Here is a 113235-nt window from a genome sequence, read left to right as displayed (position 1 = left end):
TCTTTTTTTAAAATCCTGGGCCCGCATGCTGTCATTTGCCTGACTGCTTTGGTTATTAATCATCCTCGGGTGGGCCTAAAAGTCCACCTAATACACAAACCTCACACGTATTTCCCTTTTACATTCGTGTAAGTCCGTGCTAGCCCTTTAATGGACAGTCATACTACTCATTGATCTCTGGGCATGTGCCAAATGCGACGCCTAGTGCTTTAGAGACTTCAACTCACAATAATCCCAAAGGACTGTTACTGTTACTATAATTATTATTTTTACCCCCATTGTTACAAGAGTACCCTGAGACGCAGAAGGTTAACTTGCCCGAGGCCGTAGACAAATGTACACAGAGGACTCAAGAAGGGTGACTCCACAGCCAGTGCTCTTAGCCCCTCCACTGCCCCCAATTCAGCAGACTTCTAGCGAGGGCTTGCAATGCTTAGGACACACTTATACTAAAAATTATCCATTGTTTATCGGAAATTCACATTTAACTCAACACCCTGTATTTTTATTTACTGAATCTGACGACTCTAGTTGGGAGGAAACAGAGGAAAAAATAGAAAAGACAACTCTAAAATAAGTAAATTAAATAAAATTAGGTCCTTGCTCTTCAGGAGTTTATCTCACTGGGATTTTAAAAAATTACTAGATTTGGTTAATTACATTCGTCTCATAATTTTTTGCAAACTGACTTCCCATGTCAACACTCTACTGAAAATAGTGCCTGCAAGGGTACCACTAACCTTCCTTCTCTTGGAACTTTCTGTAGCACCTGACACTATTGACATCTTTCTTGAAATTCCATTCCTCCAAACAGTCTTGGGTTTCTTCCCGCCTCTCCAATCAATTCTATCTCATAGTTTTCTCTTCCATCTCCTTCTGAAAATTGGTATTCCTGCAGGTTCTATTTACTCTCCCCTCTTCTTCCTGGAAGCAGATCAATTAGCAGAAAATCAGCCAACTGAATGCCAATTTGCAAATTAATTATTTGTCAAACTTGCTAAATTTAAAGATTTAATGTTATGTATCAATAATTAGCATCTTTACCAGGAACAATTTATTGGCATTAACAAAAATATTCACTTTAGGTTATTAGCTGTGAAAGTCATAGAAGTATATATTTTGATATTAATAACCAAAATAAGATTTAATGCGGGAATTTTTATATGGAATTGTTGGCTAATCTTGATTTCTTTCTGATGCTTTCAAATTAAAGTTAAGTTAACCTAAATTAAATTTTAGATGACTTCACTAAAAAGTAATTTAAATGCAGTTTTATTCAAAATTCTGATTTTTGCAGATGCTTTTGAATTTATAAATTAAAATGGAGTATGAGGAATAAGCCAAATGATACTAACAATAATATTTTAAATGCTTTTAGTATGAAAAAAGTAGAAAATGTCATTGAAAAGTATTATGAAATAAATCAGAAGTAGATGACAAGTCTTGTCCCGTATCACATACTGAAGTTGTGATTTCTAATCAGGAACGATTGAAACATACAAACTTTCCTGTGGAAAGAATCCATACTGTTTATAACGGAGAAGAAAATTGTTCTAAGTTTTGGATATATCAATAAAGTGATTAGGATGCTTCTCATGTTGATTTCTGTTTTGCCAAGCTATTAATATTTTTTAAAATTCTTTCATCAACTGCTGAGAGTATATCAACCAGAAAATGGCATACAATATTTAATATATAATGTAGTTACTCTTTGTGTCCTATTTCACATTTCTACTTAACTTACACTAATCACATGGTCCCTTCTGGATTATAGTACTGTAGTCATTTCCACATATCTTTACTTTCTTCATGTCTAGCCTCCTTATAATAAGTTAACTATATATGTAAGTATATACAAATATATATATACATATACACATGTCCATAAATAATATGTGATATTCAATGTTAAAAATATGTGTATAATTTTTCTATATATTTCACCATCAGTAATCAAAATCAAACAATCTTGTTCAAGCTGCTAAATATTTGTGTTAAACTGCATTAATTTAATTTGGCAAATTTAGCAAATTGGTCATTAAGCAAATTGATCATTTGGCTAATAAGCTTTAGGAAAGTGGATATTTCAGCGAATAGCCTGGTTTTCAGTAGTATAATGCCCAAATTTCTTAAAGAGCCAGGCATTGTATTTGCGTATATAGATTTTTATTTAACTCTTGTTGAATGAATAAGCATCTTTAACATTTCTCTCATTAAATAGTACTTATTTATATGATGAATCAATGTCCTGAAAAAAATCACACCAGTGAGATTTTTAATCTTAAATTATTAAGATAAATGGATGTGATAATGTGACAATAAATAATTATAACTAGACGGAAATTTATATAAGCAAAAAGTCAACTTGGAACCAGAAAAAGTGGCTATGTGGTTTACATAACTAATGATTTAAATTGTATTCATCTTTAGAATCTTTAAACCTTTACAATACAAACTCATCATGGAACATGGACATGTGGAAATGTGAAAGGAGAACCTTGATCACTAAACTCCGTGCTTCTTTTGTAAGTTTTTTAAAAATCTAGTTCTAACAAAACCCTGCCGATAGGGCTGCCAACATGGGCATAAGACCTGCACAGTCTCAGTGGGCCCCTCTGCTTGGTTTAATGCTCTGCTGTCACCATTTTGCAATCCTTAACACTTTTTGAATAAAGGAATCCCCATTTTCACTTTGCCTGGGATCTCACAATTATGTAGGTGGTCCTGCCTGCCTTTACAATGAAAAAAGAGACAGATTTGAAACTTGTTGATCCCTCAATTTAAAAACAATAAAAGGTGACAAGGAATTAGTAGGAAGTCTCACAGAACTGCAAGGAATAAGGACATCACTTGTGAACTCACTTAACTTGGAAAATGAGCCGCCTGCTGGAGCCTGATTTTGCATCTAAACCTAATCGTGAGAGAGAGTGAACAAAATGAGGTACCTACGAAACAATAATTTGCCTTCAACAAATATTCAGTATCCTAGGCATTAAGAATATAGCAGTAATTTTTTAAAAATCCCTGTCCTCATGAAACTTACATTCTTAGTGGAGATAGACAATAAACAAGATAAATGAGTAAAATATATAGTATGTTAGGAAGTAATACGTGCTAGAGAAAGAAAAATAAAGCAGGGAAGAATATAATGTGTGTTGAGTGTGATGAAATTTTAGATAGGATGATCAGGACATTGTCATGGAATTTTGAGTAAAGATCTGAAAGTCTGAAGTGAGTCTCTTAGCCACGTGGACATCTGGAAGAAGAGCATTCCAGGCACTGGAAGAACGAACATCAATGCCATGAGGAGGGAGTGTGCCTGGCGTCTAAGGAACAGGGAAGCCAGAGTGGAGAGAACAGCAGGGTGGTAGAAGATATGAGGTCAGAGAAGTAATGGGAGGAGGAGCAGACCATGCAGGACCATGGATTTGACTCCAAGTGAAATGGGAATCCCTGTAGAATATTGAGCCGAAATGTGACATGATCCAACTTGTTTTCAAAGAAACACCCAGCTGTTGTTTTGTTGTACTGGCAAGGGCGGATACAGGGGCTCAATTAGAAGGCTAGTGCAAATAATCCAGGCAAGAATAGTGGTAGCTTGGGCCAGGGAAGGTAGCAGTGTTGGTAGTGCAAAGTGGTCAGACTCTGGATATATTTGAAAGCTGAGCTGACAGGGTTTGTCGACAAGGAGTATAAGGTAAGAGAAAAAATGAAGAGTCCAACGTGACTGCAAGAGTTGGGGCCTCAACATCTAGAAGCATGGGGGCCATAAAGTGTGCTGGTGAAGACTGTGGAAGCAGTGGACTTGGGAGAGTGTATCAGGAGTTCATTTTCATACATATCAGGTTTGAGGCCTATTTGACATCCAAGGGGAGACGTAAAATAGGCAGTTAGATTTTTGAACCTGAAATTCAGGGAAAAATCTAGGTTGGAGATAAGAACTTGAGAATTGTGAGCATATATTTTAAAGACGATGGGACCAAATGTGATCATCTAAAGAGTAAAATTTAGATGGAAACATTAAAAGATCTAAAAACAGCCTTGGGAAACTCCAATATTTAGTAGTAGGAAAGATGAGGAGAAACAAGCAAAAGCAACTGAGAAAGAGTGGTCAAAATGGTAGCAGAAAAATCAGATGAGAGTTTGTCTAGGAATCCAAGTAGAGAAATATTTCAATGAGGAAAAAGTAGTGACTATCAACTGTTGCTGCTATGTCAGGCGAGATGAGCACCGAGAATTGCCTTTGGATTTAACATGTGGAGCTCATTGGAGACTCTGATAAGAGCAGTAGTAGTAAAGTGATGGGGGTGAAATCTTGATTGGAGTGGATTCCAGGGATCATTGGGACCTTCTTAGAGTCTATCTGCCACAACAAGATAGAAGAGTTGGAGAGTCGAACAGGCCAGGGGAAAAATAAAGTCCCTGCCGGCAGCCAAAAAGGCCAATGGTCTTGAATTCAAGTGACGTCAGGTAGCATTTTCTTCTCCAGCTATTTTGAGGTGTGCATTTGCAGGCGTGAGAGTAGGCAGCTTTGGGAAAGCTGGTGGATTTACTCACTAGGCTTTAAAATCACTTGCCTACACTAAGATGATACTGTTAGCAGCATTCTCAAATAAAAAGTCAGAAAACTAGGGGCCAACCCGGTGGAATAGTGGTTGAGTTCGTGCGCACCGCTTCCACTGGCCAGGGTTCGCTGGTTCGGATCCTAGGTGCAGACCTATGTACTGCTTGTCAAGACATGCTGTGGCAGGCATCCCACATATAAAATAGAGGAAGATGGGCACGGATGCTAGCTCAGGGCAAGTCTTCCTCAGCAAGGAAAGGTGGATTGGTGGCAGATGTTAGCTCAGGGCTAATCTTCCCCCAAAAATAAAAAAAAAATTTAAAAAGTCAGAAAACTAGAAAAATGGAAAGGGGTGCAGAGACTCTAAAACCTACTGATAGAACAAAGCTTTGTTCTCCAGCAAGCATGTGGGCTTGGTTTTGTGTTTTAATGCCTTGGGAATTTTTGTTTCCGTTGTTTGAAGTAGACAGTCGTTATTTTGGGGGAGGGTAAGCTCATTTCTCCCTTTTTAACATCATCCCAATTTCTCCTTTGGGGAATAATCTCTTCCCCAGTAGGTGTAGTCTGTTGAGCCAAGGTGTGTGTGTAAGGGGATAGGGAGTAGCGGATGTGACTGACCCAGAGCAAGCCACAGTCAGATTCTCCCTGGCTCTTGAATCCTGAACAGATGAACAAAGAGAGAGCGAGCCATTGCCCTGGAGGTGCCCTGACCAGACTGTTCACACAAGGACTGCTCCTAAGGTTCCTTCCTTGAAGTCTGAGAAAGTGCCTGGGTTCCCACCTGTTTTCCACATTTTGAAGTGTCAGGTTTCCTGGTGATAATGTGAGTTTCACATACCCTTCCTATAAATTTTCTTTGGCTTAAGTTTGTCAATCAGTTACTGTTGTTTGCAACTCCCCAAAATTCTAATTAAGAAAACATTTTATTGGTAAATCATGCTTTGAAAAAGAGAAGGGGGCAGTTTTGTATTCTCCTCTCTTTATTTCTCTTATTGTCACATTTGGTTACTTGGCAGGTTGGAAAAGGTCTGACATTATATCCACCATGCAATATTTTATAAAAAGGCATATTCAACTGCGTAAAAGCTCTAGATGCTTGTAGCAAGCAGGGTCATCATTGTTGTCTTCTACATCAGGAGTACCCTTTTCTTAAATAAATTCTGCAAAACAAATAGCATTAGTAACAGTGAATGGCCTTACTGACATCTAGCTATGTAGACTGATAGTAGAAATTAGCTCTAAATGGCTGCTCAAAAGTTTGGTGTGTGTGCTTATTTTGTAATATGTATGAAATGAAAGAAATAAATCACCTTATCACAGTATAACTTGTTTGAAAGCCCTGGAAAAATGAGACAGACTATTTTGAAAAGTGCAGCACTGGGTAAAATGAGTTAAGGTGAGGGATCATTGTGGCAATGTTCTTGGAGGGCTGAATCACCTGGTAATTCTTAATTTTTCCAAAACCCACATAAGAAATTTAAATATGGAAGCTATGTTATCCTCAATTTTTCTTAGACACAAAGCCATTAAAACCTTTCTTCCCCAAATAACTATCCACATGCTAGGATAATCCTAGTTGAGAAGACATTTGCTAGCACAGAACTGAGAACAAATCAACATACTGTGAGCCTGCAGCAAATGGTAATAACTGTTTTGAAGCAGACAAAAAGCTTTTAATCTTGACTTTATCTTATGAAACACTCCACAGTATTTCCTGGTGAAGTAGGTGCTGATAATTAGCAATTCATATTACTTTGAAAATAGGTAGAACAATATAATGGTCATGTTCAGTTTATCAACAAGGTTTTTATTGTGCACCTACTATCTGCCCAGCATTCTGTTAGGTGTATTAAACTAAACTTAAACTCAAATAGAATGTTACTTTTAATTTGTATTTTTCACTAAGAAGCATTTATGTATGCATGTATTCATTCATTCAATAACTGCTTACCAAGGACCCTTTACTATCAAAAGTAGTTCCAGGTTGGGGCCGGCCTGGTGGCTTAGTAGTTAAGTTTGTGCATTCTGCTTCAGTGGCCCCGGGTTCACATGCCTGGATCCTGGGTGCGGACCTAGCACCGCTCATCAAGCCACTCTGTAGAAGCATCCCACATAAAATAGAGGAAGACTGGCACAGATGTCAGCTCAGCGTCAATCTTCCTCACACACACACACACACACAATAATTCTAGGTAACAGAAATACATCAATGAACAAGACTTACAGTCCTTGCGTTCATGGGTTCGTATTCAAGTAACATTGTTTCACCAGAGGAAACAACTAGAGTAGTTGTCTTAAATAGGGGATGAACTTGGGATGATCAAGAACAGGAAAGGTGTAAGGCAGGGGTCCAATTTCATTCTTTTGCATGTGAATATCCAGTTTTCTCAACACTGTTTATTGTAAAGACTATCTTTCTCTCATTGAATATTCTTGTCTCTCTTGTTGAATATTATTTGACTGTAGATGCGTGGATTTATTTCTGGGCTCTCTATTCTACTTCATTGGTCTATGTGTCTGTTTTTATGACAGTACCATACTATTTTGATTACTATAACTTTGTAGCATTGTTTGGAATTAGGAAGTACGTTTCCAGCTTTGCTCTTCTTTCTCAAGATTGCTTTCAGGTCTTCTGTTTTGCCATATGAATTTTAGGATTGTTTTTTCTATTTCTGTGAAATATGCCATTGGAAACTTGATAGGGATTACATTGAATCTGTAGATGGCTTTGGGTAATATGAACATTTTAATAATATTCATTCTCTTGATCCACGTACATGGGATATCTTTCAATTTATTTGCATCTTCTTCAATTTCTTTCATCAATGTTACAGTTTTCAACGTACAGATCTTTCACTTCCTTGGTTAAATTTATTCCTAAGTATTTTATTGTTTTGGGGGATATTGTAAATGGGTGTTTTTCTTCATTACCCTTTTAGATGTTTTGTTGTTAGTGTATAGAAATGGAACTGATTTTGTATGTTAATTTTATACCTTGCAATTTTACTGAATTCACTACCTAATTCTACATTTTTTTTTTAGTGGAGTCTTTAGGGTTTTCTGTATATCCAATCATGTCATCTGCAAACTGACAATTTTATTTCTTCCTTTCCAATTTGGGTGCCTTTTATTTCTTTTTACTCCCTAATTGCTCTGGCTAAGACTTCCAGTACTATGTTGTATAGGAGTGGTGAAAGTGGGTGTCTTTGTCTTGTTCTTGATTTTAGAGGAAAATAGTAATTATGTAACTAACCTTATTATGATAATCACTTCACAATATATACATATATCAAATCATCATGTTGTACACCTTAATCTTACACAATGTTATAGGTCAATTATAGTTCAATAAAGCTGGAAAAATTTTTTGTCAAGTGGACTAACACAATGACACATCAATAACAGGTGTGTGTGGCCACATTTTTAAATCCCTTTGCTCTTTTCCTGCCTTTTCAAAATAAATGACAAATAAGATTGAGTGAGAAAAAAACTGGAAAGGAACAAAAAGCTAGTGTAACTGGAATTAGCAAATGAGGGGAAAAGGAGCATGAGATGAGTTTGGAGAGAGAGGCAGGGTCAAGATCAGGTAGGCTTTTGGGACTAAAGTAAGGAGTTGCCCAGCTTTAAATGGAGGTGGGTGACTTGATTGATTCATGTTTTAGAAAATACACTGTAGCTGCTTTGTAGTGAGGAATTAAATTGGGGACAAGAATGGAAACAAGACTAGTTAGGATGCCATTGTGGTGGTCTAGACAAGAGATGATGAAGAAGGAACTAGAATGGCAATATTGGAATTGTTAAGAAATGGGCAGATTCCTAGATATGGTTGGAGAAGCACTGCTGTTTACTTTTGGAATTGTATTTTGGAATGGATTTGCAGGGTAAAGGAAGCCTAGGATGTCCAAGGTTTTGGGAATTAATGCCTAGGTGGATGGCGGATCATTTACGATGGTGTGGAAAGGCTGGAGGAGATGCAGTATGAGGTCAGAGGATCCAGATCCCTGATTTGTCTGACTTGAGTTTGAGATGCTGATTAGGAGAAGGGTTGCCCAGAGGCTAAGAGCACAGGTTCTGGACGCAGACTTCCTGGGCTTTGTTCCTCACTCTGCCACTCAGTAACCAGGAAACCTCAGACAAGCTGCTTAACATCTTTATGCCTCAGGTTTCTTTTTATGTAAAATGAGAATAACATAGAACTTACTTGATAGTGTTGTTTTGAGAAGTAAATGACAATAAATGTAAAATGCTTAGAATAGTGCCTGGCATATGGTAAGCCCTCAACAAATGCTAACTATTCTTACAAACCAAGTGTGAATGTCAAGTAAGAGAACAAATGACATGTGAGAGTTATTCATCAGCATGTAGATGAAATTTAAAGCCACAAAGAATGGCTGAGATCTCTGAGGATGGATGTTCATGAACTTGGATGAGATAAAATTACAGCTTGGTTTTCACTTTCTTCTAAGTGAAAATTTTCATTCCTTTCAATTATTAATGTATTCAACAAGCCACAGTACTGTTATCAGTATTTGTGATTTGTCACCAATGGAAATCACAGATATTTTCATACGATGTTACAACTGTTGAAGATACCCTGAAACATCATTTATGCTCATCACTACTTAAAGGAATTATTAGATCCACAACAAGACCACACATGAGTATACTCTTCCTGTCTCAGATGCTAGTGCATTAATTAATGTATCAGGACACAAAGGCTACAGCATTGTTTTTCAATAGACTATTTTTTTAGAGCAATTTTAGCTTTGCAAAATAGAGCAGAAGGCATAGAGATTTCCCATATACCCCCTGCCTCCATTTATGCATAGCCTCCCCCATTATCAGCGTCCCCCACCAGAGTGGTACATTTGTTACAGTTGATGAACCTACATTGATACATTGTCACCCAAAGTCCATAGTTTTGGGTTCATTCTTGGTGTTGTACATTCTATGATTTTGGACAAATTTATAATGTCATGTATACACATGAACGTTTCATACAGAGTATTTTCAATGCCCTAAAAATCCTTTCTACTCCTCCTATCATCCCTCCCTCTCCTCGACCCCCAGCAACCACTGGTCTTTACTGTCCCCGTATTTTGCCTTTTCCAGAATATCATATAGCTGGAATTATATAATATGTAGCCTTTTCAGATTGGTTTCTTTCACTTAGTAATATACATGTAAGTTTCCCATGTCTTATCATGGCTTGATAGATCATTTCTTTTGAGTGCTGAGTAATATTCTATTATGTGGATGTACCACAGTTCATTTATCCGTCCACCTACTGAAGGACACTTTGGTTGCTTCTAAGTTTTGACAATTATGAATAAAGTTGTTATAAACATCTATGTGCAGGTTTTTATGTGGGTAGAAGTTTTCAGCTCCTTTGGGTAAATACCAAGAATTGTGATTGCTGGATTGTATGGTAAGAGTATGTTTAATTTTGCAAAAAACAAAGTGTCTACCAAAGTGACCATACCATTTTGCCATCCTACCAGGAATGAATGACAGTTGCCCCACATCTTCCCCAGCATTTGGTGTTCTTAGTGTTCTAGATTTTGCCCATTTTAATAGATGTGTAATAGTATCTCACTATTGTTTTAATGTGCATTTCCCTGATGAGATATGATGTGGAGCATCTTTTCATATGCTTATTTGCCATATGTATACCTTCTTTGGTGGGTGTCTATTAAGGTCTTTGGCCCATTTTTTAATTGGGTTGTTTGCTTTCTTATTACTGAATTTTAGGAGTTTTTGTATATTTTATATAATAGTCTTTAATATATATATCTTTTGCAAATATTTTCTCACAGTTTGTGACTTGTCTTTTCATTCTTTTGACAATGTCTTTTGCAGAGCAGAAACTTAAAACTTGAATGAAGACCAGTTTATCAATTAGTTCTTTCATTAATCATGCCACTACAGTGTTTGTACTTGTAAAAATTCTTGCAAATAGCAAGGATTTTTCCTGCAAGAAAGTCTGAAGATGAAAAGCTAGGGTACTTTTAAACTTGGATTTTCCATTTAACAAATTTCTTTTCTCTAACAGCCTATAATGTGCGAGAGACTTTAGTTCAGCCACGTGCACTGAAACTGTTCAAGTTGGTTTTTTGGACTGGAAGAGAGGAAAAATTATTGGAGTTGGTTATTGAAAAGACATGACTGTCAATTGACCCACTAGCTAGACCTGGGCAATCAGAGGCTCTTCACCCCCTTTGCTGTCCTTGGAATGTACGTCTGCCCACTGTTCCCACAGAGAGAATTGTGTTCAAGAATGCAGTCTTGAGAGAGTAAAATGTTTTTGAGAACATCTTGACTGACTGGGGACTTAACCCACTAAAGGCCTTTATATAAATTCTTAAGATTCTGGTGGGTGGGTGTGGAGATCTATTCATCTCTCAGCCACCCAAGACAAGTCTTGTATATAAGTTCCCTTGCTTATTAAACCTGCCACCTACCAACCTGGAGTGGTCTGCCTCTTTCTTGCGTCTCCCCTTGCCCTCTGTCTACTGAGGGCCAGTTTCAGATTTCATCTAGGGAGCATCTAAGGTTGGTAACTAACAAAAATGTAGGAGGAGTTCTTATGTCAGATGTTTTGATACATTTTAAAATTCTAAAAATCATTGACAAAGAGAGAGGCACAGGGACCCTGAGCACAAGCGGAGGAAAGCCTGGACATACGGGTCCAGATTCAGGAAGGCTGGCAGGTTTGGTGACGGGATGATGCTGGGTCCTTGCCTGATTGCAGCTGTTCCTGGATAAAGCATGTGGCGGGTTGTTAGTGCTGGAGAGAAGTGTAAGAAAATGTCTGCACTAGGAAAGTGTCGGACAGTTCTTGTGCAGTGGAAAGTGTTCATTCGAGGTTTGTGATCATTACTTCTTTTCAAAATTTTATTTCGGAAAATTTCAAACCTATCTTCAATAAGTATCTATAGACTCTTCCCTTATAGTCACATTTTCTATCTTTCTCTCTCTCCATATTTAATATATATACATTTTTGTTGTTGAACCATTTGAGAGTAAGTTATACTGTGACACTTCACCCCTAAATTCTTCAACATAGAACAAGGTCATTCTTCTTGAATACAAATGGAACACTCAGGACACTTAACATTGATCTTACAGTCTATGTTCAAAATTTTCCAATTGTCCTAATAATGTTCTTAATATTATCAAGATGACACATTGTTTTAAATACTAATGTCTCTTTATTCTCTTTTAACAGTTCCCGACCTTTGTTTCCTTCCTTTTATCCCTTTCTTTTCTTTTTCTTTTATTCTTTCATAACATTAATGTTTTTGAAAAGTCCATATCAATTGCTTTTCAGAATGTTGTAGTTGTTATTTTAGAATGGGACTTATCAAAAGGTTGTGTAATTTTCTTCAGCAAAGTTCGGGGGATCAGGTGCATGCAGAGAGTAAGCTCTCAGGGTAGTCAGGTTTAAGGAGGACTGAGTGTGATTGGAAAAAAAGAGCAGTTAAGGGTTATTGTAAGGGAGTTCTAATGGAAAACCATCAAATCTAGGCAGGTAGGGAGGGAAGTGAAAACATGAGGAGAGTGACAGGTAATAATGATAAAGGGGTTGTTAGTTGACTAGAGGTTTCTACAAAGTCTTTACAAAGTGAAACAGTTGTATCAGGAACATAGGAAATGCATCTGTGCTTTTTAACTAAATAGGTCTGCTGAAAGCCCAATGTTTTTGGATCGGGTAAAATATGGGAAATAGATCCCATACACCCAACTGTTTTATGAACATTGTTTCTAGGAGAAAAGTACAGCATATATGTAAGGACTTGTAAAGTTCTTTACCATAACTTTGACTTTATGTTGCACCTTCTAAGAGGAGCACCCATAATTCTCATACTTATACTCCCAGCATCTCTAGCAGAGAGAAGATGTGTCGTTGATAGGCAACTGTCCTGGAGAACTTTTAAATGATTAACAAAGGCATTAAGCACATCAATGGTAGACTGAAAAAAACCCCAGAGCACTCACATACTATATTAACCAAACTGAATGCTTCTCAAATCACATAATGTACATCACTACCTAAATCATCTGCATGCCAGACAGGCTGTGGTTTAACCGACATCTCTATTTTAATTACTCTACTTTGTGCCTCTTAATCTTGTCAAAGCCCAACTTTGATATAAGTAGCTGTCTAGGAAAAATAAGTTCTCAAAGGTGTGCCCTCAACAAATAATTTTAGAATGAGAAGGTATGCAGTAACTGAAAGATATTTATTATCACTTAATTCTGGTGATCCTAGGCACAAAGCCAAAGCATTTATGGATGTAGTATGTACTAGCACCAGCTCCTGTGCTCAAACCTGTTTTATGAGCAACATTGCATCATGAGTGCAGATTGCATCTGCCTTCATTCATTGACTTTCTTCATCACTGTCATCATAAACCAACATTCATTGAATGTCCACAGGGTTTTGGCACTGTTTAATGCTCTATTTATACTTTTTTTTTTTTTTTTAACAAAGTGACATAGAATGAAAAAGGAAAACATGAATATTATTCTCTTTTAAAAGGGCTCTTGGGGCCAGCCCTGTGGCCAAGTCATTAAGTTTGCATGCTCTGCTTCGGCAGCCCAGGGTTCACGGGTTTGGATCCTGGGCGCACACCTACACACCACTCGTCAAGTCATACTGTGGTGGCATCCCACATAGAAGAACTAGAATGACTTACAACTAGGATATACAACTATGTACTGGGGCTTTGGGGAGGAAAAAAAGGGCTCTCTATGACAGAGAAGCATAATGACAGGGAAATAGACACTAGAAATTATTTTCTTCCATTTTTTTAATTAAGAATTTACTGTGCTTCTTTTTTTGATTGAATAGCTGAAATAGAACTATTTCAGTAGTGGTGTATGCTGATTAAATCAACTTGCTGCCTGAATTACTGAATTGGCTTTGGAAAATGATCCCAGCACAATAATATCTACATCTCACTGTAGCTTCATCTTAATTTATACCAAAAGCACATTCTGAGTCGCTTACCTTAGGCTTTAATTCAATAACACTTTCATCTTGAAAAAGCTGTTTGGCTTGAATTTGATTTGGGCCTGTTGAACACATTTCAGTCAGAGCGTTCCAGAGAGGATCAAAATATGGGCTTCAAGTACCCCCTGGTGGCTAAAGACAGAATAACCAAATATAATCTGAAGTCTGGAATAAATAGGCACATGCTAAATTTCTTTCTCTGATTGATTTATTCATTCATTCATTTAAAAGAATTTATCAAAATTTACTGTTAGGCACTAAGAATCAAAAGGCAAGTGGGATACAGTCTGTGTCATAGAGGAGGTCATAGTATAATGAGGGAAAACAGGACTACAGATAATTTCAATACTGCCTAAGTGCTATTATAATGATGTTTATTCTACTCCACTCAAGTTATGTTGGTCATCTTTATTTTTGTAGGTATCCTCATGGTAATTAATTTTATCTAGAAACTACTGAAAAATAAAAGCAGCTATTTTCCACACAAGTGTAATTCATGTATCTATATAAATCTAGAAAGCACACAGTATATACATCTTTCTAGAGTTTTTCCAAGGAGTTACATAAATTTATGTTGTTTTTTCTGGTTATCCATTTTGCTTTTTCTGATTATCCTATTAATAATATTTACAGTTTTTTCATTATTTTAATTTCTGCCAGGTCAGCATTATTAGATCATTAAGCAAATGAAGAAATTGAGGCAGAACAGTCTTACCTGATAATTCAGTATCATAGATGACACTAGAACTCACATAGTCTGATTGCACCTGTTAGTTCTCTTGGTAGATTCATCCAATGACTTTTGTGTGATTTCTAACGGTAAATATGAGGGGTTTTATGCAGTCACTTAGTAACATGAGATAGCCATTTACCAGAAGGGTTAAAACACATATGCACACATTGAATTATTTCCAACATCAGCTACTGAGCAGCTGTTACAATTCTCTTGAGTTGGAATGGAGCCTTTTATCAAGTTATGAAAAGTCTCATATCCAATTACCAATTGCCAGCAACCCCCAGGCCCTGGCTTGGCACAGCTCAACCAAATGATACACTTGTAATGCCAAAGCAAAGTGATTACATAAATAATTTAGTTGTCTTCTTTAATCCTATACAAGAGAAGCTTATAGTAATTCTAATTAGTATTTTACTCACCCAGTGCAGTCATGTAACAGTAATCTCCTATTGAATTTCCAACGTTGAGCATGAAAGGGTGCAAGGTTTTTAAAGGTGTTCCTAGTTTACATAAATTAATGATGAGTCAAAATGTTCACAAAACTGGTTTATCCAAAAGATATCAATGGTTGTAGATGCAATACATTTCTAAGAAGTCAAAAAACTGTAGAGAGAGTGGGGAAGTTCTTGGCAATATCATTTTAAAACTATGCTCTTTAGTTTTTTGAATTGCTATGAATTATCAATTCAGCTATTTTCGCTCTATTTCAAAACATTTTCACAATTTTTCATTTTCTCATACTTTTTGAGCTATTAAAATAGTATATCTATGGGCAATTTTTGGTTTGCTTGCATATACAATACTATGAAACTTGACTTACCCGTTGTTTTTAATATTTTCTGTGTACTATTTAAGATTGTTTCCTTTTTGATGATGGGTAGCAGAATGATGAACGTTAACTATCATTACTTTAGAAGAGATGAAGTGAAACGAAAAACTCTTTTGGGTAGGTTTTGAAATTGTGTGTGTGTGTGTGTGTGAGGCTCAAAATTTACATAATTAAATCTAGTCGGTCCACAGACTACTTAAAATACAAATTCAACATAAAAATAAAATTGTATGTCAGGAACATGGACCAAAAATTAATGCAAAGCCTTTCCTCAACTACACTCAATTGTATTGTTTACCTTCTGTGCTCCTGTAACATTCATTCAGTTTCATCTGTATGTTCGTATGTTCATTCCCTTGTCCATTTATCCACAAATAAGTATGATAAAAGCCAAAAAAAAAAAAGCCATGTTTCCTCCCCTCCAGGAGGCAAGTGCAAAAGTTTAAAAACCACTGTGAAGAGAAATTAGGCACAGGTGCTCCTTATAGAAAAACAGGTGGGGAATCTAAATCGAACAGAGGAATGTCAGAATGTTTTAAAAATGCAAGCTGAATTTTAGGACAAGAAAGAATGAGATTAAGCAGAAGGGCTTCCTAGCTTGATGGATTTTCAAAGGTATTAACAGATGAAAACTCTTGATACTTTTGGGGACTTTTTAACTAGAGAAATACTGTCAGATCACGCAGGGCCTAGATGCTACGGTTGAGCTTGAATTTTACTCTGAAAACTATGAAGAGCCATTGAGAAATTCTGAGTAGGGGAATAAAATGACCAGGCTTGAATTTTAGTAAGGTCACTTAGGCAATAGTGTGGAAGAGATATTGGAGGTGGCCTGGAACAACAGAGCAAGGAAATATTAGGAGCCTACTGAACTAATCTGGCTTGAACTAAGGCAGTTAAGAGGGCAAGGAGTGGACAATTCACAGCCTCGCTACGCTTAATAGGGGTCCTCTATTAGCAGTGTGAGCACTGACTGGCAGCTTGTCAGAAATCTTGTGCCATATCCCTTATGCTCAGAATCAGTATTTTAACAAGCTCCCTGGGCAATCTGTATGGCTGGGAGGTACCACTCACAGAGATAAGGAACACAGTAGGGGTAGTTACTAGAAGAAAGAAAATCACTATTTTAGGTAGGGTCAGTTTGAAGTGTTTATGTAACATCCAAGGAAGCTGATCCATAGCAGTTGGGCACATGGTCTGGAGGCTGGGTTGAAGTCTGGTTTGGAGGTGTAATTTACCATTTATAAACCTGTTAGTATTTGAAGTCATGGTCTGACCCAAGTTTCCTGGGATTTGCCCAGGAAAGTGTTATCATTTGTCAGACAGAGCGTCCAGGAGGGAGCCCTACAAACACCGTTATTTAAAGTCCCATACAGCAAAAGGTACTTCACAAGAAACAGAAGGAACTTCCAGTGGTAGGAAGACACAGTGTGAGGAATGGCAAGAAAGTTCCAAGTGGCAGGATGGTCAACAATCTCATTTTCCAGCGGAGGTCACATAAGAACAGACAAGAGTCCATTGGATTTGGCAATCTTGATGTCAGAGTAAAGCTATGGGTTGAGATTATTTCCCATTAAGTTCTTTCTTGACCTTAGTATGTGAGGATGCAATTTAGTTTCTGCTTTCAAAGTTCAGATGAGTAGAATATGTGAGAGGAGCTTGGTATGGAGCCAGTTTGCAAATGTTCTCTCTTCCAATAGGATGGTAAATTCTTTGAGGAATAAGGAAGGCACATAAAGATGAGTAAGACCCAGTCCTAACCCTCAGTTTATAACAAATAAGAAATAAGACAACTGTAGTACAAGGTGCGACATGTATTATAAAATATTATACTGATTCAAAAGAGGAAAACACCACATCCAGACAATCAGAAGAGGATGCTTACTTCTCCTCAGTTATAGCACAGACATTTGCACACATAAAACTACATTAATTCTGACTTTCTCTGTCAACAAACGTGAATTATTTAAAAAGTCCCATTTATTCCAAAATCCAAGGAAACTTCAAACTCATTCATGAGATATTTATTAAAATAACACATTTAGGGAAAAAATCAATACAATGTATACATCATTACTGAAAACTGTATACCATCATACAAAAAAGGATTTTATTTTGGGAAACTGATTCCTAATTTATGGCAAGTGTTACTTTCAGAAATAAAACCACAAAACAACACAATCTAATTCAATCTTAAAGGCTGGCATGCTGAGCAAGGAATGTTCTTATTCTTTGTAGGAGCTCCTTCTTTACACTGTCAGGGACCAGGGCTGAAATATAAAAACAAAAATATAAGAGTAAGAAGATTCCAATTAATATATGTTAATGTGAGATTTGATATTATTCAGGATTACTAGTAACAAAATTTTATAAATAATCCTCATGCTTCAATAAAAAATAGGTAAAGATATCTGAAATAATAAAGTATATTTGTAGTTTATTATTTTAACGAACTACCCAATACCTAAATACATTGCACATTGATGAGAAAACATGGGAAACTCTTTAAACTAGGAGTAGAAAAGGCCTTTTTAAAAACAGGCTGTAAAAGATTGATAAATTGGATTTAAAAACAACCACTTAAGCTTGGCCAAAATCACCATAAACAAAGTCAGAAGATAAAATTGGGGAGAAACAGGCTAATCTCTCTCCTACACAATTTTTTCAAATTGAAAAGAAAAAGATCAGCAGGCTAACAGAAAAATGTGCAAAGGAGGTGAAGAAAAGGAGAACCACATAGTTTTTTAACATAAGAGGGGCTTAACCCAGGAGAAACAAAAATTAAAACCACACTCAGACAGCATGTTTTATCAATCAGACTGGCTAACAGCAGAAGGTCAATAACACAATGTTGGCAAGACTGAGGGAGAACTGGCACTCTCCTATTAGCTGGTGGGAGTATAAACTGGCACATTTTTGAGAAGGTAATTTGGCAGTATTTTATTGAAATAAATGCACTCAATAAATAAACTGACTCAGCAAAGACGCAAACACTGCAACAGTAGTTACGCTATATTTTTACTTTTTGAATTCTTAACCATACGACTGTGTTATCTAGAGTATTAAACTAAAAACGAAAAAAAAGGGAAACCGACTTTCTGAAATTTTAATTAATATTAAATGCCAATAAACAAATCTACACTACTGTTTTTCCTCTTCTGGCTACTAATAAATAAGGATATTGGAGAATTCACTAAAACTTCTAATGTTATTTGCTTGTATCCAGAGGAAATGAAAAACTTCAGATACATTCAATATTTCTATAAAGAATTCCACATATAAGCACACAAATCAAATAAGATAGATACTTCTATTTATAAATTGTTTCGTTTAAGCCTGCCTAGAAATAAAGACATTATTAATTCAAGTCAACTGGAAATGTGATCCATATGTGTAATAAACATACTTTCAATCAAAATTATGGTGATCAAGAACAGATCAGCTGCCTGGGTGTGAGGGATAGGGTGTGACTGTCAAGAGGCAGCATGTGGGAGTTTTTTGGGGGTGGTGATTACATGAATCTATACCATGCACATAAAATTCACAGAACTACACACTAAAAAAGGTCAATTTTACTGTATGTTATTTAAAAAAAATAAAATACTTCCCTTGACAATAAAAAGAAGACTGAAAACATAAAAGAAAATATTTATTTTTACTTCTCTTTACTTGCTCATTCTCTAGCAGGGGGGCTATAAGGGAGTGAAATGTCCGAGGACAAGCAAAGACAACTTCCACCCAACATAACCAGTTCCTGAATGTTAGCAGATTAAGCGCAAATTGCAGAAGAAAAATAGAAAAAGAAATTAGAGAAAATTATTTTAAAATATAAATTGATGGGGGAACAATCAATACTCTTGTTTTTTTTCTTTCCCTGAGACATGCTTGATGAAAAAGTCGTGTTTTTTAGCTGCAGCCAGGCCTAAAGAGATGGATGGAAAGAACCATGGGATTCTGCAGCTCCTGCCCAGCAGTAGTAGTCTGGGGAATTAGTATTCTCTAGTAATAATTTTCAAACTTACTTACTTTTCATGCTTAATTCGTTTTACTATTTCTCTGTGAGAAAACACCTAATAGGTCACCTAATTTATCTGCTTCCACTTTAACTACCAAAAAAAACTTTCTCAAAACAAATGAAAATAACGTAGCTACATCTAACAATATGATGTAGTTCCTGATTTAATATTTATGACACATCATCAGTGTTAACATAATATTTCCTCTCTTTCTTTGCTTTCTGTAAACAACGCATTAAAGGGAGAAATTAAGAAGGTGGTTGTAGTGTGGGTCTTAAATAGGGACTACCTTGAACATGAAGATATGGAGCTATCAAATTCTTAATTAGACATTCAAGAAGACAGAGCTGTGTTTATTTTTAATAAGAGAAGAGACAGCAGAGCAATGGCTCAGGGGCTGGAGGACACTCTGAATTATTAAAAATTTAAGTGGAGTCATGTCGTACCTGATAAAGTTTATAAATCCTAGCTTCAGATGATATTTGCCTCCACAAAATACCGTATCTTAAAAATTATCTGTCTTAACCATATCAACTTACATTTGTCTACTGTTTTAGAGTGCAAAAACATTTTATACCTTTTATCTCATTTGTTACTCAAGACCATTCTAGAAATGCAGGTAGACAATTATCACTCTTTCCACATGAGGAAATGCAAATACTCAATTCTGGAAAAGTGCTTTTCCTTGTAAAAAGAAAGAAAAGCTGAACTAGCAAGAAAAAAAAAATCATGTCTTTAGCACATGTTTCCTTTCACACAATTTGTATCCCTTACCTCTGCCTTTTGGTGTGATTTCAGCCACCAAGTCATCAACAGTAACGTGTTCTAGTCCTTTTTCTTTAATTACCTCTTATGCAAAAGCAAAAAACAAATCATATCATTTAAAATCATTATCTGTAAGAAAGATTTTCATAGAGGAAGGGTTAAGATCATGTTTTTAGAGTGCAGACTGGTCTTTAAAACAAAAAAGAGGACACTTCTCTTTTTTCTTTTCTATGAAGATTTAGTTCATCCTTACACATTAAGTATTCACCAGATCAAAAACATAAAAGCCTGTTCATCTCTCAGCTAAATAACCTGTAACTTAACAAATAATTATAACACTAAGAATAAATTTGAACTGTAATTTCAAATCTAACATTTGTAAAAGCTTGAAACTTGTAACCACACAGATCTTATTTGACTATCATCATACCAGCTCTTAAATGTATGGAGGGGGGAAAAAACCTATTATTTGAGTCTAACTTGTAATCTCATAGCCCAAAATTAAAATATAGAACAACTCTTTTGCTCCTTTCTCTTCTCTAGGCCAGGCCAAAAGACAGAGAAGAGGGGAAAGCAGTTAACATGCACTGGAGCCCCATCATGTGCTGAACAATTGACATCATTTAATAGTCACAATAATCTAATGGGTGGGCATTTCTCCCACTTCACAGGTGAGGCAACTGAAGCTTAAAGATTAACTAATCCATCCAAACATGAGTTAAAATCCAGCTCTAGTCTTTTATCAGTGAAGGTCTGTATGACCTCAAAGTCTATGCTTTTACTAATTTGCCACTTTGCCTTCTTAGGGGTAATGTTATAAATAGTCTCTATTATCATTATTATTTATAGAAACCATTACAACACAATGGGAATTCATTAAAAATAATCACAATGCCATCATTCTAAAAGGTGAGCCAGAAAGTGAGGAGGCTTGTCTTAGTGACATGTATAATCTATCTGTGGAATCAGTACCCAGCATTTAACAAGCTTCCATTCTACATTCTTAAAAATAACTGCAATTCTCTAAGAGCTTTTATAGATGAATTTTTCAAAATAACACTGTTAGGAGATACAATTCCTTTAAGTCTGCCAATCATAAAGTGCTCAATTTGTTTTAAATGAAAACATATTAGGAATAACTCATGTTTCACGTTGAGGAAGATCACTGAAAAAGGTGGGATTCCATACTTTGAAGGCAGAGAAAATCTCACCTCACTTGTTTTAAGAGAAACACAAAGAAAATTTCTAAAAATTTAGGAATTAGGTCTACATATTATTACCAAGAGGAGGAAATCGTTACTAAAAGATTCAATTTTCTATTTGTTTTTAAGTTACGCCTGAGCACTCAATATACCTTAAAATACTAACCATAATTTTTCTAATGAACCCCAAGCCAACACAGTTGGGAAAAATGGAATTAGCTTATCTTCCAAATGAAACTGATTACCTTTACAGTGGGCCTTCAACTGATCCTTCCAGCCACATTCAATTAATTTAGCTCGCAGCAACTCTTTGAGGCTGTTGAAAAAGAAGTGTTTTCAAATTAAACTACAACAACGTACAATATCTTACTTAGACAGGAATGTTTGAAGCAAAGGTTCAGCTGTTCAATTAAATATCCCCCACCTCCTAGTTACAAAGCTTTAATCTAACCGTGGCCTAATCTTCGGTCTCTCACTAAATAGTTCTTTGATCTTATGCAAGTTATTTAAACTCTGGGCCTCAATTTCGTTATCAGGAAAATTAAATGAAGTGGACGGGGCACAATACTTCTCAAGAAAGTATTCCCTACTCTCTGGCCTTCTTACCCACGTTCTGCTTCCCTCCACCAACAGGAATATTCTGGGTCTTGTACAACTTCTCGAGGGTATTAGTTGAGCTTGGGTCAGCTGCACCTCTGAAATCTCCAAACTCCATTCTTTGACTACAAATTCTTATCCTTTAGTTCTCTTACTCCCCCACTCTAACTCTCTAACCTCATAGACTTCCTTCTCCCTTTTTCCTACTAACCTTCTAAATTATACATTAACTATGTTATTTCATTGAATCTGACACCATTTTTTCCCACACTTTAACAATTCAGTAATTGGCATGCCTATTATAAATTAATTGGCAGTATTTTCTTGTTTCTTACTGGTAAAAAATAAAAAGCTGTATATCACAACTGATGACATCAGAGATGCAATCAAGTTTTTGTTTTTTTTTGAGGAAGATCAGCCCTCAGCTAACATCTGCCACCAACCTTCCTCTTTTTGCTGGGGAAGACTGGCCCTGAGCTAACATCTGTGCCCATCTTCCTCTACTTTATATATGGGATACCTGCCACAACCATGGCTTGACAAGCCGTGCGTAGGTCGGCACCTGGGATCCGAACCGGCAAACCCAGGGCCACTGAAGCAGAATGTGCGAACTTAACCCTCTATGCCACTGGGCTGGCCCCTAGAGTATTTTCTTATCAGTACTTTCTTATCCTTTTGCCACACTCACTCTTTACAAATTCTCAATCTTCAACCTAAATCATTTAATTTCTCAGCATAAACAGTCATGTCCCAAAGCACACTGCTTCTCTTTCCATATTCCTATATATCCACTCTGTGACATTTCCATCTTGATATTTAATTAGGTCTTTTCATCTTACCAGGGCCAAAATCCAACTCTCGCTTCTCTTCCACCTCAACCTGTTCTCCTTGTCAGAACAGCGACTCCATTCTTTTGGTTCCTCAGGGGAGAAACCTTGGCAGCATCCTTCACTCAGCAACTTTGTTAACACCACACATCCAATCCATGAACAAATCCTATTGGTTCCAGTTTTAAAATATATACCTACAATCCAAATGTTTTTCATCACCGCTGCCATTACTACCCTGGTTCAAGCCCCATCATGTCTTGACTGGATTGTTAGGAAAGCCTCCTACCTCGTCCTCCTGCTTCTTTCGTACGCTTCACTCTCCCCCTACTGCTCAGAATCCTCCAGTGGCTTCCCAATTTACTCAGAATAAAATGCCAAGTCTTTACTACAGCCTGAATGACCCTTCAAGATCTGCCCCCTACCCCGCTCTGCCTCTGACTTCATCTCTTCTCTCCCTCTCTCAATGTACACAGTCTCATTAGCTTCCATGTGCTCCCAAAATGCCAGGCAAGCTCTTGTCTCAGGACCTTGGCTCTTGGAGTCTCCCCACTTCCCTCACATCCTTCTATCATGGAAGCATTTTTTGTTTTTCTCTATACAAAATAACACACCCCACTATTCTCTGCTTTATTTTTCCTCTAGAACTCATCACCATCTGGCATATTACAGATTTAGTGTCTGTCTCCTCCCATTAGAATGTAAGCTCCATGAAAGAACAGACTTCACTTTGTTTACTGTATCTTCAGCACCTTAACAGGACATGGCATGTGGCAGAAATTCAGGAACTTTAAGCTGTGTGAATGAAAACACAAACAACACATAATCCCCTATACTCATTACCGCCAATATTATCCTCTCAGTTTCCCAAGGCACCGATATAGATGCTGCCTTCTTCCTCATTCCTCATATTGAGGGCTGCTGCTTTCACTTTTAAAAAGAATTAAGTTCTCCTTTCCATTTTTGCTGTTTTTCATTTTTAACCCAATATAATCTTCTAACACATTCTCCTTCCCTTTATCTCTAGCCCTTCAAGTCGATCCTCCACACTGCCAGCATAACATTCCTAAAGTGCAAATGCCATCTATTTATTCCCTTTCTTAAAATCTTTTAATGCTCCCACCACCCAAGGATAAAATCAACAACAGATGTTTCTGCAAACCCACCACCCGTTTTCCTGCCCTTTTTCTAACAGAAAAAAAAAACTCACTCCACCACTCTCAGTGTAAGAAATTTGGAAAGGGGTCAAGCAATGGAAATGTGACATAGACAAGGCTGATCATAAATGGCCTATTACCTAAGGAAGAAGGTAATCAAGCTAGGCCCTGTGGTGAAACTACTAGGAGGAAGGTAGTCTGGGCTGGAGGGGTGTAAATTTGGAACTGCTAATCTCTGCTCTGCCGCTGTGTGAGAAAAACCTGCTCCACACTCCAGTCTGCTGTTGCAGCCACACAGCTTTCACAATTTCCCCCCTAGTTTTAATTTCAGCAGTTCCTGAGAACATTATCATGTTGTAACAAATCTCTGTGATTTTGCACATTCTGTTCTATCTGCCTAGACTGTCTTCTCTCTCCTTCCTTTATTGACTTGGAGAACTGCTAATCCTTCTCCCCTAGCTGAAGTACCTCTTTTACTAGAGGTACTGAGTAAATGGATTACCTTAATGCCCAGGTAGAGTTGAAAGATCCCTTCTCTTCCTTATATATACATATTTTCTCATATAATTTATCACCCTGGTTCTGGAAGCCTTTCTTGATTCCTCAGCTTCTCCTCCGTAAGTCCAAACCTGTTCATTCTTCAAGTATTTACTTGGCCAATTACATGCTAGCCAGGATGCTCAGTATACAAGGGTGTTTCCGCTGTCAGGGAACTTCAATTATATTGGAGGATATAAACTAGCAAAGCAGGTGGTTACAATGCAATGTGATTAAATGCTATGAGAGAACATGATACCTAGAAGAGATGATATTTACATTAACACCTGAAAAATGAACTAGAATTAGCTAAAGATGAGAGGAAGGAAGAGGAATTTTCAGAGAGTAGGAACAGTACATGCTGCTCTGAGGTTAAGAGAGCTCGGTAACTGAAACTAGTTCTATCACATCGTCTCCCCGTTAAAACCTGGGTAACATGTCTTCAATTGTAGTTATTTGGGTGTTTTTCTTCTCTACTATATATCCTTTGAGAGTCATTTCCTGTTCATCCTTCTGCATTACCCACTGCCCTTCAAGTCTTACAATATTGAACAGACCTAACTATCTTTTATAGATATTAGGAATTGAAGCTTTTGATAACCTCAATCTTCTGTAATTCTTTCCCTTGACATCAGTTTTGTTCCTTGCTATTTAGATACTTATATATAATGTAACTATAACTTAAAGATGTTAAATTAACACAATCTATTACTTACCGTTCTCTTTCTCCAGTTTCTATCAACTTTTGGTTAATTGCTGCTCTCATCTGCGCATCTTTGTTCATCTTGCTAACCTGAACATCAACATGTATTTTCAGATATAGAACACTTACAAAGCATCTTCTTCTAAATTCTCTAGGCAAGCCTCTCAACATTCTTAACATACATTCTATCAACTGAAGGGGTGATAAATTTCAACGCTGTGTTAACAATGTCACTACTCTTAATATTATTTACTGTACCCAAGAAGTTATACTGATGAACTCACTTTACAATTTCTTCCCCCATATACCCTTTACTAATGAGTCTTTGGGTAATAATAATTATTGTAACATTTCTTAAACACATATGTGCCTGGTACTGGGCTAACACATTGGTTTTTCACCTCATTTAATTCCCAGATCTTATTCTTTTATGTAAGTATTACTAACATACTTTGTATTTTACAGATGAGGAAACTGAGGCACCGAGATAAAAAGCAGTGAAGGCAGAATTTGAACTCAGGTACTTTGAACCCAGAAGCCCCAAAACACTTTAACAGCACATTATAACTGTCTGTTAATCATTTCTGCACCTTGAGGGCCTTCAAAATTTTGAGGGAGCCATATAACCTAAACATCAATAAAAGATTAAGCGCTGTTGGTGGAAAATGAAATTTCCAGATAAGGCCTGAAGGCTTTACTTGACTACTTTTCACTGGCACGTAGCCAGAATTACAACTGCCAAACTAGCTGTAAGAGTGTGTGTGCAGGCTCTTTACCAAAGCTTGCTGGTGCGATAAGGGGAAAACAACTTAAAAACGAATTCCAAACTTAGAAAATTCTCAATTTTCAGTAAAAACAGATAGCCCAAACCAAAATAGTGTAGAAAGGAGAAGAAGGTTAGGTTGCAAAACTCGGAATAACCTAACGTTACTCCACCTAAGCTGTCACTAACTTGAGACTACTTTTGTCCTCTCCCATCTCCCCTACAGGAAAACTCAAGACTGGCAATGAGTTTTCAGAGTTGAAAAACATTTTTTTTTCTTTTTGTGAGTGGAACAAGAAGAAGGAAGGGTTGAGATAACACTAGGAAATGTTTGGTTTTGTAGTTGGAGGCTAACATTTTCAAAATAATTCTAAGGTCTAGCCAGTACAATTCCTAGAACATTGAACTTGATCTCGCCTTGGCCCCTAAAATAGGGATAGTGACCTTGGACCAGTCAATTCTTAAAGGCCTCAGTTTTCTCACTGGTAAAACAAGGGCGCTAGGGGATCCCCCCCAGTTCAGACATTCTTTTGGCAAATAGAATAGGGCGGAGACAGCGGGAGAGGCGGGAGGGGAGGAGCCAGAAAACAAAGCGAGGACTGGCTTCAGGCCAACTCCGGTAGCACGCCCTGTCGGAGAGCCCTACAGGCCCGCGAGCGCGGGTCGGGGAAGCTAACGAAAGACAGCACATCGAAAGGAGCCTGGGCTGGGCCCGGGTCCCGGCCCTGAGGACCACGGGCATAGCTCACCACCATCACCGCGGGCGAGGGCCGTCCCTTCCCAGCGACGAAATGACCCTTGCGCTGACGACCGTTACCTACCACACTCTTCGGCTGCCCGGACCTAGACCCTCAGTAGCTCGGGCACCTAAGCACACAGAAAGCTAGAACACGCATTTCCGGGGCGGGGTCTTGCCACCCTGCCTATAATGTGAGAATTTAACCAGCGCGGGCCGCCTCCTGGCCGCTTAGCCCTCTGGGTAAGAGAGTCCAGACCCTGCTGTCGCTGGGGCGTTAAGGTCCCCGGAAAACTACATAGCCCAGCGTGCAACAGAGTCAACTTTCTTATGGGCACTACATTTCCCAGACGGCATTCTGCACCGCAGTGTTTTCTGGGATGGGAACCACGCCGCCTCCTTGCTTCAATACTACGAGTGAAGCGCGGACCTTTCAACAAGAGCTTTATTAATTCTCACGCTAGGACCCTGGAAGACGATGGACGTGGCCGCTAATTGCTCCCTGCGAGTCAAGAGACCTCTGTTGGATCCTCGTTTCGAGGGTTACAAGCTCTCCCTCGAGCCTCTGCCCTGTTACCAGCTGGAGCTTGACGCAGGTGGGAAGCGGCGGCGCCCCTTCGCACTCGGTTCCTTTCCCCTTTCGGCTGCCCTCGGCCCGACCCTTCCCTCATTTTCTTCCGTTCTGACTCGGGCAAGCAAGGCGACCGGGGCCCTCCTCACAGCCCGTCGGGCTGGGGTGGATCCAGGGTGGCCGTCTCTGTGAAAGGATGTCCATTCCGGAACCCCGTGGGGGCCGCCTTCGCGCGGCTCTTCCCTGGCGGGACCCTGGGTGGCTTTCGGCCCGGCCGCCCGGCTCCGAGGTCCGTCCGGCACGCGGGTCCTGCTTGGGCTCCAGCCGCCTGTGCGTCCCCGGCCTGGCCCCTGCTGCGGAGAAAGCTCACGACGTGCTTTCCTCCTGGAGCATCCTCTGTAAACTTTGCGTTGAGAAGCCACGCCTCTTTGAAGGGCCCCTAGCTCCTGTTTCCTCTGGCCGAGACCCTTGTCTTAGAACCTCCGGTGTAGTTTAGAGCATTTTCGATTACCTAAGTGCTATCAGACTAAGGACTTTGTTGTGGATTACAGCTCTAGAAAATTTTGAAGAAAGGTCGACTTAGTGCCCACACTTCTACTATTTGTTTTGTTTATCTGTAACTGCCCAGAATATTCATCCTTGCTTTTACAACGTAAAGAATGACATTTTCGTTAGTGATAAAGAGCCCAGAGATTTACATTTTTAATACCCACTCCTGCTGATTCTGATGCACGTTGTCAGTGGATCACACTTTGAAAAATACTGATCTAGGGTTAATAGGTTTTATAGTATCAAACAAATATTTATTAATTCATTTATTAAATTCAGAAACGTCTATTGAGAGCTTATTTTATGTTACATGTTGATAATATCAAGATGAATATGACACAGTCGGTGGCATAAAAATGCCATTATCTATTTAGGAAGAAAAGTGTGAACAGATAGTTGTAAAACAATGTAGTAAGGCAGTGATAGGGATATGTACAAAACGTAATGATAGTACTTCAATATCTTTTCCAAACCAGCTTGGGGGAACTGGGAAAGCTTCCTGGAGGAGTTGCTACCTAAGTTGAGCTTTAAAGGATAGGTAGGAGTTGACCAGGGTAAGAGAAAATGAGCTTGATGTTTCTTTTCATTCCCTCTCTTACCCTCTCCCACCCTGTATGAGTAAATGGTACCACCGGGTTAGCTAATGCATTAAAAAACCACCCCAGGGGCCGGCCCTGTGGCACAGCAGTTAAGCTCGCACCTTCAGCTTCTCAGTGGCCTGGGGTTCACGGGTTCAGATCCCGGGTGTGGACATGGCACTGCTTGGCAAAAGCCATGCTGTGGTAGGCGTCCCACATATAAAGTAGTGGAAGATGGGCGTGGATGTTAGCTCAGGGCCAGTCTTCCTCAGCAAAAAGAGGAGGATTGGCAGTAGTTAGCTCAGGGCTAATAGTCCTCAAAAAAAAAAAAACCAAAAACCACCCCAGAGCAAGCCCTGATGGCCTAGTGGTTAAACTTGGGTGCTCACTGCTTCTGTAGCCTGGGTTTGCTTCACGGTGGTGAAACCACACCTGTCTGTCACTTGCTATGCTGTGGCAGCAGCTCACATAGAAGAACTAGAACACCTTGCAACTAGGATATACAATCATATACTGGAGCTCTGGGGAGGGGACAGAAAAGAGGAAGATTGGCTACACATATTAGCTCAGGGGGAATTTTTCCCTGCAAAAAAAACTTGAATAAAAAATAAAAAGCCACCCGAAAACTCAGTGGCTCAAAGCAATAAGCAGTTATTATTGCTCACAAGTCTCCAGGTTGGCCAGATGATTCTAGTCATGACTGGACTTCTTTCTGTGTTTGGAGGTTCTCTGGCTATCGGCTGCTTTAAGATTATTTCAGATGGTCTCCACTTGGCTTTCCTGCATTCGGTCTCTCATCCTTCAGCAGGCTAGCCCAAGCTTATTCCAAGAGACAAGAAGTAGTACACAAGTGCTTTTTCAATCTACTGCTTGCAATAAGTTTGCTGTTGTCCCATTGGCCAAACCATGTCCTAATTAAGCCTAGAGTCAGTATGGGAAGCTCAAACCAAAGGGCATAGATCCAGGGAGGCATAAAAAATTGGACCTGTTAGTGCAAGTCAGTATAGTTACTCCTGCTGGAGTCATCTTTCTTATATTTCTTCTCTTTTAGCCCCTATTTAATTTGTCAGCAAAACCAGTCAACTCAAAGATTTTGACTTTTCCATGCCTCTGCCCTTGTCCAAACCATGGTTATCTCTTAACTGAATTATAGTAGGTTCCTGACTAGCATTCCTGTCTTCACTTTGGGGCTCCTGCATTCTGTTCTCCATTAGGCAGTACTTATCAGAGGTTTTAATTCTCTATTTATTTGATATCTGTTTCCTCCACTAGGCTGTGAGCTCCATTAAGACAGTGATGTTTCTCTCTTGCTTGCTGCTCTATCTCTAATGCTTGGCATAGTGGGTACTCAATAAATTGAGTGAATGAAGAAGAGAAGGAATGGTTGAGGTCATTCCATTTATGGGAAAGCATGACCAAAGGGAAAAAATTAGGTTGTGTGTAGAACACTATTGCAGTCCTGCATTGCCAGAGGAAAGAATCTGGGAAAGTGAATGAGGACTTAGATAGGTGAGGGCACTGTTTGTCTTTTGGACTTTATCCTATAAGTCAGTGTTTCCCAGACTTTTTCGTGGGCCAGTCCAATAAAAAAATAAAGCTCAGCTGTTAGAGATTTGCCAACTTTTTAATTTGCTAAGTGGAGATGTTTCTTAAAAACTATTGTGTACTCAGGCATTTGTTCGTAAACAAAAGGATATATTAACACCAAAAAAGCAGGAAGCAAAAATCTCACAATAAATTGTCCTCTAAATTGAATACATTAACTTTATGAAAAACTCACTAAGTTGTCCTTTTTCTCCCTTCATTCCAGTAGTGTTGATCTTAGAGTCTGTGTTTGGGATGCACAGCTGGAGGTGATGAGGTGCCATTTAAGGTTTTAAGTATAGAAGGGAAATTAGAGATTTGGGGACTCTTAGACTCTGTGGAGATTGAGTTTAGAAGATGAGAGGAATGGAGACGTGGAGACCAGTTTGGAGACTTTTGGAATAGTTCATGTGAGGGACTTTCATTAAACATTATTTGGAGAACCAGCCCTGATGGCCTAGTGGTTAAAGTTTGGCGCAGTCTGCTTTGGTGGCCTGGATTTGGTTCCTGGGCACGGAACCACAACACTCATCTGTCAGTAGCTATGCTGTGGCAGTGGCTCACATAGAAGAACTAGAAGGAGGAAAAAAAAAGAGAGAGAGGAAGATTGGCAACAGATGTTAGCTCAGGGTGAATGTTGCCCAGCAAAAAAAAAGAAAATCACTTGGGAATGATGATGAAGAAGAAGTTAGTTCTTTTAAAAACAGTGATTTCTAGAGATAATGAGGTATGATTGAGGAGCTCTTCCTGACAATTTGATTTCTTTTATACTAACCCAGGGATTCACATGAATTCAACAAACCGTTGTGGGCACCTCTGGTGTATGAAGCTCTGCATTTGGGATGTGAGGATGAAGATGTGGTCTCTCATCTCAGTGAGCTTGGAGCACTGACTTTTATTCTCTTGTCTTAGATAATGTTATTAAATTGTTCTAAAATTCCATCTGCTACATAAACAGTAAATGTCACTTTGTCTTTTTCTAGTCCAAAGAACTAAGCAAAAAAGCCCTTTTTTAATAAAATTGTAATGGTCTTTTGACCCAGCAATTCCATTTCTGGGCATTTATCTTATAGATGTATTTTCCTTAGAATCTTCATTCAGTAAATGTCTTTGTATATGTTTTCCCCCTATATTTCACCTAGCTAATTTATACTCCATTCTGTCATCTTGGTTTACATGTTAGTTACTCAGAGATTCCTTTCTGTACTACTTAGGATGTATATGATAGAATCTGTGCAAATTAGAATCTGCACTGTACTTTCCCATAGTACCATCACTTCATAGACTTTGTCACACCTTGTAGCATTTGGTGTCTGTTTTCTTTGCTAAGACAGTTTTGTTTTAAGACAGAAGTTCTGTGTTTGCTAAGACTAGTCTGTATTGATGGGTCCTGTGTCCATCTTTTTCAATGCTTTATTTCTAGGCCTAGAGCAGGCCTGGTGAATAATAGATGATTTTATATCACACACATTAAACAGCTTTATTGAAATATAATTGATAGTAAACTGCACATATTTAATTGTACAGTTTGAAAGGTTTTGATTTATGTATGCACTCATGAAGTCATCACCACAATCAAGATTTTAAACTTAGCTATCATCCCCCAAAATTCCCTGTGCCCTTCTGTAAGCAGTCCTCTGTTCCCTCCCCTTCCCGCTTCCTCCATCTCTAGGCAATTGCAGATTTGCTGTTTGTCACTATAGATTAGTTTGCATTTTCTGGAGTTTTATATACATGGATTGTATAGTATGTACTCTTTTGGTCCGACTTCCTTTACTCAGCATTGTTACTTTGAGTTCCTCTTTGTTGTGTGACAGAGGAATGTTGAAACCTCTGACTATACTTGTGGATTTTCTATTTCTCCTTTCAGTTCTATCAGTTTTTGCATTATATATTTTGAAGCTCTGATATATTGCATAAACATTTATTGATTATTATGTCCTTTTGATAAATTGACTCCTTTATCATTATGGAATAACCTTCTTTATTCTTGGTTATAGTCTTTGCTCTGAAATCTACTGATATTAAAATAGTCACTCTAGCTTTCTTTTGATTAATGTTATCATAGTATATATCTATTTTTTTTATCCTTTTACTTTTAACCTGTTTGTGTCTTAGTATTTAACGTGCATTTTTTTTTTCCTGAGGAAGATTTTCCCTGAGCTAGCATCTGTTGCCAATCTTCCTCTTTTTGCTTGGGGAAGATTCACCCTGAGCTAACATCTGTGCCAGTCTTCCTCTATTTTATACATGGGTTGCCGCCACAGCATGGCTGCGGACAAATGGTGTAGGTCTGCATCCGGGAACCGAACCCAGGCTGCTGAAGGGGAGCATGCCAAACTTAACCACTAGGCTGTGGGGCTGGCCCCTAACATGCATTTTTTATTGGCAGAAATAATTGGGTCTTGCTTTTCTAATCAGTCTGACAATCTCCATCTGTTAATTAGACTGTTTACATTTAATGTGGTTGTTGATTTTGCTAGTTTGGGTCTTTCTTCTCGCTATTGGTATTCCGTTTGTCCCATCTAGTCTTTGGAAAAATGGCATTTTCTTGCTTTTCTGCCTTCTTTTGGATTATTTTTTATGAGTCCATTTTTATCACATTTGTTGGCTTATTAGCTATATAGCTCTTTGTTATTTTAGTGGTTGCTTTAGGGTTTATAGTATACAATTTTAACTTATTACATGATACAGTCAAATGATGTTATACTCCTTCATCTGTAGTTTAAGAACCTTACAATGGTATACTTCCATTTCTCTACTCCTGGCCTTTATGCTATTGTTGTCATGCGTTTTACTTTTACATATTAGTATAGTCTCACAATACGTTGTTATTATTATTATTTTTAAAGATTTTATTTTTCCTTTTTCTCCTCAAAGCCCCCTGGTACATAGTTGTATATTTTTAGTTGTGGGTCCTTCTAATTGTGGCATGTGGGACACAGCCTTGGCATGGCCTGATGAGTGGTGCCACTTCCGCGCTCAGAATCTGAAATGGCAAAACCCTGGGCTGCTGAAGTGGAGTGCGCGAACTTAACCACTTGGCCATGGGGCTGGCCCCCCATTGTTATTATTTTTATTTTATTTTTATTTTATTATTTTATTTAAATAATTATCTCCTGAAGAGATTTAAATGAGAAAAAAATCTTAAGTATTTACTTATATACAGTTGCCACTTCTGGTACTCTTCCTTCCTTTGTGCAGATCCGTATTTTTATCTGTATGGTTTTCCTTCTACCTGAAGGACTTTTAGTATTTCTTGGAGTGTGGGTCTTCTGGTGATGAAATCTTTCATCTTTTGTGTACAGTCATGTGCCACAGAACAACGTTTCGGTGAGTGACACATCACACATACAACACTGGTCCCATAAGATTAGCACCTAGGTAGGTTTATAGCCATCTAGGTTTGTGTAAGTACACTTCGTGATGTTCAACAAATGGCAAAATCGCCTGACACATTTCTCAGAATATGTTCCTGTCATTAAGCGGTGCATAACTGTATCTGAAAACATTTTTATTTTGCCTTGGTTTTCAAAAGATATTTTTACCATGTATAGAATTCTAGGTTGACAGTTTTTTTCTTGCCGTACTTTAAAGGTGTTGCCCCACTGTCTTGCTTGTATCGCTTCTGATGACCAATCTGATGTTATCCTATCTTTGTTCTTTTATATATAACATGTCTTTTTTCCTCTGGCTGCTTTTAAAATTTTTCTCTTTTACATTGGTTTTGAGTAGTTTGATTATGTTGTGCCTTGGTGTGGTTTTTCTTGTGATTCTTGTACTTGGGGTTTGTTGAGCTTCCTAAATCTGTGAGTTTATAGTTTTCATCAAGTTCAGAAGGTTTTCAGTCATTATTTCTTCCAGTTATTTTTCCTCTCACTTATCTCCTTCGAGGACTCTAGTTACTGAATTTTAGATTGCTGGAAGTTGATCCCAGCTCATCAGTGCTCTTTTCATATATTTTTTCATTCTATTTTTTCCTGTTTTGTTTTGGCTGGTTTCTCTTTTCATGCCTTAAATTTCACTAATCTTTTCTTTTGCAACATCTGTCTTTCGATAATCCCATACAGTGTATTTTTCATTGTAGATATTGTAGTTTTCATCTCTAGAAGTTTGATTTACATCATTTTTACATCTTTCATGTCTCTATCGTTTCGAACATAATGTACTTTAATCACTTTTAATGTTCTGTTCTGCTAATTATAACTTCTGTGTCAGTTATGTATTGATATATTGTTCTCCTCATTTTGAGTTTTGTTTTCTTTCCTTTTTGGATGCCTGATAATCTATGATTGGATGCCAGAAATTGTGACTTTTACCTTGTTGGGTGCAGGATACTTCTGTATTCTTATAAATCTTCTTGAACTTTGTTCCGGGATGCAGTTGAGTTACTTGGGAACAGGTTAATTCCATTGAGTCTTGCTTTTATGTTTTTTTAGGCTGGTCTGGAGCAATGCTCAGTCAAGGGCTAATTATTCCCCACTACTGAGACAAGACTTTTCTGTATACTCTACCCATCATCCCATGAATTAGGAGTTTTCACCGTGCTGCCTGGCAGAAACAGTTACAGCTCCCAGCCTTGTGTGAGCACCCGCCACTGCCCTGCTAATCCTTTCAGATGTTTTTTTCCCTGGCCTGGGCTTGTTCCCTTAAACATATGCCGTAAGTACTCTGCTGAATATTTGAGAGAGACCCTCTGAGTTCTCTCTCTGTGTGACTCTCTCTTTTCTGGTACTCTGGCTGATGAACTATAGCTCCCTTGGTCTCCCAAGACTTTCAACTCAGTTTCCTCAACTCACAGAGCCTGCCAGATTTGACCTCACTTTCCCCTCTTGGTGCCATGGTCTGGAAACTCACTCAAGGCAGTACGCTGGGGCAGTGGTAGGGCTCACCTCACTTATCTCTCATTTCTTAAGGGTTGCTTTTCTTTGTTGCCTGATCTCTAGCGTCTAGAGGAGTACTGTTTCATGTAGTTTTGTCTGGCTTATTTTATTTTATCATATTGGTTATTTCTGAAGGAAAGATAAATCTGGTGACTATTCCATCTTGGCTATAAGCAAAGTTATTCAACATGTATTTTGAAATGAAAAAATACTTTCTATAAAATAGTAGAGCTAGAAACAAAACTGGGATGGCTTAATGAAGATAATGAGAAAATGGGAGTGTAGACTGCTTTTGAAAGAAGTTTGAGAAGTACAGGGTAGGAGAGAGCTCTGCTTTGAGTGCAGGGCAGAGAAGAAGAAACCTTTTTCACTTGTTTGTTTTGTGAGTGGGGAAATTTTCAGCATATTTTAAGTGGAGGAGAAGGGACCAGTAGAGAGGCGATAACCCCTGGAGGAAGGGCCTAGAAGAGGCAGGAGAGAATGGAATCATAAACACCTGGAACGGAGAAGAGGAACAGGGAGATCAACACTTAAAATTCTTCTTATGTGCCTTATAGCAAATACTTTATATGTTTTTAATTTAAACTTGTCAGTACTTTTATAGGATGAGTAGTAGTAACCTTTATTAAGGATGAGGAGATGCAGTAGAAAGGTTAGGGAACTTAACCAAAGTACTTGTCAGTGGCAAAGCTGACCCTAAAGATATGCTTTTTCTACTGCTTTTTTTTTTTTTTTTTAAAGATTGGCAGCTGAGCTAACAACTGTTACCAATCTTTTTTTTTTTGCTTTTTCTCCCCAAATCCCCCTAGTACATAGTTGTATATTTTAGATGTGGGTCCTTCTAGTTGTGGCACGCCACCTCACCGTGGCCTCATGAGTAGTGCCGTGTCTGCACCCAGGATCCGAACCAGCGAAACCCTGGGCCGCCAAAGCTGAGCACGCGAACTTAACCACTCGGCCACAGGGCCGGCCCCTCTACTGCTTTATGTAGTCTCTCTGAGCGCTTTCTTCAGGACGGGGAGAACACAAGCTGGTGAAGATTTAGGCTGTAACTGGAATAAAGGAAGAGAAGAGCCATATTACCATTGTGTTTGCGTAGAGTTTACTATGAAATTTACACCTCCTCTTACAGAGGAAAATAGGAGAAGAGAGGAGATGAATGTGTTAATGTGTGCAGAAGCATGGTATAAAATAGCTTAGTGGGAGCAATGCACCTGATTCTGTCCCTGCCCTGTTCCATAAAGCTTGCTTCAGAACTTGTTATATAAACTGTTCTCTTACTTTTTACATCTTTATATGTAGAGAGAAAACTCAATAACTAGGTGAAAAGAAGACAACTCATTGGGTATGATTAAAAGATAAGTGGTCTAAGAGGTGACCTTTGTAAGTTAATATTCTTTGCCTCTACTACTCTCTCCTTTATTTTAAACTGTTGTACTTTGCTTATATAAATATTAGATAGAATCATATTTATTTGGTGCCAAGAGAGTTGAATATTGGCAGTTTCCTGTAGTTCAGCATAATAGTATATTTTGAAAGGAAAAGATGCAGTAATTGTCACTATTGCTAGCTCTGTTAGTGTAAGCATGATGTCTGTTTTATTGACCAGTGTATGCTCAAATGCAGAGCTCAGTTTCAGGCACATAGTAGACATTCAATAAACTGTTTGTGAATGAAACACTGTAGATTTTTGAGGTTCCATGCATATTTTGTAAGGAATTTAGGTCAAGATTAGAGGAGATTCTCTTCTTGTCAGGTCCTACATTCTTTTTAAAAGACTAACAAGGATTTTTCAACAAAGCTCTTTTATTTCCAGTGCAAGTAATATTAAATAATAAAATATTTATTACACTGGCTTCTTAGCCCTCTGTTAAAGAGATTCCTCCTCTTCAACCCTTTTAAAGATCTAAGAGATTGGAGACTCCCTGCTCTCCACCCTCTCTATTAGGAGGCTCTACAAAGAGCTGTGTCAGTGGTTAAGCTCTGTCATCTTCTCTCAGGTGCTCTGCCTGCCTGTTTATTTTCAAGATGATTGACATGGTAAATGCAATGGTAAGTTTTCCTTTCTCATTTGAGGCCAGATAGGCAGTCTTTTCCATGCACTAACAACTTTTACAAATAGTAAGTACGTAATATATCCTTGGCTCATTTCTGTGTCCTAATAATTTACATAAATTATTTCGTCTGAGTGCAACAATTAGACTATATCGTGGTCTTCTAATAGTGGTTTCCCAGATTCATATGTTCACAGATGAGGTGTTGTAAAGGCAAAGGGCTAAGAACCCTCTGGCTTGTTCAGGATTGCCCTGGGATCTTTGGCGCAAATACAAAGAAAATGTATTTATTGTATCATTGCCTAGTGTTACTGCTTTGGGCCATTATGTTACCGTGTACATTTCCTGCAATATCGAGTTTCATCCACACAGTGGTGCTACAAAACCAAGAATTGATGTTTGTTTCCCTCTAATCAGTGGAATATGTATTTCTAACTGTTCCTTATAAAATAAATACTTCCTCGAGTTATAGAATAACAATTTCCTCAGCCTCTATCAAAGCCATCATAAAGTTGTAATGATTTTACGTCTGAAAAGCCTTTCATGTACCAAATTCTGCCCAGTTCTCTAGCTTCCTTCATCTGTAGCCTTCCCTTCAACAGTTCTGCTTATTGCTCTGTATTTCAGCCGGTCTGGCCTTCTTTTGATTCTTTGAACACAAGTTTTTCCTCCTACTTTTGTCTACTTTTCTTTCTGCCTTTAATAAATAGGCAGAGGGTGTGTGTGTGTCTGTCTCTGTGTGTGTGTGTAGGTATATTTCTTCTTAAGTTAATTCTACCTTATCCTTTGTAGCTTGACTCCAATTTTTGAAAGCTTTCGTTAATTTCCCCAAGTAGATTGGGTCCTCATGTTATTTGTTCTCATGGTACCAGTAATTTTTCTTTGTAACATTTATTACATTTTAATTATATATTTATTTGTGTGATTATTTGACTAATATTTGTTTCCCTACTGGCTCATAAATGCTAAGAAGGTAGATTTTGTGCTCTTTGCTCATCTTTGTATAATTTGTGCCGATTAAAATATTTGCTGAATAAATAAATGAATGAATATAAGTCAGCCAGGACTCAAGGCAGGTAGTAGAAATAGGACAGGTGATCATTCTGGAAAAAGAAGAAATTACTTGCAATCAGAATATAGTAGGGTGAGTTTCATATTAAGGTAAAGTAGTGGCCAGGCGTAGTCCACTTATATATTTTCTGTTGGAGCAGAAATTAATTCTAGGTCATGGGCAGTCCTGAGCTGTCAGGGTTCCTGTCTGCATGGAAGGAGAGGAGGAATGGGAGGCAGAGGTCACATTTGGCAGATTTAAAGTTATGGAAGCAGCTAAGAGAGTAGATCTTAAAAGTTCTCATCACAAGGGAAAAAATTATAACTATGTGAGGTGATAAGTAAATTTGTTGTGGTAATCATTTCACAATATGTACATATGTCAAATCATCATGTTGTACATCTTGAACTTATACAGTGTCATATGCTGATTATATCTCAGTAAAGCTGGAAAAAAGTAAAATAAAATTATAGAAGCTGCAAATGCCCTGATAGGAGAAGCTCTGTTCCTTAAGTAGGACACGTTGTTTCTGTTCCAGGTAGAATATTGTTTTGTTCTGTACCCTTGGGAACCATGTGGTATAACATTGGAGAAGTCACCATTTGTGCTTATGTTTATTTCCCTAATTATATAATGAGATAATAAAAACATTTTCTTTATTTCTTAATATGTGGTAAAATGGAATGAGATAATAGAAATAAAGCATTTTAAAAAGTACAAAACCACTTGATAAAGTAGTCTTAATATTTGCCCAGAAGACAGGAAATCCTTCAATTTTGGAATTTCTCTCTCTTTTTATTCATAATTACAAGGAAGCAGTGCCTAAAAGAAAAGAGGATTGTGGCATGAAAAGCCCAATCTCCTATGGCTGGTATATTCTAAGTTCTCTCAGGGCAGGGAGCATGTTAGTTTTATTCACTGTGTATACTGTGCACACAGTGCCTGGTAGGTACCCAGAAATTGTTTTTGAATGAATAGTATAGTGAACTGTCCTTGTGATTAGCATTCTGTGATTTCTTTGCCTTGTAAGCAGTCTGCAGAAAGGAACACTGGGAGGCAGAACTCTTGATGTTTATGTTTATTTTTCTTATATTTCAGCTGTGGCAGAAGTAAAACTTCGAGATGATCAGTATACACTGGAACACATGCATGCCTTTGGAATGTATAATTACCTACACTGTGATTCATGGTATCAAGACAGTGTCTACTACATTGATAACCTTGGAAGGATTATGAATTTAACAGTGATGCTGGTAAGACATAAATCTATAGTACTAGGATTTTCCAATAAATTTGATCCTTAATTTTCATTTTTAATCTGATGTCCAGAGAATTGAGGTACACATACCTTTAATATGTGCTTCCAGAAGTGGTTTTTTTGTGTGTTTGTTTTTGAATTTTTTTGGCAAGTGTAAGCACAGAGTGATATATATTCTTAAAATACAAATTCATCTTGGCCTATGCAGTTTATAATGCCCTTCTCTCCAACCCTGCCTTTCGCCACTTTGTATACTACACCCGAGCTATACCAGACTCTTGCAGTTCCTGAGACATGCCCTGTATCCTGTTGTCTCCAGCCCTTTCCCATGTGATTAACTCTGCCTAGAACATTCTCTCTTCTTTGTCAGGCAGCTTCCCAATCTTCACTTAAGTCCCAGCTCACCATTTCATCTAGGAAACTTGCCCTGACATCCTCCCTTTACTCCCCCAGCAATATTCAAACCACTGGTTCTCAGATCTGCATGGACCGTGACCTCCCTCTAGGCCAGGAGTTGGCAAACTTTTTCTACACGGGGCCAGAGAATGACTATTTTAGGGTTTGAGGGCCAGACAGTCTTAATGTCAAAACTGCTCAATTTTGCTATAGTAGTGTGAAAACATTCTTATATGTCTATAATCCTAGCACCTAGCAGAAGGCTTGGCTTGGTCAATGTTTGTTGAATGGATAACAGCTCTTTAAAACTTGTTCTTACTCTTTGGAGTTGGCTTTGCATTCTTGATAGGATCTTCCTTTTATTATTTCTTCTTCAGGTACAGGTTTGTTGAGATAAATTATTTTGCTGAATAAGAAATATTTATTTTTCTTCCACAAACATTAATTGAATGTTGCTGCATGCTTAGTAGCCACATACACAAATAAATTGGTAACGTGTAACCGTGGAAGGAGGGATAAGATGCAGAAGGAGTATGGATTAGGAAATAGTTTAGTACTATGCTTGGCTGGGAGCGGGGTGCAGATAAGAGTCACAGTTGAGGGCCAAAATCCTGGTTTTATCATTTTACTCATTAGTAATCACAATTTGAAATACTTATTCCAACTTAAATCACAAGATTGATTGGAAATCTGGAATGAAAACTTAATGGTTGTGTTTGAAATATTATAGATAAGCAATAGGGACTGGGTTAGTATATTTTTCTTCTCCTATGGGAAAGTTTCCATAGACAATCAAATGCTATAATTTTATGGAGATAGCTTATTTGACATGGAATCAGAGCAGAGACTAATTTGGCTTTGATTTCTTTTTCTGACTTATTCTAGCTTCTATGGATACCATAGAATAACTTGTTACAGTTCTTTATTTAGTTTAGTCTCTCTTTGCCTATCTGTGGACTCATTAAAGACATATATACACATACACTCCATATGCACATATATTTAGATAGTGTGTACACACAAGCCAAATGGCCTGTGCCATACATGTGCGCTGTACTGCCCATACACGATCATACATGTCCATGCTCTGCATACACAGAGTTTGCATTTTATTATGTCTTTTGAATTTAAGTGCTTTTATGTTTTTTAGATCCTGTTATGTTTTGTTTTTTTTAGGAAGACAAATCTAAATTCTGGTAAGTTCTCTAAGAATATTGACTTAGCCTAACTCAGTCACATAGTCTAATTTGTAGTATTCACCCAATATTTAAAACATTTATTGAGTACCTACTATATGTTACGGATTGTTGTATGCACTAGGAATGCTGCAGCATACAAAATGAATTCTTTCAGTGTATTAATTTACAGTAGAATATGAACCGCTTCTTTCCCTCCTTTCCCCAGTTTGAACTTGATGTTGAAATAACCTCTTTTGGTACATGTTTGTATATGTTCAAAACAATCTATGCCTTTCCATATATATATAGTGCGTTTAAATTTGTTTAGCTTCCTGATAAAATTAGAAGGGTTTTTTTTTAAAAAAAAAATTTCATTGATAAGCAATATGGAAATTTAGAATGCATGACTTCTGGGAAAGTTTCTACAAGTTGCTTTCTTTCCTAGTTCTTAGTTATCATTTTCATCCCTAAACTCTTTTAGCACTTCATAAGTATTCTCTATTTAGCAATTAGATTATAAAGTCCTTGAATTATTTAGTTGAAAAGACATAATATGCACTCTAAAAACAGTTTATTAGATCCTCTGTGGAAAAGACCTACCATGTACCTTTTTTTGCTAAGTGGTAAGTGACACTGTTTGAGTGAGGATTGCTTGCCCCAAATGTTAGTTTTTGTAGGTCGTACCTCTTATGGGCTGGCAGGTATCCCCAGAGAGGAGTCCTCTGGTTTCTTGTCTGAGAGCTCTAAGGCCTGATCCTGGCTTTCTGGGATCCAAGCAAAAGAAAAGAGTTTGTGGTCTCATCTTTTAATATGTGGACATCCACTGATTCCCCTATTTTTTTTTTCAGTAGTGTCTTTTACCCCTGTGATTAGCTGGGCCTGATGGCCAGAGGCAGTCTAGTTTAAACTTTCAATGGAGAAATCTCTAGGTCTTGCGAGGGTGGGGGATTTATATTGATTTTGGGAGAATTGGCATTTTTATGATCTTTTTTCACCTCAGAACATGGTATGTCCTTCTGTTTATTTAGATCTTCTTTTATGTTCTTTAGTAATTTTATAGTTTCCCCTTGATTTTATGCTAATTTCGTTAAATTTATTCTTAAGTATTTTATAGTTTCTGCCTCTGTTGTCAACAGAATATAATTTTTTCTATTTTCTTTTCTAGGTGTTTATTGATAAAGACTATTGTATAAACAGCAGCCTTATTGATAATTCAGTGATTTTTACCTACTCTGACTTAGGTTTTCAAAGTATACAATCAGCAAAAGGAAATGATTTTCTTTCTCCTTTTCCAGTGCTTATGAAAATGGAAATAACATTCCTGTGTCATTTCATTTTTATCTTATTGCTCTTCCTAGATAGAACCTCCTGAGACAATGTTGGATAATAATGGGAATTGCAGGTATCCCAGTTTAGCTCTTGATTTTATTTGTAATGGCTTTTAAATTTACGTAAGAAAATACTTACTCTTGGGGAGATTTTTGCCTGAGGAAGATTAGTCCTGAGCTAGCATCTGTTGTCAATCTTCCTCTTTTTTTGCTTGAGGAAGATTAACCCTGAGCTAACATCGTGCCAGTCTTCCTCTATTTTATATGTGGGATGCCTCCACGGCATGGCTGATGAGTGGTGTAGGTCCATGCCCTGGATCCGAACCTGTGAACCCAGGCCACTGAAGTGGAGTGCACTGAACTTAACCACCAGGCCTCGGGGCTGGCTTCTTACTCTTGGTTTTTGATAAATAGCTTTTATTATTTTAAAGTTGCTTCCTTCAGTTGCTGTTTCTATTTAGTGTTTTTTGTTATGCCTACTGAATTTTATTACATGCCTTTTTAGCATCCACCTGTTGTTAATGATTATGTGCTTTTCATTAATTTATCAATGTAGTAAGTTAAATTAATATAGTTATTAAATTCTTAATTTCCTAATTCTCTAAGTTCCTAGAATAAACCCTTTTTGGTAAGAGTATATTATTCTTATTGATACATTGTTGGATTCTTTTTGCTGACATTTTATTTAGAATATTTGTATTTTTTCCACAAGTTATAGTGGTTTTATTTTGTTTTTGGTGATTATCAGATTTTGATTAAATTTTGCTGGCTTCCTTGAATGAATCAGAGAGTTTTCTCGAACTGGAATTGTTGAAGATTGGGATGATCTGTTCTTTATATGTTAAATAAAGATCGTCTTTGCACCTATTGCATATCCTGCTGTCCTTTCAGTGGCAGTTCTCTAGTCACCTCTCCAGTTTATTTTATGGTAATTGGTTTATCCAAACTCTTCTTCTTGGGTAACTTTGTAGTATTATACTTTTTTATATTATTATACTAGGGGAAAAAATCATCCATTTCCTCGTAATTTTTCAAGTTTGTTGCTGTAAAGTTGCATGTTTTATGCTAAGATTGTTGTCGTTTCTCTCTTTTTCTCTTCTCTATTTTTCCGTTTTCCTTAATCAAACTTTAGAAAGGTATTATTATTATTTTGTTTTTAAAGAACCATGTTTGGGGTGATTTTAGCTTGTTTCTGCTTAATTAATTCAACTTTTGTCTTTGGTTTTCAAACTGTGTTGCACAACAGAATCACTTGGAGTAATTGATCAAAACAAAGCTAATTTCAGATTTCGGTTCACGAAGATTCTATATTCATTATGTCAGGATTAGTCATGGGCTGGGAATCTGCATTTTATGCAGCCCCTCAGATGACATTTTGCTTGTGGTGCAGTGACCAAGTTTTGAGAAACTGCATCTGTGGTACAGAAGAAAACTACGCTTACCTATTGTTATTTTTCTGATCAGCCATAAAGGAAATCGACTTGCTCTTTGAACTTTTGTGTTGGAAGCAAGTGGAGAATGTTGGCCACTGGCTACACATTGGCTTTTTTTTTTGCAGTAAATACTTGCTTTAATATGATTTTATTGTCTGAATCTTTTTTTTGTTTTTGAGTCAAAGCACACATACACAAATCCAAGAGAGATTCTTTTCCTGTGGCTGGTTCACAAATGACCAGCCTTGTTAAATCTGGGCTAAATACTATTGTGGTCAAAGTGGGCGTAAGAAAGGAAATCCACACATTGCTTGACATTTTGATTTTGTCAGGAGCCAGCAGGTGGCAGTAGTTCAACACACAGGTTTATAGAGGCCTGCTACTTCCATGTCAGTTTAACTTGTGGGTTTATGATCCTTAATTTTAGAGAACTGTCAATCAGGAGGAAGTATACTTAGGAAGTAGAACATGCCTTAGGAAAGTAAAAGAAAAAAGTGTCTAAAATTTGTTTTGTATTATATTGTCATTTTATTCGATATTAGGGCTTATTTTAAAGTAATATGTTCTGTTTCTTAATATTTAGGGAATTCTGTCTGTAAAATAAAAAATAATTTATTTTTCCATTTACCTGAAAACCTAGCTTGTTTCTGCTACTAAAGAAGAGTTTCATTTCGTGATGCCTCTTTAAATTGCACTTAAAGATCTGGAGGAGAGTTACTAGGTTCCAACTGAAGCAAGTATTTGTGAGGCTGTGTCTTGGAGTGACGGCTCAGTTGTATGCCAGTATGTTCGTCTCTAGACCTGAATCTCAGCTTATTTTCTACACTTGAGTTTATTAGGAGGGAACCAGTTATTTACCTGGTTAAAGAAATAAATAATAGGAAGGATTAAGTTCTTTGAACTGTGTGTGCTTAATGCATTGTCGAATGCTTTGTGTTACATAGAGACATTACTCAGTCAAATTGCAATTAATTTAAAACACCTTTTCTTAAAGCTTTAGAAACAAAATTTTTTTTTCTTTCAAATAAAGTTAACAGTAGTGATGAAAGGTTTTCTCCAGAAAAAGACTGCTTCCTTTTAAAAGGGCAAAATTTTAAATGTCAGTGTCTAATAATGCTAGTAAATGGCATCCTTATTTAATTTTGCTTGGCCGTTTTTTTTTTAAATTTGACTAGTGCTTTCTCTAAATGTATATGTGTTAGAAAAATGCTTTGTTAGTTCAAAACTTGTCTCCTTGTAACTATAACTGAGGCCCCCAAACTCTTATTTAGAGATGCTTTTCATTAATATACACAGTATATATTAATATTTATTATTTATTTACAGTACCATTATATACAGTATGTGGACATTATAATTTTTGTATTACATTTTATTGACTCAGGAATTTAATGAAAAATACTGTATAATGTATTAGCCTGAAGAAAAGCTGAACATGGTAGTTGCATTCATAGTGTTTTTTTTTTTTTTGTAGGGAGGGAGGGTATTCTAGAAATTGCAACGAGATTTAAGGTATCAGTTGTTTAGAAGGAAATGGTTTCTTCTTCAGGAAGTGTGGAATACAAGAAAGACCATCAACTTTTGGAGTGGGGTCAACCAGGATTTGAATCCTAGCCCTGCCATTTTCTAGCAGTGGAGTTCCAAGCAAATTATTCAGTGTTTTCTAACAGGGCCCTTTATCTTCTCAAAGTGGGGATAATAATTTCAATTTGATTGGGTTTGGTAATAATTAAATGAGATGGCAAAAATCCAAGCACTTATTTAATACGATGCTTGCACATTGTAGTCATTCAGTAAATGTTCCATTCGTCAATGAAATTTTAATTCTTCTGCATTTCAGCTGTTGAAATGTTACCTCAGAATAATTTTTTTTTATTAAAGATTTTTATTTTTTTTCCTTTTTCTCCCCAAAGCCCCCCAGTACATAGTTGTATATTCTTCATTGTGGGTCCTTCTAGTTGTGGCATGTGGGACGCTGCCTCAGCATGGTTTGATGAGCAGTGCCATGTCTGCGCCCAGGATTCGAACCAACGAAACACTGGGCCGCTGGCAGCGGAGCGCGCAAACTTAACCACTCGGCCACGGGGCCAGCCCCCCTCAGAATAATTTTCAACAGCTTTGAATATACAGTGGTTTCTTGATATCCATGGGGGCTTGGTTCCAGGACGCCCCTTGAATACCAAAATCTGTGGATGCTCAAATCCTTTATATAAAATGGTGTTGTGTTTGCTGTAATCTGTTTGTATCCTCCTGTATACTTTAGATCATCTCTAGATTACTTACAATACTTAAGACAATGTAAATGCTATATAAGTACTTGTTATACTGTATTGTTTAGGGAATAATGGCAAGGAAAAAACGTTTGTACGTACATGTTCAGTACAGATGCAACCATTGTAGGCCTTTTAGTCTGCAGTTAGTTGAATCCTAGGATAGGGAGGGCCAACTGTAGTTATGTTAACCGTGTTTTGTCTGGAAGAAGAAAATGATTGGGTAGGACAAGGACATTATAGATGCCAATATCATAAAGCATTATTATGAGGACACTTTGTAAAACTGTCAGTGGAGGTTCTTCAGAAATAATTTAACACTCTAATTTAAGATTTACAGAAGAAAATATTTTATTTCATATAGTCCATTTAAGATTAAAATATACTCTGAGAATTAGATTTCAAAAATCAGAAACATTCGGGTTGCTTTCACTTAAGCTATCATTTAACTGATTTCTTTTGTATTTTATTTAATTAATTTTGGCTTTACATTTATATACTTGAATATCTTAATCATTCTATTGGATATTGTACTCATTTATCTGATTAGACTTCTAGCAATCTCAGTCATGTGTAACCTTGTATTTAAAAGAAAATGGCTTAAAACAACCTTAATAATTATGTATGAAGTGGAGGATAGTGGTTTAACAAGTTTAGCCCTGCATTCTTCCTAATAGTGGTTTACTAGATGAGATTCAGCAAAGGGCTTGTAGTGGATGAGACCCCTGGAAACCTTTGCTATGAAACAACTGTTTTGAGGAACAGGTTCTATTTTATTTTATCCTATTAATATTTTTTAAGTTATGTATATCACACATAAATTGCTCAATGTAAAAAAAAAAAAGTCAAGCAACGTATTTGAAGCAGAAATGGAAAGTTTCCCCTTACCCTCGATCTCCCCTACCACCTGTCGCACTCCAGTCTTATTTGCCTTTCTGATGGTAAACACCATGAACAGACCAGCATGTGTCTGTCTACAGCTTACCCTGTGCTTTCATATCACAGCGTTTGGTTGTTTCAATATATATGGATTCATATTGTACATATTCTGCATCTTTCTTTTTTTCAGTTATTTTCTTGGAGATCTTTTTATGTCAGTATTATAAATCCACTTCAGTATTTTTAACAGTTATTAGGTTATTCCAAAGGATGGAAATTCCACAGTTAACCATTCTCTCCAGTGGTGCCAGGTACACATCTATAATTGAACAAGTTGGATTTATTACATTTTGCAGCAGAGGAGAATGCACACCATGGGGAACCACAGAGTGTTTCAGTAAGAGGATATTAGAAAGGACTTATAGGATTGAGCTTGTATAAGGTGATTTGGGGGAGTATTTAAGAAAGTGGGGCTTTGCTCTGGATTGGAAACTGGATAATTCTCTGATGGCTGTCTTAATAAGTCTTATCCACAAGGAGGGAAGATTAGACCGCGGCTCAAGCTGTAATTAGTAAAGAAGCTACAGTCACTCATATTGGCCTGAGTTAAGGTCCTGCTTGTGGCTTTGACAGTGTTCATGTTTCATCTGTGTTCAGATATCATTATGGAACGATGCTCTTTTTGTCATGTTTCATCATGGTCATACAGGTAACACAGTGGCCTTATTGATATTTATATTCTGTGAAATTGTTCATCAGGAGAACATAGCTATTAGTGCCAGCCCTGCTCCTAGCAAAACCAAGGCCTCACTAATGCTACCAGGCCAGCTCCAGGATGTCAGGGGCTGCTTTTTTCTTACTATTGATAAACAACTAGATTGTTGCCTAGTTTTTTATTGGCACAATTTTTCATTTTCATTATTAAAATGAGCATTTGTATTTCATGGATCTTTATGTATATGTGCAAGTATTCTTTTAAATTCCTAGAGCTGGAGTTGTATCAAAGAGTATATAAAACATCATAAAATTTGATTTATAATCCTTTCCAAATAGCCAATACTTATTTTTACTCCCACCAACAAGGCACTTTTGTCAAGAATAGGCGTTTCTAAGCTAAGATGTTTTTTTCTGGCTTATTTTATTTTTTGCTGAGAAAGATTTGCTCTGAGCTAACATCTGTTTTCAGTCTTCCTCCTTTTTTGCTTGAGGAAGATTAGCCCTGGGCCAACATCTGTGCCAGCCTTCCTCTATTTTTCATGTGGGACGCCACTGCAGCATGGCTGATGAGTGGTGTAGGTCCATGCCTAGGATCCGAACTCACGAACCCAGACCAGCAAAGTGGAGTACTTAACCACTACACCAGGGGGCCACCCCTCTGGCTTATTTTTTTTAAACCCAGTTTTCTTGTTCATATTCTTTTCCATTTAAATATTTTGGATAATCATGTATTTCTTGTTGAGTTTTTAAGGGCTCTTTATGTGTTATAGATAGTAGTTCTGTGTTACATTTTTGGCAAGTATTTTTCTCCGTCTCATACATGTTTTTATTTTGCATAGGAAGGCTTTCTCCACTCTGAAATTGTTAAAACATTATTAATCTTTTAACAAAGTCATTTTGCTTTTTCTTTAAAACATTTAGATTATTAATCTATCTAGAATATGGAATATTTTTGTTTGTAGTGTGAGGAAAATCCAAAAGATCTCTAGTGTCCCAGTGCTATTTATTAACTACTTCATTTGTTTCTCACTGATTGGAAATACCACATCATGTTCTAAATGCCTACATAGATGTCAGCTTGCAGTAAAATTTCTCTTAATTGACCTCCATTTAACTGACTGACGGGATTAACTGACGTTCTCTTTTCCCTCTGATAACATGCTGACTGAAGATGCAGTAAGCTTAATGTTTATTGCCAGTAGGCTGCACGATACTATGCTGATACAATTCTGTTTCTGCTAATTGAGTTTTGCATCACTAAAACTCAGATTTGGTCATTCTAAAAACTTTATGCCAGCTGTGCTTGTCATTGTATTTTCATTATTTAATTCAATATTATGTAAATCAGTAAAATATGAGTACAAAAAGAAGAAAAAGTGCCCTTTCAAAGAAAAGTAAATTGGATGCTTTAGAAAGAGACATTGAGTCACTAAAATCTGTGGCTATTAAGGACATTATATATAGTTTACTTAAATTTTATCAATGTATGCATAGATCTAAACAATTCTAGGAATGGAAAATGAAATACCTGAATGAAGGATTATTTTTGGCCTGTCGGAAAATCTTTTAACTTTAACAACAACAACAACAACAACAACAAATTACTGGATTGAATACATTTTGGTGTATGAGAAGTTTATTCCCTGAATTGTAGGCCTTTCAGTATATTTTCTTGTAAAGCATTTTAATGATGCAGTCCATCTTACAGCTTTTATAAGGATATAGATACAATAAAAATATGCTCACAAAAACCTAAGTTTTTAATAGTCTAAATGTAGTTTTTTCATACCACAGGGTGATGTCTGTGTAAGTGTTTAGAACATGATGTGGTATTTCCAATTAGTTAGAAACACTGATCATTAAGTCTGAGCTTAAGAGACGAATGAAGACTAAATTACTTCATTGGATTAGTTATCTGTTGCTGTCTAGCAGTTTACTTCAAAACTTTGTGTCTTGAGGGACCAGGCCAGTGGTATAGTGATTAAGTTCACAGGCTCCACTTCAGTGGCCCAGGGTTCACCACTTCAGATCCTGGGCACAGACCTAGCACTGCTCATCAAGCCACGCTGAGATAGAAGATTGATGTCCCAGATAGAAGAACTAGAAGGACATACAACTAGGATATACAACTGTGTACTGGGGCTTTGGGGAGAAAAAACAAAAAGAAAAAAAGAGAAAGATTGGCAATGAATGTTAGCTCAGGGCCAATCTTCCTCACCAAAAAGCATACTGAAAAAAACCCTAACAATTTAGTGTCTTGAAACAATAAACATTTGTTATCTCACACAGTTTCTGTGGATTAGAAATCAGAGCGGCTTAGCTGGGAGTTCTGTCTCAGGATTTCTTGTGAGGTTGTAGTCAAGATGTCACCAGGACTGCAGTGATCTGAAGGCTTGGCTAGGGCCAAAGGATACACTCCCGAAATGATTCACTCGCAGGGTGCTGGTTATTGTCAGGAGCCCTCAGTTCCTCCCTCAATGGGGCTGCCATGTTCAGTCTGAGGGAGAGCAAGATGGAAGATGTAAACTCTTTTGTGATCTAGTTTGAGAAGTCACATATCGTCGCTTCTGCCTATATTATTAGTTAGAAGTGAGTCAGTGGTACAGCTCTTACTCAAAGGGAAGGAATTTAGGTGCTTTGTTTTGAAGAAGAGAGTAACCACTACGCTGCAGATACTTATACATGTGTGTATGGATCAGTGAGAGGGAGGGTTTCATTTATGTTTGGCTTCTTTTTAGGACACTGCCTTAGGAAAACCACGAGAGGTGTTTCGACTTCCTACAGATTTGACAGCATACGACAATCGCCTTTGTGCATCTATCCATTTCACATCTTCTACCTGGGTTACCTTGTCAGATGGAACTGGAAGATTATACCTCATTGGTACAGGTGAACGTGGAAATAGTGCTTCTGAAAAATGGGAGGTGAGCTTTTTTTTTTAGACTTATGCAAAGTCTGGAAAATATATATAAATTAGACCTGAATGATTTTGAAATAGCACTTTTTAGGTATAGTTTACTTGTGACCTCTTGGTTTTTAGAATATATAATGTTTTGGATATCTTTTTAATTAAACTATAAAATCTATACGTTTTACAAAACAGGTATGTTAACCATTCCTGTTTTGATTTAAGGTCAGGGTAGTTGTCAAGAATTGAATTCATTTTTCAGCAAATGTTTATTGAGTGCTTTATATGTGAAAAGCAGTACACCAAGCATTGACATTGCCTTCTTCTTGAAGAAGAGTTGGCCGGAAAATCACATTGGGATGTCTTTTCTCCTCTACTCATGTTGTATTTGTTGGTATGTTTATGGGCCTAGCACACTTCTCCTGCACTGCTCTGCTAGCTGTCTGCTGTGTTTAGCTTGGTCAAATAGCGAGTTTATCAGAGTATTCCCTACTTAGAAAAATAGCCTCGAACATAAATATAGTAATGTGCCAATCTCTTAAGATGCCATTTTTACTTCAGTTTTCTTAAAACCATGTAATCCCTTAAACCTGAGGGGCAGGTTAGGATTTTAAGTAGTAATAAATAGGAAATTAATTTCTCTAGAGTTACAGTTTTTGAAAGTGGAAAAAGATGACACTGAGTTACACTAATAAGTATATTGTGATATTGCTACTGTCTAAATCTCAGCAAGTAGGTGGCCTTTAATTCTGGATAGATAAAGAGTTATGAACTTAATATATTTATATCTTATAAAATATTTTTATTGGACTAATAGATACCTACACAGACCAGGTTTTAGTTATTTGAGAAAAATCAAGAAGGCCTTAGAACCAAATGGTTTTACCTTTCTTACTGACTTATATTAAATGGAATACTACCAAATTGTAGTGTGTTCAAAGAACTAAAAAAAACCTCAACAAATGACCAGTAGCCTGTCTACAGGGGGCCTTTGCAGTCACAGTTTCAAATACTCATTGGACATTGTGACATTTTCTGCTGTGGCCTCCAGTAATAACTTTTTATTCTTTTTTTTTACTGAGGCAAGGTGGTGTATAGCACAGCTACCTGAACCAGCTGGAAGGAGTTTAGAGAATGATGGGTAGGAGAGAGATGAATGAGAATTTATCTATTATCAAGCTGTGGGAATTCTGTTGGTTTTAAGCAGGAAGAGATACACTGATCCAGCTCACTTCAGCTTAAAAATATTACCACATATTCTGCGAGGAGGAAATTCATATGGATTTATAATTTATTTTGTTTCTGCTGTGTATATCCCCTTAGCACATATTAGGACTTCAATAAGATTTTTTAAATCAGAAATGTAGATCTATTTCATGTCCTCTTGAGTGTACACTGCCGTACTGAAATAAGCACCCCCTGAGATGTTTTCAGTTAATAATAGTTTTGACTGGGGATTGGGGAGGTGGGGAGTGGGAAAGAGATGGGACTTGAGCATTAACTGAGCTGGGAGGGATACTGTGGAATACTGGTCACTTTAAGAGAAACAACTTAGGAGAATTTTAGGACTTTGGAGGAATTGATGTAATAGAGAGGAATCTAAAGGTGGGAGTAGTGGTGGCGTGGTAGGGCATAAGGGGGCCAAGCAAGAATGGTGATGAGTGACATGTAGAAGAGAAATAAAAGGAGACAGGAAAACTGACTACTTTCCAGATGTTTTGCTTCTAATTTGCTGGGGATGCTATATATCAATAATATCACAGTTGAGTTGTTGGGCTTGTTCAGAAGATGGAAAATTCAGGCTAACCATTTATAAAAGTCCAGACATCCACTCCTCTGGTCTCATTCCAGTCCCTTTGAGTCACATGAGAGAGAGAGAAGAGGAGGAAACAATAAACTAGCTACTTGCAACCTGGCAAAACTTACCATTTTTCCTTCCTCCCTTTTGTCTCCCCCATCCCCCAGACAAAAGCAAAACTCAACCAACCAACTAAAAATCTGACTTTTTATCATCCCTGTTTTGAATATTTGAAAGTTTTTTTAATCTGCTTATGGAAAACTTCACACGGGTTTCCAAGGGTCTGCTGTTTGAATAATTTTGGTGGAGGTGCTCAAACACGTAGGGACATTGATGATGTTAAAGCACACTGTTCTTTCCAGCAGGAGCAGATTGTGATGGGATTCCAGATACAGGTTTAAAAAAACAAAGGACCTTACTTTTATTTTTCAGTTGGGGGTTTTTCAACCATTTATTTTTCCTTTTGTTCAAAACTCTTGTTTAGAAATCAGTCTTAAAATGTCGCTACAGTATTTACTGTTATATAATAGTATTTTAGATTATGTGTTTGTGGTATAAAAAAGAATTTAATAAGATTTTGTGTCTTTGGATGCTGCTTAGATTTGCTTTTAAAAAGCAGCTTCAGTGTTGTGTGTGTGTGTGTGTGCGTGTATGTTTTGTGTGTGTGTGTGAGAGGAAGATTGGCCCTGAGCTAACATCTGTTGCCGATCTTCCTCTTTTTGCTTGAGGAAGATTGTCACTGAGCTAGCATCTGTGCCAGTCTTCCTCTATTTTGTCTGTGAGATGCTGCCACAGTGTGGCTTGATGAGCAGTGCCAGGTCCATGCCCAAGATCTGAACCCACGAACCGCAGGCCGCCAAAACGGAGTACGCGAACTTAACCAATACACCAACAGGCCAGCCCCAACTTCAGTGTTATATTTCAAATAGAGTTTGTTGAGTTATATCTTTTGAATGTAAATGGCCTCTTGTGTTTTTGAGAAATAAGAAAGTTTTAGTGATGTGTTCTCCAATTCCTTTGACTCTCACCTTTGTAAACTCCCAGAAAAACCAAACAAAAACAATAGGAAAAACATACACACATACGCTCACATGCACACACCCAAGGTATCCAGCAACTGAGAGGAAGAAAGCAGAAATCAATCATATATGAGACAGAGGAAGAGATGAAGGAATGAACATTGGCCTGCTCATGTCCTCTGTGTAGAGCACTGTTTTCACTTGATTCTTTTCTAGGAGATTAATTTTAGTTCTCTTTCTCCTTTAGATACTATTTGGATGCCTTTTGTTTTCTTTGTTTTTAAGCCGAATATTGACCACTTTTCTCTGTTAAATAGATACTTTTTAAAAAGTTCTCTCTGGGTCCCGCCTGGTGGCTCAGTGGTTAAGTTCACATGTTCCGCTTCAGCAGCCTGGGGTTCGCCGGTTCAGATCCCAGGTGTGGACCTACACACTACTTGTCATGCCATGCTGAGGCAGGCGTCCTACATATAAAGCAGAGGAAGATGGGCACAGATGTTAGCTCAGGGCCAGTCTTCCTCAGCAAAAAGAGGGAGATTGGTGGAGGATGTTAGCTCAGGACTAATCTTCCTCAAAAAAAACCCAGTTCTTTCTTCAAGGAATGTTATTTGAACTTGCAACCTTTATTTAAAGGCTTTTTTCATTTTTGTATACCTTGTAATAAATAGTATCCAAATTAATTGTTGAATTATCAGATCTGTGTATTCCCTTTGTGCTATTTGTGTTCGTGTAATATATACATTTTTGTGTATGTGTAATTTTTTTTTTTGTAGATTATGTTTAATGAAGAAGTTGGGAATCCTTTTATCATAATTCACAGTATCTCATTGCTGAAAGCTGAAGAACATTCAATAGCTACCCTGCTTCTTCGAATAGAGAAAGAGGAATTGGATATGAAAGGAAGTGGTTTCTATGTTTCTTTGGAGTGGGTCACTCTCAGTAAGAAAAATAAAGGTAAAATATAACAAAATTATGAATCTGTAGTGATTGCCATCGTTTAGTAGATTTTGAATTGCAAAGCTGTTCCCGTAAATGCTGTTTGCTTTGTCTTGGGATTGTGTTATGATTCTACTGCCTGCCACCCAGTGAAATGAATATCTATAGATAGTTTCTCTTCAGGTATGGGTTGCAGAAAAAATAATAATATGTTTCCATAATCAATTATGGGTTTTTGTATAAAGGGAGACGTTATTGCATAATTTTTGAAGAATTTGTATGTTTTCAATATATACAAGAATATATCCATATATTCGTGTGTGTGTGTGTGTGTGTATATACACACACATATGAGAACTTATATATATAATACTAAATGTAAATTAATTATAAATTACAGTGTAATTGAAGTATAGATACCTAGATGGAAGTGAATACCCTTATTTCCTTGAGTTATAACTGTGATTTCTTTTAAATCTACTTGAACTTTATCATTTGTTTCTACTCTCAGGAAAACTTAGTTTTTCTCACCCAGAGTGCTTCCATGTGTAGGAAAGTCCTGACACTTGGTTTGTTTGAAACTGTCTGTCAGACTTCTAACTTGGACATTAAAAATTACTTTTTCATTTATTAATTAGGATTCCTTAATGGTGTGGACTTGCTCTTTCCCAGTGCTTAATTCTTACTGACTCAGCAAGTGGTTTTTTTCTGTAGTTGAGAACTAAGGGAACTTGTTCCCATGATGCCTCTGTTCTTTTTCTCGTTTTTTATTGAAGTACTCATTTAACTTATCAGTCTGAAATTACACTGCTACAAAAAGATTTCTTTACCACAGCTGCTAGTTTACAATCTGATAAGACCTATTAGCATTTGTTTCCTAAGAGGGCTTCCCCTTTATTTTAAAATGAACATATATATATGTATATGTGTGTGTTTATGTACCTGTATATATGCATGTGTGTATATATATTGTGTGTATGTGTGTGTATATATATATGTATATATATCAAGGTAGTTTATAAATAAGGTGAATATATTTCTTAGAGTTGTTCTTTGACGTATTTAATGTAATTTGTTTGTTCTTCTTCCCAGTGTTGTGGTTTCATTTCTGGAGGAATACAGCAACTTAAAACTTTAGATTAAGTGTTGGAAAACATTTTCTGTAAAGGTCTAGATGGTAATCCTATGATCTATGTCACAGCTGCCCATCTATACCATTGTGTTGCAAAACAGCCATAGACAATACATAAATTAATAAGTATAGCTTTATTCCAGTAATTAGTTATGGACATTGACATTTGAATTTTATTTGATATTTACATGTATTTAAATATTATTATGTTGATCTTTTTTAACCATTTAAAAATATAAAATTTGTTCTTAGCTTACAGGCCATGCAAAAATATTCATAAATACAGCCTCGCCTCACAGGCTGTAGTTTGTCAATCCCTGCTTTAAATACTAGAAACTTCAATTTTTTTATTAAGGTACATAATGCAACAACTTACAGGAGAAATCATCATGCACGTTCCTTCTTCTCTTCTCCAAGACACTTGGTTCTGTGACAGATTTAGCTCAGTCCACAGTAACTCTCATCAGATTGCCTCAGAACACAGTGACGCTCTGCTCTAGCTCCATCACCTCCATTCCCTTCATCTTTGTTTCCTTACCTCTGCTGGACAGATATATTTAGCATCGCCTTTCCTTTTCTCTCCCAAAGTTGTAATGATAGGAACATTAATTCCCTCTATGGTTCATTGTATCTTTCATTTTTTCTTCTTAACGTCTCATTTCTTTTTTTCTATTACTAATATAATTGTTACCTTTTTTCTCTCTCTCTTTTTTTTTGTGAGGAAGATTGGCTGTGAGCTAACATCTGTTGCCAATCTCCCTTTTTTTGCTTGAGGAAGATTGTCGCTGAGCTAATATCTGTGCCAGTCTTCCTCTATTTTTCATGTGGGATGCCACCATAGCATGGCTTGACGAGCAGTGCTAGGTCTGCGCCTGGTATCCGAACCAGTGAACCCTGGGCCACCAAAGCAGAGTGCACAAACTTAACCACTGTGCCACTGGGCCAACCCCTTTTCTTTCTCTTTTTTAATGAACATAGCAAAGCACTGTTTTTCTAAACTATGTTGAGTGGAACATTTGATAAATTATGTTTTGTGGTCAAGTAAGTTTGAAAAGGTGGGCATATATCATCTCCATTACATATTAAGCATGTTAAAACTTCTGAAATTTTTGAGTAAAAAAGAAAATTTAATCCAGCATTTCCTAATTTATTTACCCATGAAATTCACTTAAAACCCACCTGTTATGTTCTGTCACATATATGCTGGGAAAAGCCACCCTATAAAAATGTATAGTGTCTAAGTTTCGGTCTCTAGAGGCAGGTCAGACTCTTTGCCTTGCATGTACCTGTGGAGGAAGTATGGGAGTTTTTAGTTCATTCATGAAATTATAAGTCTATTCTTAAATATGTATGAATTGTGTCAATGTAGGTGAAGATTTAGAGAAAAAACAATGACATGTTTTAGAAGAAACTGTATTATTATCTATAACTTATATGACACTGAGTTATGATTTTGACTACTCAGTGTGAAGCTTACAAGTACAATCCACTTTAATAGAGTAACAGCATGAGTAAAGGTATGTACTCAACTGAAATGTTTGAGTACTATTTAAAGCAAAAAATAACCTATTTTCATGGAATAAATTCAGTTAATTTACCAGAAACTTTCAGGATATGGTTGTTTCTTGACAGCAATTTTATGTCTTAAATATAAGTATCATTATTTGTTTGCTTACAGTAAGTTTGTAGATCGATCTCTGAATGTGTAAAAATCATTTCTACCATAAACATATTTAATTTTAAGAAAACCTCCTTATGAGTAGCTAGAATGGGCAGAAAAATAGTCCATACCACACTTTTCCCTTGTCCTTGATTTGTGGCTCTTTTCAGAAGATGCCTATCATATATCTGCTGGGAAAATAGACAGGCTATAGTCAAGGAAAAGGTAGATCCCTCAGAAGTTGGTATTTCAGGTAACTCAGTCACTTTCAAAGTCTGGAACACTGCTGTCCAGTGGAAATTTCTGCAAGGTGGACATGTTTTATATGTGTGCTATTCAGTACAATAGCAGCTAGCCATCGTGGCTATTCAGCATTTGAAATGTGGCTAGTGTGACTGAGGAATTGAATTTGAAATTCTATTTACTTTTAATTGAATAGCCACTGTGACCTGTAGCTACCACAGCGGAAAGCACCATCTAGAGCAAATTTCATGAGACCTAGTGTTTTAAAATACTAGGGATTTATTTGCAGAAAATTAGATTGTAAATTTTTTTATCCTTACAAAAACTCTTGATATTGTGCCTTTTAATAGTACATTTAAAATATTTAACTTTAATTAAAATTAATATACAAGTATTTTCAGAGTATTTTTATAATATAGTGGTGTTTTGATGATATTTGTTCTAAAATACTCTATTTTCTTACAGATAGTAAAAAATATGAAATTATTAAGCGTGATATTCTCCGTGGAAAGTCAGCGCCACATTATGCCGCTATTGAGCCCGATGGGAATGGTCTAATGATTGTCTCCTACAAGTCCTTCGCATTTGTTCAGGCTGGGCAAGATCTTGAAGAAAATAAGGATGAAAACATGTCAGAGAAAATCAAAGGTAATTTTATTTTTAATCCTCATATAGCTCGTGTGTGTTTATGTACATACATTTTTATGTCTGGTTTCTCTTCCTGGTTAGGTTATGGGTTCTACCAGAGCAAGATAGGGGCTTAGTTTTTCTTTATTCTCCTTTATATTTCCTAGAATAGTCTGTTCTGAAATATATTACCTAAATAGTGTGAACTTGTTTAATTAAATAATTTTGTAATTATCGGAAATGTTTTTAAAAAATCTATATATTAGCTTACCTGATTAGATGTTTAATAAATACTTATTGAATGAATAAGTAATATCTATTTGTTGTTGGCATTTGAGAAGCTAGCATATTAGTATTAAGATATTAATCTTTTAAAATAAACTAAATTCTGTTCATTATAGGTATATACTAATGTACACATTCTTATCTTTCATACTAAACTAAAAGAAAGTTCCTTGAAGGCAGAATCACTGACTAGTTTTCCCAGTGTCGAATGAGTGAAGGAAGATAATGTTTTAGAATGAAAAGAGTAACGAGGTCTTGCAGAGGAAATTTATATTTATATACAAAGAATACATACTCTTTTAAAGTTGTTCCAGAGAACATCCCTCTATAATCATTACTGTTCATATTTCTGATGTTTATAGCCAAAGAATAGTGTATTTTACTTAAGAGAGATTTTCACAATATTTAAAAATTATACATACTACTGTTTGAGTATATCTTTTCGTTACTTAAATGACATAATTATATAAAATAAAAATGTTTCACTATTTTTATGTATTAATAGCTTCCTAAACAATGAATTATTTGAAAAGTATTTGAAAATACTGATGTAATAAATACTTGAAAAATATTTTCCCAGGTTTATCAATATATATATCTCTCTATCTATATATTTATGTATAAGAGTTGTGCTTGGTGAGCTTTTGTTTAGCCTTTTAACAACTTGGTCCCCTCATACGTGATGTATTTTTTGTTAGATTATCTCTAAGATTCTTTTCCAAATAAATTCTACTATTCTGTCTTAATTATAATGTCAAACTATCCTAGAGCTTAGCCAGAACAGCTATTCATATCTCTAGACCACCTGTCTTTTAGAACTCTTTTGGTGAGCAGTTGTGCAGGAATGAAAGAACGCCTTAATCTTTGGAACCGTTCCTCCTAGTAGCTAGAATCATGTAGTTCCAAGACAGCTTGCAGCCTAGGTGGGACACAGCATGCATTTAAATCACTAACTACCAAGACCAGGTATTGTTTTTCTTGTTGACATCATAAGATTTTGAATTCCTCCTGAATTCATTATTATGTCTGTTCTTCCCTTTTAATGTAAACCTTAAACCCTCTTCATTTTTCTGTTTTCCTTCCAATAAACAGCCCTTCCTTAACTTCTTGTACCCACTTTCTATTGGGAAATTTATTCTATATTCATTTTGTCATAGGATTTTCATAACGATAAAGGAAAAATGTAATTTTTAAAAATTATGGGTAGTTAATTATAGCTTGCTTTCTTTTAGACATTCTTCTGAGTATATATACTAGTTTCTTTTTTGGTAAACCTCAAGAAGACTGATATTTTCTCTTGCGCATTTGGTATTATCGTAATTATATAAATAGAAGTACTTTCTTTGAAAGACCTAAAACATGATCTCTAAAGACATAGAAAGGCACTCAGAGAAACTGACAATTGAAAAAATTATTTAGGTGTTTGTTAGCTTTTAGTGGAGAGAGGATTAAAAAATTCTGGCTTTCCCTTTAGTCTACTCCCATTGCCTTTAATTTATACGAAAAGCACGTGTGATTTTTGCACAGTCCTCCCATTCCCATATCTGGCAGAAGTTATCCATTGAGTGATTATTATGTATAAACCTCCTTGATAACTTTTGTGATAGACAGAAAGATGAATAAAATAAATTACTTGCCTTAAGGAGCTTATAGTTATCGATCTTTTAAGCTGTAATTCAAACTTTTTCAGTGAGTTTGTATTAAAAGTATTTCTAAAGGCAAAAAAGAGGATCTGAGAGGCTACTTAGAGGAATATGATACAAGTTAGAAATTACCCCAAAGTAACAATTCTATCCTGAAAATTCATTCCATATTTTATATTTATTTCTATAATGTCATGTTTGTTAAAGTAAATTTTTTTAACGTCAAGTAAAAGTGAGCCCTTCAAGAAGATGCACTATATTTATGCTGTATCCTTGGGCATATCTAGTACCCTTCCCCCAGCCCTGGTAGTCTAGTGGTTAAGATTCCATGCTCTCATCACCGTGGCCCAGGTTTGTTTCCCAGTCAGAGAACCACACTACCTGTCTATCGGTTGTCATACCGTGGCAGCTGTGATGCTGAAATCTATGTCACCAGCATTTCAAATAGCAGCAGGGTCACCCATGGTGAGGAGGTTTCAGCAGAGCTTCCAGGCTAAGACAGACTGGGAAGTAGGACCTAGACACCTACTTCTGAAAAAAAAGTTGGCCATGAAAACCCTATGAATAGCAGTGGAGCATTGTCTGATATAGTGCTAGAAGGTGAGAGGATGATGCAAAAAGACCAGACAGGGTTCCGCTCCGCTGTACACAGGGTGACTAGGAGTCGAAATTGACTCGATGGCACTAAAAACAAAGTATCCCCAAAGTTTTTACAGAAAATGGCACAAAAATAAAAGAAAATAACCCACATTTAGTGAGAGTTTATAATATATTTAAGAACAGGATTGATAATAAATGTTTTATATGTATTAACTTATTTAAATGTCAACAGTCCTGTGAGGTATGTAATACTGTGTTATCTTATTTTATAGATTGGGAAAATGAGGTTCGGAGATAAAGTTACATACTAAAATTAGTAAATGGTTGAGCCAGGATTCAGACCCCAGGACTAGTCAACTCTGGCGCACTAGTTCCTAACCACTGTTACATTCCTTAGTGAGTGAATAGATTAAGGGTTATGGATGTCGTTAAGCAAATATTTATTCTTTTTGCATTATAAACCCTATTTTCTTATTTTCACGATTATAGTACGATGGGTCTAAAGGTATTTCTTTAATAGCTGGCTTTTTAGGAGACAGGCCAAGGAGACAGAGGAGGAGTGAAGGGAGGATTCTTTTATTAGTAATTTAGATAAAATATGCTGATCTCTTGAATTTCCTGTGATATTACTTTCATGCAATAAAGATGTGGGTAGAATAATCAGTACCTTGTAAGGAAAATATCTCTTTTATTTTTGTGTGGATGTATATCCCACCAAATGATAGTGGTCTCCTGTATCGTGAGAGTTATGTTGTTAGGGCAAGTCAAGGCAATGGTGAAAGTTTCAGACAGTGGTTTGGTATTCTTTTGAACTAGGAATCCACTGTGTGTGTGTGTGTGTGTAAGGGGAACAAGGAGGAGGAGGAAGAGAGGGGACCTGGAGGCAAGGAGAAAAGGAATGGGGATAAAGGATTGCTATCATTAGTATTTTATGAGTGCTTTTCTCCTGGAGTATTAGGTAAGCCTGGAAGAGGAAAAGGTCGAGTGCAATTGCTGTAGCTCTTTGAGTGAAAATCCCCAAAGAGATCTCTGTGTGTTTGTTTATAATTACTTTTTTGTGAGATCACTAGAAAATATGCTAAGATTCTTTTAGATATGTGTCCTTTTGTATGTTCTAGTCTCTAATTTTGTGTGTTCTCTTCTCTAACTTTTTATTATATGTTGCATTCTTTTCCTAATAGAACCTCTCTATTACTGGCAGCAGACTGAAGATGATTTGACAGTAACAATACGGCTTCCAGAAGACAGTACTAAGGAGGACATTCAAGTACAGTTTTTGCCTCATCACATCAGCATTGTGCTGAAGGGTCAGAGGTTTCTAGAAGGAAATCTTTATTCATCTGTTGATCCAGAAAGCAGTACATGGATAATTAAAGAGAATAATAGGTATTTTTATAGTTTTATTTATATTTAAAATTTTATTTTTTATTATTTTACTTTTTTCTTTTCTTTTTATCCTTTCCATAGGGGTTACATCAAAGGTGAATACTATAATAGGTCTGTCTGTATTGCTGATTATTTTTCTTAAGATATATTAAAAATGGAATTACTGTGTCAAAGAGCATAATTGTAGTTAAGATTAAAGATACTAGTATAGTTATTGCTTGCATTATATGGTAGTGTTTTCATTACCAACTCTGGATACATTAATAATAACAGTACCGATAATAATAATTAATAGGTGAAATAGTTATTTAATTTGTACTTTTTAAGTTTTTTAATAGAAATAATTTACTTTCTATTAACTTTAACTTGTCGACTAGGTAATTCATTCCCATTATTTAAATGTTAAGATATATAAAAGGGTATACAGTGAGAAGTCCCCCTACAACCCAGACCCTCCAGTCACCCATCCCCTCACTCCCCACAACCTGTTACTGGTTTCCTTTCAGAGGTATTTTGTGCATATTCAAGCAGCGTATTTTTTTTTAACACAAAAGTTTTCAACACATACTATACACAGTTATACAGCTTGCTTTTGTTGACTTTCAACAATAAATCTTAGAGAGTTTACCATAAAGAATACATCATGATGTTTTTTATCCTTCTTTATGACTTCACAGTATCAACTACACAATCCCTTAAAAAATTGGTCCTCTATTGTTGGATGTTTAGATTGTTTCCAATCTTTTGCTATAGTGATAACTTTACTCTGTGTGTGTGTGTGTGTGTGTGTGTGTGTATATGTATGTATATCATTTCACATGTGCAAGAATATATATGGAGGATAAATACCTACAAGTGGAATCGTTACTATTTCTTTGAAAATTGTAGAGAATAAATATTTTTCTTATATAAATTATTTACATTTCCTTTGTGAATTGTATGTTCAGGACACAAAAAAACATAAAAGAAATACTTGATAAATTTGACTTCATCAAAACAAAATTCTGTACATCAAAATTGAAAATTTCTTCTCTTTTAAAGACATCGTTAAGAAAACAAAGAGGCAAGCCACAGACTGGCAAAAAATATTCCCAGTACTTATATCAAACAAAGGACTTACGTTCTCAATGTACAAGGAAACCCTACTACAAATTCATAATTAAAAGGCAACCTAATTTTAAAAGTCGTCAAATGGTTTGAGTAGACACGTTACAATAGAAGATCTATGAATGGCTGGTAAGCATATGAAAAAATAATCATCGTTAGTCATTAGGGAAATGTAAATTAAAGACAGTTGCGACACCCATACATGGCTAAAACTAGAAAGATTGACAGTATCAAACGTTGGTGGGGATGTGGAGCACCAGCAACTTGTTCATTGCTGGTAGGAGTGAAAAATGATACGGTCACTTTGGCAAACTGTTCAGCAGTTTATCACGTCAAACATTTACCTACTTTGTAACCCAGAAATTCTGTTCTAGATATTTACCCAAGAGAAATGAAAACACGTGTTAATAAATAAAACAAAGCCCCCTCCCCAAATTTGTAAAAGTATATTCGTAGCAACTTTATTCATAAAAGCTAAAAACTAGAAACAATTCAAATGTTCATGGAAAGGTGAATGGATAAACACGTGTGTGTTCATAGAATGGGTTACTGCTCTGCAATAAAAAACAATGAACTACTGATAAGCACAACAATATGAATGAGTCTCAGAAGCATTATGTGGGGTGAAAGAAGCCAGAGATAGAAACGTATACACTGTGTGATTCCACATATGTGCATTTCTAGAACTGGCAAAGCTAATCTATGGTGATACAAATCAGAACAGTGGTTATGTCTAGGGTATAGGGGGATTGACTGGAAAAGGGCAAAGGGAACTTTCTGGATTGTTCATGTCTTCATTGGGTTGCATAGCTGTATGCATTTGTCAAACTGAATTCTTCACTTAAAATCTGTGAATTTTGTGTGTAAATTACGCCTCAGTAAAAGGAATATGTAAAAAAAAAAAAAGGTAAACAAAGATTGAGTGTCTTTTAAAACTATAATCCTCTGCCCCCACTGCCATGCCTCCTGCAAATCTCTTGTCCCAGATACTTCACTCCCCAATCCTTTGGGTTAATAAAACTACTCTTTCCTAATAGATCAAGTCTTAGTAATTGTTGAATTCCATGATGGGTTAATGAATGAAATTAGGCACTTAATTTTAAAAATGGCAAAATTGGGTCAGAATTGGGTTGAGATTAGATATTTTTGCTCTAAATATGATTCTCAACTGGTAGTATATGACACAGGTGAGTCTTTGATATGAGTCTAAATCCTGGACGTCTAAGAAATAGATATTTAGTTTAAAAAATTTTTTAAGCTTTCAAAGCAGATATCCTGAATCATTTTATTAATGGAGAAATTTGGTGACTTGGTTACATTTTTTAATGTATTATTTTAAAAACTTAATTATTTAAAAAGTTCTTTAAAAAATATGTTCTGTCTCCACACGCTCTGTTTAAACGTATCTTATATGTGTGTGAGGGATTTGACGGCATTTATAAATTGGCAAACCAACTGAAATATATTGTTAATATAAGTCATCAAGCAGTAACCCAGCAAAGATCTAGGACAATATCTGGACCTCATGCAAGTAGTTTCAGTATTTAATACATGAGCATAGGCCAGCATTGTTTTTCCATTAAATTTGAGGTGCTTGATTACTATTTTATATTACAAAAGATAATTACAGTGATGTGTAGGTGGTGTCATTGGTTTAAAAGCACATAATTTTCTGTACTTGATTAAATTATTCTTATCTCTCATTTTCAAATAGTTAATGTTCCATCTCACTTTGGAAGGATTTATTAACTAGTCTGTGGTTTATTTTGTATGGGGTTATATGTTCCTTTTTGTTTAGATGTTAGGGTATGATACTAGTTTTAAAATGTAGAAATGCAGTCGTGTTAAAAGGGTTGCATTGACTAGGTGTGCAAATTTAATGATGGTTCAGAAGTTGTTTATTACTGCAGTTATATGAACTCTTTTTTTTTTCTTTTGAGGATATTAGCCTTGGGCTAACATCCACTGCCAGTCCTCCTCTTTTTGCTGAGGAATATTGGCTCTGAGCTAACATCCGTGCCCATCTTCCTGTACTTTATATATGGGACACTGGCCAAAGCATCGCTTGATAAGTGGTGCATAGGTCCGCACCCGGGATCTGAGCCGGTGAACCCCAGGCAGCCAGTGTGGAGCACGCAAACTTAACTGCTAGGCCACTGAGCCGGCCCTATTTGAACTCTTTTTAACTTCTTTAGGAGCAGCTAAGAACAGTATTTCTATGTTCTGGTCACTTGGTGAAAGTTCTTTAATAGTTATTTATATATATTTTTTCAGAGAGGCAGAATAGTGTAGTAGTGAAGAACATGGACTTGGAGCCACACTGTTTTACTAACTTGTGACCTTGGCAAGTTACTTAACCTATCAGTGCTTTATTTTTCCTTACTTATAAAATGGAAATGAAAATAATACTTAGTTTATTTGGTTGCAGTGAACAAAAAAATGAGTGAAAACATGTAAAGTGCTTAAGTAGCACCTGGCATATGGTAAGCATTAGTAAGTGTAAGTTGCTGTCATGATTATTATCATTATCATTATCTTCATCATCATCATCCTTCTCAAGATTAGCTTTCTCCTTAGAAAATATAGCTAAATCTAGACATTATTGATTGTGGTGGTAGTTTTTAATGCTAATGATAGGAACTCATTACAGAGAAAAGATATTATTTTCATAGTCTCTTAAGTAGTTCGTGAAAATTTTTAAGTGCTATAGTTAATTCATGAGGTGGTGATAATAATGGCCTTGAAAAAGAAGAGCTGATAAGTTTGTTTGATTTGATAATTATGATAATAGTTATTATTGTGTTCTTGTCATTGTTCGCTTCAGTTGTGTTCCTGGGCATGGGTTTGTATGGCACACGTGTACCAAAATGGCACATGGAAAAGGTTGCTTTGCTGTGGAACAGCTACCACCACCCCACTTTTCTCTGTATTATGGCAATGGCTGCTCCCAAAGCCATTCTCTTCCTGTTCAAGAGGCATATGGACAACTCCCTGTCCTCCTTTGTCCACAGTCTGCCCTCACTCAGCTCTCTCTCCCTTTCCTGCTGCATCAGACCTGAATCTCAAGACTCCTTGATAAGCCCTTTTTGGTGTATTTAGGATTTGAGTTTAATGGGTTAAATGTACAGAATTACTAGATTTTAAGTTGATAGAGACCTCATTAACAGCTTTTTTCCTGTATTACCAAAGTTAATTTTTTTCTAATTCCTACTTTCCTTTTCACTTCTTTAAAATCTGTATTTTAAATTTTGACATTTGTATTGATTTAACCTGCCTAATCTTTAGATTAATAATCATATGTTATGGCTACTAGTTTGTGAAAATAAAGTTAATTGTTGGCTCCACACACAAAAAGGCACCTTTAGTTATAGGCTCTTTCCAGTTAACTTTATTTGCCCACCCCCATGCCAACCACTACCCTCACCACCACCACTCTCCCCCAATGAAATATCTCAGAGGTCCGTGCTGCTTGCATTTCCATTAAACTAAAGTTGGGTAAGACATGCACACCTGGACTACAACAGTACTTTCTGGGTGGTCTTACTCTTTCCAGTCACCCCTCTCATCAAGCCATTTGATATACCATTTCTAGTGGTGCTTTCTTGTTTTTTATGAAATCTAAATTATTTACCCTTGGATTATAGATTTTCCATCATATGCAAAACTAAAATGAACATAATTTTTGGTAAAACATCTTCTGAACACCAGAGGGGTAATTTCTATGGAAGACTCCTCTTTGGTATTTGTTATATAATTTGGTATTTGTTAATTGTTATGTATAACATAACATTACTTTTCTCATTTAAACTTCTAGCTTGGAGATTTCCTTGATTAAGAAGAATGAAGGACTGACATGGCCAGAACTAGTAGTCGGTGATAAACAAGGGGAACTTCTAAGAGACTCAGTGCAATGTGCTGCAATAGCGGAACGTTTAATGCATTTGACCTCTGAAGAACTGGTAAGCAATCGCTATAGTAGGGTAACTTCCCAAGGATCTGGAAGTATGTTATGTGAGGATTATACCGTGTTTTTCAAACATTATTGTGCTTTTCCTAATGTAAAAGACACAGATTAAGTACCACTTACTGGTGTTTGAATACGGCTTAAACTTCTAATATTCATTCCTTACACTATGTGAATACATATATATGTGTGGGCATGTTGTATAGGGTTTTGAGTGTGTGTGTGTGTGTGTATCTCTCTCTCTCTCTATGTATATGTATATATTCTTCTTTAGAAGTATCCCGTGACCAATGCTGGCAGAGACATTAATTATGATTTTACTGTTTACTTTGCTAATAATCTTATCATCATTAAAATTTTTTTAGGTGATCCGTAGAATATCGCAAGGGGTATATATATATCTCTCTCTCTCTCTCACATAGTACAGTTATTTTAGATTGACAAAATAATTCATTGTAATGATTACAATAATAATATACTACTCACTCAACTATGAGATTTTTTGAATATATTCCCACTCTGATAACTTTTAAGATAATGTTAAGAATTTGAACAAATATAGCAGTATACCAGAATTTCAATTATATGTTCAGTGACCAAAAATTATATCAGCACATGTGAAATGTCTGACTTATTGCCATCTGGAAATATAGTGATAAGGAAGACTGTAAGAAAAAGTATGTAAACTATAGGGTTAGTTGCATCTGGAGTAGAAAGGAAAGATTAGAATGTTGAAAGTAAATGTCTCTATCAAAAGAAAACATGACTAAAATGGAGAAACCAAGTTTCATGTTTGTCGGCAATAATTGAAAATTTCAGGAATCATTGGAATTCATATGAAGAGTACCAAACTTTCATTTCTTAGTCCTTTTGTTACAATAAGCCATGCAGACTGCGTTGCCCTATGTTCATTCATTCAGCAAGTATTTATTGTGATAGGGCTCTGGGAATATAATAGTGATGGTAGTGGGGGCTTGCTTTGAGATTGTAGATAATTGCTGCCAATTGCCTCTTAATCTTGATGATTTCAAGTGAATATTTCTATATATGAGTGAGTTAGTTATGCCTTAACACCAGTATCTTTGTTACATTTTGAAAAAAACAAACATACAATCTTGTCATCTGCAACTGAGGCATTTTGTGTTTCTCAAATCTTTATACTTTTTCTTGCCTTGCTTCATTGGTTAGATCCTCTAATCTACTGTAAAACAGAAATGGTGAATAGTGAAAGCAGACATCCTTGCCTTATTCATCATCTTTGGAAAAATAATTGAATATTTCACTGTTAAGTATGATAGATTCTTTTTATCTCATTGAGGCAATTTCCTTCTGTTCTCCTAGGATGCTGAGAGTTTTTGTCATGAAAGGCTGCAGAATTTTGTCAAATGCATTTTCTTCTTTTGTGGGATAAACCCCACTTGGTCATGATATATTATCCTTTTTATATATTACTGGTTTTGGTTTACTAATATTATTGAGGAGTTTTGCATCTGTGTTGGTGAGGAGTGTTCGTCTGTAGTTTGTTTTGTATTGTTTTGTCTTTTTATTGTCTTTATCCTGCTTTGGTATCTGGGTAATGCTGACTTCATAAAATGAGTAGGGAAGTATTTCCTTCTTGTTCTATTTCTGGAAGAGATTGTATAGAATTGGCGTTGCTTCTTCTTTAAATTGATAGAATTTGCCAGTGAAATTATCTGGACTGGAGTTTCCTTTTTTGGAAGGTTTTTAACCATGAATATAATTTCTTAATAGATATAGGATTATTTGGGGCATCTATTTCCCTTGATCTTCCTCTCTTTTTTTTTTGTCTCGGTTTCCAGTTTCTTTCATTTCTTTTACTACAGTTATTATTTTCTCCCTTTTGCTTACTTTGGATTTATTTTGCTGTTTTTTGAAGGCAAAAGCTCAGATGATTAATTTAATGCTGTACACTTCTAAACACAACTTTAGCTACATCCCCCAAATTTTCAGCCTATCTTAATCCAGTTAGGGATTGATTTGATTTGATCCTGGATTTCAGTTTTTTACGTGGCTAATATTTATTCCTTTTTTGTTCTTACTCTTAGGGCAGAACTTTTCATTAATCCAAGCTGAAAGTCTGGGATGTTTACCAGGGCTTCTCCTCCTGTGTGGGCCCTGATCTCTTAATTTTTGTCTCCCGGTGCTTTCATAATATGAAAACTCAGCTTTTTAGCCCTTTATCTGCTTCTTTCCACTTAGCTTTTTCAACTCAGCTTGGAAATCAGTAAATGGCTTTAGGAAAGCAGCGTAGAGTCTTGGGTTCTCGTCCTCTGCTATTCTCTTTTCCCTGTAATCTTGTCCTGTTGAGTACTGGCTGCTTTGATAGTCCTCAACTTTTAGTTTTTGCCCTCCTATCTCTAACATACGGGTAATTGAAAGGGGAAGGGAGGGAGGAATGAGGAAGGGACCTCCGGTTCTACTGGACATATACGGTCATGTGCCACGTAATGACATATTGGTCAGTGAAGGTCCACATGTTATGACAGTGGTCCTGAAAGATTAGTACTGTCTAGCCTAGGTGTGTAGTAGGCTATACCATCTAGGTTTGTGTAAGTACACTCTGTGATGTTGACACAACAACGGAATCACGTAACGATGCGTTTCTTAGTACATATCCCTGTCATTAAGTGATATATGACTGTATCTTCTTGAGTCACTAACAAAATGGCCCCAGCTAATTGCTGGAATTGCCTATTTAGCCAGCCAAAGCAACCAGAATTGTTTCCATTGGTATTTAGACTGGAGCAGACAACCACAACTAGGTGGCTCCATATTCCAGCTAGGACATGAACAGATTTGTCGATACAGATCCTCTACAACTGCTAGCCGTTTACTTTCACAAACCGTCTCAGGTCATTTCATTAAGTTCTCAATAACGTGACTGCGTTTTGGCAAACTAGGTGGATGGACATTTTGTCACTTGTTGTGGAATTGTATTTCTGTTGTTTATGTTTGTATGTATATTTTATTGCTAAAGTATTGTGATCCCTTTACTCTATGAGGGATATAAGACCAGACAGTGATTCTTGCATTTAAGCGATGGAACATATTAAAATTATTTTAATGATCCCATTTATCTCCACTTTTAGCTTATTATTAGCTATACCTCTCTGTTATTGTTTGAGTGGGTATTTGCATTTGTGTGTGCTTAGTGGTTGTTTTAGAGTTTACAGTATACATCTTTAACTTATCACCATTTGTCTTCAAACGATACTCTATCACTTCACTTATAATGTAAGAATTTTACAATATATTTTTATTCCTCCATCCTGTATATTACTCTTTTCATATATTTATTTCTATGTGTTATAAACTTAATAATACATTATTTTAGCTTAAGTCAGTCAGTTGTCTTTTAAAGGGATTAAAAATATGAGAAAAAAGGAGCCGGCTTGGTGGTGCAGAGGTTAAGTTCTCATGTTTCACTTTGGCGGCCTGGGCTTCACCGGTTCGGATCCCTGGTGCGGACATGGCACCACTTGGCAAGCCATGTGGTGGTAGGCGTCCCACATAGAAAGTGGAGGAAGATGGGCACAGATGTTAGCTCAGGGCCAGTCTTCCTCGGAAAAAAGAGGAGGATTGGTAGCAGATGTTAGCTCAGGGCTAATCTTCCTCAAAAAAGAAAAAAAAATCTTACAGTGACCCACATACTTGTCATTTCCTCTGTTCGACATTTGCTAGTGTCACTTCAGATTTCCATCTGGTGTCATTTTTCTCCTGGCTGAAGAACTTCCTTTAGCATTTCTTGTAGTGTAGCTCTGCTGGATAAATTCTCTCAGCTTTTTTTTTTTTTTGAGGAAGACTAGCCCTGAGCTAACTACTGCCAGTCCTCGTCTTTTTGCCAAGGAAGCCTGGCCCTGAGCTAACATCCGTGCCCATCTTCCTCTAATTTATATGTGGGATGCCTATTACAGCATGGTGTGCCAAGCAGTGCCATGTCCGCACCTGGGATCCGAACCGGCAAACCCCGGGCCGCCAAGAAGCGGAACATGCGAACTTAACCGCTGCGCCACCGGGCCGGCCCCTCTCTCAGCTTTTGTTTGCCCGCAAAAATATCTTGTCTTCCTTTTTGGGAACTCTTTTTGTTAATTATATAAGTCAGTGTTGATAGAGTTCTCTTTTTTTTTTTCCCTTTCAGAACTTCAGATATACTCCAGTGTTTTCTGGCTTGCACAGTAGTTTCTGCTGAGAAGTTGGCTGTCACTTGTATCTTCGTTCGTCTGTTTATAATGTGTTTTTTCCCTCCTCTGACTGCTTTTTTATTACTGTTTTTCAGCTATTTCATTATTATGTGGCTTGCTGTGATTTTTTTTTAATGTATTTGTTGATGCTTGGGATTCTTGACCTTCTTGGATCTATAGGATTATAGTTTTCATTAAATTTGAAAAACTTTGGCCATTATTTCTTCAAAATTTTCTTCCATTCTTCCTGCTGCCTTCCAATTACTCATATAATAGACCGTTTGTTCCACAGGTCACTGCAGTTCTGTTTTATTTTTTGTCTTCTCTGTGTTTCATTTTAAATAGACTCTATTATTATGTTTCAAGCTCACTGGTCTTTTCTTCTGCAATGTGTAATCAGCTGTCTATCCTATTTTTTTTTTTTTTTTTTGAGGGAGAGCAGTCCTGAGCTAACATCTGCTGCCAATCCTCCTCTTTTTGCCAAGGAAGACTTGCCTTGAGCTAACATCCACGCCCATCTTCCTCTACTTTATCTGTGGGACGCCTGTCACAGCATGGCTTGATGAGCAATGCATAGGTCCGCACCCAGGATCCGAACTGGCGAGCCCCAGGCTGCCGAAGCAGAACGTGCGAACTTAACTGCTGTGCCACTGGGCTTACCCCCTCTCCTTTCTGTTTTGTTTTCCATTTCAGATATTGTATTTTCATATCTAGCAGTGCAGTTTGGTTCTTTTTTTTTTATCCTCCGTACCTCTCTCAACATGTTCTTGTTTTGCTTTACATCTCTGAGTATATAGACACGTTGATAAGTGCTGTTTTAATATCTTTCTCTGCTGATTCCATCATTCAGTGATTTCCATGTCTGTTTTTTGTTGATTAGGTTTTTATTGTTCATGGGTCTGAAATTTAGTTTTTAATTATTGTTGTAGTCTTAACCTTTTTGAATATGAAGAAATCTATTCTTTTATTATTGTTTATTTATTTATTTTATTTTCTGGTCTAAGAATCCAAATCCAGATAAAGAAAAACCTCCTTGTAATGCTCAAGAGTTAGAAGAATGTGATATTTTCTTTGAAGAGAGCTCCAGTTTATGCAGATTTGATGGCAACACGTTGAAAACTACTCATGTGGTAAGTTCTTGATAATATTTCTAAAAGTTTGTGAATAAATAGAAGTTACTTAGATGAGATGATAATTGATTCACCAGATATATATTTTGCAAAGATGGCTTGATTGGCAGTTACTGGCTGTGATATAAATCTCATCACTCTATAAAGTAGTATTTTTCATACCACCCCCCCCCCAATAAAACATTGTTTTGTTTTGGTGCTATTGCATATTTGATATCTTTCAGTTGGCTTTCTTCTGTGCAGGTTCTTATATACAGTTGTGCCTGTAATATATAACAATATCGTTTTTCATTAAAAATTATGACATAAGTGTTTTCTTATGTTCTCACGTTGTTTCAATCTCTGGTTTGATGGTTGGATTATACTGTAATGTTATTGCTGGTGTTCGTGTATGTGTGTGTAGTGATTGTCCTACAGATTATAATAACGCATCTTTAATAAGTTTTTTTAATTGTATTCTTCATGATGATGCTATTTTTTTAAATGTCTCTTTTACACGAGGCCTTTTCTATATTCAGAGGTATTTATCTAATAAAAATTTACAGAAGTCAAATTAATGACTAAGGCTCTGACAAATTGATTTCCACGTTATATTCTCATTAGTAATGTTTGCAGTTTTTGCCTGTTTCTCTGCATCTTTACCTGCCCCTTCACTTTTTTGTTTCATCCTAACTAGTTGGTGTACAAGATGAAGGATCTTGAGTTAACCTGTGCTTTGTGCTTTTTTTCTTTTACTGTTGACTATTTCGTGTATTACTTATGGCTGTTTCTTCTTTTGTAATTTTTTCATTTGTTTTACTGTTTCTTTTTGATTTGTGTGACCTGTTATAAACTTGAAAAACCCTTCTATATCAATTGTTTCTGCTTTTTTCCCCCATTTTGGAATATTTTTATTCGACTCCTTAATTCGTCTGGAATTTTTTTTTCCTCTCTCTCTGGTCTCCCATAAATACGTAAATTAGTTAATTTTTTCTTTCAAAATTGCTTTCTGTTCAAAAGCTTTGAGATGTATGCATCAGGATACTGAAGAATATTTTGCTTAGGCTGCCTTGGTATAGTCACTGTATTCCAGGGTGTGGTCCTCAGCTTTGTAGATATAGATTGTTTTTAAATTTATAACTTTATTAGATATTCTTGCTTAGGGGCATCATTAATCATTACTTAATACTATATAACCAAGTGAGTGTTTCGTAGAGGTGTTGATTTGAAAAGGGTCTCCATAGCAAATCAATGGCTAGTTTGGAGCTGTGTAGAAATTAATTTAGTCTTATTACTAAAACCAGAAGTGTTTAGAAGTCTCAGTCCAAGCAAAAGCAACAGACAAGAGAGAACAATTTGGTCTATCATTAGCCCTCTCAGTCTTTGATTTTGGGTTTAAAGGCTCTCTTTTCAAGAAAATTCTTGCAAGTTTCTACCAAGTTTGGCCTAGTGTGTTTCTTTGTCTTACAGAGGTTGAGGGCAAAGTGTATTCTGGCAAAGTTCATTGAAACAAAGTCAGAAGTGTCATGGGAACTTGATTTACCAAATCTAAGTCCCAGCCCAACATCTTACTGGTTACGAGGAAATGTCTAACTGTTCTTCTCACTCACTATCCTTTCTTAGTCTGTTTTGGATATTTAACTTTCTTTAACTAATGGCTGGATATTACAGTGCTTAAAGGAGTTATGAAAATGAGCATTTTTAGATTCTATACCTATGTAGACTGTAGTCAAATGAGGTGCAATGGCAGAAGACCAGTGGCTAGGCAAAAGTGCCATGAAGCTGTACCAAAATTAAATACTTACTCTTATAATTAATTTCTTACCTGCACTGCTCTCCTCCCCAACACCAATAACTTCTAAAAAGCACGGAAGTGACATTTTCCTCACCACTATGTACCTAACACCTACCAAAGGTTCTGATTCATTATAGATGCTTAATAAATATTTTTCGACTGATCTCTTGGTGATAGTCATAAAAATAAAAATTGTTCTAGGTCCATCTTGAATCTCAAGAAATTTGCCTACACCTTTGTCTCCCTTTCCTACTCAATTACTCTTCTAATTGAAGAGTAAACAGTGTTCTTGGTCAGGTTGTTTTATGCAGTCTGGGCACTGATCTAAAGCTCAGGTAATCAAAGTTGTTGTTAGAGTTTCTAGGAGTTTTGGTTCCCACATCTTTAGTTCTGGTGTAATCCCATTGGTGACTCCCCTCATTGTGAGCAAATAAGGGCCATTACACGTCTACTCTTACTGCCCTGGGTAGAGGATCACTCTTTAGTGTGACTGATGGAAGACTCTTGAATCTTACTAACTGTAGATTATTATTTGTTCTTGTAATGAAGACTCTGGCCTCTCTTCCTAAAGTTATAGTCTTAGGTGCTGTGACTCCTGAAGTTTCTGTACTGTTCCTGCCTAACTTACATAGAGAAGACACTTGATCTTAGATGTCATAAAATACTGTTTAAACTTAGCTTCTCTGAGAATTCCATTTCGTCTTAGTACTGCTACATAGTGCTGATCAGTAGTTTAATGTTCACTGAGAGGCCTCTTGTTAATGATACCTCTTCTCCATTTCCGATGTTTGAGCATTTTAAGAATTAACACCAAGGAGTGACGGAAGGGGAGCAGAATAAGACCTTTCTTATTGGCAAATTACAGTATGAAAGCCTCATCTGCTCACTAAACTTAGAATTTAACAATAGTCTCAGGCAGTGTTAAACCAGATCTGGCTGCCTCTGGAGGGGCAGTGGAAACCTCTTATCCTCTGAGACCTCTAGCTCCCTAAAGCAAAACATTGATAGAACTGAGCAGAACATTGAAACAAAGTCAGAAGTGTCATGGGAACTTGATTTACCAAATCTAAGTCCCAGCCCAACATCTTACTGGTTACGAGGAAATGCCTAACTGTTCTTCTCACTCACTATCCTTTCTTAGTCTGGATTTTTCTTCTTATATATACACCAACCAAATGCCATTTCACTTCAGAGGGATTTATAGAAACAGGAGTGACATAGCCATGGAACTTCTCAGTGTTGTAGATAGAAACATCAGGAATGGAGAAGTATGATATGTAATAAACAGGGACAATCCTTCCAACCTTGAAGAAACTTTAGATCTGTAGAACTAACCATTTTGGTGGACTCTTTAGGGTTTGTTTTCTATATATAATATGTCATCTGCAAATAATGACAGTTTTACTTCTTCCTTTCTGATTTGGATGCCTTTTATTTCTTTTTCTGCCTAATTGGTCTGGGTGGGACTTCCAACCCTATGTTGAATAAAAGTGGCTAGAATGGGCATCCTTGTCTTGTTCCTGATCTTAGAGGAAAACCTTTCAGTTTTTCATCATTGACTATGATGTTAGGTGTGGACTTGTCATATATAGCCTTTATTATGTTAAGGTATGTTCCCTCCTTACCCACTTGGTTGAGAGTTTTTATCATAAATAGTTGTTGAATTTTGTTAAATGCTTTTTCTGCACCTATTGAGATCATCATATGATTTTATCCTTAATTTTGTTAATGTGGTGTATCACATTGATTGATTTGCAGATATTGAACCATCTTTGCATCCCTGGAGTAAACCCCACTTGATCATGTTGTATGATCCTTTTAATGTATTGAATTTGGTTTGCTAATATTCTGTTGAGGATTTTTGCATCTGTGTTCATCAGGGATATTGGCCTGTAATATTATTTTCTTGTGGCAACATTATCTGGTTCTAGTACCAGGGTATTACTGGCCTTATAAAATGAGTTTGGAAGTGTTCCCTCCTCTTCTTTTTTTTGGAAGAGTTTGAGACGGAGTGATATTAATTCTTCTTCAAATGTTTGGTAGAATTCACCAGTGAAGCCATTTGGTCCTGGACTTTTGTTCATAGGGAGGTATTTGATTACTATTTCAATTCCTCATTAGTAATCTGTCTGTTCAGATTTTCTTTTTCTTCATGATTCAGTCTTGTTATGTTGTTATTCTAGGAATTTAATCATTTCTTCTAAGTTGTCCAATTTGTTGGCATATAATTGTTCATAGTATCCTTTTTATGATCCTTTGTGTTTCTGTGGTATCATTTGTAATGTCTTCTCTTTTATTTCTGCTTTTATTTATTTGAGCCTTCTCTCTTTTATATTGTAAGTCTAGCTAAAGGGTTGTCAATTTTGTTTATCTTTGTAAAAAACCGGCTTTCAGTTTCAGTGATCTTTTCTATTGTCTTTTTGGTCTCTGTTTCATTTATTTCAGCTCTAATCTTTGTTATTTCCTTCCTTCTACTAACTCTGGGCTTTGTTTGTTCTTTTTCTAGTTCCTTGAGGTATAAAGTTAGGTTGTTTGAGATTTTGCTTGTTTCTTGATATAGGTGTTTTTGCAATGAACTTCCCTTTTGGAACTGCTTTTGCTACATCCCATAAGTTTCAATATGTTGTAGTTTCATTTTCGTTTGTCTCAAAGTGTTTTTTTATTTCTCTTTTTATTTCTTCTTAGACACGTTGGTTGTTCAGTAGCATGTTGTTTAAGCTCCACATATTTGTGAATTTTCCAGTTTTCTTCTTGTAATTGATAGCCAGTTTCATATCATTGTGCTCAGAAAAGTTACTTGATATGATTTCAGTCTTCCTAAATTTATTTAGACTTGTTTTCTGGCCTAACATATGATCTGTCCCAGAGAATGTTTCATGTGTACTTAAAAAGAATGTATATTCTGTTGCTTTTGGATAGAATGTTCTGTATATGCCTGTTAAGTCCATCTGGTCTAACATATTGTTTAAGGTCAGTGTTTCCTTATTGATTTTCTGTCTGGACGATCTCTTCATGAGAGTGGGGTTTTAAAGTCCCCTACTGTTACTGTATTTCTGTCTATTTCTCCCTTTAGGTCTGTTAGTATTTGCTTTATATATTTAGGTGCTCCTATGTTGGGTGTAAAGTATTTACAAATGTTATGTCTTCTTGTTGATTGACATCTTTATTATTAAATAATGACCTTGTCTCTTATTACAATCTTTGACTCAAAGTCTATTTTGTCCGATGTAAGTATAGCTACCCCAGCTTTCGTTTGGTTTCCATTTGTGTGGAATATTTTTTTCCATTATTTCACTTTCAGTCTGTGTGTGTCCTTACATTTGAAGTGAGTCTCTTGCAGGCAGCCAATAGATGGGTCTTTTTTTTTTAAATCCATTCAGCTACTCTTGTGTCTTTTGATTGGAGAATTTAATCCGTTTACATTTAAAGAGCTTATTTATAGGTATGTACTTATTGCTATTTTGTTAATTGTTTTCTGGCTGTTTTTGTAGTTCTTCTGTTCCTTTCTTCTCTTTTTCTCCTTCTTTGTGCTGTGATGATTTTCTATAGTGGTATGCTTAGACTCTTTTCTCTTTATCTTTTGTGTATCTACTATAGGTTTTTGCTTTGTGGTCACTATGAGGTGTGCATATAATAACTTATATTTATAACAGTCTGCTTTAAGTTGATGACAACCTAAGTTTGAATGCATTCTAAAGCTCTACATTTTTATCCCCTGCCCCCATTTTATGTTGGTTGTTGTTGTTGTTGTGAAAGATTCGCCCTGAGCTAACATCTGTTTCCAATCTTTCTCTTTTTTTTCCCCTCCCCAAAGCTCCAGTACATAGTTGTATATTCTAGTTGTAAGTCCTTCTAGTTCTATCTGAGCCACTGCCACAGCATGGCTATTGACAGACAAGTGGTGTGGTTCTGTGACTGGGAACTGAACCTGGGCTGCCAAAGCTGAAAGTGCCAAACTTTAACTGCTAGGCCATGAGGGCTGGCTCATATTTTCTGTTTTTGTTGTTACAATTTACATCTTTTTATCTTGTGTATCCCTTAAGTTATTGTTATAGTTATTTTTACTACTTTTGTCTTTTAACCTTCATACTAATTTTATAAGTGATTGATCCACCACCTTTGCAGCATTAGGTTATTCTGAAAGTTACTACATGTTTACCTTTACCAGTGAGATTTACGTACATTTTCATATGTTTTTCTGTTGCTAATTAGTGCCCTTTCATTTCAGCTTAAAGAACTACCTATAACATTTCCTGTGAGACCAGTCTGGTGTTGATGAACTCCTTCAGCTTTTGCTTGTCTGGGAAATTCTTTATTTCTTCTTCTATTCCAAATGACAGCTTTTCAGGGTAGAGTATTCTCAGTTGGAAATTTTTTTCTTTCATTGCTTTGAATATATCATGCCACTCCCTTCTGGGCTGCAAAGTTTCTGCTAAAAACTCTGCTGATAGTTTTGTGGGGATTCCCTTGTACATAACAAGTTGTTTTTCTCTTGCTGCTTTTAAGATTCTCTCCTTGTCTTTAACTTTTAACCCTTTAAATATAGTGTGTCTTGGTGTGGGTCTCTTTGGGTTCATCTTTTTTGGAACTCTCTGGGCTTCCTGGATATGGATGTCTTTTATTCCCCAGGTTAGGGCAGTTTTTTGCTCCTTTCTGTCTCTCTTCTGGGAACCCTATAATGAGAATGTTGTTCTGCTTGATGTTGTTTGTTAAGTCCCTTAAGCTCTCTTGACTTGTTTTCATTGTTTTTCTTTTTGCTGCTCTGATTGGGTGAGTTCCACTGCCTTGTGTTCGAGTTCACTGATCTTTTCTTCTGTGTCATCTCATGTGCTGTTGAACCCCACTAGTGTATTTTTTAGTTCAGTTATTGTATTCTTCAGTTCTGCGACTTTTCTTTAGTACTTTCTTATATTTTCTATTTCTTTGTTGAAGTTCTCACTTTGTTTATCCGCTCTTCTCCTGTGCTTGATGAGCATCAGCTATGACCGTTATTTTGAACTCTTTATCAGGTAAATCATTTATCTCCATTTCATTAAGGTCTCTTTCTGAGGTTTTATCTTATTCTTTCCTTTGGAACATATTTTCCTCTGTTTCTTCATTTTCCTTGATGCTCTGTGTCGGTTTCTATGCATTAGGTAAAACAGCTGTCTTTCCCAATCTTAAAAGAGTCACCTTGTGTAGGAGATGAGCCTTATCATTCAACCCTGCTCTAACTCTTGGTTGCCTGTCAAACCTTTGTGGTTGTACAAGCAGGCTATTTTATTTTTAGTGGCTCCGAGTAGTTGACAGTGTACCAAGACTTGTTACTGTCCCAAAGGGGAAGATATCAGTCAGCACCTAGATTCAGGGTGATTGGAAGCCAGGCTCTCCAGCAGCAGCTTTCAAAGCATGAAAAATATATGGTCCTGTGGGACCACAAGAACCAAGTGATCTAGAGGTGTCTCCTGGGCAGCAGCCAGAAACATTGGGGCACTGAAAAAGTACAAGCTCCTTTCCAGGAGATACTGGTAACTTGGAGCTAGGCAGATGACAAAGATAGTGCCCACTGGTCTCCATCCCTGGAGAGTACCTCAGTAAGTCCCTAAATGTGTGCCGACCCAGAAACCTGCTGCTCTGACCAAAGCTCCAGGATAAGCAAATAGGCCTTTTTCACAGAAAGACTGGGGGTGAATTTGTCTTCTGTTTGTGCCGTGCCCTGATGATAGTAGCTGGCCAACAACTCTCTCTCCAGTTGTTACCATCCCATGGGACCCAGGAACACAAGCCCTGCTGCTGGCCATGAAAGCCAGGTGATCAGGGGGCATCCCCTGGGTGGCAGCCACAAAATCCAGGGTGCCAGATGCTTGTACAAACTCGCCTCTGGAGATACTGGCACTCTAGAGCACAATAGACGGAAAGTGTGAAGATAGCACCCACCCTCTGAGGTCTCTGGAGAGGGTTACAGCTGGCTCTTAGTTGTGTGTTTAATTAGAAGCCTGTGTCTCAGGTCATAGCTAGGAAGATAAGCTAATTAATAGTCTTTCACAGGAGAGTGGTTGCCTCAGTCTGTTGCCTCTCTGCTTTGCCCTGGCGGTTGAAGATGGTTAAGATTTCTTTCTTCGTTGGTTATAGTCTTGTGGGGCCCTCGAGCATAAGCCTCTCTGGCCACCAGAGCCAGGTGATCTAGAGGTGTCCCCTGGGTGGCAGCCAGAAAAATTAGGGCACCAGACAAGGGTACAAGCTCTTTTCTGGGAGATAGTGGTGTCCTGGAGTGAGGCAGAGGGAAAGTGCAAAGTTGGCGCCCTCCAGTCTCTTTCCTGGGAGAATATTTCAGTAGTCCCATAGATGTATGTTAAGTTAGATGCCTGCTTCTCAGGTCAGTGCTTTAAGATGAGCAAATAAAAGCCTCTTTCATAGGAAGTCTAGACACTTTGCAGTCAGCTCTCCAGTCAGCGGCCTCTGTGCTAGGCTCTGGGGTGAGTGAGTCCATGCATGAGAGCCCTGTAAGAACCGTTTCTTGGTTCACTACAGCCTTGTGGGTCTTGTGGATGCAAGGCCCCTTGGCTTTCAAAACTAGATGTTTTGAGGCGTCATCTCTCAGGTGCGGGTTTTAAAAGTTGGAGTGCCTGATGTGGGGTTCAAACCCATCGCTCCTTGGTGTAGCTCTGAGTTTTGAGTTCCCTCCCAATTGTGGGTTGCTGCACCAGGGGTAGGATTTATGGTGAGATTGTTTCTCTGCCTCTCCTGCTTGCTTTGATGTGAGTTTTTTCTCATTCATCTGATACGTAGGAGTCGCTCAGCTAGTTTTTGGGTTTTTTTCAGAGGAAATTGTTGTATATGTAGTGTAGATTCAGTGTGTCAATGGAGGAGGTGAGTTCAGGGTCTTCCTATGTTGCCATCTTGAACTACAACCTTCTAAAGATTCTTATCTTTGTCTCAGTTGGGTTAAATTTGGGACCAGAATTTCTTTCTACAATTATAAGCATATTTACAATTATAAGTGTATCATAAGCATATTTACAATTATAATATTTAAATTATAATTTTTTCTATTAATTTTTTATAAGTAAAGGCAAAGATTCAGTGAAGTAAAAATGCATAAACATTGCAATTTGGGTATAAGTGGTAATGGATATAAATGGAAGAGCTCCAACAAATAATAAGTCCATCTTCTTTCTAAAGGCAGATTTTGTTTATCAGTGTATGGTATGAAAGTCAGGGTTTACCTGGTCAAATGTAGATTCTTGGTATAAACAGGAGGACACCAGTGGTCTTTGGAGGAAAGGACTAAAGGAGGCTGTAATACTTCAGACGTTCAGTGCTACGTCCATTTTAGGAATCAGATAGTACTTTATTGACGATTTGCACTTCTTTCTGCAATATTTACTTAAAGTCTCTCTTCTTGATTTCATTTGTCATGACTTTGGACAATTTGAAATTATCTGTACATGGAAAGGTCAGTGTATGTCCTTATAGTTTTAGGAAAAAATACTGTAGTAAAAAGGGCAAAACTATATATTGCAAATGACAAATTTTTCAAAATATAAAATTCCCTGAAAGAAATGTAAATTAGAATCTGGCATATGGAAAGTAAAATGGTAAATGAATATATGTGGTAGTACAATAAAAGAGAAATACTAAATATCAGAACTGAAGAAGAAAAGTAATAAGATGTGGTCACTAGGGTGTAAAGCTCAAATCGGAAGTCAAATACAATTGAAGATGAATTATTTTTGCTTCTGTCTAGAGCTGTGCTATACAGAATATTAGCCACTGACCACATAGTAGCTGTTGAGCACCTGAAATGTAGCTTCTCTGAATTGAGCTGTACTTCAAGTGTAAAACACAACCAGATTTTGAAGACTCGGTATGCAGTATATTATTAATAATTTTTATATGAATTTTTATGTTGAGATGATAATAGTTTGGATATGTTTGGTTAAGTAAAATATATTATTAAAGTTAATTTATTGTGTTTCTAAAACGTTTTAATGTGGCTACTAGAAAATTTAAAATTACTTATGTGGCTCTCATTTTATTTCTGTTAGACAACACTGATTTATAGTGATCAAATTAAATATAGACTTGAGCAATCAAAAGGTGATAGGATATTTTTAAAAGTTAAATTACAGCGAGCTTCTCAGATCAGATGATATTCATCATATACTGCTTAAAACATGAGATTGAGACAGCTGAAAAGAATACAGTAGTCCCTCCTGATCCATGGAGGGCCTCCAGTGGATGCCTGAAACCACAGAGAGCACGGAATCCTACGTATACTATTTTTTCCTATACTAACCACTTACCAGCACTGTGGTTGTAACTTTTGCAGTTTGAGGTGCAACAGCACAACTAGCACAAATTTTTTTTCTTTTTCATAATTTCACTGATAGAAGGTTTGTTCTTACTGTAGATCTTAGAAACCTCACCATATTTTTTTTTTCTTTCCTTATTAAGTCCAGAACTTTCATCTTTTCACTTAAAGTAAGCACTTTACAGCTTCTCTTTGGTGTATCCGAATTGCCAGCATCAGTACTCTTGCGCTAAGTAAGATAAGGGTTACTTGGACACAAACACTGTGATATCACAACAGTCGATCTGATAAATGAAGTGGCTGCCAGGGCACTGGTGTACACGGTGTGGATATGCTGGACCGAGGGGTGATTTGCGGCCCCACTTGGAGGGTGATAGATTTCATCATGCTACTCAGAAAGGCATGCAATTTAAAACTTATGAATTGTTTATTTCTTGAATTTTCCTTTTACATTTTCTCACCTCAAGTAACTAAAACGACAGAAAGCGAAACTGCAAATAACGGGGGACTATTGTATTTGCAACTTATAAATAAACCCATCTAGACGGAAGCGAAGGAGTTAGAAACAGGAAACAATTTTTTTAGTTAATGTTATTATGAAAGCTATTAGAAAAGGCATGTACTTATTATACTAATTCTTTCAAGAAGATATTAAAGGTAGGATCAGAAGTTATAGAGGAAGGAAATACGTTTAGAAAGTATCTAAACCAGTGATTCTCAAGCTTTTTGGTCTCAGGACCCCTTTACATTCTTAAGTTCCTTGGGGTGCTTAATTATTTTGTTTATTTAGATTGTATCTATCAAATTTTACCATATTTGAAATTAAACTATATAATAATTCCCTGCTAGGGCTGCCATAACAAAGTACTGCAGACTGGGTTGCTAAACAACAGAAGTTTGTTTTCTCACTGTTTTGGAGGCTAGAAGTCTCAAATCAAGGCGTTAGCATGGTTAGTTTTTTCTGAAGTCTCTCTCCTTGGCATGTAGATGGATGTCCTCTTTGTCTTCAAATGGTCTTCCGTGTGTGTGTGTCTGTGCATTAATCTCCTCTTCTTAATAAGGATGCTAGTCATCCTGAATTAGGACCCTTCCCAATGACCTCATTTTAACTTAAATACCCTTTTTAAAAGTTCTGTCTCCAAATACAGTTGCATTCCAAGGTACTGGGGGTTAGGACTTCAACATATGAATTTGGTGGGGGGCAGGTATACCTCTCAGCCTGTAACAATATCCTTCACTTAGATTTTAGCAGTTGTTTACATTTTGCCGCTTTTATTTTTTTGTTTCTCTACCTTGTCTTTTTGCTGAAGCCTTTAGGATTGAGTTGCACATGGTATGTCCCTTTATCCCCAATGTCTCACATATACACTAAAATTGAAGACGTTTTCTTGTATAACCATAATACAATTCAGGAAATTCAACATTGATACAGTCCTTTATCTAATATAGAGTCCATATTCATACTTTACCAATTGCTTAAATAATATACTTTATAGCAATTGATTTCCCTCTGATTTGGAATCCCATCCCATGCCACATATTGCATTCAGTTGTGATATCGCTTTAGTCTCCTTTAATTTGGAACATCAGTTACCCAGTCTTGATGACATTGGCTTTATTTTGTACCCTTTATAGACTGTCTCCAGTGTTTCCTCAAGATCAGATTCAGTTGTTGCATTTTTGCTAGGAATACTGCATAAATGATATTTCCTTTCCAGTGTTACCACGTTAGGAAGAAGTTGGTGGCAGTTTTTCCTACTGTTGTGATGTTCAATTTAATTATGTGGTGTCTCCCAGGTTTATTTGCTCTGAAGTTGTCATTTTCCCCTTTGAATTAATAAGTACTTTGTGTGAAGGTCAAAGTAATCCTTTTAAAGGGTTTAATAGATTTTGTCATTACCCTATTCCTTTCCTCCCTATAGTGGCTTCCTATCTGTCACATTTAGAATAATATCTAGGATCCTTACCATGGTCTGTCAGCCCTCTTCGAACTTCCTTTGACTCACGGTATGTAATGTATTTTAAATTGAGACTGAAGACACACACACACAAACATAGCTGAAACAAAAACTTCACAAAACATTACTATCCTTAGTGTATAAAACACTCTGGTACTTTATTCTATACTATCTGTAATGAAAGAAAATAGAAGATTCTCTTCTTGTTCTCCTAAATTGATTTTTCTACCAATGTTGAGACTCACAGTTTAAAAAACACTGCCCTCCAGTACTGATTGTTTCTCATTTTCTATCATTTTTTCCCTAGTTCACTTTTCTTTAGCCACACTGGCTGGTATTCATGCTGCTCCTCATAGTAAATGTGTTTCCTCTTCAGGACCTTTGCGTTTGTTACTCTCTCTCTCCCTAAAGTGTTCTGCTTCTTCTCATTTGTTCCTGTACTTTATTCAGACCTCTGTTCACATGTTATCTTCCATCCCTTGCTAACCTCAGTCAAATACAACCACATTATCTACTCACCTGCTTTCTCTCTTTTTTTTTATGGCACTTTCTATTTTCTAATATATTTATATATTTCTATTGTCTGATACATTTTTATATGTCTTCCATTAGAATAGTCATTGAAATTTGATATTAATTGTGAGACACACAGCTAAAGGTCCAATTTGATAATTTTCAAAAATGAAAAGTTGGCAAGTTTTTCTTGTATTTCTAAATAATAATTATTTTCTTTCTTACAGCTTTTAGTAAAATAAAAATGTAAGTGCATTTCCCCCGATTGCATTTTATACCACTTGGCTAAGATCTGGCATCTTCCTCTGCTCCAATCTCTAGTCAATGTTAAGATGTCTTTAATTATGTAGTTATCTTTATTAATGTGTATTCAAACAGAAATGCAGCTCAGGATTTTATAAGACATCTTATCCATTGTTTTCAAACATCAGTTTTAGACATGACACGTTTGGACAACTTATCAACATCATTTAACTGACCAAGCAGAATATACACATATTTTACAGCATGTGGGTTACTATATCTGAAATAGTGCCTAGTCAGGGGCACGCGCCAGTGGTTTCTTAACAAATACTATAAAGTGGGCTTTGAGAGAGCATGTAGTGGTGGTGATTAAGAACATGGGTTTGGAAGCACATTTGAACTTAACTTCCAGTTACTACTTATTAGCTGTTTAACTTAAATCTCTTAAACCTCCTGCATTTGAGTTTCCTCTTCTATAAAATGAAATCATGTTCCTAATTCTCACATAATGAAGATTAAATAAGGTAGTTGTGAAATAATAGAAAATATGTATATATTGGTCTCTACCCCTGGTTCTTGGCACAGAGCTCCTAAACCCTTGTTATTTCCTGTGACAGCACTAGAAGCATCTTTTGTTCTAATATTTGGTCTTTGATCCCAGTTCCTGACACAGAGATCCTAAATCCCTTGTAATTTGATTTTCGGTGATAGGAGTGTCTTTTGTTCTAATGAAATGACTCTTGGTGGGCTCCTAGATAGCTTCAAGAGAAGGGTTGGTCAACAGAAAGACCAAGCCGTAATTAGAAGTTTGGGACTTTCAGCCCCACCTCCCATCCCTCAGGAAGGAGAGAGGGACTGGAGACCGAGTTAATGACCGATCATGCCTATGTGATGAAACCTTCATAAAAATCCCAAAAGTATGGGGTTTGTAGAGCTTCTGGATTGCCAGACACCTGGAGTTACTAGGAAGGTGGCATGCCTGGTGAGGAAATGGAAGCCCCATACACCATCTTCTATTATAGTTCACTCTCTGCATCTCTTCCATCTGGATGTTCATCTTTATCCTTTTATAATAAACTGGTAAATGTTAAGTGTTTCCCTGAGTTCTGTGAACCATTTTAGCAAATTACTGGACCCAGGGAGGGGGTTGTTGGAACCCCGACTTATAGTCCATCAGTCAGAAGTACAGGTGACAACCTAGGACTTGCGATTGGCATCTGAAGTAGGTGTTGGGGTGAGGGAGTCTTGTGGGACTGAGTCTTTAACCTGTGGAATCTGAAGCTGTCTCTAAGTAGATTGTGTCAGAACTGAACTGAATTATAGGACACCAGCTGGTGTCAGAGAATTGCTTGATTTATGGAAAGCCATACATCTGGTGTGGTAGTATTGTGAGAGCAAAGGAGAAACACAGGGAGTGTTTTTCCTTATACAGTTGTAGATACAGATCAACTCAATACTTCATGCATAGTAAGAACAGAGTAAACTATACAATTTATTCTATGTACGGAATATGAATTTGGAATTAAAGTTTCGTGTCATTAACTTTTCAATCTGTCCTCCTAACAAATACTTTGTTTCTGAATAGATGAAATCTTTTTATTAATACTACTTTTTAATTTAATTTGGTAATAGCAGTGATTAAAGGTTGTTTAAATGTCTTCACTTTGACATTTAATCTTCCAAAGTCTTTAATTGCTAAGTGTTCTACAAAGAGAAGAGAAAGACAATCAATTGACTACTTGAAATTCATGTTTCAAATTTTTCTCTAGAGAATGTTTGCTCTAATTGTAGTCTTCACTGGTACTTCAAAGGTAAGTATAACCTTTTCTGTAATAAACATGAGACTAGAAGGAATGTGGAATTATGTTTTATTGGCCAAGAGGTTTATGGATTTAAGAGTTTTTTTTTTTAAGGCAGTAAATTTGGCATTAAAAAAGAATGTTTTCCAAATAAATAGTCTAGTATAAATTAATTCTTCTCGTTTAAGTGCTAAAACTCTATTTAAATCCTTTTCTTTTTCCATGGAATCTTAGTAAAATTTATTATTTGCCCAACATCTTGTATAGAACATTCTGACAAGAAAGTGACATTTTATGATGGTTGAATGTCATCAATGTGAGCATTAATTACAATGCTATGTATTTCTATAGTAATACCCTTAGAGACATTTGAAGTTAAGTGGGACTCTTTACCCCAACACTAAGTAACCTCAGCCTTTTCCATTTTAAAAATTTGTTTTCTGGTTATTCATGGTTTGTTTTTGTTCTTTCCATTGCTAATAAGCTGTTAGGTGCTACTTCTTACCTTTAACAGTATCTGTTCAAAGCAGTCATCCTTTTCCTTCTCTCTTATTTGCTGGACCTTTTTGCTCCTGGCTACCAAGTTGTGAACTCACTGGGATTTGTGGCTCCTGTTCTTAACTATTCAAGGGCCTTGTGAACTTCCTGTTCTTGATTCTTAATTGTCCATGCCAAGTAATGGATATGTCTCACTTCCCCTGTTTTGTCTCCTTCAAATTATGATGCGATCTCTTTTTTGTTCTTTAAACATTTTCTTTGTTTTTCTTATTTTGGCATTTTTTGTTTCTATAGGATCATACAAAAGTGTACTTAATTTTAATTGTATTTTTTAATTATCACAATTCATTTTCATTCAATTAATTCACTTAGCAAAACTAGTTACTTTAGTTTGTAAACTTTATTCTGACTTGCTTTTCTTTTGGACAAAATCTTGTTATCTGGACTCTCAGAGGTTGCAGTAAACAGAGAATACCTTTCGTTATTTTAACTGATGGATGTTTAGTGTGAACGTATATGGAGACTTTAAAGAACAGTGGAAACAATCTCTTCAGATCTCATAGAAAACTAGAAGGTCATTCTATAAACAAATGCATTGGCAAGTCAGGCCTAAAGGAGAAGAGGAACGTTGTTTGGAAAATAGGCATAGTCTTGATGACCAGGTATTCTCCTTTCTTGAGAATCACTTGTCCCTTGTTCTTTACATCACTGCTGTGCCATTATGATCACATCACCATCTTCTTTATTTACTTCTGCTACTCATACCTCTACCTATAGATTACCTACTCACTGTCTCCCTCGTGTCATGGTTTCTGTTTACTACATTCTCTCTGGGTATATCTTTTGCCCCTCTTCCCTGCTGGCTGTATGTGTGTTCATTGTTTATTTTGGCATTTAGACTTCCCAAAGAAGGTGATTTTATTGTATTGGCATTTTATTCTATTGGCCAACCACATCCAGTATGGGAAGCACTTGTTCAAGAAAAACACTTCAATCTCAGATAAAAGATGGGTTGCCTTTGGGTTAGATACCCACCCTTGATTCTCTTAGCAGAAGACAGGGGAGTGGGGTCCCACTGTATACAATTTGCCTACTTGTGTATATGGAACCTCTTGTGGATATTGAGCTATCACCAGTCTGCTGATTATAAGTTGAAGTCCTAGGCTTTTTAGGCAAGTTTGTAAATAGTGAGCAAGGGAGTTCCAGATTCTGCCTAGATGTAGAAAGCTAGAAAGAGTTTTGTTCTCAGTATAACAAGGAAAAGCTGGGTAATCTGTAGACTTGTTAGTGAAAAATTTCTTCAGAGAGCTGAGGACACAGGACAACCAAGTAGCTTGAAGTGTAAGGAAAAACAGATGCCGCCTAGGAGAGATAGGATAGGAGAACTGGTTCATCTGAGCATAGAAAGAAGAAAGAACTGCCATATAAGTGGGTAAGGAGGATTCACCTAACAAATTGCTAAATGCCCAGTGTGGGCTAGCAAAGGATAGAACCTTTGGGATTCACAGATCCTCTTTATGGACCTTGACCAAGGCCTAACAAGAAAGACTGGGAGTAGAGGAGGAGATGAGAGAAAAGCTACTTTGATGATATGGGGTTGGAGGAGAAATGTGTCTTCTGCTGTGGAAAAAATGTGAGGTCCTGCCTGGATTATTTTTCTTAAGTAACAGAAGCCTTAAGCTGCTGAGAGAAGAGCATCAAATGCTAGCATCCCAAGGGCTCAGAGGAAGACCTGTTGCAGCTGAGGGGAAATAAAAATTTTTAAAACACCATCTCTCTTCTTGGGGGAGGGCCAAGAAACCATCCTAGGCCCAGACTATTAGAAATTTCCTGCTACTGGAGGAGGGGTGTGTCACTGAAAAGGCCCAAACCCCGAAACCCAAGGATGCAAAGCCCACGACTGAGGTTGAACCAAGATAGTAGAGAACCCTCTGCCTATATCCCCTCAACCCCCACTATCAGGCTGAGAAGCCCCAGGTAACAGGCAACAGCAGTCTACTGCTAAGAGCATAGAGAGACTCTCTGAGATGGAGATGCATAGTGAAGCCCTAAAGCTGGAGGCGCATCAGTACAGTTGAGGAAATCCTCCAGCAACTCAGTCTCCACCAGAGCATGAAGTAACACCAGAGGAATTTGAAGCTAGTGATGCACTGAAGATAACCATAGCAACAACACAAAACTCAAGCTTAGATCAGCTCTTTCTCAGCCTCCCTCCGTCATAACCACCCACACTAATGGCCTAGCAGAAGAAGTATGTCCATTCCCAGGCATATATAGCACTTACCTTAGTCTCTACTGTTTTACACATGCAGCATTCAATCAACAATTACAAGACACACAAAAAGAAGAAAATAAAAACATTCTACTGTAAGAAGCAAGGCAAACAATGTAACTAGATTCAGATAGTTTCATACTTTGGAACTATCAGGCGAGGAATTTAAAATAACTGTGGTTAATACGTTAACGACTTTATTTGAAAAGATAGATAACATATATAAATAAATGAATAATTTTACCAAAGAGAAACTGTAAAAGAGTCAAGTGAAAATGCTAGAAATAAAAAAAACAGCAACAAGAGAAGAAGGCCTTCAACAAACTCATCAGTATACTCAATATATCTGCAGAAAAGAAACCAGTAACCTTGAAGATAGGTTAGTAAAAATTAGCAGAATTGAAACTAGAGTAGGGTGGGGAGAGATTAAAAACAAAAGCAAGAATACAGAGCATCTAAGAGCTGTGGGGCAATGTCAAATGGTCTAACATATCTAATTGGAATCCCAGAAGGGACATGGAACATTCACCAAAATGGACCATTTTCTGGGCCATAAAATAAACTTCAACAAATTAAAAGAATAAGCATCATAAACAGAATGTTTTCTGACTATAGCAGAATTAAATCAGAAATTAATAGAAAAATCTGGAAAATACACAAATATTTTGAAATTAAACAGCACATTTCTGAATAATCCGTGTGTCATAATGCATCTCACAAGGGGAGTTAGGAAATATTTTATGTTGAATGAGAATGAAACACAGCACATGTAGGATGCAGCTAAACCAATGCTTGGAGGGAAATTTATAGCATTATATGTTATGTTAGGGGAAAAATTGTCTCAATTTAGTAGTCTAAGCTTCCACCTCAACCTAGGAAAAAAAGAGCAAACCAAATCTAAAGCAAGCAGGAGGAAGGAAACTTATAAAGATGAGAGCAAAAATCAGTGAAATTGAGAACCAAAAATAATAAAACCAATGAAACCAAAAGCTCTTGTTTTGAAAAGATCAAGATTGATAAATCTCTAGCCAGAATACCCAAGGAAAAAAAAAAACACACAAATTACTAATATCAGGAATAAAAATGGGCATATCAGTATGTGTCTAAAAGACACTAAGGTGTGGTAATGGAATATTATGAACTCTATTTTCATATATATTACAATTTAAGTGAAACACATTTCTAAAGACAAGCATTACCATGGTTCACTCAAGAAGAGATAGATAACCTTAATAGTTCTGTATCTGTTAAAGAGATTGAATTTATTGTCAAAAACCTTCTGACAAAGAAATCTCCATACCTAGATTGCTTCACTGGTGTGTTCTACCAAATGAAGAAATAATAACCAATTCTATACAAACTGTTTCAGAAAATATAAGAGAAAGGAACACTTCCCAACTTATTTTATGAGTCCAGTGTTACCCTGATAGCAAAGACATGAGAAGAAAAAGAAGAAACCAGTATCCCTCATGAATATAGACACAGAAATCCTCAGTAACATATTAGTAAATCAAATGCAGCAGTAAGTAAAAAGGATAATACATCACGACCAAGGAGAGTTTATGCTGGGAATTCAAGGCTGATTCAGCATTCAAATATCAATCAATGTAATTCAGCATATCAGCAGGCTAACGAAGAAAAATATTTGACCATCGTATGGTCAAAGGCAGAAATAGAATTCGACAAAATTTAGCATCAATTTATGATAAAAAGGCTCAGAAAACTAGGAATTGAAGGTGACTGCCTCCTTGAAAAACCTGAAGTTAACATTGTACTTCGTGGTAAAAGATCAAATGCTTCCGCCTAAGATCGGTAACAGGCAAGTGTGTTTGCCCTCATTACTCCTAGTTAGCATCGTGCTAGAAATCCTAGCTAGTGCAGGGAGGCAAGAAAAGGTAGTAAAAGGCATAAATAATTATCGAGATTCCAGTACTACCATGAGAAAAGTGAACCCAAACCCTTTTTAGGTGTTATCTTAAAAGCAATGTTTTTATGCAGTTCCTTTATCCACCCTTAGCTTGTAACCTTTGAATAGAATTATAAGCTTACTTTCCTATGTTGGCTGCTGACCAACCTAGGAAGTATCAAACATCTTGTGGTGGCATAATCTTTTTTACTTAGCTGTATGGAATACTTGATTTTAAAATAAAGACTAGTATATAAGTGCTGTGAGAGGTACGTGAAGATCACTCCAGAGTTGCTCTCTTTCCCCATGAATGTTGCTCATCTCATTTGTTTAATTTGGAATGCCAGTATTATTCAAGGCAGAATGTATAGAAGATGCCTAGAATGGTAATAATGGATATTTGCATTTATTAAGGTCTTTCTAAGAACCAAGCACTGTGTAAATGCTTAAAATACATTGTTGACTCATCATAACAATGGTGAAATAAGTAGTAGTATTATCATTGTATTTACAGGAGAATAAAATAGTGGATAAGTGTCCTACCCAAAGTCATAGTCCTCAAGTTCGAAGAGCGTATAAAGGAAATGAGGAGATAAGTTCTATAAGAGAGGTATAAATAAATTATTATAATACATTATTTCTTTTTATTAACATTGGAAAAAGCTGCTTGGAGGAGAAGGTACCATTTGAGTATGTCGTAAAGTGTTAATGGGCAGGATATGCAGCAAGCAGAAAAAGCATGGCAGACTGAAGAGTGGAAAGTTAGGGAGGCAGTTTTGTAAGTGATCGAGTTTTGCTAAATGTTAGGTTTTGAGGATAGTAATAGGATCCAATATTGGAAGGGTATGCTGGAGTCAGGTGTTGAGAAACTTTGAAAAATGCCATTCAAGTCAGTTTGGACATTTTTTTAAAAAACCATTGGAAAACCATGGGGAAATATTACTGAGAAAGTAAAGTTTTCTGAGGTGAGAACTAAAAGGGCACAGGCTACTGTGTACTTGGTTAAGTGGGGAAGCTGCTGACCCTAATCACCTTCTAGTGGGTATTTTTTTAAGAATTTAATCAGAAGGTTTTTTTGCTTTACAAAATCCTCAGCCAATTATTCTAACTGTAAATTAGAATAAAATATTCCCAACTCCAGAGATAGGTTAGCTTTTGTTCGAAATATTTTTAAAAGAATGATTTCCTACATAAAATATTCATTCAAAAAATACTTACCTAGAATATGGAGACAAGAAGACAAACTTCTGGTTCTCAAGATAGTCTTGTGAGATAGGTGATATGTTTCCTATTGCTGCTGTTACAAATTACCACAGATTTAGTGGCTTAAACAACACAAATTTATTCTCTTAAATTCTGGAGGTCAGAAGTTCTAAAATGGTCTTTGGGGTGGCATTCCTTCTGGAGACTCTAAGGGGAGAATCCATTTTCTTGCCTTTTCCAACTTCTGGAGATTGCCTGCATTCCTTGGCTGTTGGCCTCAGCCTCCAGTTCAAAAGCCAAGAGCATCTTCCAGTCTGTCTCTTCTATCCCTCTGCTTTTGTTGTCATACCACCTTCTGTGTCTGTGACCCTTCTGCTTCCCTCTTAGAAGAACCTTTGTTACTAGATTGGGCCTACCGATATAATCCAAGGTTATCTGTCCAGCTCAAGATCCTTAACTTAATCACACCTTCAAAGTTCCCTTTGCCATGAAAGGTAACATAATCACAGGTTCCAGAGGATTGAGATGTGGACATCCTGGGGGGACATTATTTAGCCTGTCACAGATGGTGTACGTGCATATTAGTAATCTAACATAGTATGACAAATAGTTTGTTAGGAATGATATACATGATCCTGGGGGTTCTCAGACATCCAGTAGCTCATATAACCATGAGAACAGGAGAAGTTTCTGGACCAACTGATAGTTGAACTCAATCTTGGAGGATAAGTAGGAATCCATCAGGCAAGAAAGGACAAGAAGAGTCCAGGCAGAATGCTGTGTCAAAGGTATGGTGAAAGCAAATCACGTGAGACTGCCGTTTTTGTAATTAGTAGTACTTTGACTCCACTGTGATAGAGATATGCGTAAGGTAAGTGGGAGCAGAAGAAGAGGAACATCCAAGTCAGAGTAAGGGGCCCTTGACAAGAGACCTGCATCCCCATCCTCTTGTTTTCATGGCTGATCTCTCTCAGTGGTCAGCTTTTCACTTGATGGTTCACTGCCCTCTGTTCTTCTCTCACTGTTGTCTATTCAAGTATGAGAGGATCAGAGATCAGTCATTTCATTGTAATATTCAATACATTCTTAAGGCACTTCACTCATGAAAGTAAATGCATTTTTATGAAAATATTGTTTGAACCTGTATTTGTATTTCAGTAAGTTTTTTCTTCTGTGAAAGCCCTTGGTAAACAAGTGAGACTGTCAGAGGGGGGTGCAGTTAATTGGTGGGGATTTTGAAAATAAATCTTCAGTGATTATCAGGAGCAAGGGGAGAGAAGAAATAGTCTGTGAACACTGTGTGCCAGCCTGTTCCCTTTCTGTAGAGAACAAGCCCTATCCCCAGGCGTTGTGGGGCAACAGAAGTTGGGTTGCTCTGTCACTAGATTCTCCTGTGACCAGTGGCCTGTTCTGGCACAGCTATACCAATAAATCCTCTTGTTGGAGAGCCACTTCACAGCTTTCCCTATTGAATACAGGTCAGGTCTCCACTTCTAATTTTAACTCAGCATTTTAGTCTTCAGTCTGCTCTGAAACTCATGGAAGCAATTCAGTATTTCTCTAATACTATGTGTATTTTATGTTTTCTACATTTGATGTGATTTTATTGGTATTTAGGCATTGTTAACTCTGATAATAACAGTTCTAATAAAGAAGAATGTCATTGCAACCTGTTTCATTAAAAGAAGTATTCCTGTAGATGGAGTCCAACTATGAGTCTCTGCTTCATGATTTTGTATTAAAATGAATTTCTTTAGCCATCAATATTACAATAAAAATTATTAACATAATATTCTTGACATTGATACTGTGATTAAACAGTACAGCAAAGTAAATAATTTGTAAACAAGTCTGAGTTTGAATCCCAGCCTTGTGATTTTTCTTTGTAGCCTAGAACAAATTACTCAAGCTCTCCAAATGTGTTCTTTCATCTCTTAAATGAGGATAATAACAGCCTTGTGGGTTGTCAAGATTAATATTTATAACATTCTTGGCATATAGAATGTGCTCATAAATCCTAGAGGTATCATTGTGTTCTTGGTAATAATCATTATAAGTTAGCATTTGTAAACTTGATGTTTGTATTCTTTGGTTTAAAAAATATTCTGCTTATACTAATTGGCACTTTATATCATGTTTTAAACTAGTTACTAACAGTTGAAAGGTAGTACACCACAGTGGTTAAGAACATAGACTCTTAAGTTCAAAGCTCAGCTCCACGACTTATTATCAGGCTGACCTTGGGCAGGTTACTTAAATGCCCTGTACATCACTTTCTTCATCTTTAAAGTGGACATTTTAAATGTCCATTTAAACAGTTGCACATTTCTTCTAGGGGATTATGATGAGTTTTAGGTATGTAAAAAGTGTAGAACAGTTGTTGACATACAGTGCTGCATGTCAGTTGTTGTCATCATCTTCATCATTAATAATTGGTTGTTGAGTAACTTATGTTTGGTCACTTTATTTTAGGTGAATCTTGGAAGCAACCAGTACCTTTTCTCTGTCATAGTGGATCCTAAGGAAATGCCCTGCTTCTGTTTACGCCATGATGTTGACGCCCTACTCTGGCAGCCGCATTCCAGCACGCAAGACGATATGTGGGAGCACATCGCCACTTTCAATGCTTTAGGTATTAAGCAAGCTCTTTGACAGCATTTTCCATTATATCAGAAATTATGGTCATCATTTTTTAAATTCCTTTCTTTTTTCTTTTTTTAAAATTTGAGGCATTCTTATTCCATTGATTTGTGCTATAATTTGGTTGCTTGTACTAGAGTTGATAAATGTTAGTACTTTTGGAACAGTAGGACCACTCTGTTTTTATGCTTGTAGAAGATCAACACAGAATAGAAATCAAAGTGGTTATCTGACGCTTGAATCATTCTAATCAGTCATTTGCTTATTCCAGTTAAGCTATATGGGATTAGAATATGAACAAGGGGCTTGACACAGAACTTGCATTCAGGTTTCTTCAGAGTAATCTTCAAAAACATCATGGAATTGAGAGTGGGCGGAGCAAAATGGCGGGGTGAGCTGACCCGGGATTCTCTCCCCTCCAAAATACAACAAAAGATTGGAAGAACTGAATTTCAGAGAATAAACATAATGCCAGCTCGTTAGAGACCTACAATACCAAGAAGGCGGAGATCATAAACCTTGCTTTACACCTTCGGAGGCGCTGGAACAGTAGGAGAGAACATCGCTCCCTCTCCTAGAGTCTGTGATCGCTGCAGCGTGGGTCGGGAAGGAGCGGGGGAGGGGCCACGCGACCGGGGGATCATCCAGGACTCCTGCCGCTGATTCAGTGGAGACCTGCTGACGGGGGGAAAGCTTCCGTCCACGGGGACCCTATAAATCAAGGGCCTTGGGAGACCAGAGAACAGAACTGATCTGAACCCAGACCGGGCGCGTGTGAGTAACAGCCCCTCCCCCCCAGCAAAGCCAGTGGGCGCAGCCATCTTGCCCCAAGGCGGAGAGCTAACACGCCGCTCTCGACCCCCATCTAGTGCCGACAGGCTGTAACTGCAACTGAATTCTACCACCATGAGAAAAAACCGCTCCCCTACCATCCAGCAATTTACAAAAGCCCCAGACCAGAAGGAAAACAATAAAAACGCAGAATTAAGTCCTGAGGACTTGGAATTAGGTAAACTAAGTGATAATGAATTCAGAGCAGCTATAATCAAAAAACTCAATGAGGTAGAAAGAAAGAGAAACAAGCTGAGTTCTGGAGTTACTTCACAAAAGAGATTGAAATCATAAAGAAGAATCAAACAGAATTACTTGAGATGAAAAACACAGTGGACCAGATAAAACAGAATACGGATTCCCTGAATGCCCATGTAGACAACATAGAGGACAGCATAATCGAGGACAGACAGGCTGAATGGTGCCAGATAGAGGAAGAAAGAGAACTAAGAATTAAAAAAAATGAGGAAAATCTCCGAGAGATAATGGATTCAATGAGGAGTAAGAACATAAGGATCATAGGAATTCCCGAGAATATGGAAAAGGAAAATGGAGCAGAAAGTGTGCTTAACGAAATTATTGAAGAGAACTTCCCAAATCTAGGGATCAACGGAGAAATGTGTGTAGAGGAGGGTTTTAGATCTCCTAGATTTGTCAATGTAAAAAGACCCACCGCAAGGCACATAATAGTAAAGTTGGCAAATAGGAATAAGGAAAGAATACTCAGGGAAGTAAGAAAAAAAAAAAGAGAATAACCTATAAAGGAGCCCCTATCAGACTGTCAGCGGATTTCTCTACAGAAACCCTACAAGCTAGGAGAGAATGGAGTGATATATTCAAAGCTTTAAAGGATAAAAACCTTCAGCCAAGAATACTCTATCCAGCAAGAATTTCCTTCAGATATGATGGAGAAATTAAATCTTTTCCAGACAAACAAAAGTTAAGGGAATTTGTAACTAAAAGCCCTCCATTACAAGAAATCCTCAAGAAGGCTCTCATACTTGAAAAAAGAAAAAAGGGAGAAAGGGGACACAATCCACAGACTAGGGAGACCGATGGATAGAACCAGAACAGGATAGCAAATATTCAACTATAGCATTAGGGTAAAAATAAGGAAACTACCAAAACAAGGGCGATCTTAGCACTCTAACTACAAATTAATAAGACGAGTTGGAATAAAAAATGAAAATAATTATTTAGGAGGGGAAGAGCAAAGGGTCTAAATCAGTATTGGTCGAGTAAGTAAGAGACCACCAGAGAATAGACTATATTATACACGAGATTCTAAATACAAACTTCAAGGTAGACACTAAAATAAAGTACAGAACAGAGTCACAAATCATAGATAAGGAAAAATCTAAGAAACCCAACATAAGAAATTGCAGTATTAAATGGGTAGTCTAAAGCACACAGGAAAAGAAACACAGGAAAACAAGATAATGAGCGACAGATTGACAGCATTAAGTCCACATGCATCAATAATCACTCTCAATGTGAACGGATTGAATTCTCCAATAAAAAGACACAGAGTGGCAAAATGGATTAAAGAACAAGATCCAACAATTTGTTGCCTCCAGGAAACACACCTCAGCCCCAAGGACAAACACAGACTCAGGGTGAAGGGGTGGAGGACAATACTTCAAGCAAATAGCAAGGAAAAAAAGGCAGGTGTTGCAATTCTCATATCAGACCAAGTGGATTTCAAAATAAGACAGGTAAAGAGAGACACAGAGGGACAATATATAATGATCAAAGGGACACTTCATCAAGAAGAAATAACGCTTATAAATATCTATGCACCCAACACAGGAGCACCAAGATTCATAAAGCAACTATTAACAGACCTAAAGGAAGATGTTAAAAACAACACCATAATAGTAGGGGACCTCAACACCCCACTCACATCAATGGACAGATCATCCAGACAGAAAATCAACAAGGAAATAGTGGAGCTGAATGAAAAACTAAAACAATTGGATTTAATAGACATATATAGATCACTCCACCCTGAAGGAGCTGAATACACATTCTTCTCAAGTGCACATGGAACATTCTCTAGGATAGACCATATGTTGGGAAACAAGGCAAGCCTCTACAAATTTAAAAAAATTGAAATAATAACAAGCATCTTCTCTGATCATAGTGCTATAAGGCTAGAAATTAATTACAAGAAAAAAGCTGAGAAAGGCACAAAGATGTGGAGACTAAACAACACACTACTGAACAAGCAATGGATCATTGAAGAAATTAAAGAAGAAATTAAAAAATACCTGGAAACAAATGAAAATGATAGCATGCCATACCAACTCATATGGGATACAGCAAAAGCTGTATTAAGAGGAAAATTCATCGCAATACAGGCACATCTTAACAAACAAGAAAAATCCCAAATAAGCAACCTTAAAGCACACCTAACTGAACTAGAGAAAAAAGAACAAATGAAGCCCAAAGTCAGCAGGAGAGAAATAATAAAAATCAGAGCAGAAATAAATACTATTGAAACAAAAAAGGAAGTAGAAAGGATCAATGAGACAAAGAGCTGGTTGTTTGAGAAGATAAATAAAATTGACAAACCACTAGCCAGACTTACAAAGAAAAAAAAGGGAGAAAGCTCAAATAAACAAAATCAGAGAGGAGCGAGGAGAAATAACAACAGACTGCAGAAATACAACAGATTATAAGAGAATACTACAAAAAACTGTATGCCAACAGAATGGGTAACCTAGAGGAAATGGATAAATTCCTGGACTCCTACAATCTCCCAAAGCTCACTCAAGAAGAGGCAGACAATTTGAACAGACCAATCACAAGGAAAGAGATTGAAACAGCAATCAAAAACATCCCAAAGAATAAAACCCCAGGACCAGATGGCTTTCCTGGGGAATTCTACCAAACTTTCAGAGAGGATTTAATACCTATCCTTTTCAAGCTATTCCAAAAAATTAGGGAAGATGGAACACTTCCTAACACATTCTATGAGGCCAACATCACACTGATACCAAAACCTGACAAGGACACCACGAAAAAAGAGAACTACAGGCCAATATCACTGATGAACATAGATGCAAAAATTCTAAACAAAATTTTGGCAACCAGAATTCAGCAATTCATCAAAAGAATCATACATCAGGATCAGGTGGGATTCATACCAGGGACATAGGGATGGTTCAACATCCGCAAATCAATCAACGTGATACACCACATCAACAAACTGAGGAATAAAAACCACATGATCATCTCAATAGATGCAGAGAAGGCATTTGACAAGATCCAACAGCCATTTATGATAAAAACTCTGAACAAAATGGGCATAGAAGGAAACTACCTCAACATAATAAAGGCCATATATGACAAACCCATAGCCAACATCATACTCATGGGCAAAAACTGAACCCCATCCCCCTGAAAACAGGAACGAGACAAGGATGCCCTCTATCACCACTCTTATTTAACATAGTACTGGAGGTCCTGGCCAGAGCAATCAGGCAAGAAAAAGGAATAAAAGGAATCCAAATAGGGAGGGAAGAAGTGAAACTCTCGCTTTTTGCAGACGACATGATCTTATATATAGAAAACCCCAAAGAATCCATTGGAAAACTGTTAGAAGTAATCAACAACTACAGCAAAGTTGCAGAGTATAAAATCAATTTGCATAAATCAGTAGCATTTCTATACTCCAGTAATGAACCAACAGAAAAAGAACTCAAGAATACAATACCATTCACAATCGCAACAAAAAGAATAAAATACCTTGGGGTAAATTTAACTAAGGAAGTGAAGGACCTATATAATGAAAATTACAAGGCCTTTCTGAGAGAATTGGATGACGACATAAGGAGATGGAAAGACATTCCATGTACATGGATTGGAAGAATAAACATAGTTAAAATGTCCATTCTACCTAAAGCAATCTACAGATTCAACGCCATCCCAATCAGAATCCCAATGACATTCTTTACAGAATGAGAACAAAGAATCCTAAAATTCATATGGGGCAACAAAAGACCCCGAATTGCTAAAGCAATCCTGAGAAAAAAGAACAAAACGGGAGGCATCACAATCCCTGACTTCAAAACATACTACAAAGCTACAGTAATCAAAACAGCATGGTACTGGTACAAAAACAGGTGCACAGATCAATGGAACAGAATTGAAAGCCCAGAAATAAAACCACACATCTATGGACAGCTTATCTTTGACAAAGGAGCTGAGGGCATACAATGGAGAAAAGAAAGTCTTTTCAACAAATGGTGCTGGGAAAACTGGAAAGCCACATGTAAAAGAATGAAAATTGACCATTCTTTTTCACCATTCACCAAAATAAACTCAAAATGGATTAAAGACCTAAAGGTGAGACCTGAAACCATAAGGCTTCTGGAAGAAAACGTAGGCAGTACACTCTTTGACATCAGTATTAAAAGGATCTTTTCGGACACCATGCCTTCTCAGAGAAGGGAAACAATAGAAAGAATAAACAAATGGGACTTCATCAGATTAAAGAGCTTCTTCAAGGCAAATGAAAACAGGATTGAAACAAAAAAACAACCCACTAACTGGGAAAAAATATTTGCAAGTCATATATCTGACAAAGGCTTAATATCCTTAATATATAAAGAACTCTCGCAACTCAACCACAAAACATCAAACAACCCAATCAAAAAATGGGCTGGAGACATGAACAGACATTTCTCCAAAGAAGATATACGGATGGCCAATAGGCACATGAAAAGATGCTCATCATCGCTGATCATCAGGGAAATGCAAATCAAAACTACACTAAGATACCACCTTACACCTGTTAGAATGACAAAAATATCTAAAACTAATAGCAACAAATGTTGGAGAGGTTGCGGAGAAAAAGGAACCCTCATACACTGCTGGTGGGAATGCAAACTGGTGCAGCCACTATGGAAAACAGTATGGAGATTCCTCAAAAAACTAAAAATAGAACTACCATACGATCCAGCCATCCCACTACTGGGTATTTATCCAAAGAGCCTGAAGTCAGCAATCCCAAAAGTCCTGTGCACCCCAATGTTTATTGCAGCACTGTTTACAATAGCCAAGACGTGGAAGCAACCTAAGTGCCCATCAACAGACAAATGGATAAAGAAGATGTGGTACATATATACAATGGAATACTACTCAGCTGCAAAACAGAACAAAATCATTCCATTTGCAATAACATGGATGGACCTTGAGAGAATTATGTTAAGTGAAATAAGCCAGCGAGAGAAAGATAATCTGTGTATGACTCCACTCATATGAGGAATTTAAAACTATGGACCAAGAACAGTTTAGTGGATACCAGGGGAAAGGTGGGGTGGGGGGTGGGCTCAAAGGGTGAAGTGGTGCACCTACAACATGACTGACAAACATTAATGTACAATTGAAATTTCATAAGATTGTAACCTATCAATAACTCAATAAAAAAAAAAAACATCATGGAATTGCTCTAAGGTGATGCACATTAGGAGACTATTTCATGAAACTTAAGTGTCAACAAGAGCCATTATGATGAAAACAGAGAAAATGGTGATAAGCAGAAATGAAATTTATTCTATAGGATAAAACTACATAATTGTAGACTCATGCTACAATTGATTTTATGGCAAAATACTTTAGTATTGTGTGGGAGAAAGTTTTTAGATGGATGAATTAACCACAGTTATTGCATTATTGAAAGGTTATTTAAAACTGGCAGTAGGAAGTAAAATTATGCATTTTGATTGCTATACATGCACAACGCCTAATTCTAGAGGAGATTTGTCAATTATCTCTTATAGTTAATAATATAGGCTGCTAATCTGGTTAATTCAGATTCCAAATGGATTTTTATGACCTGAAATAAAGTTTGATTGAATAATTTAATCACATAATTTCTAGTCTCTTTACTACAATTTCTCTTTTTTTTATTCCTTATCCTCTTTTTTTAAGAGGAAAGCTTTATCATAATTTTCATATGCTCAGATCCTCCATTTGTATCCTCAAATCCCTTGGTATAGAATTCTTTTATGCTTGAGTTGAAGTTAAATCAGCATTAGATAAGTAGTCTTGAGATATTATACACATCATCAGTTTTGTCAAGGTTAGCCTACAGAGCTAATTCTAAGCTACTCAGATAGGTATCTACATCCTCTTTACTTTTTCCTCCTTAAACCCTGCTTAATATTAAAAAACCTGTATTGATCTGCCTGTGCTCAGTGGTTTCTTTGCTCATTCACTGTTTGATGAAGTCTCAATTTACATCAGTATTATATTTTTTATCTCCTGTGTTATAACATTCAGTAACCATGTCCCAATCTGAAAATCCTAATTTATATTTCAGAACATAAATGCCCTTTTAATGTGCGAAGATAATTTTTGAAAAGATAAGATTTTTTCCCCCCAAATTTAATTAGTTTTCAAAGGATGTCCTAATGAAGTTTTAAAAATTAGATACTTGAGTTTTCTTTCAAGCTTGTAGTGGTCTCAAGATTTGGGACCTTTTGGAGCTAAAGTACAGCGAAATCCTGTACAGTGTTGGTATTGGTGTATAAAAATACCATTAACATCATAGAAATAATGAGAATGCGTTATGCTTATTAGTACCTTCAGGGATGAGGCCTGCATTATGTGAACACACTCCTGAAATAACTTTACAATGTATCCTGTAAACATTTTCCCATTTATTTGATAAGAAAAAAGATTTTGTAATGTCACATCTGTGATTGATGAACCTAATTATTAAATTGGCATTTAAAGGTATTTTGGCATGTTTTTCGTGTTTTAGATTTTTAGTATTTTAATTATTCATGGAAATTATATGGAACTATGTTGTGCTTTTCTTGAAGAGATGAAATCCCATCTATTTTCTTCCTTAGGAATTAAAGCTGTATTTTGCACCACTTGGGAAAGATTGATTGTGGCTAATCGTTAATGGCTCAGAATTCAACCATTGTTGAATATTTATGGTATATCTTTTATTTAGGCATTTTAATTTATAATTAGAAGTTATGAAATATTAAATGTTAAATCACAGTTTCTTCTCTTCTGTGTAATATATAGTTTTCCTTTTGTTTGTTTCATATTTCTTGACAGGCTACGTCCAAGCATCAAAGAGAGACAAGAAATTTTTTACCTGTGCTCCAAATTACTCCTATGCAGCGCTTTGCGAGTGCCTTCGTCGAGTATTCATCTATCGTCAGCCCACTCCCATGTCCACTGTCCTTTACAACAGAAAGGAAGGCAGGCATGTAGGGCAGGTTGCTAAGCAGCAAGTAGCAAGCCTAGAAACCAATGATCCTATTTTAGGCTTTCAAGCAACAAATGAGAGATTATTTGTACTCACTTCTAAAAACCTCTTTTTAATAAAAGTAAATACAGAGAATTAATTACTCCAACCATGTTGGTTTCTATGTACTGGAAAGGTATTCAGTGGTGGCTGGGAGGCTGGGCAGTTATACTGTAACCTGTTAAGTTTTAATGTGTTAAATAAAATGATCTTCTATGAATTTTTTATTTTTTAAAGGTTATTGGAATATATTCAAGAGATTATGATTCTATAAAAGCTATGGAATGAAGCTGCAAATTTAGAGAAAATTGGCTTCTGTAAAAAATGTAAAGATAGTATTAGCGAGCATAATTATTTTTAAAAACAGGCTAGAATCTCATCTTTTATATGAAAGATGTACAATTCAGTGTTTAAAAATAAAAATATTTATCATGTACTCTTTGTTCATTGGTACAGTTTCTTCATTCTATAATTATAGAATGTATAGGATGACAATTAAAATGTCAGTTCTTGTAAACACCTATAAATGGACTGAGTAGCTGAGGGGGGAAGACAACAGGAGTACAGCAGGTCCAGTATTGCTAAAGTTTGCTGAGAGACCCTAAGTGTTTTTTCAAATTAAGTGTAACTTTATTTAATTTTTATTCATTTGCTGTTCCACAGACAAAGACAAAGAGAGATGATAAGGTTCCACACAGTGTAGCTCTTATCCATAACTGCACAATAAACTACACCAAAACTCAGTGATTAAAACAAGGATATTGTATAACTTTTCATGATTCAGTTACTTGACTGTCTGTGTTCGACCTGACCGTTCATCCTCCAGTAGGCTAGACTGGGCTTATTCAGAAAACATTCCAAGAGGGCAAGCCCTAATATACAAGAGCTTATCAAGCCTGTACTCTGTCGTACTTGCTCTTCTTCCATTGAACAAGGCAAGTCACATGGCCAAGTCCAGAGTCAGTGTGAGAGAAGACTGTACAAGGATGCAGATAGCAAGAGATATTGTGACGTTTGGGGCCATTAATGTCACAGTCTACCACATAAATTGTAATTTGTCCTCATAGTTCTCCTTATATTTCTACAGGTAAAAGAAAGTCATCCTGTTTATACATTAAATATCTTTTGCCATGAATTTTAGTTTTTCATGGTATTTCATTGGATTTTTTTTGGTTTGCGTTTACCTGGAAAATTATTTATTTTTTATACCATTTTTAGGTATGCTTCTTATATAAACCCCAAGGTGGTTTTTATATTTTAATAGTGGAGTTGAGACCGTAACAGAAGAGGCTTAAGAGAAGAAAAGAGATGTAAGATAGAAAATATTTTTTCCTAACATATCTCTTGCCTATGTAGGCAAGTGTTTGATTGAAAGAAGAAACAACAAGTTTGAGAGACAGAAAAGGAAGAAAAGGATGGGGGTTTTATGCATGTTCTATACACTATGTCAGAATGCAGTTTCCTAGAGAGACGTATTGGGATGCTAGATGAGAAGCTGGGGAAAGTTCTGAGAACTCGTAGTGACAGTTAGAGTCTAATAGTACTCTGTTAGTATTAGGAAAGAGATAGACTAGATATCAAGTATTGTGAGATTATGAACATAGAAAAACATGTCACAAAATAGTGATATTTCCAGAACTTTTTAGTGTCATTGTAAAACTTAAACCAAAGACTATTTAGACAGTAAACTATTAAAAGCCTTATGTGACAGATTTAAATTTTCTTTAAAATTTTCCCCAAGGATCATAAATACCCTCTTAGGGAATATAAGAAAAATACAGATTAGTGTGGTGCTCAGTTAACCATATGGCTATGTATATATGCAAATTTCCAGAGAGTAATCAATTTTCTTTCCTTTGTACGTGTGATTTTTCATATGATTAATGTTGAATTGAAAACTATCAGGATAATTAGTCCTAAATGTTGTTGCATATTGACCTATGTTAAGAGAGCAATAGGTGTAGAGCAGTGATTCCAAGCTGTGTTTTCTTGAAATGTTTCAAGGACTCCACAAACAGGTAACTCAGCTTAAACAGTGTTTTAAACTTTTAAGAATACCAAGCACAGTCACATAAAGATGCAGACATATGGACATATATGGTCAATTGATTTTGGACAAAAATGTGAAGGCAATTCAGTGGAGAGAGGATAGTTTTTTCAACAAATGATGCTGGAACAATTGTATCCATTTTTACCTTTGTAGTAGACTGAATAATAGTTACCCAAAGATATCAGGTCCTAATCCCCATAACCTGTAAATGTTACCTTATAAAGAAAAAGGGTCTTTGCAGAAGCATTTATGTTAAGGATCTTTATATACATGGAGAGGTTATCCTGGATTATCTAGGTGAACCCTAAAACCAGTTACAGTGACTCTGTAACAGAGAGGCAGAGGGGGATCATAAACACACAGAAGAGGCTAGGTGAAGATGGAAGCAGAGATTGGAGTGATATGTCCACAAGCCAAGGATGCTGGCAGCCACCAGAAGCTAGAACAGACAAGGAACAAATTCTCCCCCAGAACATGTGGAGACAGCATGGCCCTGCTGACACCTTGCTTTTGGACTTCTGGCCTCAGAACTATGAGAGAATATATTTCTGTTGTTTTACACCACCCAATTTGTTATAGTTTGTTGTAGCAACTGTAGGAAACTAACAGCCTTTACCAGAATTAACACAAAATGGACCATAAATCTAAATGTAAAACCTGAAACTATGAAACTTCTAGAAGATAACATAAAAGAAAGTCTTTGTAACCATGGGCTAGGAAAAGATTTTTTGCATATGACACCAAAAAGTGAGATCCATTAAAGAGAAAATTGTTAAATTGAACTTCATCAAATTTAAGAAATTATGTTCTTGGAGAGATAATCTTAGGAGAATCAAAGACAAGCTACAGATTGGGAGAAACTTTTGGAAATCAGACAATAATTAAATGAATAAAATTTTTTAAATGTGCCGAAGTATTGAACAGATATCACATCGGAGATATATGAATGAAGATATATGAATGGTAAGTAAGCACATGAAAAGATCCTCAACATTATTAGTCTTTAGGAAATCCACAATGAGATAATCACTACATAGCTATTGAAATGTCTCAAATTTAAGACTGACCATATCAAGTGTTGAGAAGGATGTGGGCAACTGGAACCCTCATCCCTGTTGATGGGAATGTAAAATGGTAGAACCACTTTGGAAAACAATTCAGCAGTTTTCTAAAATGTTAAACATACATCTACCATATGACCCAGCCATTCTACTTACCCATTCTCTTACCCAAGAGAAATGAAAGTATATGTCCATGCAAACACTTGTACATAGCAGCATTATTGGTACTAGCCAAACCTGAAAATAAGTCAAATGTCCATCAACAGGTGAATGGATAAATTTATTCTGATATATCTATGCAATGGACTGTTACTTGGCAGTAAAAAGTAGTAAGCTATTGATACAATCAACATGAATGAACTAGAAAATAATTATGCAGAGTAAAAGAAGGCAAAGTATGCACTGTATGATTAATAGAAAATTCTAGGAAGTGACAAATTTATACTGATAGGAAACAGATCAGTGCTTGCCTAAGTGGGAGGTGTTGAAGGAAGATTATAAAGGGGCACAAGGAATCATTTTGGGGTAACGGATATATTCATTATCTTAATTGTGATGGTTTTATGAATGTATACGTAAGTGAGACTTTATTAAACAGTATACTTTAAACCTGAAGTTTATTTTATGTCAATGATTCCTCAATAATGCTATTAAAATTTTTATTTAAGAATTAGGTATTGAATTTTATCAAATTTTTCTCCTATTGGTGTAAGCATATGTTTTTTACTATATTTCTGCTTTTATTAATAACTTTTCTTGTATCGAAGTAGCATTTTAGTAAACATTTCCTGTATTTTGGGCATCAGGATCCATTCCCCCTTTATTTACTACTTAGACTGTCTTTTCTTTCTGAGACCATATATTTGTGTGTTCCTGGCTCCATTCTTGGCACCATCACTTAAGGCTGAGCCAATCAGTAGCTCGCATTTCCCTGGTCATGGTGATTGGTTCATAATTGGGCACTTGACCCATTAGGAACCAATGGTTCAGCATGAGCATTCGCTATGATTTCTGGGACAAAGACTTTCCACTGAATGTGAGAATGAAGGGATATAAACAAAACCAAATCTGTCACTATAGTAAGGTGAGAACCTCTCAAATTATGGAGCCAATAGAGGGATGGAGCTAAGAGGCTATGAGAGAGAAAACGAACCTTGATTATATCATCTAGCCCTATGTAGCAGTGCTTAATGCTAGGTCTATTCTTGGGCCTTTGGGTAACGTGAGTCATTAAGTTCTCTTTATGCCTAAGTCAATTGGTCAAAAGAGGCCTGATTCCTGATGAAAAATTCTTTTAATGTGTAACTATACTCTTCTCATTGAAACTTGATTCTAGATTTTTACATCTGAGTTTATAGATGATATTAGTTAAATTGTGTTTTTATCAATAATAGCAATAAATCAGGATTTAATAAATAAATTACAAATGCTTTTTAAAAGGGTAAATGTTTTTCTACTCCAAAATAGTTTTGCTACTCTCTTCAAAAACGTATATTTATGAAGATAAATTTAGAAATCAACTACTTTGGTGCCTGAGAGGGGGGAAAAGAGATTTACGGATCTTTCAATCCTGAAAGTATATTTTCTGACTTTGGCATTTTTCATATGCCCGTACTACAAATCTTCTACCCTAAATGGAAAAAAATCTGCAACATATATTTTTAAGCCATTTTAATTTTTCTACTTCTAAAACTGATTTTTTAAAAATATTTGAGATTCTTTTTTAATGCTTGCTAAAATATCCAATACGGTTCTCTTACTCCTGGAAAAATGGTACCAGGTGAATGTTGAAGAAGACTGAGCATATTCTTGACATTAAAACAAATATTGCCCCTCATCTGCTATCTGTACTTTTCCCAGGAAAAATGTAGTTCAGCATACAACATTAATTCAGTCACTGAAACGATGAAACTAAGAACTTTCAAAGAAACTATGTTCTTATCAGGTCCTTTACTAAATACCAAATATGTATTCAGTGTTTTTCTCTGTCTGCAAATATACACCTCACTAAAGGAACAAAGAAGGGATGAGGATATCTTTGTGGAGTACAGGGTAATAAAAGTATGAAGTGCATTCTTCTATAATGGTATAATATGTTCTGCTGGGAGGTTCATTACTGCTGCTTCAGGAACCCAGTTGGAATCAGGTATGAGAAAAACAACTGAGAAATCAAGAATTGCAAACAACATGGAAAGCTGCTCCATAAAACACCTGGCAGTTCCTCAAAAGGTTAAACATAGAGTTACCACCTGACCCAGCAATCCTATGCCTAGGTATATACCCAAGAGCGATAAAAACGTGTACATGAATGTTCATAGTAGCATTATTCATAATAGCCAAAAAGTATAAACAACCCAAATGGATAGATGGATTAAATAATATGTGATATATCCATACATATTTTTTGGTAAAAAGGAATGAACTACTGCTACACGCTACAAGACATGAACCTTGAAAACATTATGCTAAGTGAAAGAAGCCAGTAGCAATAGGCCATATATTATATGATTCTATTTCCATGGATAGGCAGATCTATAGAGACGGAAAGTAGATTAGTGGTTGCCGAGGGCTGGAGGGAAACAGGGAGTGACTGCTGATGGGTATATGGCTTTTTTCTGGGGGCGGGGAGGATGATGAAAATGTTCTAAAATGGATTGATGGCTGCACAACTCTAATTACACTAAAAATCATTGACACATACACTTTAAATAAGTGGGTTATGTAGTATGTGGATTATATCTCAATAAGCCATTATAGAAACAACAACAATGTGAGAGAAAGGAACTAACAGAAAGTCTCTGAAGTCATCTTCCGTGCTAGATATATATGGATTTAAAAAATGATACTGGTATTTTGACCTTTAGCTTGTTGAAGTATCTTGATTTTAAAGAAATTTGAATTTCTTTTGGTAGGGAAATTATTAAAATCAAGTATATGATTTTATTGGGAGAAACTGGTTAGATAAAGTGGTGATACCCTCTCTCACCAAAACCTCTCAGAGGGAATACTTTTCCTCTGTTATTATGAGGAGTTATTTGGATGAATGTACCCTCTTTATTTTTGTGTTTTTGTTACATTCTACCGATATTTATATTTTATAAAAAACTGTGAATCTACAAGAAATGATTTATAACTACCAGTATTTTTGTTCTGGATCACATACGCATTCTATGAAAACCACAAAGAACCCTACGTTTCTAGTTTAGGGGCAGAATCTCCAAAATTACAAGTTTTCAACCCTTGTCCTAGAAACAAAATGTATCTACTGACTTCAAGATCCCCAAATACATGTGCTATCTAAGGGGTTTTATCCTGAGAGAAAACTTTGATATGTAAAGTTTTCCTGAACATGCTATTGTTTAAAAATTACATCTCCATTTGTTTTTAGTTTATCATTTATACATTTTCAGTAATGAATGATTTAGACCGATAATGAAAACAATCATTGCTTACATGTCCAGAGTCTGGTTGAAAGCCATTGCACGGGGCCTAAAAGAAGTATCACAAATTATAAATAAAGTTATCAGGCCCGTTAAGGCCCTTTGGGCAAGGGAAAAACATTAGTGAGAATGCCCATGTACTAGAGTTTCTCATGAGCTAGAAGTTTAAATTTTCTTTCTCTTCCTCTCTCCTTCTCTCTGCCTGCCTTCCTCCTTCCTCTGTCTCTCTCTGTCTCTCTGCCTCTCTCTCTCTTTCTGCCTCTGTCTCTCCCTCTATTTCTCTGTCCCTGTCTATGTCAGCCACTGCCTCAGCAGTTTCCTCCCTTAACTCAGGCATTCATCTGCTATATACCTGCCAGGAAAGAGCTAATATCTAATAGAAAAACCTATCAGCAAGAATAGAAAAATTAAGAGAATGCGTTTGACTGCTAGTATATTAAGATCATCTCCTTAATACATAAAGGGGTGGGGCTGGCCCCATGGCCGAATGGTTAAGTTCACACGCTCTGCTTCGGCAGCCCAGGGTTTCGCCTGTTCGAATCCTTGGTGCAGACATGGCACCGCTCATCAAGCCATGCTGAGGTGGCATCCCACATGCGACAACTAGGAGGACCCACAACTAAAAATACACAACTATGTACCAGGGGGCTTTGGGGAGAAAAAGGAAAAATAAAATCTTAAAAAAAAATTACATAAAGGGCAAGACTTACTGGTTTATGCCTCTGTTAACAAAGACAATTCCATTTTATCACAGCCAAAACCACTGTAAAAAACTACTACTTCTATAACTGAAGGTAAAGATGTTAGATAATGAGAGATGCTTGACTTCTGAGCAAGGTATGGAGAAAAACTCTTTGAAAGGGAGGTTGGGGATCAAAAAGGCTCATAATTACCTAGTTAGCTTCATTTACCATTACTCCACTATGTGTGGGAAGAAACTGCCTTCAGATGATTTTTATTGTGCATATTTATGAAGATATTTATCTCTATATATGTGATAATGCTGGAACTGAGCCGTGTTTATCATTTTAGCTATTACATGTGGGAAAATAAATATTCTCCAAAGAGAGTGCTATTTCCTATGTTTGAGCAAGCTTTGGGTACATTAATTCATTAATCAAGTTTTCTTAGGTAGCAACTATACGCTTCTGTGTGACTTTGCTATGTGCTGAGGATGACCAAAATGGAAACACAGGTCTTCAAGGAGTTTTGTTTAGTAGAATGAACATGATTTAGGGAGTCAGATTTTCCCCAATACCTAATCTGTAAAATGGGGACAATAATACATTCCCCATAAAGTTGTTGTGAGGGTTTTTATTATGTAGACTGCCTAATTTAAATACATGGTAATTTCCTCAAAAGACTTTATAACGTCTTAATGAATACACAACTGATAGATAAGAAATGATTGTAACAGCTTGATATTGGGTGTTAAGTGAGATTTTTCGCCTGTAATTGACTTCTAAAGCTCAGAGAAAGAGAACAAAGGTTGCTAAGCACCCTGCCTCTAGGCTTGCGGAACCAACTGCTGGGAGGCAGCTGGGTTTGCAGAGAGGCCGGTGGTCAGCAGCACCTGTGTGAGCATCATTGCCCCCTCCTGCTACCTTCAGGCAATTTATAGGGTGGAGATGGAGAGAGAGATTCTTTTGGCAAAGGGAGGGAGAGGGAATGCCAACTACTTTTCCTCCCCAGAGAGATGCTGGGAGATTCTTATGAAGTTTCAGGGTGTCAAAAAGGGGCAACTGCATTTCTTTCCAAGTTGGATGTGTGCTTAGCCAGCAGGCTTTTCCACCTGTCCAGTGCTACTGGAGCAGGGTAAGGGCAGTGTAGACAGATGGTTTGGTGGTGGGCACCAGCACAGAAAGGGGGCAATGACCCTGTCCTGAGTTCTTGATGACTGAGAGGTACAGAGATAGGTTCTCGCCATGCCTGCAGGCACCAATGTTAGGAATAAAGAGAGCAGAGGAGATTGGAAGCCAGAGATTCTCCGAGGACAACCACAGGATGTGACCATAAAGCCCTACGTCTAAGGGCAGATGCAGGGTGGGTGCTGCCGTATGGGAGCAAGGTAGACTATTTAGCTGGGTCTCCCAGGGGCAAGTGTCAAAGGCAGAAAGCTTAATTCTGAAAATGTCGCGGATAAGGGGAGGCAGGATGAAGTGGCTAGATAGTTGCTGGTTATTGACAGCAGCAGTACAGTATGACACAGTGGTTGACCTGGCTGCTGCAACCAGGCTGTTTAGATTCGAATCCCAGCTCTGCCATTTGCTAACCAGAAGATTGGGTGAGGTTTTAGCCTCTCTTTGCCTGTTTTCCCATCTGTCAAATGGGGAGTAATAGTTGTACTTACCGTATAGGATTATTATGATAATTAAATGAATTCATATATGAAACAAAATTTGGCACATAATAAGCACTCACTAAATGATAGTTACTATTATCGTTATTCTATATAAATCTTGAAAAATAGGTACTATTTGGGTGTCATACACAAGGAAGTGTTTTAGGTACTATGAAATCCTGAGCTTCATTAGGGCAGGGCCTATCTTGTTCATCTTAGTATCTACAGGGACTGCCATATAGTAGATGTTCAATAAATGTTCGATGAATAAATGATAAGGTAATGTTGAAGAATAGATCAATTTCACACAAAAGGAGCACCACTGGAAAAAAGAAGCATAGAAGTAGGAAATTCAAGCAAATGTCAGAAACAGCTATTACCCTAGTTTAGCTAAAGCAGAGTTTCTCAGCCTCAGCACTATTAGTATTTTGGGCTGGGTAATTCTTTGTTGTGAGGGGTTGTTTTGTGCCTTGTAGGATCTTTAGCAGCATCCCTGACCTCTACCCACTAGGTACCAGTAGAATGCTCCCGAAATTGTGACAGCAAAATGTCTTCAGACATTGCCAGATGTCCCCTGGGGAACAAAATCGTCCACAGTTGGGAAACACTGGGATAGAGTGTTTACTTTATGAGAGAGGAGCAGGGAGAAATAAGGTTGGAATGTAAGGTTGAGGCCAGATTGGGTAAGGCCCTCAATGTTAAGTTAAAGATCTTAGAGTTTATTTTGAAAATGATGCAGAACTCTAGGAAGTTTTGGGCTGGGGATTAGTGAGATTAAAGTGGTGCTTAAAAGGGTTCATCTGTAAAAGTACATAGACATCGGAGAAACTGGAGGCATGAGACCAAAAAGAAAATTCATTATAACAGCCCTTGCAAGAGCTCATGTGAAACCAAACTGGAGTAATGAGAGTGCCACCACTCAAGAAGAGAGAACAGGTAGACAATATTAGAGGACAAGGATAAAAGAGGAAGAAACAGTACAAATTTCTCTTTTATTATACATTCAGGATTAGAGTAAATTGTAGAAGGAATACACTATCTTAAATTTGGGACATTCTGTGTTAAAGGTCCAACCTTTTAAATCTCTTTAAAAATTTTCTGCTCGTTAAGGACAGAGAGAACTTTCCTTTCAAAAACAAAATACAAATGAAAACACTTGGGATCTTGAAATAGAAGATAGACTATGATAACAACACTATCTTAAATTTACACGTTCATCTAAATGACAGTTTGAAATCTTTTCCTTAAAGTGCATAGGAACCACAGACATTTCAGAATTCTGTTTTTTAAAGGCCATAACAATTACAACTAATAAATAAATAG

At 36.8% G+C, this 113235-nt stretch overlaps 2 protein-coding genes across 3 annotated transcripts; one reads left to right on the top strand and one right to left on the bottom strand.

Annotated features, from left to right (window-relative positions):
• Positions 1-17153: 17153 nt before the first annotated feature.
• Positions 17154-26669, bottom strand: ENY2 (ENY2 transcription and export complex 2 subunit). Of its 2 annotated transcripts, none has more exons than XM_008536134.2 (5): positions 26534-26669; positions 24963-25039; positions 21374-21444; positions 19936-20010; positions 17154-17415 (listed from the first exon to the last, which is right to left on the bottom strand). In XM_008536134.2, the coding sequence occupies exons 2-5, from the start codon at positions 25028-25030 to the stop codon at positions 17339-17341; spliced, it is 291 nt and encodes a 96-aa protein (XP_008534356.1). In that variant the 5' UTR covers positions 25031-25039; positions 26534-26669; the 3' UTR covers positions 17154-17338. The 2 variants fall into 2 exon arrangements, with proteins under 2 accessions (XP_008534356.1, XP_008534355.1); XM_008536133.2 differs by having other exon boundaries at positions 26462-26600.
• Positions 26670-26674: 5 nt separating this feature from the next.
• Positions 26675-103456, top strand: NUDCD1 (NudC domain containing 1). The gene is made up of 10 exons (XM_070630829.1): positions 26675-27044; positions 38817-38971; positions 49916-50101; positions 53676-53856; positions 57339-57521; positions 61210-61414; positions 66336-66480; positions 71692-71817; positions 94749-94908; positions 102828-103456. The coding sequence occupies exons 1-10, from the start codon at positions 26927-26929 to the stop codon at positions 103118-103120; spliced, it is 1752 nt and encodes a 583-aa protein (XP_070486930.1). The 5' UTR covers positions 26675-26926; the 3' UTR covers positions 103121-103456.
• The last annotated feature ends 9779 nt before the right edge of the window (positions 103457-113235 follow it).

This window comes from Equus przewalskii, chromosome 8, assembly GCF_037783145.1.
Source record: "Equus przewalskii isolate Varuska chromosome 8, EquPr2, whole genome shotgun sequence".
In the NCBI taxonomy this organism is placed as follows: Eukaryota; Metazoa; Chordata; class Mammalia; order Perissodactyla; family Equidae; genus Equus; species Equus przewalskii.
The sequence above is the reverse complement of the archived record's forward strand: the minus strand, read 5'-3'. Positions and strand labels throughout refer to the sequence as shown.

What these genes read in the sequence shown, in the direction of transcription:
- ENY2 (XM_008536133.2), bottom strand. An exon ending in GTTGAAGGCCCACTGTAAAG is followed by an intron (nt 20,011 to 21,373) that starts GTAATCAGTTTC and finishes CTTTTGCATAAG; the next exon opens with AGGTAATTAAAGAAAAAGGA. An exon ending in AATCACACCAAAAGGCAGAG is followed by an intron (nt 17,416 to 19,935) that starts GTAAGGGATACA and finishes TTTATATTTCAG; the next exon opens with CCCTGGTCCCTGACAGTGTA.
- NUDCD1 (XM_070630829.1), top strand. Translation starts at nt 26,927, where the DNA reads ATGGACGTGGCCGCTAATTGCTCCCTGCGAGTCAAGAGACCTCTGTTG. An exon ending in CCAGCTGGAGCTTGACGCAG is followed by an intron (nt 27,045 to 38,816) that starts GTGGGAAGCGGC and finishes CTTATATTTCAG; the next exon opens with CTGTGGCAGAAGTAAAACTT. An exon ending in CGTTGAAAACTACTCATGTG is followed by an intron (nt 71,818 to 94,748) that starts GTAAGTTCTTGA and finishes ACTTTATTTTAG; the next exon opens with GTGAATCTTGGAAGCAACCA.